Source organism: Sminthopsis crassicaudata, chromosome 3 (assembly GCF_048593235.1).
Source record: "Sminthopsis crassicaudata isolate SCR6 chromosome 3, ASM4859323v1, whole genome shotgun sequence".
NCBI classification, from domain to species: Eukaryota; Metazoa; Chordata; class Mammalia; order Dasyuromorphia; family Dasyuridae; genus Sminthopsis; species Sminthopsis crassicaudata.
The window spans coordinates 214,593,405-214,737,583 of record NC_133619.1 but is presented as its reverse complement, the minus strand read 5'-3'; the positions used below and the strand labels follow the sequence as shown (position 1 = coordinate 214,737,583).

The following is a 144,179-nucleotide window of genomic DNA, read 5'->3' as shown; positions in this document are numbered from 1 at the left end:
AAACTTTGTGTTCCAAATTTTTCTCCCTCCATTCCCTCTCCCCACTCCCTGAAACAGCAAGTAATTGAATATATGTTAAACTCTACATACATTTTTCACATAGTAATTGAAATTAGATTGAAAATATTCTGGGACCTGGTGACCTAGCACATAACTATAATTCTAGACTCTCAGAAATCTCAGGCTAAGGTGATTGGGTATTTACACTAACTTTAGCATCAATGTGATAAGCTTTCAGGAGCAGCAAAAGGGGGAGAGGAGCATTAGGTTGCCTAAGCATGGCAAAATGAAGGAGATCAAAGATTTTATTCTGATAAATACTAGGTCTATGAGTATCCCCTCTTCCTCAAAGAGATAGGGAAACTCAAGATTTAAAAATAAAAAGAATGCGAAAAATAGTAAGAAGAAAAGGGAAAAGAAGAGGAAAAGCTTATAAAATGACATACAATTTTTGTTTTATGGTAGTCACTATTTTTACTCTATCTGCTCATCTTGTATTTATGTTGAACTTTAAAGTCTCCAATTGGGATCTGTCATTATTGTATATCACATAAGATTCCATTCCATGAAGTTAACCAGATAAAATTAAAGACAGCTCTATTTTGTTTCCTTGGCATGGATGCATTGATTGAGATAGGGGTTCAAATAATATATAATTCAACATACATAAAACATTTCACTGTTAGATCTCCTTTAAACACTTCTGGTACATCCAGACATAGTAGAGGAACCATGAAAACTGAGAAAACATTCTTGATGATCTGTTAACTTTAAGAATTCCAAGAAGATCTTTTTAACTTGTCAAAAGTAGATGAAGCAGAAATCGTTAATAATTTCTGAACAGAAACAAAATGTTTAAGTGAACTAACTAGTTTTTCTTTTTCAAACTACCACATGACAAGAGACATCTGTTCATAGTAATGTCATCAACAATTATTGAGGCTATTTTTCCATTTAGTGAATATACCATCTTTTATTCACATTGTGCAAGGTCACAATTAAATCATTTTATATGATTATTTATTTAGGTAAGTAGCATTTCAAGAACATATGCCTATTATTATGGTTGGATGATGATGAGATATAGAAAACAAGTTTTCTCAGAATTGTCCGCTTTTTCATCACACATCAAGTCATCAGATAGAATATTTTATATCTGAATAGGAACCATACTGACCCCAGCTAAGAGACAATGTCTGTTTCTGTTGATCAGTTTTCATTTTATTGCTCTTGCACTGGAACTGAAAGAATCATTATCTTCATGTCAGTTCTTAACTGAGGAGTGGGAAGTAAATTGCACTGCTATCAGCATGTCATTATAATTCACTTTGGCTGCTCTATTTCTTATCTTAACAATATACCTATCCATATTTTAAATTTAAAAGGAATGTCATAATAGCCATAGGCTTATTAAAACAATCTGAATATAGTCTATGTGATAAAAATTAAAGATAACAAACTAAGTTGTACATACCTAATATAGCCATTGATATAGGTCAAATCATTTTCTAGATCAGTTATCAGAGGAAAATTAGATCTATGGTAAATGGAGCTTACCTAAGCTTCATTTCCAGCTCCTATCTGAGAATGTAGAGCTACAAATGGGATTATGGTTCTCTAAACTCTGACCTTTGCAGAGAACTCATATAGAATAACCAAGGGATCCGAAAAGCTCCATTATTCAAATTTGGCTGAAGCATATATTACCAGAGGGAACAAAAACTATTGATCATTGGTCCCCAAAGAAAACCTGGCTGATTGCAGTAGATTGCAAATGTCAGAACCAAAGAAATAAATACTACCCAGGGATCTAGGTGGCAGGGCAACCACTCCTTTACAATTAAGTTCATTTATTTTGCAGTCCAGAAAAAGAAAAAAAAATCATTACTAAAACTTTTGCTTGAGGGTACAGGTTTTAAATATATGCTACTGGCCTGAACTTCTTGCGTACATTTCTTATAGTCCTTATGTATTAGTGCAGTTTGCCCTAATGCCTTTAATGATGGTCTAATATAGTAGCCAGAGTAGCAGGGCAGAAAATTAAGGCTTCTTTACTAATGGGACCAAATGCATTCTTCACTAGATGATACCCTGAGGACAAGGTCAGGATTTAGGCACACCCAAGTTCAAATGCAGTGGTCACTTTACTGTAAAGAGCTGAAATTTTAAATTGGTGCACTTAAATCAGATAACCCAGCACTTAAAGCTAATTACCTATTCAAATAAGTCAATGACTCTATTAGCATGTGTTAGGAAAGACTGCTCTTCTCACCTTTGGTGCTGGCTCAACATTTAGTGTAAAGATAATCATAGGCAAGGATTAGAGGGTGGGGTGAGAGAGGCTAGAATTCACTTGGTGGCAGGACAAGAAGGAGAAAGGAGGAGATTCTAGACTCTAGAATGGAAGAGAGATCCTTGGCAAAACTCCTGGCAATGTTGTCCATCTCCTTCACTTCTCCTCCTAAAGACCAAGGACTTTTGCTTATCCTGACTCTGGCTGATTGTGAGGCATCAAGGGAGCTAACCTGGACTTTACAAGCTCTTCCTCAGTTCAGGGTGGTGGTTAGGATCAAATGAATTATAAAGTTCTTACCTGTGTGTCTAGCACATAATAGGCACTATTAGTTTTTATTATTACTATTATTGTGAGATGGAGGGCCATCTGCTCTGCCTTTTTGCCTTACAGATCCCTGAAACTGTCATTTGACCTAGGTTCTTACCATCCACCCTGAAGTTACACCATTAAGACTCTTGATTTTTGCAGGCCTCAGGCACTTGCTAGCTTGTGTGACCCTGAGCAAGTCAGTTAACTCTGCTTGCCTTGGTTTCCCCATATGTCAAATGAACTGGAGAAAAAAATGGCAAACCACTCCAGTATCTTTACCAAGAAAACCACAGAGTCTAAAATGACTGAACAACAAAAAACACTTTTAAAAAAGTTTGAATGGATGAAAAATAGATAGGTCTAATCCTAAATTTTCCAATAATTAGCTCTGTGGCCATGAACAAGTCACAAAATCTCTCTAATCTTATTTAAAAGAAGTGGGTTGCATTAATTGGAGAATGACTGAATAAACTGTAATATATGAATGTTATGGAATATTATTGTTCTGTAAGAAATGACCAGCAGGATGATTTCAGAAAGGCCTGGAGAGACTTATATGACCTGATGCTGAGTGAAAAGAGCAGGACCAAGAGATCATTATACACTTCAGCAACAATACTATATGATGATCAATTCTGATGGAAGGGGCTCTCTTTAACAATGAGATGAAACAAATCAGCTCCATTTGTTCAATAATGAAGAGAACCAGCTACACCCAGCGAAAGAACTCTGGGAAATGAGTGTGAACCACTACATAGCATTTCCAATCTCTCTGTTTTTGTCTACTTACATTTTTTATTTCTTTCTCAGGTTAATTTTACATTGTTTCAAAGTCTGATTCTTCTTGTGCAGCAAAAATAACTGTATGGATATATATACATATATTGTATTTAACATATACTTTAACATATTTAACATGTATTGGTCTACCTGTCATCTGGGGAAGGAGTGGAGAGAAAGGGGAAAAATGGGAACAAAAGGTTTTGCAAATGTTAATGCTGAAAAATTACCCATGCATATATCTTGTAAATAAAAAGCTATAATAAAAAATATAATGCAGGTTGAAAGCCAAAAATAAATAAATAAATAAATAAAAGAAGTGGGCTGGACTAGATGATCTCTTTTGTTCCTAAAAGCTCTAAAATTCTATGTATAGGGATACATCTGTATATATATATATATATATATATGAAACATATATATATATATATATCTTTGCATCAAACAGTAAGTATTTATTAAGTATTTACTGTGTGCCCAAGTGCTATGTTAACCACTAGCAATCCAAAGAAAGGAAAAAAATCATGGTATCTGACATAAAGGAGGGGCTGCTAGATGGCACAGTGAATAGAGCACCAGCCCTAGAGTCAGAAATACCTGACATCAAGGAGCTCATGGGAGAAATAAACACTTCTATACATACAATAGGGTAAATTGGAGATAATTTCAGACATTGTGTTGTTTGTCCTTTTTTAGGAGGAGGACCAATGATATCATTGGGTGATGGCTTACCCATGAATTGGATTTCGGTGAGAGAAGGCTATGCCAAGTGATTAGCTCTGTTCTCCAGAATCATCAAAGTGGCAAGGCAAAAGTCAGGATGTCTGGGAATGGCCTCAGATGCAGTGGATGAATTTGCCTTAAATACCTGACACAGCTCCTGTTTCAGCTGCCTTTGTGGTCTTTGGAACAAATTGTTCTTATCTATTTCTGTAGGAATAGAAATTATCAAGAAAGACCTCTTGCAGAAAGTTATATTAGATATGATTCTTAAAGGAAGCTAGAAAGTAAAGATGCAAAGGGGAGACAATTACAGGCAGAAGGGGCAGTCAGTGCAAAGGTAAAGAATTGAAAATGTAGGGTCATATGCAAAGAATAGCAATAAGAGCCAATGCCTCTGCATTGTACACAGTATGTGGTAGAGAGGATAGTGTAAGAAGGCTGGAGATGTAGGAAGGATTCTGGTTATAAAAGGCTTTAAAAGACAAATAGAAAATTGATCCTAGAGATAATAGGAGACCACTTAGCTTTATGCAGCAGTCCTATCTGTATAATTGGTAGATTTTGCAGCTTGACTTGACAATGAATGAAAATGGTTATTTAATATTATTTGAACTCCATTCAATAAACATCTATTAAGAACCTACTATATTGCCAATGAATAATCTAGATACTAAAGATGCTGAAAACAAAAATAAATAGTTCATGTCCTCAGGAAGCTACAACGGTTATAAAACATCAACAAAGAAGTCAAAACAGTGGAAGATAGAAAGGTACAAAGAGTTAATCCCAACTAAACCATTAAGGATAATGCAAAGTACTTTCAGTAGCAGATGAGCACTAACAAATGAGAGCATCACAACCAGATCTTGTGTTGGAGATGATGCTGAGCCTTAATACAAATTAGGGATTCTAAGAGGTAGGAGAACTGCATTCTGGGCATAAGGACAATCATCCTTACAAAAGCACATAGGTGAAATGTCATGGAAAAGCAAGTTCTGACATTTTCCAGAGCCTACAGCTTTTAAAAGCAGGTCCAACTGGAGCTGGCATGATTGATTACAGTATCATCTTTTTATTTTTATCATTTTTTTTTCTAATTTGGCATTGATCTATGGTCTAACAACTAGTCAAGGATTCAACTGCTCATAGTAGAAATGACTCCCATATCAATAACCTGTTATTTTCTGTCCACTAATAGACGATCAATTTCTTCCTTTTTTTAAATGTCCTTTTCTACTTCCCACATCACCTTTTATGGTAAAGAAATTATTCATGATATACAGGCACTAGGGCTTGTGCGCTCTCTCCTCTCCTCTCCTCTCCTCTCCTTTCTCCTCTCCTCTCCTTTCTCCTCTCCCCTCTCCTCTCCTCTCCCCTCTCCTCTTCCCTCTCCTCTCCTCTCCTCTCCTTTCTCCTCTCCTCTCCTCTCCTCTCCCCTCTCCTCTCCTCTCCCCTCTCTTCTTCTCTCCTCTCCTCTCCCCTCTCCTCTCTTCTCCTCTCCTCTCCTTTCTCCTCTCCTCTCCCCTCTCCTCTCCTCTCCTCTCCTTTCCTTTCTCCTCTCCTTTCCTTTCTCCTCTCCTCTCCTTTCTCCTCTCCTCTCCCCTCTCCTCTCCTCTCCCCTTCTCTTCTCCTCTCCTCTCCTCTCCCCTCTCCTCTCTTCTCCTCTCCTCTCCTTTCTCCTGTCCTCTCCTGTCCTCTCCTCTCCTTTCTCCTCTCCTCTCCTTTCTCCTCTCCTCTCCCCTCTCCTCTTCTCTCCTCTCCTTTCTCCTCTCCCCTCTCCTCTTCTCTCCTCTCCTCTCCTCTCCTCTCCTCTGCTTTCCTCTCCTCTCCTCTCCTCTCCTCTTCTCTCTTCTCCTCTCCTCTCCTCTGCTCTCCTCTCCTCTGCTCTCCTCTCCTCTTCTCTCCTCTCCTCTCCTCTCCTCTCCTTTCTCCTCTCCTTTCTCCTCTCCTCTCCTTTCTCCTTCCCTTCCCTTCCCTTTCTTCCTTTCCTTTCCTTTCTCCTTTCCTTTCTCCTTCTCCTTTCCTTTCTCCTTTCCTTTCTCCTTTCCGTTTTTCCTTTCCTTTTTCCTTTCCTTTTTCCTTCCCTTCCCTTCCCTTCCCTTCCCTTTCATTTCCTTTCTCCTTTCCTTTCCTTTCTCCTTTCCTTTCTCCTTCTCCTTTCCTTTCTCCTTTCCTTTCTCCTTTCCGTTTTTCCTTTCCTTTTTCCTTCCCTTCCCTTCCCTTCCCTTCCCTTCCCTTCCCTTTCATTTCCTTTCTCCTTTCCTTTCCTTTCTCCTTTCCTTTCCTTTCTCCTTTCCTTTCCTTTTTCCTTTCCTTTCCTTTCCTTTCCCTTTAAATGGGAGGTGCCACAGCACAACGGGAGATTGAGGCCCAGAAGTAATCTCTGTGGATATTAGGACTGCCCTGTGGGTGGGATCTTGGCCACATTGAGATAGCTTTGTAATGGGTGACTCTCTAGATGATTGGCTGTGTGTGTGACCTCACAGGCCCTTTATAAGCCCACTGCACACAGCAGTCGCTCTCTTTAACCTGGCTTTCTAAGCCAGAGAGGTAAGGATTTTGGTAGTGAACACATGAGTCTTCTGACCAGTTGTTCACTAGGGAACCAACAAGTCAGGGCATCAAGTCAGGCATTATGTGAGTAAGTATAATAAAGGCTTTTAAGATTACAAGTGGCTGTTCTTGAGCGTGCTCCCGGTTATTAAGCTACAGATTCAAGAGATCGTGGCCAGAGACCTTTGAAGGCCTCAGAGGAGGCGAGCCAGACAGAGTTGCCCCTGCAAAGGTCAGTGGTCAAAGGTACTCTGTTGGGCCTAGGACAGACTAGTAATTGTAACTGTCAGGAGGGCATGTTAGTTACACTTTCCCTTTCTCCCAGTCCAAATTCTTGAGCCAAAATCAAGTAAAAAACAGCCAGATCACAAGATCAGAGGAAACTCATTTAGATAAAATAGGATGCAAGGTAAGCAATGAGGAATTATAAATGTTTTTAAGTTTATCCTTCTGATGAGATGGAACATCACCAGACCTTATCACCTGCTGTGTTGCAGCATCCTGAGGTCCTCCAGGCCTTTCCATTGACCCTGCCTCTACACTCTGTATTCCAGAGACATCTGCTGTACTTATGTACCTAAAGACTCCATTGTTCCCCTCTTAGGACTCATGTATTGACAGTACTAATTAGAGTGTGAATTCCTTGAAAGCATAGATTGTGTCTCACGTCCATTTTTTCTTTCCCATCACTTCTGTTTTTTCTTTCCTTCTTTAGCCTTCTTTCCCTTCTTTGTCTCTCTCTTTCACTCTATCACTTTCTGTCTCTCTGTCTTTCTGTTATTTTCTCTCTGTCATTTTGTTTCCAGACCTCGATCTTTCTCAAGTTTGAATGTCTCTCTTTCTCCTATCTTGTTTCTCATTCTACCTATTTTCTGACAAGATTGTTTTTAACCTCCTTACAGAGAGAGAGAGATAAGAGGAAAGGGACAAAGATAGACAGAAAGAGATAGAGACACAGGGAGAAAGAATGAAACAGACATAGAGATAGAGAAACAGACACAAAGAGAAAGAAACAGGAAGGAACAAGGAAGGTGCTTTTTTCTTCTATATGAATGGAAGTCATTTTATTTACTATATGTGAAAATAATGTAATAAGTAACTAAAACACACATATCTGTTCTAAGTTTTAGAGTTTAAAATCGCTCTAATATTTTGGGACATCTTATATACACACATGTGCAAAATACATATGAAATAATATATATGTATATAATGTAATATAAATAATTTGATTGCTCCTTTCCATGATACAGATCCTGATTCATCAATAGCTGCCTACTAATGCAATTCTAATCTATATCTTCCCACAAATTAACTAGAGTGAATCTATGTAACATAATAAAAGCCTTCCTTACTTTCTCCTAAGATTGTAAAATACTAGTAGAACACCCTGGCTGACTACTTGTCATTCCTTATCCTTACCACATGACCAGCTCATCTTATCTTCCTAATATATGGTTGTCTAATATATATGTATATGTATGTATGCATGCATAAATGCAAATATGGAGATGTATATACACATATATACATACAGAGCTTATGTTTTCTATATAATACACACTTATGTATGTATATATATATATATATACACACATAAATATATAAGGTATTTATGTAAACACATAGATACAATAAAGCAATGAGTGACAGAGATAGACAAAGTGATGGATAGACAGGAAAATTGGTAGCTAGCTAGATGATAGATATTTGAAGAAAATGGTTGGTATTCTACATACATATATATATATATATATGTATATATATACATATATATATAATATATGTAAGGTATTTATGTATACACATATATAAACATAAAGCAAAAGACAACAGATAGATAATAGCCAGTCAGATGGATAGATATAAATTTGAAAAGAATAGTTGGCAATTCTACACACATACATATACTATATATGTAAAGTATTTATGTATACACATATATAAACACAAAGCAAAAGATGACAGAGATAGATAATAGCCATATAGATAGCTAGTTGAAGGGGATGGTTGGCAATTCTACACACATACCCACATACACACACACACACAAACATATAAATATACACACACATACAGGGATATACATAAAGCAATAGATGATAGATAGCCAGACAGATAAATAGATAGATATTTGCAGGGGTTGGTTAGTAATTATCATAATTTTCTATCTGTAGACTGAATGAAACATTTTCCAGAGTCAGTTTTAAACCTTGGGAATTTGGCCAGTCTTTCCACATAAAAAGCACTATTCCTATCCCTTTGAGGTTTCGGGTAAAAGAGAGAGAAACTACTTTTCTGTCTTCTATGGTACTAAATTCAAAAGAGCAAAACTCTTGGAGGGACAAATAATATTCAATAAAAGGAACATTTACAAAGAGAAGCTTTGGTTTGGTTTAGCTATTTTTATAGATATGGGAAAATATCTGCTGGACACAGAAGAGCTTAGCCTTACTCCTTTAGAAAGAATTAGTAAAGGAGTGGTACTAAAAGGACATGGCAAATTAAGAGTAGGGTTATGGAGGGGGGATGAAAAACAGTCCATCAAGCTTTGTCAAAGTGCTACATTTAACTGTCTGAATCTTTGCTGCAATATTAGCAGGAGAGAATGTGAAAGAGAACATGCTCACTGTTGCCAGGAAATAATCACCTTGAAGCCTAGCAATATTTCTGATGAGAAGTTGTATATTTTGCTTCAAGTTTCTGAATGGATTCTTTTTCCTGTTTATTGAGAGAGGAAATTCAGCCTGGGTTTTCTGTCAGTCTTGGTATCTGATGGCTTTCTGCTTTCCCTCTGCTTACTTCAATTTTGAACTAATTATATATGACACAATTTTGATGGAGGACAGGAGCTAGGGGCAGGACCAGAATGTCCTGCCTTAGGAGTTGATATTTCTGACTACAGCTTAAAAGAAGTTTGGGGAGGGAAAAATAGAGGCACAAACAGTGTTGTCAAAAGTTTTATTCCTATGGATATAACACATGCACACATACGAATATAAACACATACATACATACATGTGTATACGTATCCATAGATGTGATCTATTTATATCTATCTCTGTGTGTGTATATATATGTATATATATATATATATATATATACATAGTGTTACATAGTACCTGCTGTGCTAAGAACTTTACAAATGTTTTCACATTTGATCCTCACAACTCTGGGAAGTAGATGCTATTATTATCCCCATTTTACAGTTAAGGAAACTGGGGTAAACAAGTTAAGTAATTTGCTCAGGACCACAACGCTATTAATTACATTAGATCAGATTTGAACCCTGACTCCAGGCTTAATGTTCTATCCACTGTACTGTACTTAGTGGTATATGTATATTTTATTTGCATATGTGTGCACACACATGTTTGTGAATCTATGTGTATGACATAAAGATGATGTGTATTTATATATACATATTTTCTGACATTATATGGCATAGGAACATGTACTAGGAGGTGTCTCTCTGAACTTCTCCCAAAAAAGAGGAGGATAAAGATAGCCTATTACTTTTTCTATATTCCTACATACATTTCCTATATCCTATATTCCTATATATAGGATATATCTATATTTATATCTACATATATCTATATATGGAAGGGAATGAAAAACAGTCCATCAAGCTTTGTCAAAGTGCTACATTTAACGGTCTGAATCTTTGCTATAATATTAGCAGAAGAGTATGTGAGAGGGAACATGCTCACTGTTGCCAGGAAATAATCACCTTGAAACCTAGCAATATTTCTGATGAGTTGCATATTTTGCTTCAAGTTTCTATATGGATTTTTTTCCTCTTTGTTGAGAGAGGAAAATTTTGCTATATAGGTAGATATGGATATAAATATAGATATAGATATATCCTATATATAAATTTTGATTCTTTAGATAGCCCAGAGAACATTTAGTCCAATTCCCCATATCTACTGTAATATCAAAATTTCTTTCACCAATGAAATCCCCAAAAGCTACTTGGGACTCTATGAGTCTGCATTCACTCCAAATGATGTCCTTCTTCCTCATAAATCCTCCATGGGGGAGGGTTGTTTGTATAAGGAACAAGGGTATATCATGTAGGAAACAATGATGGGCATGTGACTATAGCAATTCATACCTCTAGCAGTGAAGATCCAGGTTGTCTGGAAATGTCTCTGTGCTATTTTCTAATGCTGGGCACTGCTTTGTCTTGGGGCTCTCTGATACACATTACATTTCTTCTGGGTATTGAGGCCTCTCTACTGGGTTAGGCTTAGTCAGTCCCGGTGTCCTCCACTCCATCTCTGGATGGTCTCTCAGCTGCTCTCTGTTACCATCTGCTGGTTTTCAACAGTGTAGTCTCTTCAGGGTCCTCTGCTGCTTTGTTTTGGTACAGCTGGTTAGTAGTCAGATCCTTTTCATAAATTTTCATGGATTTTCATGGATAGCTTAAGACTATCACATTTGAATTTAGCCCGGAAGCTAGAAATTGCAGTCTCTTCAACATAAGATTACATTTTTCTTTGAACTGAAAATTCATTTTTCCATTGTTCTTACTGAAGGTCCCTGACCCTAGCCAATTATTTGATTTGCTGACTGGAAAACTCCTTTCAACTTCTGTGAAATCCCTGATTTTCAGTTTGCATACACTCAAGTCATTTCAAGGACTCCACCCAATACACCTAACTGGTTCCCTTCAGCTACCTGTAATGCTTCTTGTTGGCCTGTGGAAAAACCAGGGAGCAGAATCATAAGATTGAGGTAGAGCCAGCAGGATTAACAGCTTCTGCCTTAGATCCTTGGTAATACAAGCCTGTCTCATACCTATCAGCAACAAAATCTTTGGTCTTCCTATAGTACCTTTGTCAGAAGCAAACCTCACTGGACTTGCGTCTACAAAATGGAGCATATTTCTCCAGCTTCTCTCAAGGATGCCCCCTCCCACCCTACCTAGTTTTAAACTTAACCTACCTAGTTTTAAACTACCTAGTTTTAAAGTTTAAAACTACCTAGTTTAAAAACTAAATCTTGAAATGTACCTCTTCTAAACTAAATGGAGCTGATTGAGTTTCAGGAATGTCACCTGAACTCTATCAAGCCCACAAGAGCAATTATTCTTCACAATCATTTCCAACTCCCAACCTTTTTTCATTCAATCATTATAAATTTTATATATATATATATTTTCTTTTTTAACATACCTGACTCTATTACAAAGCATTCCCCCTCCTTCCCCCATTAAGTTTCATTAACTATGGCTTTGGGCCATTATTGTAGTCACACAGTCAGGGAAAGTATGTAGAGGAAAAGAATGAGAGAAGAGGAAAAAAAGAGAGAGGTAAAAAGAATTACATCTGGGTTAGTAGAAGGTAGTACTAATATCCATGATGCTTCTTAGTACTAATATCCATGATGGTTCTTCATGGAATTAGTCCTTCTCCTGGGACTTTGATGATGAAGATCTGAACCTATCTTTATAAATAAGAAAACTGAAATACAAGGAATTCAGTGATTTAATAAGGTCGCAAGACAGGTTAAAGGATGGAATCTTAAAAAGTCTTTTAAATCATATATATGTGTGTGTGTGTGTGTGTGTGTGTGTGTGTGTGTGTGTGTGTGTGTGTGTGTGTGAGCATATAAACTGCAAAGGCAGATTTAGGATAAGAGCAGTCTAGTGCTTATTTTGTAAATTTTAGGGAGACAATTCCCCTTCTATTTGGTTTTATTCTATTAAAATTATCCTCTTCCACCAAATTATACTTGAAATTACCTTCACTTTAAACTTCTTTAATACTGATCTCTTTAGCCTCCTTCCTGGCTTATTTAGTTTCTTTCAACATTTCTTCCATTTTTCTCCAATCCTTTGACACATCTTTGGCTTCTCTGAATTTCTGTTCCTAATACATTTTATTATGGAGTCTATCTATTTTTTAATTTTTATATTTTGTTTTATACCACTTGTTCTTTTTTCTCCTCACTAAAAGCCATCCCTTAAAATATGATACAAAAATAAAGAAATCAGCAAAACTAACCAACATATTGACTAAGTCTAATCTTACTTATACCAATTAAATCCCACATCCATAGTCCCCTTCCTCTGCAAAGAGGGAGGAAGATACATTCTTATCTCTTCTTTGGCATCAAGCTTGATCATTTTAATTTTCAGTTTTACTTTCATTTGTTTTGTGATTATTCTTTCTAATTATGTTGTTGTAATTACAATAGATATTGTTTTCCTGGTTCTATTTATTTCATTTCACATCAACCCAAACCACATCTACTTTTCATAGCTACCATTTTATCAATTATATATAGGGATACAAAGTAAAGTTGGGACTATAGTCTCTCACAGTTTATGTGGTGTTTCAATTTGGAAATTTTTTCCCCTGAAGACTAAATTCCCTACTTTGGGGTCTTCTTTTCTATCATTGTAGAAACTGATAGATATCTCATATAAGGGGAAAAAAAAAGAAGTTAAAAAAAAAAAACCCTAAACATTCATGAGTTGATACTATTATCACATTCTTCCTTCTTTGTTCTCCCTACCTAATTAAAATCTGACATCTCTCTAGTCTGACTCATTTTAAGCATTATTGAAAACTTTGGTCTAGCTTTCCCATTGTTCAGGTTCTATGAGCAGGCGAAAAATCTAATATCCTTGTAATGTCTGATGTACGTTGGGTTTTTTCTCACCATGACATGGCTGACCTTTCTCAAAACTCTTGTCTTGACACTCTATGCTTTAAAAAAAAAAAAAAAAAAAACTAATTATTGAAACTCTTGAGCTGTAAAACTCCTAGTCACTCCTTGTTTTTACCAATCTGATAATTGTCTTTTTTTTCTTAACTTTTTTACTCTGTCATTTTCTTCTGTTCAACTAAATTAATGTAACATGTCTAAAAACAAATTCATTACCTCCTATGGTCTGGTCTTGGGTTTTTGACAGCTTGCTGAAAATCTTCATGTTGATGATCTCTCAATATATCAAACTTATATGATGGATATTAAGGTCTTCTGTGGCCAATTTGAGCTTCTTATGACTGCAGAAGTATATTGGTTTGGGGACCTCACAGGAGCTTTACTTTTACAATGACAGTTAAATGACAGTTAGAAGTTTGGATAGAATTCTAACTGCTCTTTGTCCCTTTGTCCCTAAGATGGGGAGTTCTGCAAACCTGACTTCATAAAGACAAATTCTGTCAACAGTTGGTTTCCAGGTGGCAGATCAATAGAGTATCTAATTTCTGATGACATAGAGGAGGCAAGGCTATATTTATATAATTATGGGGAACTTAAATTCACTTTTAAGAATTGGAAGCCTTTATCCTACTTGATGGAAATTTGGGGTTTCTAGAAGAAGATGAGTTTTATTAAATTTATATTTAAGTAGAGATAAATCTATCATCAAAGGCTTTGAAAGAGGCAAATTGGTATTATCTCTCAATTGTTATTCCCAGGAAGAGAATCTTTACATGATTTTAGAAATTTAATTTTTACTTTTCAATAGTATTTTATTTTTCCAGAAACATGCAAAGATAATTTTCAACATTCATCACAAAACCAAGCAGAGTACCTCAAAACCAAGCTGTGATAATGAGTAAGAGTGACTTTAGGAACAGTAGGTCCATAGTAATGAGAACCCTTTTCACATATCAATTCCTATCACAGGTTAGAAATAAAAGAAACTAAGGCATAAAGTTCTTGATGCAACCTGTTCCTGTGTGAATCTTGGTACATGCCCGACCATATAATACATTTATTTTTCATCATTCACTAGCCAAATCTTCCTGGGAATAATTGGGGGATAATATCAAATCTTTGCCCCAAATCTAAGCCTCTGATAATAAAGCAATTAATCTGATATAGATTAAATATGTGCAATTCTTTTAAACATATGAAATTTATTTTAAAAGACATTATTTCTTGTTTTTATATTTATTGTAGAGAACCTTTTCTGGTGCTGTCCATGCTTGACTTTTGCTCAAGTTCAGAATTTCTTAGTAATTTCTCAGTAGTCTGAAGACCATTTCAATGGTAGAAGTTTCCTGCAAAATTTTTGATATTTTGCCACCAAGGAATAGGATATGATAGAAGCAACATCTGTTTGTTGAGACTGGGATGATTTCTCTTTTAAAAGAAAAGAAATTATGGAATATGATTGTGATGGAATATTATTGTGTTATAATAAATGATAGCTTACTCTCAGAAAAACTTGAAAGGACATATAAACTGATGCAAAGTTCTGGAGAACTTTGTATAAAGTAACAGCAATATTGCAAGATGATGTAAAACTGAATGACTTAGTTATTCTCAGCAATACAATGATCTAGAACAATTTAGGACTTATGATGAAATGTGCTATTCATCTTCAGAGTTAGAACTGGTTGAGAGTAAATAACATTAGAGCATAATTTTTCATAATTTTATTTTTCTTGAGGCTTCCTTTTTGTATATTCTTTCACAACATGACTTACATAGAAATATGTTTCACATAACTACACATTTTAATATGTAAATTTTAATTTGTAAAATTGCTTACCTTCTCAATGTGGGGAGAATGGAAAGGCAGGAAGAAAATTTGGGATGCAATTTTTTTTAAATGTTAAAATTGTTTTTGCATGTAGTTGGGGAAAATTAACAATATTAAATTACAAATTATGAACAAAAAGAGGGAAAAAAAAGAAAAAATCTGTCCTTATGATTTGCTTGGTTTAAAGAACTGAAATGAACCATTGACATTGCTTCCTCATCACCTTAGGCACAGCAAACCCAGTCTATAGAGATCTCCTCTCTCAATGACTTAATGAAATTTCTTTTGTCTTGTGGGATATCTTCCTGACCTAGTAGTGGCAAGAAGAGCTCTAAAACTCTTTCTCTTTCTCTCTCTCTGACATTGGGGGGGGGACACTAAGCTCTCCCCTGAGAAACCCACCCCAGGGAATCAAGATAAAATGGTTTTCATTCTGTTATCTGGGTGGGACTGGTTGAGTCCAGGACTACTCCTAATTCTATTGAGTTAGAAATTAGCCCAGAGACACTCATTCAATACCAAGATTTTCTATTCTGATTCCAGCTCAAACTGCTCCCAGGCCCTATCAAGAGTTGCCCCCAGCTTCTAGCCAAGATTTCAATTATAAAAAGAGGCAATTTGGGACTCCTTGCAGAGGACCTAACATGCCATGCCAAGGAACCTTTCTCTTCCTTTGGCATAAACTGAAAACTGCCCACTGAAATGATATTCTCTTTCAGCATTACTCCTTTATCTCTTTCTCTCCTGTTTCCCTAATAGACTATGCCCTCTTTACCTTCCTGCTGGGATTTCTTTGCTTTAAACTTTATATTCCTCTGTCAGGACCTTGCCACCAAGGAATTCAGTCTTTCTAGCAAAGACTGATGTCCCAATGCCAATTATAAACTTCTTTTTACCAGTCTAGCTTTTAGGTTCATAAATTCCTTTATGAAGGACCTCTACATTGACCAAAAGAGTTCCCATAACTCCCTGCCCTGCACCAAACCTCATCATCTGGGGACATAACTCTGAACCTCATCAGGAGTACTACCATCATGAATGTTTAGGAAGAAGGAAACAGCCTCTATATTAATTAAAAATTCTATTCTTTTAAAATATCTTATTGCAGATTAATTTGTTTTTATTTGATTTCATGATCTATAAGTATTTCATTGCATTTCAATTGTGAATTCAAATAACTGACCTGGTCAGAACCACTCATGGCACAGAACAATAGTAATACCTCACAGTGGTCCTATAAAAAATGAAAAATGTCTTTTTCATTCTTTCCATCTCCCTGTTTACTGGCATTATATGGAAAGATCTACAGTATTTGGGAGGAAAAGGCTGAGAGTTGAGGGAAACCTCAGCATTTTTTGACCTACAAAAGATGTTAGAAGGAATCTTAAATATTAACAAGGGGCATCTCCAGAATTTTTCTGGGGGAATTCAGGTTGACTATAAGGATTCAACTATAATCAAAAGGGATTTTCTAACCCTTAATCAAATAGAGGCTTAATGAAGAAACATTGATCCTGTAAGCTATTGGGAAGAAATGAGTTAAAACAGTATATACTTTTAGCCTAAAGTTACTCTGTGTGGCTACCAGACAGGAGCCAAAATAGCCAGAAGTTGTATCAAAATGAAATCCTGATGTGAACAGAGAAATAGGATGTTTATCAAGTAGTAGGTCAAGAACAAGCAATGTTCAAAAAGACTAGGAAGTAAGCTCTAAAGAAAAGGAAAGAAAAAAAAGAACAATTTTCAGAAAAAAATATCTTAACAGAGAACAGTATAATGATATCACAAAGGAGCAGTTGCAGACCCATAGTACAAAAACTGTGTTGTCAGATCACATATGGGTCTTTGCTACATATATTCTCTCTAGTTATCTCTGTCCATATATATGACTTGGTCATGGTATACAAGTCTATTTACACATGTTTTTGAATATACTTATTCTTTCCTCATTGGTAGTCTCTGGTCATATACCCCCATGTATATGCCACAGCACATATATTCACTTTTCTCATTAATGGTATGTGAATGTGTAGAAAAGTGAGTCCCAGGTTTTCTACAGGAGTGTTCTACTGCTATTTTTGTACCATGCTTTTCTGCTTAAATGCCTTTAATTTCAACTAATTGGGTTATCTGGATAACTTGTTAAAAATTAAGTATGTCTTTTCAGGTTTGTTTATTACAGTTTTGATTACTTGTAGATGTATTGAACTTAGGATGGCTTTTTAATTTTTTTCCCCCTTGGAGATCTCCATGCAAGAGGAATCATTCCCAAGCACCAGAAAATCATAGAATGTTAAAATTCAAGGAGACCTTAGAGAGGTAGTCAGACAATTACAAACTCAGGAGAGAATTCAGAGGATATATAGTGTAACATATTCAAAACATGAATCTCTATAACATTCCCAGAAATGGTCACCTTGCCTTGTAATGCCGGAGAAACTGAGCAAGATAGAGATTAGAGAGCATTCAATACAGAATTTATTAAATGGAGAGATTTACTGAGACCAAATGGATCCATGGTTGGTCCCAGGGCTGAACAAGACTATCGTCTCAAAGAATCCGATGAATATCCAGATACAGAATTCTTTTATAGGGTAACAAGAACAATGACATAATGGGGGAGGTACCTGGATGGGGATGACCTAATGGGGAAAGGCACCTAGGATGACATAATGGGAGGTATTGGAGAGGCTCTTGATATTCTAATGAAGTCTAAAATTAATCAAACATTAAGAGGGAATGATTATAGCCTAAGGTCTGATATAAGACCTTCAATCTAACATTTAAGAGGGAATGGTTATAACCTGAGGCAGAGTAACTGAACAGGACAATTAGGGAAACTGGGTCAGAACATGTTGGGGAACTCAGCTAGTACAGACCTGCTGACACCAGCTGGTGTCTGAGCATTTACCCAACTATTGTCACCTCTACGACTTTCGAATTTCTCCGGATATGACAGAGTAGTCTGACACCCTTTATGCAGTTAGAGATGCTTTATTTCTTGGTCACATCATCTTGTCTCTCCTCCTGCTTCCTCTCTCTCCCTCTGCTGTCCAGTACTTATATCCCTTTCATTTCCCTTGCCAATGTGCCCCAACAACAAGTATGTGTTTAGTTTGTGTATCCAGGAGTCCCACTCCTGAGACAATGGAAGTGATCTTGATTTGGTGCATGCTCCATGCCTGTTCTGGCGTGTCTACAGAACTTACACGCTGGACCTTTAGCCAGTGAAGCAGAACTCATATGCAAGACCTCTACATCCATTCCCAAGAGTGAGCTGACTAAGATCCAACCAGCCAGAGACCACAAAGGTCAGGTTTGCACAAGTTTTGTCTCTGTACAGACTTGTTGCCTATGCAAATGGGACATTGTGTGCAAGGTACATGATGAAGGGTCTCAAGATTAATGCAGACTCTTGTTATTCTGTTCCCTAGCATTCTTGTTGCTAGGTTCCCTAGCAAGGACATTAAAAGAGAACTGTGGTACAACAGCCTCTGCTTAAAGAACTCTAGCGAAATATTCTACAACCTATTGTCCTTTGTATTCTAATTGTTATGGAATTTTCCCTTACATTGGACCAAAATAAACTTCTCTTTTTGCATTTAAAAAATATTTATTTATATATATATATACATATATATATATATATACATTTTAATTGTCCAAAATCTGCCTTCTAATTATTACAGACCCTTACTTTATTCCCCACCAAATGAAAACACAAGAAAAATAAAATCCTATTACAAACATGTATAATAAATCAAAGCAAATTCCCATATGGCTTAAATACAGGAAAAATTGTCTTGTTCTGCATTCTGAGCCCTTCAACTTTTTATCAAGAGGTAAAGTAGCATGTTGTATTTATCCTCTGGAAGCTTGATTGGTCATTGATAAAGAGATAATAGTATTCTATCATATTTATGTGCCATAATTTGTTTTTCCATTCTCCAGTTTATGGGCATTCTTTCAGATCTCTCATTCTTTGCCACCTTACAAGAGTTATAAACATTTTTATATATCCATAGAGTTTATTTTGCTCAAGGCTAATCCCCTCCTTTAACTACTCCCTAATTCCTCCTGACTTCTGTACTTTTCCTACTATTTCCCTGTTGAGAGAAATGTATTTCTATACCTAAATATGTGTGTATGTGTATTCTTCCTTCTTTTGCTTGGTACAAATTAGATTGAAATTCAAGGATCAACCATTTCCCTCATCACCTGCTCCTCTTTTTTGTATATAAATGCCTACTTATACACTCAGATTACATGAGATTATTTTCTCTATTTTCATTTCCCTTCTCCCTGAGAGAAATGATTATTAAACAACTAATTGTTAATATTGGGGAGACACAAGATTTTTTTTCTTTCTGAATCCCTCTTTTCTAATAGGGCAAAACCACAGCTGGAAGATATTGCTTATAATGAAACTGGATTAACTTTCTCTTCAATCTCCTTCAATCCCCACTCACCTGGGGAAACTCATTGTGTTCTACTTTGGTGGGGATAAATTCCTTGATTAGATTGCCCCAAGTTTAGGGATAGTTGGGAAGTAAATAACTTGATAAGAATAAATCTCCTCATAAACCCAATGAGATCAGGAGTGAAACAAGGTTGCCCATTATCACCATTACTATCCAATATTGTATTAGAAATGCTAGCTTTGGCAATAAGAGTTGAGGAAGAGATTAAAGGAATTAGAGTAGGTAATGAGGAAATCAAACTATCACTCTTTGCTGATGACATGATGGTATACTTGGAGAACGCCAAAGATTCTACTAAAAAGCTATTAGAAATAATCCACACCTTTAGCAAAGTTGCAGGATACAAAATAAACCCACATTCTTATATGTCACTAACAAAATCCAACAGTTAGAGTTACAAAGAGAAATTCCATTTAAAATAACTACCAATAGTATAAAATATTTAGGAATCTATCTGCCAAGGGAAAATTAGAAACTATATGAGCAAAACTACAAAACACTTTCCACACAAATTAAGTCTGATCTAACCAATTGGAAAAATATTAAATGCTTTTGGATAGGGAGAGCAAATATAATAAAGATAACAATATTACTTAAACTAATCTATTTATTTAGTGCTACACTTATCAGACTGCCAAAAAACTATTTTAATGACCTAGAAAAAATAACAACAAAGTTCATAAGGAAAAACAAAAGGTCAAGAATCTTAAGGGAATTAATGGAAAAAAAAAATCAAATGAAGGTGGCCTACCTGTACCAGATCTAAAATTAGATTACAAAGCAGCGGTTACCAAAACCGTTTGGTGTTGGCTAAGAAATAGACTAGTTAATCAGTGGAATAGTTTAGGTTCAAAGGACAAAATAATCAATAACTTTAATAATCTAGTGTTTGACAAACCCAAGGACCCCAGCTTTTAGGATAAGAACTCAATGTTTGACAAAAATTGCTGGGAAAATTGGAAATTAATATGGCAGAAACTAGGCATTGACCCACACTTAATATCATACACCAAAATCAGGTCAAAATGGGTTCATGAGAATAAGATTATAAATAAATTAGAGGAACATAGGATAGTTTACCTCTCAGACCTGTGGAAGAGGAAGGAATTTATGTCCAAAGAAGAACTAGAGATCATTATTGATCACAAAATAGAAAACTTTGATTATATCAAATTGAAAAGTTTTTGTACAAACAAAACCAATGCAGATAAGATAAGAAGGGAAACAATAAACTGGGAAAACATTTTTACAGTCAAAGGTTCCGATAAAGGCCTCATTTCCAAAATATATAGAGAATTGACTCTAATTTATAAGAAATCAGGCCATTCTCCAATTGATAAATGGTCAAAGGATATGAACAGACAATTCTTAGATGAAGAAATTGAAACTATTTCTAGCCTTATGAATAGATGCTCCAAGTCATTATTAATCAGAGAAATACAAATTAAAACAACTCTGAGATACCACTACACACCTGTCAGATTGGCTAGAATGACTGGGAAAGATAATGTGCAATGTTGGAGGGAATGTGGGAAAACAGGGACACTGATACATTGTTGGTGGAATTGTGAATACATCCAGACATTCTGGAGAGTGATTTGGAACTATGCTCAAAAAGTTATCAAACTGTGCATACCCTTTGACCCAACAGTGTTACTACTAGGGCTTATATCCCAAAGAGATCTTAAAGAAGGGAAAGGGACTGTATGTGCAAGAATGTTTGTGGCAGCCCTCTTTGTGGTGGTCAGAAACTGGAAACTAAGTGGATACCCATCAATTGGAGAATGGCTGAATAAACTGTGGTATATGAATATTATGGAATATTATTGTTCTGTAAGAAATGACCAACAAGATGATTTCAGAAAGGCCTGGAGAGACTTACATGAACTGATGCTGAGTGAAATGAGCAGGACCAGGAGATTGTTGTGTTCTTCAACAACAATACTATATGATTACCAACTCTGATGGACGGGGCCATATTCAACAATGAGATGAACCAAATCAATTCCAATAGAGCAGTAATGAACTGACCCAGCTACATCTAGTGAAAGAACTCTGGGAGATGACTATGAACCACTACATAGAATTCCCAATCCCTCTATTTTGTCTGCCTGAATTTTTTATTTCCTTCACAGGCTAATTGTATACTATTTCAAAGTCCAATTAGTTTTTTTCTTTTTTTTTAAAGTCCAATTATTTTTGTATAGCAAAACAACTGTTTGGACATGTAAATATATATATATATATATTGTATTTAATTTATACTTTAACATATTTAACATGTATTGATCAACCTGCCATCTGGGGGGCAAAGAAGGGGAAAAATTGGAACAAAAAGTTTGGCAATTGTCAATGCTGTAAAATTACCCATGCACATATCTGGTAAATAAAAACTATAATTAATAATAAAAAAAGAATAAGTCACCTCTTTTATTATCATATTCATTCTCTCTCTTTACTTGTTGACCATCACTATCTCAGGAATATTCACTCTTCCAAGGGTATATAAGCATTGAGTGGGTTCTATGAGGGGTTTTTGATATTCAACAGTGTCATTGATCCCCTTTTATTAATCATTGCTAGCATGATTAATAAAATGATAAATTATCCCAAAATTGTCTCTTGAACTTCCTTCTTGTAAGAAACAAAATATCTAAGTACTCCACTGACTTACTGATGTATGCAGGAAAGGTTTATTTTACATTCATGTGAGAATGAGTGCTTAGGATAGTAGACTCACCTTTGAAATTCCAAAGGCAGCATTTTTTTTCCCATCCTGAAGCACAAGTCCCTCCCCTGATTCCCACTAATTGGATGTTACAGAAGTTACATGACATGAATCTCCACCCCACATTACATAGTCAGACCCAGCCCCAAAGGAGCTCTTTTTCTGGAAGGGGAAAGGTAACTGAGAAAGGCTAAGGGCAAAGAACAAAAGATTCTTTTCAAATCTCAGGCTCCTGATTACAAAAAACAGTCCCTGCCCTCAAGGAGGAAGATAAGGAAGGATAAACTCCACCTAAATTATTGTTTGATGTCTTTTCGGGTTTCAGATTTTTAAGTTAAGTTTCATTTTTCCAATTTAATTTTCATAAGTGTGGAAACCAAATACATGTCCATACATTTGTCCCACTCTCTTTCTATTCTTTTTTTAAGATCAATAAGTATTAACAGAACCATTCTTTGGCGTTGTTGAATTGGATTCTGTGAATCATGATGATAGGGTTTAGAGGGAATATATATCATTTTTGGCTCTAAGCCTATATCTTTTGCCTTTTGTAATAATTTTATTATATCCTAAATTCTCTTATCTTTTATATTGGTGGCTGCCAAATCATGCATAATCCTGACTGTGGCTCATTGGTACTTGAATTTTTTTTTTTTTTTTTTTTTTTTTTTTTATGATTGTTTGCAATAGTTTTCCTTTGACCTGTAAGCTTTGAATGTGAGCTTTCATGTTCCAAGTAGTTTTCATTTTAGGACTTCTTTCTAAAGGTGACCAGAGTATTCATTCTATTTCTACTTTTCTCTCAGGTTCAGAGAGATCTGGGAAGGTTTTTTTTTGAGATTTCTTGAAATATAATGTGTAGGTTCATAGGTCATAGTGTTGAGGTTGGTAAGGGGACCCCAAAAGTTTGAGATAATAGACTAGTGTCACGAGGTATTTTAAAAGAATATGCAAGCTTGAACCCATTTTCTAGTCAAGGGGCAAATTTTATTATAATTGTAACACCTTTACAAGTGGGCTAAGTTCCAAAAGAAATTAGCAAGGAAACAAAAGCAAAGACACATTTATTCAGCTTTCTATCATTGACATGCTAATTCTATGGCCCAAAGGAGTGGTCTCCAGAATTTGTTTATCACTGACCACGAGATTATCTATCTGACAGTCAGCAATGAACTGAGGAGTGGTCTATTCACTTGCCTCAGGAATTTGATCTGTGGGACTATCCTGAGGCCAGAAGCTATCTGACAGAGGAGGAGTCTTATTCAGAATCAGACAGATTGAGCATGGGAGTTTCCTGAAGCAGACTCCAAAGCCAGAAGACTTAGGATTACTGATTCAACAGAAGCCCCCCTAAAATCAGGGGACCTCAAAATCATATTACATTATTTTCCCTCTCAAGCACTCATCCCCAAAATTCATTTGTGACATAGGCTTGGAGATTTCATCTTCTGGAGCTGCTTTATGCTGATAAGGGGAGTAGGGCTGTCCCTAGTGGGGTACACAACTTGGCAGCAGCATTCAGAGGGGTGCTGGATGTAAGAGTCAGCCAATGATATTCAGGGTGAACAAATAGTTGTAAGTTCAAAGCTTGGAGTCTGGAGGAAACATATCTCACAAGTAGGTTAAAAATACAGGGGCCAAATATGAGCAAAAAATAATAATCAAAATGAAGTTAATGACAATAGCTAGGAACCCCACCAAGAGAAAGGCTGGGAGGGGGGGAAGATAAGTCTGTCATGAATGTCTCTCATCCAAAAAGCTTTTCCTAAGATAAATACCAAAGAATGTTTTCCCCCAAATCCCTGCTTTTATCTCCTTGAAGGGATGGGGGCAATGTCTGAAGCAGTGCAATATACACAGTGAAAGGAGCCCTCAGATGACTTGGGGAGCAAGGACCATTAACAGGTCCCTCAAAAACAGTGAAGTAGAATGGAAAAGCCATTTTACAAAGCAAACTATCCCTTGGGTGTATAGATGGTATTTATAATCAGAGTGTTAGTTCTCAGGAGGTTTTGAAGAGGTTTCAAGGAAAGTGGTATAGGAGCATTATGAATGAGTTTGCCAGAATTTTGGAATGGATACCCTGTAATTATTAGGTAGGCAAGAGATTCTTTCTTGCAAGAAAACAGGGGATAGTCAGGTTAAAGTTATTCCCCCGGGGGGGTGGGGGGGATAGCAAGTGCAAATAGGGTAGTATCCAGGGTGGGGATGGTGATATTTGGAAATGGGTCCTTTGCAAATAATGCATCAGGTTGCATATGTGGGCTGCCTTGGGGATGCTGAGAGAACATCCAATAATCCTCAATGCCCCCACTGTCCATGGAATTAACTCCGTGGAAGGAGTTATCTCCCCGTGGCAGGGCCCAGAGTGATACTGAGAGAGCTGGAGAGAAAATACTAAAAGCTCTCATCTTCTAAGTGTTGTTAAAGGTACATCTGGAAAAAGTGGAAAATAAGAAAGAAAATGTAGTGCCTCAGTTCTCTTTTATTGTCCTGACTCAGTTTCCCTGAATTGTTCTGCCTTAGTTTCCTTAATTGTTCTGCCTCAATCCCCTTAGTTGCAACCCCCCTCCCCACTCTGGTTCATTAAGACTGATATAACTCAGGGCTATTTGCTCTAAGGTTATAAATTGTCAATATGTAAATTCAGAAAGGGAGACTCCAGACATTGTCTGTAGCCAGATACTTTCTTAACTCCCAGTTTGTTAGAATTTATGGTCCTATCCGCCATCCTGTCAGAGCTGAGTAGATGGTTCCTGCCTGGAGATTCCAGATCACCAGAGTGAGCTCACCAGAGTGGACTCCACTCCCCTGCCTTTGTTTAGCTATTCTATATAAATGTCACTGAGAATTCGCATTGGCTGCTGGATGCTGGCTGGATGCTGGATTCTTGGAGACAATAGTCTCATTCAGCCCTGGGACCAAACCATGGATCCATTTGGTCCCAATAAATCTCTTCCTTTCAAATAAAATATTTAAGAACTCTCTAAGCTCTACTTGCCTCAGTTTCCCCAGCATTACAAAAGAAAGGAAGCTCATCTTAAGTGCCTCAGCCACTTTTTTGAGTTATTTGAGAAGTGAAGGCTGGGCCACTGTCTGCAAAGAGCTGAGCTGGCCAGAAAGAAATTCTCATTGGCTGATCTCTAGGATTAGAAGCTGGCCTAAGGGTTTTGAGACTCCCAAGAAGGAGAAAGGGAGTGTCACACTAGGAGAATCAAGTTGGAAGCGTTCAGCAGGATAGCCTGCTATAAGCTTCTCCTAGCAAGCCACTGATGTCCTTTGGCTTCAAAAATGCTCTGAACCTAATGGTGAGCTTAGAGGCTTCCTCAATTAGAAAGGCTATGGCATCTAGTTCTAGGCAGGAGGGTCACCCCTAAGAAACAAAATTTTTTGAGAAGTAAGTAAGGGATCTAGAATAAGAGTCAAGAGCCTAAGTCAAGACCCTCTAGGGCCTGACCCCACATTTCATCATTATACAGAATGAAAGGCTAGGTAGGGCTAAGGTCAGAGCAAGAGGTTAGTTTAGCTTTCAGGGTCTTAAAAACCTTAGCCTGTTTAGGTTTTGGTAAGATTGTGCACTTCCTCTCTCAGAGAGCAAAAGGGAGGTGGGAAGTGGCCCAAATACTTAGGCAAAGTGGGTCTTAAAACAAAGAACTCTCTCCAGGAAACAAGAGAGTTAAAAGGTTTTGTTTGTTTGTTTTTTGGGGTTTTTTGCTGCAGCAACAACCAGAGAAACCTCCAGGGTTAGGCAGCAGATACATACTTAATATTGTACTTTTGCTTCCTACTGACCATTTGCTCTGATGATAGAAATTTGCAAATGCAGAGGCTGGCTGGTTTTCTCACCTCACACTGGTATGCTGGGTGCTGCCAGAGATATCCAAATTCTTACCAGGCAATTCCTGGATAGAACCTGCTGGGATAACTGGTGCCAGGGTATCCCTATGATAGTGTTTTCAGCTGCCAGGGCCCAGGGAATGCTGACCATAGACCCTGATCTCCACTTCATCCCCATTCCCCCCAAATGGGTTGGGGAGGTATTTGGGCAAGGTTGAGTGGAGTCCCCAAGGGCTACTTTCCCAATTCCTATAGGGGAGGCAGAATTTGAATTTTAATCTGATTTGAGGAGAGAGAATAGCAAACAGAGGACCTTAGGCTATATTGATTTTGTTAGCAATCCACACAGTTGAGATACACTCAGGACCACTTAGAGGAGTGGAGTGGAGAGGGTCCCCTAATACCTTCTGGGGTGCTTTCCCAAAGGAGGAGAAGGGGGATTCCAAGCAAGATAGGAATCAAGGAAGGCTTAGCAAAACGTTGCTATTTACCTGTTTTGTTTTGTTTTTCCTTTTTCCTTTTCTTCCAGAATGGGTAAATCCTTGGAATTATCTCCAATGTTTCAGAAGTTTTTCTTGCAATCTTAAAATGACTAATTGCCAAACTTTTTTTTTCACTTATAAGAATATCAGTTATCTTTTTTTTTTTTAATAACATTATCCCTTATATTCATTTTTCCAAATTTCCCCTCCCTCCTTCTACTCCCTCCCCTAGATGACAGGCAATCCCATACATTTTTCATGTGTTAACAGTATAACCTAGATACAATATATGTGTGTAAATCCAATTTTCTTGTTGCACGTTAAGTTGCACCTTGGATTCCGAAGGTATAAGTAACCTGGGTAGATAGACAGTAGTGCTAACAATTTACATTCAATTCCCAGTGTTCCTTCTCTGGGTGTAGTTGTTTCTGTCCATCATTGATCAACTGGAAGTGAGTTGGATCTTCTTTATGTTGAAGATTTCCACTTCCATCAGAATACATCCTCATACAGTATTGTTGTTGAAGTGTACAGTGATCTTCTGGTTCTGCTCATTTCACTCAGCAACAGTTCATGTAAGTCTCTCCAGGCCTCTCTGTATTCCTCCTGCTGGTCATTTCTTACAGAACAATAATATTCCATAACCTTCATATACCATAATTTACCCAGCTATTCTCCAATTGATGGACATCCATTCATCTTCCAGCTTCTAGCCACTACAAAAAGGGCTGCCACAAACATTTTGGCACATACAGGTCCCTTTCCCCTCTTTAGTATTTCTTTGGGATATAAGCCCAGTAGTAGCACTGCTGGGTCAAAGGGTATGCACAGTTTGATAACTTTTGGGGCATAGTTCCAAATTGCTCTCCAGAATGGCCGGATTCTTTCAAAGCTCCACCAACAATGCATCAGTGTCCCAGTTTTCCCACATCCCCTGCAACATTCATCATTCATTATTATTTGTTCCTGTCATCTTAGCCAATCTGACAGGTGTGTAGTAGTATCTCAGAGTTGTCTTAATTTGCATTTCTCTCACCAGTAGTGATTTGGAACACTCTTTCATATGAGTGGATATAGTTTCAATTTCATCATCTGAGAATTGTCTGTTCATATCCTTTGACCATTTATCAATTGGAGAATGGTTTAATTTCTTATAAATTAGGGTCAGTTCTCTATATATTTTGGAAATGAGACCTTTATCAGAAACTTTAACTGTAAAAATATTTTCCCAATTTGTTACTTCTCTTCTAGTCTTGTTTGCATTAGTATTGTTTGTACAGAAACTTTTTAGTTTGATGTAATCAAAATCTTCTATTTTGTGATCAATAATGATCTCTAATTCTCCTCTGGTCATAAATTCCTTCCTCTTCCACAAGTCTGAGAGGTAGATTATCCTCTGTTCCTCTAATCTATTTATTATCTCCCTCTTTATGCCTAAATCATGGACCCATTTTGATCTTACTTTGGTATATGGTGTTAAGTGTGGATCCATATCTAATTTCTGCCATACTAATTTCCAGTTTTCCCAACAGTTTTTTCCAAATAATGAATTTTTATCCCAAATGTTGGTATATTTGGGTTTGTCAAACACTAGATTGCTATAGTTGTACCCTTTTTTGTCCTTTGTACCTAATCTGTTTCACTGATCTACCGTTCTATTTCTTAGCCAGTACCAAATGGTTTTGGTGACTGCTGCTATATAATATAGCTTTAGATCATGTACACCTAGACCACCTTCATTTGACTTTTTTTTCATTAATTCCCTTGAAATTCTCGACCTTTTATTCTTCCATATGAATTTTGTTGTTATTTTTTCTAGGTCATTAAAATAGTTTCTTGGGAGTCTGATTGGTATAGCACTAAATAAATAGATTAGTTTGGGGAGTATTGTCATCTTTTATTATATTAGTTCGGCCTATCCACAAGCACTGAATGTCTTTCCAATTATTTAAATCTGACTTTATTTTTGTGGCAAGTGTTTTGTAATTTTGCTCATATAATTCTTGACTTTTCTTTGGTAAAAGGCTTCCCAAATATTTTATACTCTCGACATTTGTTTGGAATGGAATTTCTCTTTGTATCTCTTGCTGTTGCATTTTGTTGGTGATGTATAAAAATGCTGAGGATTTATGTGGATTTATTTTGTATCCTGCAACTTTGCTAAAGTTGTGAATTATTTCTAATAACTTTTTATTAGAATCTCTGGGGTTTTCTAAGTATACCATCACATCATCTGCAAAGAGTAACAGTTTGATTTCCTCATTACCTACTCTTATTCCTTTAATCTCTTTCTCGACTCTTATTGCCGAGGCTAGCATTTCTAATACGATACTGAATAGCAATGGTGATAGTGGGCAAACTTGTTTCACTCCTGATATTACTGGGAAAGGTTCTAGTTTATCTCTATTACATATTATGCTTACTAACGGTCTTAAATATATGCTCCTGACTATTCTAAGGAATAGTCCATTTATTCCTATACTCTCAAGCATTTTTAGTAGGAATGGATGCTGGATTTTATCAAATGCTTTTTCTGCATCTATTGAGATGATCATATGATTTTTATTAATTTGATTATTAATATGGCCAATTATACTAATAGTTTTCCTAATATTAATCCAGCCCTGCATTCCTGCTATAAATCCTACTTGATCATAGTGTATTATCCTGGGGATGATTTTCTGAAGTCTTTTTGCTAATATCCTATTTAAGATTTTAGCATCAATATTCATTAAGGAAATTGGTCTATAGTTTTCTTTCTCAGTTTTCAATCTACCTGGTTTAGGAATCAGTACCATGTCTGTGTCATAAAAGGAGTTTGGGTAGGACTCCTTCATCCCCTATTTTTCCAAATAGTTTATATAACATTGGGGCTAATTGTTCTTTAAATGTTTGGTAGAATTCACATGTAAATCCATCTGGTCCTGGGGATTTTTTCCTGGGGAGTTCATTTATAGCTTGTTCTATTTCTTTTTCTGAAATGGGACTATTTAAGCAATTTATCTCCTTCTCTATTAATCTAGGAAGCCTATATTTTTGGAGGTAGTCATCCATTTCACTTAAGTTATCAAATTTATTGGCATAAAGTTGGGCAAAGTAACTCCTTATTATTTCTCTAATTTCCTCTTCATTGGTGGAAAGATCCCCCTTTTCATTTGTAAGACTAACAATTTGATTTTCCTCTTTTCTTTTTCTGATCAGATTTACCAAAGGTTTATCTATTTTGTTGGCTTTTTCATAAAACCAACTCTTGGTTTTATTTATTAATTCAATAGTTTTTTTTAATTTCAATATTATTGATTTCTCCTTTTAATTTTAGTATGTAAAGTTTAGTTTTTGGTTGGGGGGTTTTAATTTGGTCTTTTTCTAGCTTTTTAAGTTGCAGGCCCAATTCATTAATCTTCTCTTTCTCTATTTTGTTCAAATAAGCCTCTAAAGATATAAAGTTTTCCCTTATTACCACTTCAGCTGCATCCCACAGATTTTGGTATGATGTCTCATCATTGTCATTATCTTGAAATTATTAATTGTTTCTATAATTTGCTGTTTCACCCAGTCATTCTTTAAGATGAGATTATTCAGTTTCCAATTACTTTTTGGTCTATTTACCCCTAACTTCTTACTGAATGTAGCTTTTATTGCATTGTGATCTGATAAGAAGGCATTTATTATTTCTGCCTTCCTGCATTTAATTTTGAGATCTTTATGTACTAATATATGGTCAATTTTTGTATAGGATCCATGAACTGCTGAGAAGAAAGTATATTCCTTTCTATTGCCATTCAGTTTTCTCCAAAGATCTATCATACCTAGTTTTTCTAATGTTCTATTTACTTTTTTAATTTCTTTCTTATTTGTTTTGTGGTTTGATTTGTCTAAATCTGAGAGTGCAAGGTTGAGGTCTCCCACTATTATAGTTTTACTGTCTATTTCTTCTTGCAACTCTCTTAACTTTTCCTTTAGAAAGTTAGATGCTTTACCACTTGGTGCATATATGTTTAGTATTGATATGGCTTCATTGTTTATGCTACCTTTTAGCAGGATATAGTTTCCTTCCTTATCTCTTTTAATTAGATCAACTTCTGCTTTTGCTTGATCTGAGATAAGGATGGCTACCCTTGCTTTTTTGGCTTTACCAGAAGCATAATAGATTCTGCTCCACCTTTTATCTTTACTCTGTATGTATCTTCCTGCTTTAAGTGTGTTTCCTGTAAACAACATATTGTAGGGTTCTGACTTTTGATCCAGTTTGCTATCCGTCTCCGTTTGATGGGAGAATTCATCCCATTCACATTTACAGTTAAAATTACTAATTCTGTATTTCCTGCCATCATATTATCCACAGATTATGCTTTTTCCCTTGACCCCCCTGAACCCCTTCCCCAATATTTAATTTATAGACCCCACTTGTGATGCGCAGCCCTCCCTTTTTAGTATCTCTCCCCCCTCCTTCCAAGTCCCTTCCCTTATTCCCCTTTTCCTTTTCCCTTTTCCTCTCCCCCCTTTTAATGAGGTAAGAGAGAATTCTCTGAAAAACAAATATGTCAATTATTTACTCTTTGAGCCTATTCTGATGAGAGTAAGATTCACACAATGTTTCTCCCCCTCTCTAAATTCCCTCAGATATGGTATATTTTCTATGCCTCTTCCTGAGATGTAGTTTCCCTCTTTTTATCACTCCTTCCCCTTTTTCTGATACCACCCCCTTCCCTTTACTACTTCCTTCCCTTTTTTTATGTCATATTAGTAAAATCAAATTATCCATGCGGACTTTCTATATACACAACAGAGATACAGTTCTCAAGAGTTCTTTTTACCTTTTTCTGTTTCGTTTCAGTCTTGTGGATATAGATCAAATTTTTTGTTTAAGTCTGGTTTTTTTCTTAGAAACAAATGGAATTCCTCTGTTTCATTGAATGACCATCTTCTTCCATGGAAGAAAATGCTAAACTTAGCTGGGTAGTTTATTCTTGGTTGCAATCCTTGATCTTTTGCCTTTCAGAATATCAGGTTCCAGGCCTTTTGATCTTTTAATGTGGAGGCAGCCAGATCTTGATCCTTATTGTGGCCTCTTGATATTTGAATTGCTTTTTTCTAGCTTCTTGAAATATTTTTTCCTTTGTGTGGTAATTCTGCAGCTTAGCCACAATATTCCGTGGAGTTCTTTTTTTAGGGTCTTTTTCAGAAGGTGTTCGATGAATTCTTTCAATGCATATTTTCCCTTCTGTTTCTATTATCTCTGGACAGTTCTCTTTGATAATTTCCTGTAAAATAGAATCTAGGCTCTTTTTTTGGTCATAGTTTTCGGGAAATCCAAGGATCCTTCGCTTCCTACTGCCATATTGGCTCCAACTCTCTAAACTCTCTTTATAACTTCTATGTACTGCTTCTACTTCTGTACTCTAGGGCTAGAAAGAACAAATCTAATTCCTCTTCTATGTCACAGCCTTTTGATGCTTGAAGACAGCTATTCCTTTCTTCTCTAAGTCTTCTTTTCTCCAAGATAAACAATTTAATCAAATGTTCTTCATGTCCCATGGCTTTTATTCCATTTACCTTCTTGGTTCCTGTCCTCAAGTGCACTCAGGCTTCTCACTAGCATTTCTAAGACGTGGTACCCAGAAGAGGAGAGATTTTAGATGTGGGAGCAGTTCATAATAATAAATGACATTTCTCTAGTACTTCAAGATGGCAAAGTGCTTTCTATACATTATCTCATTGGAGCCTAACAGCAATACTGTGTGGTAGGTCCCACAGACATTATTGTTCTTATTTTACAGATGACAAAATAGGCTTAGAAAGGTTAATTAATTGGTCCCTGATCACACAGCTCCTAAAAGTCCCAAGTGAGATTCGAAAATGGGTTGGCCCAGCTCTCAGAATAGCTTTGCATGTTACCCTTGTATATTATTTGTAGAAACAGCATCATATATTGTTCTTGCTGTTTTTGAAATCTTCAAGGATTTTTCAGATTAATTAATTTCCATCCTATGCTTATACAGTTGATTTTTTTTTAAAGAATCCAAGTTTAGGATTTTCCATTTGTTTCTGTTACTGTACAATTTTTCAGTCCTTTGAAATTTTTCAGACCCATATTATTAATGTAATATTTAATTTTATATCTTTAGCAAATTTGACAAACATAAAATCTATGTTTTCATTCAAGGCATTGATAAAAACACTTCACAGAACAGGAAAGAAAGGAAAGAAATTCACCATTACCATTTCCTCTCCCTCCCCCCACCCCTTTCTCTCTCTCCATCTCTTTCTGTTTTTTCTCTTTCTGTCTCTCTGTCTCTGTGTCTGTCTCTATCTCTGTCTCTGTCTCCCTTCACTAAAGGTATCCCAAAGGCTTTTGGAAGGAAGGAAGGAATGGAGGGAAGAAAAAAGGGAGGGAGGGAAGGAGGAAAGAAAAGAGGAAGGGAGAGAAGGAAGGAAAGAAACATTTATAAAATGCTTACTGTGTGCCAGGCATTATGTTGTATCTTTTCAAATATTATCATTTGATCTTCACAACTATGCTATTATTATCTCCACTTCCCAGTTGAGAAAACTGAGACAAAAATTAATTGACTTGTCTAGGGGAATACTATTTGTGAGTGTGTGAGGCTTGATTTAACTCAGGTATTCCTGACTCCAGGCCCAGTACTCTATCCATTGTCCTACCTAGCTGTCTATAAGAAACCTCCTCTCTGAATCCTATTCATTTGTTAATATCTGTTTCAAGCACCCTATGACTTTGTGATTTTAAGTACCATGACCTTCCTGAAATTGTTCCACATTTTGTTCCACTATAATGATTTCTTCCACCTCTGGAATTTCTATAGCATTCGTTATCCCTCTCATTTGTCATTTACTGCCCAGCTTAACTTAACTAGCCCAGCTAACTTTTCTCTGTGCCAGTGTACTGTGATATCCATTAGACTTTTTTTTTTTTTTTTTTTTTTTGCTGAGGCAATTGGGGTTAAGTGATTTGTGACACAGTCAGGAAGTGTTTAGTGTCTGAGACCAGATTTAAACTCAGGTCCTGAATTCAGGGCTGGTGCTCTATCCACTGGGCCACCTTGCTGCCCCTTCCATTAGATTTTAAGCACCTTTTGGGCAGGAACCTTGTTTTATTATATTTGGCACAATACTTATGATGCTCTACATAGAAGTGATATTCTATAGACATTTGTTATTTGGTTTATAAATATCTTCCCTCTATTTCTTTCATGATACCACTGATTTTAGACTCAGAAGACCTAGATTGAAATTCTGATTCTGTCGCTATCTGTACAATCTTGAAAATACCATTTAACATCTCCAGTTTTCAGTTTCCTCATCTATGAATTGGACTACACAGAATCCAAGGTAACTTCCACCTCCAAATTAATGATTCAATGATCCTTTTCTCCCTCTCTTCCTCCCATATGATCTCCATGTTTTCCATGTGCCAAGTCACATTCATTGTTGATTTCAAATCCACTACAAAGCCCAGTTGTTTACATGGATGGAAATGATTGAACTATTCATGAAAACTGAAGCAAAAGCAACATCGATCAGGAGAGAGTGAATGATGTTTGGATCAGTTTTTTCCTTCTCTGAAACCACCGTGTTTGAAAATAGTAACCATTTACTTACGTGTGTTCTATTCTCTACATATGCTGAAGTCACATAAGGGTCACCATTCAGTCATCTGCTGAACAAACACCTGGGTGTGATTGACCCTAGCAGGATTTGACATATAGCCATCATCATGCAAGGAACAATTATGTCTAATCGCTCATTATCCTTCCTCCTTCCCCTTTCCAAGGGTGCTCAGTAATATTGATGACGACTATTGGCACTGAGGCGTCAATCCTACACTGGGCAATGCAGCAAGTGATATGTACTCACGTAGCAGGTAACAGCTGTTGATTTTGTTCTGGGTATTTGAGCAACAGAACTGTGGCTTGAGTGTTTATAATGTCGCATTGGAAATTCCCAGGATCGTAGTTTCTGTGTTTTCCTGATGGACACATTTCCTTTCAAAGAATATCAAGCAGGACCTAATCTCCAATAATTGCTGCTGCTGCTTCTATGGTTGCTTTTTAATTCAGGATTCTGGAAAATGACATTTTCCATTGAAATCCTTTAACAAGAACCTAGTAGTAACTGATGGGCTGCTGGAGAACTTCAGGGGATTGTTTGTTCTGCACAAATTCTAAAGATTGAAACAGGGTAATGAAGTCCATTCATGTGCATAACTTACTGACAAAAGGCTAATTAATAATGTGCTTGTCAGGCGAGAGTAGATTAGCATGTTTTTAGGGGACATGTAGTACATGATTGAGCTTGGCCCTTGGAATCAAGCACATCTGCATTCCCATTTATTAAACTTGTGGCTACAGAGAATACTTAGAAAATCTGGTCCTCAGTTTTCCTATTTATAAAATGAGGGTAATAGTATTTCTACTACCTATTTCTCAGGGTTGTGATAAGAAAAACCCTAAGGGAAATCAAAACCCTTAAGGAGTATGAGCAGTGGGCATATATTTTCTTTTCTATAAGAGAATCCACATCCTTCTGTTCTTAAGTTTATGTCTGATTCTTGGGGTTTAGCTAAGTGGCCCCCTTAGATACAGCATCTGGCATTAGCAGCTATCTCAGAAAATTACCAGCAGCTACCCAGAAAATTACCAGAAAATTGCCTAGTGACACTGGGCAAGTCACTTAATCCCAATTGCCTTTAACACACACTCACACCCACCCACCCACACCCACCCACACCCCCCCCCACAAACACCCCCCCCCAAAATACAACAAAAATACATCTGGTTCCCAGATCAGGGATCCCATAATAAAGAAAAAGAATTTCTTTTGGGACTATAAAAGTGGGTTGTTCTGCACTTTGACTTAAAGCATTTCCTGGACTTTCAGAATATCAGGTATTAAAGAGTTAAAGTCCTTATCTGCAGTCCTTTGCCCCTAGCTTCTCAAGGCTATAGCAGGCAATGCACAGAATGATAAAACCGTTGAACAGGTGTGCTTGGCGTGTTTATTTGAGAGAATTACTGGAGTTCTCTTATAAAATGTTTCCAGTCTCTAGTATATTGAAATGGAGTGGGAGAATGTGAGTGGGCTTTGGCTTTCCTTCAGGACCCCTCGAGAACTTGAAATGTCTTCTAGAGGTTTTCCAGTGCTGAACTCAGGAAGGCAGTCAACAATCATGCTGAATGTGAGGCTGAAGGTACTTCTGTTATCATAAAGATAAATCAAAGAAGATAATCTATTGATTTCCCTCCAAAGAGCAAGCGAGTGCTTCTCTGAAAACAGACAGTGAATTGGGTATTGAAGAAGTTGTCCAGTAGGTGGCTGGCATTCTCTAGTCTAGTCCTTTCCAATTGTTCTATTGAACAGTTTTGCTGGTGAGAGCTGTCACGTGCAATCTCTCCTGCCTATAGGATCCAAGGTTTTCCAAAAGCAGTTTCTTTTCCTCACTTTAAACCTCTCTTTTTTAAATTCAGTGAGACGGAGGGGAATGAAAGCAGCAGTCAAAAGTTCTGGCAAATTGCCATCAGGCAAACTCAGGCTAGTGCTTAGCCTGGAAAAGCGTACAGAAGAGATAAACTAATCAGATTGAATTCTGAGTATGTTCTTTTTCTCTCTCCCTCTCTTTTTTCCCCTAATTCGGGCTTTCCTCAGAATTTTATTTTATTTTTATTTTTGACAAATTTACAAATTTATCTGCTTGTTTAGATGAATCTGAAGAACAGAACAGATTCAGGATCAAAAGCCTGGCTGGTATGTCTCGAATGTCATGGTATGTGAGGATTCCTGCCTAGAGAAGTTTTTATTAAAGAAGATAAATTGCCCGGCATAAAACGTAGCCTCTCTTACATCCAACGGCTGGACTACAACAATTTCTTCTTAAGCAGTATCTAAGAGCACACTTGGGTGGCTTAAATAATGGTGCCAAAGGAATGCTTTCTTATGGATTTGGAAGAAGACTTTATTAGTTGCAACTTCTCTAACTACAGTGAAAACTTCCCTCTGAGGAATGACTGGTTGAATCCAGGATTCCTGTATATCATCCCAGTTGTGTATGGGCTTATTATTCTGATCGGACTGGTTGGCAATATTACCCTGATCAAGATCTTTTGCACAGTCAAATCTATGAGAAATGTACCTAACTTGTTCATCTCCAGCCTGGCTTTGGGAGACTTGCTTCTGCTCATCACATGTGCTCCTGTGGATGCTAGCAGGTATCTGGCAGACAGGTGGCTTTTTGGCAGAATTGGCTGTAAACTGATCCCCTTCATCCAGCTCACTTCAGTTGGGGTATCAGTCTTTACACTCACAGCTCTCTCTGCAGACAGGTAAGTACCCTGTTGAAAGTCCAGTATCACTTTTCGATTTTGGTGCTTTTGCTAACTGTTCCCATCCCTGTAATATCGACTTTTCTGTGTTCATACTGTTTCCGGCGCCTGAGCAAGGTTTAATTCGGGAAGTTTGTTGGTAAGAGGTTTCCAAGGAATAAGTAATGAGGTGAATCAGGAGGAGAATCAGGTAAACATCCTGTCTTCCAAAGGGACATTTGAAATAGGGAGGGAGGGGGAGAGAGAGAGAGAGAGAGAGAGAGAGAGAGAGAGAGAGAGAGAGAGAGAGAGAGAGAGAGAGAGAGAGAGAGAAAGAGAGAGATACGCATTTAACAATAGATTGAATGGATATATGTCATTCCTTTTAATCTCCCTCCCTCTCCAAGTAAAACTAATCAAGGTTACATTTTAAACAAAATAATCCTCCAAACTGCATAATTTATAAAAGGAAAACATTATTCTTAGGAAAACTAAAAAGGATGATGAGTGGGTTTTCTGTCATTTCCAATATATACTTTTAAATAAAGCTAAGAGCACAGATAAACTAGATCTCTGAATTCATTTCTTCTGGACAACATGACTTTTTCTCATGGCTAAATTCCAGTGTGAATTTGGGTAGAACTGAATAGTTTGCACAGTAAGATCTGCTATGTGGATATCTTTGTAGTGAAACTTCAAAGTTACATATTTGAAAAAGGGTTATACAAGTTTAAAATCTATCTTGAAGAAGAGACTTTGCACCTGTTTGGGAAGGGAATTGGATGCAGCTCTCTTTTGGTTACTCATTTAGTGTTTGCTGTGCAAAACCGAGGGGAAGGAAAGGAAACAGAACAAAAAGTATAACCACCCTGAACTGATCTCCAGGGTTTTCAAATGATGGCAAACTTTGTCATCAACAGACATGAGATAGTCTTTCAAATGTGTCTTGAGGTCAAAAAAAGAGAAGAAGCAGTAGAGTGTACAGATGTGGGGGTGTGCCTAAGTGTACCAGGACACCATGTCACCCTCCATGTGTGCCTAAGGGAGAAAGTCCGTTTTTACAGTGTATGAATGCTTTCCTCTATCTTAAGCATTTTTTGGAAACTCCAGTCAGGTTAACCACTGAAAGTATCACTAGCATGGCAGTTATGGTAAACAGTGTGCCATGAGTTTCATAGTATGTTCTCAAATTCAGAAACTGACTTAAAGGAGTTTTTGTTAAAAAAAAAAAAAAAAAAAGTGGTTTAATCAATTAGCCAAATTCAATTCTTCCTGACCCCATTTGGGATTTTTTTGGCAAAGATACTAGAGTGGTTCGACTTTTTTTCCCAGCTCATTTTACAGATAGGGAAACTGAGGCAAACAGGGATTAAATCACTTCCCCAGTGTCACACAGGTAGTAAATATCTAAAGCTGGATTTGAATTCAGATTCTCTTGATTACAGGCTAGAAACTCTAATCACTGCATTAACTAGCTGCCCAGTAAGGGAGTTAAAGGAGATTATTTACAGAATAAATAGTCTGAAATTTTATTTCCACACCACACTACTTCCATTCCAGAGATGATCCCTATTTGCCATCTTCTCTCTGCTCCTCTAACCCTGCATTCTGTCCCTGGGACTCTGAGCTAATATAGGTGAGTTTTCATCTTATCTCACCTGGAAATAGGCACCTATTGCACTTCTTGGCCACTTACACACCATGTTTGCCTTCACTTTTTTTCGGCTTCCTTGCAAATCTTCTTTTATTAGATGAATGTCAACAACTTGAGGGCAGGTACTGCCTTATTTAATCAGATTTATATCCCAGTGCTTGGCACAATGATTTTCCTACCCTGCTATTTAGTTAACTAGCTAGCTACATTTGATTAGCAGTTCTTAATGGGGAACATCATACCCTATCCTTACAAGGCCTCAGTACTTCACAAATACTAAGTACTCTGTTGAGTCAAGTGATTTGTTCACACAAGCAGAAAATGGTAGCTTCAGAATTAGAATTTTGGTCTTCAAACTTTTAAACTCAGTGCTTTTTCTATTATTTTGTATTATCTCCATCTCCCAACATCCTTAGTTTCCTCTAAAGCTTTTCAAATGCCTCATATTTAAAATGATTTTATCAGTGGCTATATGTATACACATATATGAAGGGTAGCTAGGTGACACAGTGAAAAGAATACTAGACTTGGAATCAAGAAGACTCATCTTCCTGAGTTTAAATCCAGTCCCAGACAGTTAACTGTGTGAAGCCGGGCAAATCACTTAACCTTGTTTGCCTCAACTAGTAGTTTGCTAGGCTTTGCATCATGGGAATGAAATTAGCTCCCCTAGAAGAGACTCTAAGGATATACTGATGTAATCTTTCACAAAGTTCAATTTCAGACAGTGTTTAGTTAGTGCCTAATATTGGCAAAATATTGTGGTAGGAAATAGGAAAAAAACTTAAAGATTTTATAAAATAAAATTTTATAAGATATAGCCAAAAAACAATGCTTATTTAACACAATGACCCCTGCTTTCAGGAAGCTTACACTCTAAATTAATCATATGTGACACATATATGACATGAATATGTACTTTATAATGCTTGTTGGTTCATTAATACTGAATTTTATTTTCTAGACAATATAAAGCTATTGAAGGATTAGATTACATTTTATGATTTGTACATGATTAGATTTGATTATTACTCTGTATATCAGGATAATTATTCTGGCAGTAGTATAAAGGCTAGATTGTAGTAAGGGAACAGATGAAGCAGGAGGCCTGTTTTTTAAGTTTTTTTTTTTTCAATTAAATTTCATTTTATTTTCTGTTCCAAATTTCCTCCTTCCCTCATCACTCCCTCTTACCTATTAAGAAAGCAAGAAAAACCAAAACCCATTACAAATATACATAGTCATGTAAAACACATTTCAGCCTTGGTCACATTAAGAAGAAAAGAAAATTTGTGCTCTGAGTCCATCAAGTCTCTTTCTGAAGGCAAATATAACTTTTATTATGCCTTCTTTAGAATTATGGTGGGTCGATGTGTTGATCAGAATTACTAAATTTTTCACAGTTGACTAGATTTATAATTTTGTCATTATTGTTATGCTATAATATGTATTACTATATAGCTATGTATTTTTGCTGTACACAAATTATTGTCCTAGTTTTGGTCAGTTCATTTTTGTATCAGTTCACATAAGTTTTCCCAGATTTTTATGAAATAATGCTTTCATCATTTCTTACAACACAATAGTATCCTATCACAACCATATATGAAAATCTGCTCAGCCATTCTCAAATTGATGGATATCTCTTCAGTTTATAGTTCTTTGTCATCACAAAAAAAGAGCTGCTACAGATATTTTTGTATATATGTATCCTTTTTCCTTTTCCTTTGATCTCTTTGGGGTATAGACCTAGTAGTGATATTTTGGGGTCAAAGGGTATGTGTTTAATAGCTTTGGGGACATAGTTCCAAATTAGTTTGCAGAATGGTTGAAAGAATTCATAGCTCCATCAACATTGCATTGTTTTCCCACATCCCTTCCAAAATTTATCATTTTCTTTTTTTTTTTTTTTTGTTATCTTAGCTGATCAGATTAGTGTGAGATGACATTTTACGATTGTTTTAACCTATATTTCTCTAATTATTCGTGATTTACAGCATTTTTTTTACATGGCTTTCAATAACTCTCAGGAAGCCCATTAAGAATCTAGTGTATTAGTCCAGTTTTTGAAAGACAAAAAAATGAGGGTCTGAATTCAAGAGATAGAGTGACACATTCTAGAGAGGAAAAGACACATGAGAGATTGAGAAGACAGAAATGGCAGGCCAACAAGTGATTAGATATTAGATATGGGAATTAGGAATGTGAATGACTGAATGGTTCCAGTGACAAAAAATAAGAAAGGAAAGATGATGTTAAGTTAGCAGAGAAAAATAACTTCATTTTAAACATAAGTCTAAGTTGCTCTTGCATGGAGTTGGTAATTTATAATGTAGAGAAGTCAGAATGTGATAAATATAACTAGGTACCAACTACATATTGGTAATGGTTGATATGTTAGTAAATAGGCTCATGAAGGTAGAGAGTTTGAACAGAAGATCTGAGAATAGGACCTTGGAAAATCAGCATTAATTTGACAAAGGAAGAATGATTAAAAAGATAGGGGACTCTGGAGAATGATGTCTCAAAAGACAAGGGAGAAGAGAATATTTAAAACTCCAAAGGGATATCAAAGGTATTAAAAGATACAAACAACAAGCACTCATTAAGGGAATACTTTGTGCCAGATACTGTGTAGTATCTTGAAGATAAAAATACAAAGAATGAAATAATCCTTACTCTCAAAAGGTTTACTTTTAATAGGAAGACTGAAGAAAGAGCTTTGAATTTGATGATAAAAGGTCACAATTTCTTTTTTCTTTTTAAATTTTGCACTTACATATGAAAAGTAATATTTCCATGTACAAAGTAGAATAGAAAAAGCTATATATGAAACAGGTATCTTCAAAATACTGTTTACTTTTCTTTCTTTAAAAAAGCATATAAAATTTCAATATGATTTTCAAAGCTGTCTTGATTGTATTTCCTTCTAAACATCCTTCTGTTCTCTTCTATCCATTTTCTTTTAAATACTTATGTCCTTTTTTTGGGGGGGAGGGAAGGAAGCAATACTATTGCTAGCCTCTTTTTATTCCTCTAAATGTCCTTCCATTAATAGGAAAAAAGAAAAAAAAACTCTTGTAACAAATAAGCACAAATAAAATTAATTCCCTAATGGTCACATTGGGACAGCTAGATGACACAATAGATAGAACACTGGGTTTGAAATCAGGAACACTCATTTTCTTGAGTTCAAATCCAGCCTCAGACACTCACTAGTTGTGTGACCATGGGCAAGTAACTTAACCTTGTTTGTCTTGGTTTCTTCATCTGTAAAATGATCTGGAGAAGGAAATGGGAAATCACTCCAATGTCTTTTCCAAGAATACCCCAAATGAGGTCACAAAGAGTCAGACATGACTAAAAAAAAAACCTCAGCAACAACCACAATGTCCACATCCAAAAAGAATATGCTTTGTTCTGTACCTTGAGTTCATTACTTCTCTATCTGGAGGTGGGGTTTTGTCATCAATTCTCTGAAGTTGTGCTAAAAATAAGTTGTCATTAAATTGGTTGAAGTTCTTAAGTCTTTCTTTAAAATGTTAATTCATAATAATTTTTTCTATTTATGCTTATTTTGCTTGTCTTCAATTGAGATGTCTTCCCAGTTTTCTTTGAAACCATCCCTTTAACAATTTCTTTAGCATAGTATTACATTACATTTATAGCCCATAATCTGTCAAGCCATTCTCCAATTGATGGGTACCCACTTAGTTTCTAGTTCTTTGTCCCTGTAAAAAAAGGAACTAAATAATTTTGTCTGTATACATCCTTTTCCTCCTTATTTGATTTCATTGACATTATAAGCCTAATAGTAGTATTGTTTAAAAGGGTATACATAGATTAGTGACTTATGGAACATAGTTCTAAAATTCCTTTTCTGAATTGACAAATTCACAATACACATATGTATTGTACATATATTTGTTCCATAATTTCAATTCTTCTATATTCCTCACCTCCTCATCAGCTGTCATCTATGCATTTGATTGCATTTCTCTAATAATGATTTAGAGCATTTTTAATATAAATGCTAAAGTTTTGTTTATTTTTTTCTTTTGAGAATGGCCTGTTCATTTTCTTTTCTTATCTATTGGAGAATTACAGAGAGAACAGTTTCAGAATAATGATGTTGAAAAAAAACAAATTTCCAAGAACTAAGGTGTGAGTGGGTGGTGAGGAGATCATAATAAGCATGAATCACTTTGCAAAAATCCTTCTATTATAAAATTATTTCCATCAGAGTTGTATGCATATTTGGACCAACATTGAGTACTTGTTAATGCTCCAAGAACATGGTCTATGAGTATTATCCTTAAAAGAATTAAAGGGGCTCATAAATTTTTTCTACTGGCGCTCCTGCGCATGCACTCGCGCACAGACACACACACACACACACACACACACACACACACACACACACACTCGGAGAATCTGATTCTTGATATTTTTAAAAACACATAAACAAACTTTATTATTTGTTAGACCCATGGTTTTATTTTTTTAACTCTTAGGAATTTAACCAGATGCTTTCTTCTAAGCCTGAAAAATAGTCATATACCTGTATCATGAGAATTAAGGAAACTAATGGTAAGAGCACTGGTTTTATTCAGAAGATCTTGGGTCAAATCTTATCTCTGACATCTGTTTATGAGTCTTGAGTAACTCATTCAGTCTCCAGTAGCCTCAGTTTTCTCATCCGTAAAATGAGGGATTAGACCAGATGGCTTTTGAAGTCCCATCCAGCTCTAAATCTACAATCCTATTAAGTCTCTCTCTGTTGTTCAGTCATGTCTGACTCCTCTTGATTCCATTTGGGATTTTCTTGACAAAGATACTGGAATGGTTTGGCATTTCTGAAATAAGTTCATTTTACAGATGAGGAAACTAAGGCAAACAGAACTAAGTGACTTGCCCAAAATCATAAAACTAGTAAACTTCTGAGTTCAAATTTGAACTCAGGTCCAGCTGACTCCAGGACTGGTAAAATAGAAATTTACCATGCCTCCTCACTGCTCTCATTAAGTCTCTTTATTGCCTTCCCTTTATTTTTCCAAACTCCAAAACACCAGGAACCACATGCTAAAGCAAACTGACTTTACATTCCTATCTTCTCTGAAGTTTAATTTTTCATCTAATTAAGTCCTAAGTTTAGCACTTAATAACATAGGAAAATATGAGAACTATACAAAAGCATATGGATCTATATGTTATTAATTAACATTAATTTTCCAGCCAGATTTTAAGCTCTTTGAATGCAAGGACCATTTTACATTCTTCTTTATTTCCCATGGTATTCAAATACATTATCCAACACATAGCAAAAACTTGATGAATATTTTTTGATACATTGATGACTGTCAATAAATGGTAGCATAAAATTCTATCCATCTTTCCATTCTCAGTCTTAACCAAATAAGAATAGAGGTGATCCTAAAAAATAAAATAGTCTTATTGCATAAAGTTAAAAATCAGTTGTCTAGATGCCAAGAATTGTGCTAAGCACTGGGGATACCAAGAAAGACAAAAAATCATGTCCTGCCCTTATGGAGCTCATAATCTAATAAGGAAGACAACAAATAAACAAGCTATCTATAGTATAAGAAGGAAGGCACTGAAATTAAGAGGGGTTGGAAAAGGCTTCCTTTAGAAGATTGGATTTTATTTGGGACTTAAAGGAAATCAAGGAAGCCAGTAGGCAGAGATAAGGAAAAAAAAAAACCAAACAAACATTCCAGACAAGGGAAATAGCTTGAGAAAATGCTTAGAGCAGAGTCAGCCTCAGAGTCAGGTAAGCCTGACTTTCAAGTCCACTCCTGAAATATACTGAGAAGTCACATAATCTCTAGGAAACTGCTCTAAGCTTATAAATTGCTGACTTATGTTGGTAAAGGGAATGACACACGTTAATGAAGCCACAGGTCCAAAACTTCCTCTTTCCTTCTATCCCCCCAAATGGGGAAAAAAAAAAACAACCTTTTTTTTTTTCTTACATTCTTTTATTTATGTATTTTAATTAATATCCTGATGATTACATCCTTTTCCCTACTCTTACTAGGCTTCTTTTATATACACACACACCCCTTATTTTTTTAAACCCCAAGAAATCCACGAGTTTTAATTTTAAAAAAAGTTGAAATCTGGTATCAGGTAAAGATTTGGATTCTAATCTTGGTTCTGATACTCTCTGGCTTGAGCTTGAGTATATCTTTGATTTCTCCAAGTCTCAGGGTTCTTATCTGTAAAATGAGACTATTGTATTTGCACAATCAGCCTTAAAATGCTAAGTAGAAAGGGTTTTGTAAATCTTAAAAGTGAGCTGTTTTTATTTCTAGGCTGTTAACTTTTTCTTTCTCAATTAAAGAAGAGAAGAGATAGTGCTATTACGTTAAAAAAAAAAAAAAAAAAAAAGGTCCAGAGATACAATTTTGGTAATTAATTGCTTCATTAAGTATGGCAAATAATTAATAGAAGGTTGGGCATTTGGATCATGGCAGCCTATTGACGCTTTTATACTCTTGGTAGAGGATGTTTCCAACAGATGATGACATCTCTACTAATCAAGGAGAAGAATGAATATTATAATGAGAGGTGGACATATTCCAATGAGGGCTGGAGGACATGACTTTGATTTTATCACTCTTATTCTCAGATCACCCCAAGCCTGGGCCAATCTAGACAAGGGATCTACTCCCAAACCAAGCCTGAGTAGAACTAGTTTTCTCAGTTTGGTGGAGGTGAACAAGATTGAGTAAAATGTTAAACCCAATCTCATTATTAGATTTATTCCTCATTCAGGGGCTGATTTAACCTAATAGAAAATGAAGAAATAGGAAAGGGAAAAATCCTGGATCTCCCCAATAGTAATTGATTATTTATTATGTGCCTACTTGGTAGTAGACACCATGCTAGACATAAGAGCATAGAGCATTCTGTGCTCTGCCATAGCAAAAGCCTATTCCAGCCCTAGAAGCCTTGATTTCTGCTCTCCCAGATTTCCCTTTTCAAGAACTTGGATGTATATTTTATAGAATCTTATGTGATCAATTAATGATTACATGATCATTAATTGATTACATCTGCCAGTTTATGTGATTATGCAGTGGTAAAACATGAAAACTTCAAGGCAATACCTGAATTATGAAAAATTCACTACAGCAAGTGCCAAAAGTCCCAAAGGCTTTTTGGAACTACACAGTTGTCTCCACATCCATTACACACTGACTGGGATTATAAGTTTTCTTGGTAGTATTTATATTAGGAACAGTGCTTGAATTGAGTTTATTTTATTCTCCTTTTATAACTTGTTTTGATCTGTAATGATTAATAATATCAACATTTACAGCTATCTGCTTGAATTGGAAAGCATTGTACTGTTGTGAAAGGAAAGTCAGATGATCTTCCTTCCTATATCAGTTTTGCTATTAATGGCCTATGTGATCCTCGGCAAGTCATTTAGTCCTCAGTTTTCTCACCTAAAAAATAAAAATTTGGGCTAAATGATTTCTGAGGTCCCTTCTACCTTGAAATTTTATGATCCAAATATTTTTGTTATGTTAGTCTATGGAGACTACTTCCTCTTGGGTGCTGCGTCTATTAGAGGCCTCCAAATGAATGTGCCTTGCTGCTTGGATTTCTTGCAGGCATGAATAATTGATGGAGGACATGTGGCTTTACAAAAAGGGGGAGATCACTAGGAGTCTATTCTGATCTACATGCATTCACATGGCACTGGACTTAAAATCTATAGAGCTGTGCCTGAATTTCATCCCAGTCATTTACAAACTGCCTCAGTTTTCTCATCTATAAAATAGAAATATTACATTCCCCACTTCTCTTGTTATTGTGAAGAAAGTCTTCCATAAAACTTGAAGGAATGTACAAATATGAGCAATTACTATTACAATTATTTCTCTACAAAGATAAGTCTACTCAAATGGCAGTATATACTTTCTACTTACAATGAGAAAGAAAGAGTTGATCAAATGTGATCAGGGTCCCTGCTCAATTCTTGCAGTCTGATAGTGAGAATAAAGTAAGCTCTCATCATGCATTCTAAATCAAGTAGATTTTAATTCCTCAAAAAGCTTCTCTATATAGAAATATGTGTATATGCACACACACACATCTGTCAAGTCTACTTAAGATTCCACAAGAAAATTTTTGTTAGTGACCCTACTATTAAATGTTAACTTTGTATGTATTGAAAATACTATATATATTTTTCATGAGAAATAGAGTTAATTTATTGTATAGCTCCATAATTTCCTTGCCAAGACATTATTCTTGGAATAATACTCTCATGCCTTTCAGTCCAGAATTTCATCTTTATACCTCTTGAAATATATCTTTTTATAATTCTAATGTTCTTTGGGTAGCTTGTGAAATGCTAATATAACACATTGTGGTTTATATTCACAATAATGCCATAAAATAAATATGACAAGCATCAAGAAGCTTAGACTCAAGTGAGTCCAAATAACAGATTGTGAGTTGAAATTTTGCGACTCTAAATCAGTATTCTTTTTTTTTAATTTATTTATTTTTATTATATCTTTTTATATACAAAACATAGGCATGGGTAATTTTTCAACCCTGACCCTTGCAAAAACTTCTGTTTCAACTTTTCCCTTCCTTCCTCTACCCCCTCCCCTTGATAGCAGGTAGTGCCATACATGTTAAATATGTTAAAGTATATGTTAAATACAATACATGTATACATATTTATACAGTTATCTTGTTGCACAAGAAAGATTGGATTTAGAAAAAAGGTAAAAATAACCTAAGAAGAAAAAACAAAAATTCAAGCAAACAATAACAGAGAGAGTGGAAATGTTATGTTGTGGTCCATACTAATTTTCCACTGTTCTTTCTCTGGGTGAGATTATTATTCTCTGTTCTGTTATTACAGATCAATTGGAACTGATTTGGATCCTCTCATTGTTGAAGAGAGCCACAACCATCAGAATTGAGTATAGTTCCAAATTGCTCTCCAGAATGGTTGGATCCGTTCACAACTCCACCATCAGTGTCCCAGTTTTCCTATATCTCCTCCAACATTCATCATTATTTTTTCTTGTCATCTTAGCCAATCTGACAGGAATGTAGTGGTACCTCACAGGGTTGTCTTAATTTGCATTTCTCTGATCAGTAATGATTTGGAGCACCTTTTCATATGGCTAGAAATAGTTTCAATTTCTTTGTCCGAAAATTGTCAGTTCATATCCTTTGTAAAGTCAGTATTCTTTACAATACAGTTAGGTTCTAATGAGGGTAAATAATGAATCCTGTGAAATGTTTGAATGTATTTAAGTTCAAACTATATGAAGTTATAAATATGTAAAATATGGTAATTCGGTTCAGTTCAATGGAAATAATGTCTTTTGACTTCCAATAATGAAGCTACTTTGGGGGGGGATTCAATATTTGCACTAGTGAGGGCCTGGCTATATACCATGCAGTCTCTTTATTTGAGTCATTATTCTAACTTAAAAGTCATTATAAAGTACAATGAAAGAGTGAATCTTCTAAAGCCAAAGAAATTTTTATTTTGTTTAGAACAGGTGTCCCCGACTAAACAATAACAATAAGGGTCCCTAGTCTTGAGACCATTGATAGTTTCTAAATTAAAAGTTGACTGGGTAGGGCATCCTAAAAGATGGCAACTTCATTTGATTACTGTCTCTTAGAGAATTTGATACATTAAGCCTTTAGCTGCATTTTACTTACTTAGTCTCAAGACTAAGTAAAGATCATGATGCCTTTCCTTGCACTCTGGCTTCTCAACTACTAATCAAGACTTTGAGACAATCTGAAAGTACCAACTCTTTATTACTCAAGTAAATAAACCTTGAGAATGTTTGACTCCCAGGAGGCATCACTCACTAGCTGGCCCATGACAAAGCCAAGGCGAAGGAAAAAAAAAACAAAGAACAAAACATAAAAGAAATATAACCTACAGCTACATATTGCTACTTTCACCTTAAATTTAACTCATCAAATGCTACTTAATAAAAACCTTTACATGCACTTTATGGTGATAAAAGACTTGAACCTCCGTTACAGATTCCAGAAGCATTACATACTGTTGGAAACTTTGCAGACTTCTCCTATTATAGTTGTCAAATAAGAGTTCTGTTTAACAGGGGCTTTTTTCCTATTGCTGTTAGTCAATGGCCGATTTTCATTAACTTCAGGTATCCCAGTTATTTTTGAAGAATTTCTGCAATATTAAGTCCTACATCATGAGATCATAGATTAAAATTAGAAGGAATCTTTGAAGCTTAGAACCTTAGTCTAACCCCATCACTTTATAGAAGAAAGAAGTTTTAGAAGAATTGTGACTTGTCTGTCACACAGAGTCAAAGATAGGACTTTAAATCAGGTGTTCTGATTCCAAAGACAGTACATTTTTCTACTGTACCCTATTGTTTGTAAAATAGGAAGGACAACTATTTTTCTTTAGAGGTTTCTTTTCTTTATGTTGACTGTGGCTGCAGTAAGCCATTAAATCTTAAATTCACTGGGGAAAAAGAGGGGGAGTTGGACACACAATGTGATGGTTTTATTCCATTAAATAATGAATTTACTCTGGCAAAAAGTACTAAACTTCACTTTTCCCTTTCTCCTTCTACAACTACATCTGTGTAGACTAGCTAAAGTTTACACTTTAAATGCTTTCCATCCCCAACTCCTTCCTTCCTTTCTCCAAATCCACACCTGCCACTACTTAGCTTTGTTTTAAAGATTTGGGGTAATCTCTTAGATGAGTCAGATTTTTTTTCCTATTAAACATTTTAAAACAACTTAAAAATAACAGAACAGTTTATTTAAGCAAAAATCTCACAGTGATTTATTTATAATTTCATGTAAAAGTAAAATGGATTATAAAAGTAAAATAGATTTTTAAAAATAAAATGTTACTCTTAATTTAATTAGTGATATCAAGGCTGATCATAGAGTTAAAATTTACTGCTTATGCTATTAAATAGGCAAAATTTGAAGTTCAAATAAAAACTTAATTTTTGAATAGACATTGGAACTGTAATTAAGAACAGGTAGAGAGTATCTGTGGGATACTAGTGAGAAAGATAATAATAAATTATTAAAATATTAATTATTATTATTTTTGTTTATTTATTGGTGCATGTAAAGCTCCTGTAGAAAGAGACCTGGGAGCCATTGGGCTACACTCAAATTTGAAAGTATCCTGAACTAGGAGAAATATTCAGGACATTAGAGTCGGATAATAAACTCAAGAGATGGAAGAGATCACACTATTCCAGCCCTTTCATTTTGCAGATGAAAAAACTATGATTTCCCTCCACAGACACACCAAATGTTAAGTGAATTGTTCAAGTCGATGCCCCTGGTTAGAACAAGATTTAGACCCAGGTCCTTTGATTACAGATACAGTGTTTTCTATTGCCATTAAACACCTCCCAATTCCAGATTTTCTACTATTTAGTTGTGTGACCACAGAAAAATCACTTGCTTTTTTTTTAATAATATCTTTTTTACTTTCAAAATATATGCAAAGATAGTTCTCAACATTCACTCTTGAAAAACCCTGAATTCCAAATTTTCTCTCCCTCCCAGAAAGTAAGCAATTCAATATATGTCGAACATGTGCAATTCTTCTATATATATTTCCACAATTATCATGCTCTACAAGAAAAATCAGATCAAAAAGAAAACAAAATGTGAAATAAAACAAAAAACAAGCAAATAACACCAAAAAAAAGAGGAAAATACCATATTGTGATCAGTCCCCACAGTCCTCTCTCTGGATGCAAACGTCTCTCCATCACATCTCCATCATTGAAAATGGCCCAAATCACCTCATTGTTGAAAAGAGTTGCATCCACTAGAAGTGATTATCACATAATCTTGTCATTCCATGTACATATGCCTGGTTCTGCTCACTTCACTTAGCATCAGTTCCTGTAAGTTTCTGCAGGTCTTTCTGAAATCATTCTGATTGCTTCTCCTAGAAAAACAATATTCCATAATATTCATATACCATAACTTATTCAGCCATTCTCCAACTGAAGGGTATCCACTCAATTTCCAAGTTTTAGAAATAGCTGCTACAAAGCATTTGTGCACAAAGAGATCCTTTAAGATTTCTTTAGGATACAAGCCCAGTAGAGACACTGCTAGATCAAAAAGGTATACACAGTTTGAAGCCTTTTGGGCATAGTTCCAAATTGCTCTCTAGAATAGTTGAATAAGTTCATAACTCCACCAACAATGTATCAGTGTCCCAGTGTTCCCACATCCCCTCCAACATTTATCATTATCTTTTCCCTTCATCTTAGTCAATCTGAGAGGTGTGTAATGATATCTGAGAGTTGTCCTGATTTGCAAGAAGTCACTTGTTTTATGCCTTAGTTTCCACATCAGTAAAATGAAAATTTTAGACTTTTCATTCCACATTTTATGATTTCCTAAGACTTGAGTTGTTTTTTGATGACCAATTTCCCCCCCACTCCAGTCTCATCCTGATTTATATGTGTTGTTATGAGCAACATTCTTTAAACTTCCTCAAGAATGAGTTTGTGGACCTATACAATGCTGAACTTTCCCCTTCTAAACACTTAACTATATTGATTCAAATAATTGCTATAACTCTAAAATGTGAACTTTCTTTGAAAAGGAAAAAAAATAGTTTTATAAAGAGAGTAACTACTTTAAATTGCCAAATAAAAATTGATTTATAGTGACTGTTTTTGCATTTAATTTGTCTTTTCATGCAAATAAGCTTTTTTATTTATCTTTTTTATTGTTCATCTCTTTGTCTTTGTTATTTTTGTCATCATTCACTTTATTCTTGTTCTCAGAATATGTCATCTTTTAAAATAATTTTATTGTAGTTTTTTATATACAAAACATAGGCATGGGTAATTTTTCAACACTGACCCTTGCAAAAACTTCTGTTTCAACTTTTCCCCTCCTTCCCTCCACCCCCTCCCCTAGATGGCAGATAGTCCCATACATGTTAAATATTTTAAAGTATATATTAAATACAATATATGTATACATATTTATAGTTATCTTGCTGCACAAGAAAAATTGGATTTAGAAAGAAGGTAAAAATAACCTGAGAAGAAAAAACAAAAATGCAAGCAAACAATAACACAAAGAATAGAAACGCTATGTTGTGATCCATACTCATTTCCCACTGTTCTTTCTCTGGGTGTAGCTGGTTCTGTTCATCACAGATAATTGGAACTGATTTGGATCCTCTCCTTTTTGAAGAGAGCTACGTCCATCAGAATTGATCCTCATATAGTATTGTTGTTGAAGTGCATAATGATCTCCTGGTTCTCTGCTCATTTCATTTAGCATCAGTTCATGTAAGTCTCTCCAAGCCTCTCTGTATTCATCCTGCTGGTCATTTCTTATAGAACAATAATATTCCATAACATTCATATACCACAGTTTATTCAGCCATTCTCCAATTGGTGGACATCCATTCAATTTCCAGTTTCTAGCCACTACAAAGAGGGCTGCCACAAACATTTTTGCATATACAGGTCCCTTTCCCTTCTTCAATATCTCTTTGAGATATAAGCCCAGTAGTAGCACTGCTGGATCAAAGGGTATGCACAGTTTGATAATTTTTTGAGTATAATTCCAAATTGCTTTCTAGAATGGTTGGATTCTTTCACAACTCTACCAACAATGCATCAGTGTCCCAGTTTTCCCATATCCCCTCCAACATTCGTCATTATCTTTTCCTGTTTTAGCCAACCTGAGAGGTATGTAGTATCTTAGAGTTGTCTTAATTTCAAAATATGTCATCTTTACTGCCATTCAAAAACTGTTTGAAAAGAAGTTTTAAAATTCATGGATGTTAGATTCAGGAAATATACTTTCCTAAGAAGTTATAAAAATACTAAAGTGTTCCAATCTTTCACATGGCTCCCAAGAGTCCCATCTTAAAGCAGTATTTCCAATTGTGGCACTGAATGGGATTATAAATTCTACTTACCTTTTACAAAAGCCAGAATTAGAGGATGAAGGGAAAATGCAGACTCTATTTGAACTGATTTGGGCATTATCTGCATCATGAAATTAACATTTGATTCTATATTCTCCTAATCAATAATTGTTTTGGCATTTCAATTTTCTACCATATATGCATATACATACATACATACATATTATACATATACATATAATCTGGTCTCATTTATTGATTATTTACTGGCATTTATCTTATCTCACTAAATAGACTGTAAACTTTTTGTAGGCAGAGAATATCTTTTCTATGAATTTTGTACTCTGGATTACTTAATTAGTGCTTAATAAATATTTGTTAATTGATTGGCTGGACAAGTGACTGTCATATGACTATTGCAATAGCTTCCTGACCAGTCTTTCACTTTCTATTAATCTTTCTAATGCAGAAATATGACTTGCCCTTAAAGAAATCTAGCTGCCCTCATCAAATACTAACTATATATTTTTTCTTCCCCTGTCTTATAAGCATAAGAGATTGGGTCCTTAAACAACTTGTTCTCTACTGACACTTCAGGGGTTTTACTTTATCACAAACTCTCAATGGTCATCAAGTTCATGTCATCTTAAACTATCTTCTCTCCCAATCCTTGTTAAACTACCCAGTGTCTTAGTCATTCCCCCACATTTCTCCATACCTTTGGTATCTGACTCAGTCTTTCTCTTTTCTTATAATTCTGCCATAATATTCAAAAACTTCAATACCCATATGATAACCATTCTAACAATCTGCCATCATACTTTCTTGAATTTCTCAACTAGATCTATGACTGTTTATCTAAGTTTCTTTATTTTAAAATGATAGAGTTATAAAATAAAGAAACTTAGATAAAGTCATAGATCTAGTTGAGAAATTAATCTATGACTGTTTATCTAAGTTTCTTTATTTTAAAATGATAGAGTTGTATAATACTATATGATGATTAAGTCTGATGGATGTGGCCCTCTCCAACAATGAGATGAACCAAATCAGTTCTAAGAGAGCAGTAATGAACTGAACCAGCTACACTCAGCAAAAGAACTCTGGGAGATGACTATGAACCCCGACATACCCTCTATTTTTGTCCACCTGCATTTTGGATTTCCTTCACAGGCTAATTGTACACTATTTCAAAGTCCAATTCTTTTTGTACAGCAAAACAACTGTTTAGACATGTATACATATATTGTATTTAATTTATACTTTAACATATCTGGGGGGAGAGGAAGGAGGGGAAAAATTAGGACAAAAAGTTTGGCAATTGTCAATGTTGTAAAATTACCCATGCATATATCTGATAAACAAAAACTATTTTAAAAAATGATAGAGTTGTATCTAGTGGTTTTAATTTTCTCCCATGACTTTGATCAATGAAAAATCATAAGGAACAGGAAAAATTTCATAAGATGAGAGATATATGGGCAAATATAGCCCTTATTTTCAAAATATTAAAAAAGGTAGATTCTTTAAATTACATACTGATAAACTTGACTTTGATCCACAAGAAATTCTAAAGTCAATTTTTGTTAGGTTGCAAGTAGTATGAATATTGAATCCCATGAAATAATAGAGTATATTAGAATTTGTGCTACTTGCAGTTATAATAACATAAAATATGGCCATTGGTTCTGATGGAAATATAAAGTAGAAGTTTAAGATAATATCATTCCATGGGTTTATTTATTTGCATTAATGGGTATATAGTTAAGTGTGGTTTATATATGTTTAGAATTAAACTAATATGTATGCAATATATCTTACCTCTGCCAGTTTAGTTTCTGGTTCTTAGGAAGTTGAACTATTAAAGGTCAGTGTGATATGGCAGCCAGAAAATGAATGTGATGCTCTACTATATTACTCAACATGTAGTATACAGAATGAGGGAAAACACGGTTTCACTCTACTTCCCCTTCCTACTTCCCAAGACTTCTATGTGACATTTTAGGAGGAACCTCAACAACTTGAATGTCATTCAGAGAGGATGAGCAAGATGGAATGCCTTAAGTTGGGATATTTATCTTGGGAAGACTTGGTGATATATGTTCACTTCAAATACTTGAGGTGTTATTTGTTTGGCACAGCAGGGCAGAAGTAGGACCAATGGGCAGAAATTATAGGGAGAAAGATTTTTACTCACTATGAGGAGAATTTCCTAATAATTTTAGCCATTCCAAAGTTAAACAGATTGCCATGGAAGGAAGTAGTTTCCCTATCATTGAAAGTCTTCAAGTAGGGCCCTTATGATATTTGACAATATTGTAAAAGGGATTCATGCTACAGTAAGGATTTGAAATAGATGACTTTTCAATTTCTTTCCCATGACAATTTTAACTTAACAGACTTTTATTAAACATTTACTATTTGGAAATTTCTGTGCTAAGTGCTGGAAATTTTTCCTCCTGGACTTGTGATCTCATTAATAAATGAAGAACATCTGGAGAGGAAATTTCCTTTAAAAAAAAAATGCAGATTGGCAGCTGCTCTGCAGTTTAGAAAATTCCTTAAGAATACTGAGATAAAATTATAAAATTTTTACACTCAAGGATATGTATATACATAAAATATGATCTAGAATAGAGAGTGATGGAAATTAAGGAGAGATCTAAACAAAAGAAAATTTGAGGAGGGAGAAAAAAATTTTGGCTCACCAGATGGTGAGGATGGTAAGGATGCATTCTAAGTATCTAAGCAAGGGAGACAGACTATTTCAATACATTGGTATGTTGAATTCAGGAACCACTTATAATCTAGGTTAGTTAGAATATTGAGAAGAAATATGGTAAGTCTTGAAAAGTAGGTTGAAGTCAGAATATGGGTATTAAAAGCTCCAATGAAGAGTTTGTCTTTTATTGAAAGTTAACAGGGTTTAGAAAGTTAACTGGAGGGTTTAGAGCTGTCAGAATTAGGATGTGGGAAGATTTTTTTTTGCAGCTCCATTCTGTTTCTGCTGCTCGTTCTGATTTCAACTCCATGAAACACAATACTCTTCTCTCTCCCAATATCCCATCCCTTTTCCTTTAGTTTTCCTGTCTCCTTTTGTGTATTGTTTTTTTTTTTTTTTTTTTAAATTTTTTATTTTATTTTATAATTATAACATTTTTTTGACAGTACATATGCATGGGTAATTTTTTACAACATTATCCCTTGCACTTACTTCTATTCAGATTTTTTCCCTTCCTCCCCCAACCCCCTCCCCCAGATGGCAAGCAGTCTTATATATGTTAAATATATTACAGTATAATTTAGATACAATATATGTGTGTAGAACCGAATTTTTTGTTGCACAGGAAGAATTGGATTCAGAAGGTAGAAATAACAGTTTACATTCATTTCCCAGTGTTCCTTTTCTGGATGTAGCTGGTTCTGTCCATCATTAATCAATTGGAATTGGATTAGCTCTTCTCTATGTTGAAGAAATCCACTTCCATCAGCATACATCCTCGTACAGTATCATTGTTGAAGTGTATAATGATCTTCTGGTTCTGCTCTTTTCACTCAGCATCAGTTGATGTAAGTCTCTCCAAGCCTCTCTGTATTTCTCCTGTTGGTCATTTCTTATAGAACAATAATATTCCATAACATTCATATACCATAGCTTACCCAACCATTCTCCAATTGATGGACATCCATTCATCTTCCAGCTTCTAGCCACTATGAAAAGGGCTGCCACAAACATTTTGGCACATACAGGACCCTTTCCCTTCTCTAGTAGTTCCTTGGGGTATAAGCCCAGTAGTAGTATGGCTGGGTCAAAGGGTATGCACATTTTGATAACTTTTTGGGCATAATTCCAGATTGCTCTCCAGAATGGTTGGATTCTTTCACAACTCCACCAACAATGTATCAGTGTCCCAGTTTTCCCACAGCCCCTCCAACATTCATCGTTATTTGTTCCTGTCATCTTAGCCAATCTGACAGGTGTGTAATGATACCTCAGAGTTGTCTTAATTTGCATTTCTCTGATCAATAGTGATTTGGAACACTCTTTCATATGAGTGGAAATAGTTTTAATTTCATCATCTGAAAATTGTCTGTTCATATCCTTTGACCATTTATCAATTGGAGAATGGCTTGATTTCTTATAAATTAAAGTCAATTCTCTGTATATTTTGGAGATGAGGCCTTTATCAGAACCTTTAACTGTAAAAATTTTTTCCCAATTTGTTACTTCCCTTCTAATCTTGTTTGCATTAGTTTTGTTTGTGCAGAAACTTTTTAATTTGGTGTAATCAAAATGTTCTATTTTGTGATCAATAATGGTCTCTAGTTCTCCCTTGGACACAAACTCCTTCCTCCTCCACAAGTCTGAGAGGTAAACCATCCCATGTTCCTCCAATTTATTTATGATTTCGTTCTTTATGCCTAAATCTTGGACCCATTTTGATCTAATCTTAGTATGTGGTGTTAAATGTGGGTCCATGCCTAGTTTCTGCCATACTAATTTCCAGTTTTCCCAGCAGTTTTTGTCAAATAATGAATTCTTATCCCAAAATTTGGGATCTTTGGGTTTGTCAAAGATTAGATTGCTATTTTTATTCACTATCTTGTCCTGTGAACCTAACCTATGCCACTGATCAACTAGTCTATTTCTTAGCCAATACCAAATGGTTTTGGTGACTGTTGCTTTATAATATAGCTTTAAATCAGGTACACTTAGACCACCTTCCTCTGACTTTTTTTTCATTAGTTCCCTTGCAATTCTTGACCTTTTATTCTTCCATATGAATTTTGTTGTTATTTTTTCTAGGTCATTAAAATAGTTACTTGGGAGTCTGATTGGTATAGCACTAAATAAATAGATTAGTTTGGGGAGTATTGTCATCTTTATTATATTCGCTCGGCCTATCCAAGAACATTGAATGTCTTTCCAATTATTTAAATCTGACTTTATTTTTGTGGCAAGTGTTTTGTAATTTTGCTCATATAATTCCTGACTCTCCTTTGGTAGATATATTCCCAAATATTTTATACTATCGACCGTTATTTTGAATGGAATTTCTCTTTGTATCTCTTGCTGTTGGATTGTGTTGGTAATGTATAAAAATCCTGAGGATTTATGTGGATTTATTTTGTATCCTGCAACTTTGCTAAAATTCTGAATTATTTCTAATAGCTTTTTAGCAGAGTCTTTGGGGTTCTCTAAGTATACCATCATGTCATCTGCGAAAAGTGACAATTTGATTTCTTCATTTCCTACTCTAATTCCTTGGATCTCTTTCTCGGCTCTTATTGCCGAGGCTAGAGTTTCTAGTACTATATTGAATAGTAATGGTGATAGTGGGCAACCTTGTTTCACTCCTGATCTTACAGGGAAAGGTTCTAGTTTATCACCATTACATATGATGTTTACTGAAGGTTTTAAATATATGCTCCTTATTATTTTAAGGAATAGTCCATTTATTCCTATACTCTCAAGCGTTTTTAGTAGGAATGGATGTTGGATTTTATCAAATGCCTTTTCTGCATCTATTGAGATGATCATATGGTTTTTATTAATTTGATTATTAATATGGTCAATTATACTAATAGTTTTCCTAATATTAAACCAGCCCTGCATTCCTGGTATAAATCCCACTTGGTCATAGTGTATTATCCTGGGGATGATTTTCTGAAGTCTATTTGCTAATATCTTATTTAAGATTTTAGCATCAATATTCATTAAGGAAATTGGTCTATAGTTTTCTTTCTCATTTTTCGATCTACCTGGTTTAGGTATCAGTACCATGTCTGTGTCATAGAAGGAATTTGGTAGGACTCCTTCAATCCCTATTTTTTCAAATAGTTTACATAGCATTGGAGTTAGTTGTTCTTTAAATGTTTGGTAGAATTCACCTGTAAATCCATCTGGTCCTGGGGACTTTTTCTTAGGAAGTTGGTTAATAGCTTGGTCTATTTCTTTTTCTGAGATGGGACTATTTAGACTACTTACTTCTTCCTCTGTTAATCTGGACAAGCTATATTTTTGAAGGTATTCTTCCATTTCATTTAAGTTATCGAATTTATCGGCATAAAGTTGAGCAAAGTAGCTCCTAACTATTGTTCTAATTTCCTCTTCATTAGTGGTGAGTTCACCCTTTTCATTTTCAAGACTATCAATTTGCTTTTTCTCTTTCCTTTTTTTAATCAGGTTTACTAAGGGTTTGTCTATTTTGTTGGTTTTTTCATAAAACCAACTCTTAGTTTTATTAATTAATTCAATAGTTTTTTTACTTTCAATTTTATTAATCTCACCTTTTATTTTTTGAATTTCAAGTTTTGTGTTTGTCTGGGGGTTTTTAATTTGTTCCTTTTCTAGCAATTTTAGTTGTAAACCCAATTCGTTGGCCCTCTCTTTCTCTATTTTATGCAGGTAGGCCTGTAGAGATATAAAACTTCCTCTAATTACTGCTTTGGCTGTATCCCACACATTTTGGTATGATGTCTCATTATTGTCATTTTCTTGGGTGAAGTTATTAATTATGTCTATGATTTGCTGTTTTACCCAATCATTCTTTAGTATAAGATTATTTAGTTTCCAATTATTTTTTGGTCTATTTTCCCCTGGCTTTTTATTAAATGTTATTTTAATTGCATTATGGTCTGAAAAGGATGCATTTACTATTTCTGCCTTACTGCATTTGATTTTGAGGTTTTTATGCCCTAGTATATGATCAATTTTTGTATAGGTTCCATGAACTGCTGAGAAGAAAGTATATTCCTTTCTGTCTCCATTTAGCTTTCGCCAAAGATCTATCATATCAAACTTTTCTAGTATTCTATTTACCTCTTTTACATCTTTCTTATTTATTTTGTGGTTTGATTTATCTAATTCTGATAGTGCAAGGTTGAGATCTCCCGCTATTATAGTTTTGCTATCTATTTCCTCTTGCAGCTCTCTTAATTTCTCTTTTAAGAATTTAGATGCTGCACCACTTGGTGCATACATGTTTAATATTGATACTGCTTCACTATTGATGCTTCCCTTTAGCAGGATATAATGCCCTTCCTTATCTCTTTTAATTAGATCAATTTTTGTTTTTGCTTGATCTGAGATGAGGATGGCTACTCCTGCTTTTTTGGTTTTGCCTGAAGCATAATAGATTCTGCTCCACCCTTTTACTTTTAGTTTGAATGTCTCATCCTGTTTCAGGTGTGTTTCCTGTAAACAACATATTGTAGGATTCTGACTTTTAATCCAGTCTGCTAACTGCTTCCTCTTTATGAGGCAGTTTGCCCCATTCACATTTATGGTTAGAAGGACTAATTCTATATTGCTTGCCATCCTATTAACCCCTGCTTATGCTTTTCCCCTTTCCTTCCCTTTTACCCTCCTAACCAGTATTAAACTGGTAAACACCACTTGCTTTTCACAGCCCTCCCTTTTTAGGATCCCTCCCCCACCTTAAAGATCCTCCCCTTATTTTACCCCTTTTCCTCGAAATTACTGTATTCCCTTCCCCTTAGCTTACTCCTTCCCTTTCACTTTTCAATGAAGTGGAAGAAGTTTCACCATAAATCGAATATGTCTATTGATACACGCTATGTTCATCTCCCTCCTTTCTTTCTCTCAGATATAATAGGTTACCTTTGCCTCTTCATGAGATGTAGTACCACCACTTTACACTTTTTTATGATATAATCTCCTTTCCACCTCTAGTTTCTAAGACAAATTGTACATATGTTCTTTACATATTTTTTTGACATAAGTATAGTTCTCAAGATTTCTTTTTACCTTTTTTAGAAGTCTCTTGAGTTCTGTATTTGAAGATCAAACCTTTTATGTAGATCTGGTTTTTTCATCAAAAATAGATGGAATTCATTTATTTCGTTAAATGTCCATCTTCTTCCCTGGAAAACGATGCTCATTCTTGCTGGGTAAGTTATTCTTGGCTGCATACCAAGTTCCTTAGCCTTTCGGAATATCATGTTCCAGGCCCTGCGTTCTTTTAATGTGGATGCTGCTAGATCCTGTGTTATCCTTATTGTGGATCCTCCATATCTGAATTGTTTTTTTCTAGCAGCTTCCAATATCTTTTCCTTTGTCTGATGGTTCTTGAACTTGGCCACTATATTTCTTGGCGTTTTGATTTTAGGGTCCCTTTCAGTAGGTGATCGATGAATTTTCTCAATGTCTATTTTACCCTCTGTTTCCAAAACGTCTGGGCAGTTCTCTTTGATAATTTCCTCGAAAATGGTGTCCAAGCTCCTTTTTTCCTCCCATTTTTCAGGGAGTCCGATTATTCTCAAATTGTCTCTCCTGGATCTGTTTTCCAGGTCTGTTGTCTTTCTGGTAAGGTACTTGACAGTCTTTTCAATTGTTTCATTTCTCTGGTTTTGCTTGACTCCCTCTTGGTTTCTCCTTGAGTCATTCATTTCTACTTGTTCCAGTCTAATTTTCAATGATGTATTTTCTTCACTCACTTTTTTTATATCTCTTTGTAATTGTCCAATTGAGTTTTTATCTTCTATGGAATTTTTTTCCATTTTATCCATTTTATTTTTTAGAGAGCTGATTTCTTTTTCCAGCTCTCTAATCCTGTTTTCCTTGGAGTTGTTTACCTTTTCCAGCTCACTAATCCTGTTTTCCTTGGAGTTGTTTACCTTTTCCAGCTCACTAATCTTGTTTCTCAATGATTTGATTTCTTTATCCATTCTGTCTTTGAATGCATGGGATGACTTCTCCAGGCTCTCTTGCCAAGCTTCCCTTTCCTTTTCCCATTTCTCTTCCAGCTCTCTTGTGAGAGCCTTTTTGATTTCCTCTATGAGGTTCTTTTGTATTGAGGAGCAGCTTATATCCCTCCCAGGGGATACATCTGGGGACATTCTGTTCCTAGTCTCCTCAGCATTTGAAGTCTGCTCCCTCTCCACACAGAAGCTGTCAATGGTTAGAGCCCTTTTGAATTTTTTGTTCATTTTGTCAGAATAGGAATCAAAGAAAACAAACTGACAAGAGAAACAATTGGTCTGTTTTGCGGGGGATAGGGCTGGATGTTATTAATGGGCTTCCTCTACAGACTGGGGGTAGGGCAGCAGAGAGCCACTAACAGAACAGCAATGACTGTACTGAGTCTGCGCTCTGAGGCTCTGAGAACGCACGGAGTCAGTCCAGGTGGGGGTTGGGGGTGGCCGGGCTCTGAGAGACGCTGGCTTTTTGGGGTTTTAATCTTCACCTCCGGTGTTTACACCCTCTCTGCTGGTCCTGGCTTGCTGCCAAGACGGAGCATCCACACTGGGGCAAAAGCCCTTTCACAGAAACGGCAGAGATCACACCCCTCCCCCTCTGGTCTGAGCTGTGTGAGCTGCCTGTCTTGCTCTGGCTGCCTGCCCTCAGTCTGCGCCCAGTCTGATTGACCCTCCCCTGAACAAACACAGACCTTTTCTGGCGACTTTCAAGGATGTCTTCTCTTGGTGATATTTTGTGGATTTCTTTCTGGGTCAAGCATTAAGTCAGAGGCTTGTCATGAAGTAAGTTCTGAGAGAAAACGAGGAGCTCAAGCAGCTGTCTGCCTCCACGCCGCCATCTTGGCCGGAAGTCCCCCCTTTTGTGTATTGTTTCCCACTCTCCCCTCCCCCATTAAATTGTAAGCTCCTTGAGGACAGGGATAGTCTTTTTTTATTAATTATACTCTTAATTTTTTAGCACAGTATCTAACACATAGTAGGAACTTAATTTTTGTTGTATTGGATTAGTTTAAATTGGCAAGATGTGTGAAGAAGTAAGAGGATAGAATCAAGAAGACAAATTAAGATATTATAGTGTTCTTGACCAATTACGTTGAGAGCTTCAGCTAGTGTGGTATTCATACAAGTATTAGGAAGGAAACATATGTGAAAAAAGCCAAGTTAAAGTAGAACCAGTCAAACCAGACAATAGAAGGTGAAAGAAAAGGCAGTCAAAGATGCTCCCAGATTTCAGTCTAAATGACTGGGAAGACGGTATATCTTGGGGCAGAAGAGGTGGGAAGTTTTGATTCCATGATTCCAAAATTCTCTGGTTCTCTATTTTGGACTTACTGCTCTAGAAAGCTCAAAAAGGATTCCAAATGTTTTTTTCTACCATAAGGGTTATTGCTACTCTTGCTGCCAGCTTTATTTAACTCTTATTATCACAACATCTAAGCCAAGACTCTTCCTCCTCTATAGCATCTTTTTCCAAAAAGGTTTCTCTGTTCTCTTTTAAAATCATGTTTTATGGACCTAATATAGTTAATGCATCAAGTTTTAATGTGAGTTCAAAAAATCTCTCAAGGTGGATACAAGAGGAGAAAATAATAAAATGAATAAGTAAGGAATATAAGCTTCTTTCTTTTACCTTTAAATACTGATCTTCCTTCTGCTCTTCAGTTATCTCCCTCCTTCTCCAGCCTGGAGGAACCTTCAGTTCTTGGAGTTACAGTACTCTTCTCAAAAGACTGTCCAATAAAAGTAGTAATCCTTCTCCCCCCACCCCCACCATCCCAATTAGAGGCGTGATACATTAGAAAGTCAGCTAAACTTGGAATCACAAGACATGAGTTCAAATCCTTCCTCTGTCACCTTGGACAAAGTAACTGTGGGTCTCAGTTTCCTCAGCTATAAAATTGTTGTTGTTGTTTGTCTTTTGTTTTCAAAGAGGATCGTAACATCAAGGAAATGATGCCATAATATGCAAGTGAATTGGATTTGAGTGAGGGAGCTCTGTACAAGGTCACCTGCCTTATTTTCCCCTTCAGAGCTATCTGGGTCCAGTGGCAAGATCAAGATGACTGGAGATGGCCCTGGATGCATTGGGAGACCCTGGAGACTTTTTTTTAAGCTAAGTCTTCAACTGAGGTTTGACTAAAGCTGCACCTACTTAGTGATTAAGGATAGGTAGCAATTAAGGCAAAGAATTGCTTTTTTCACCCAATCCAAAAAAAATCTAAATAAATAAACCAAAAACACTGATTCTCATTGATTAGCCACGAAGAGGTCCAAGCCCAAGCCCCATTTTGTCATTGTTTGGATTATGATTAACTCATATTGAATGTAAAAAGCAATCATTTCTGTTTTGGCCAGAAAACCTGAGGGTATTCCCCTCCAAGTTTTACTTATTTAATATCTATAAGATAATTCAATGGAAGGAAATCTAAACATTTCTGAATTCCTTTTCTACTGTATTAATTGACAGATCTAGACAAACCTATCCTTATAATCTGGCATTACTTCCATTTTAGACTTCTTGTATATCATCACTGGTATTATCTTAGACAAGACTAAGGTTGTAATTAATGAGACTACATCTTACCTTTTGCTGTTTTGTTTGTTTTTTGAAACTGGGTCTCTTTATGAGATGATAAGTTTGTAATTGGGCAATAAAATTTGTAAGTTCCTTTTTTAGCTCCAGATATAGGATTTCATAGAAGGCAGAAAAAAAGCTAAGCAGAACTATGGCAAACACCAGAGCACAGACAGGAGCAATCTTTCAAGCTCAGGTCAGTGAGAGTGTAGAGAAAAACACTGTGAGGCAATGGATTCCAGAAAAAGAGATGGGAGAAGCACTGTTCTGCTAGTCTATGGTATAATGTAAAGTTACTAGATATGGAGACACAATATTTGTGTCTGTTATATACTGCTTCTAGAGCATGAGATATTTATCTTCTTCAAGCTTCATCTAACTTAATTATAAAATAATAATAACTTCATAGAATGATGTATAAAAAGTTCCAGAGACAGAATTGGAGTAATTAATCATTTTTAACTGTGGCTGGTAATTAATAAAAATTAATAAAAGGTCATTTGGCTGTCTCTTTTAAACCTAAATATCCTTCATGGAACCCCTCAATGCTTATATGATCTTGGAAAAATGGGTGATCCTGAGAGTAAAAATCAACTTTGATTGGCTAACAGGTAATGAGAATGAATATAATAATGAGAAGTAGGCTTATTCTAATAAAAGTCTGGGGAACATGAAGCTGATCATTTAATCTTGGACCAAATGATTTATCTATTCCAGATTATAACCTGCCTAGATCAATCTAGACAAAAGTGGGAATCCACTTCCATTTAGCTCTGTCTGACTAAAACACGGTGGGTCAGAATTTACCACTTCTCATAGAGTAGCCTTTTTTTTATCTTTTGATCAAATCTAAATTTCCCTAGATGGGGTTTTTTTTGCCCAATTTTTCATTTTTTTCATTAGCCCTGCCCTTCAAAGACTGGATAACCTACAGGGGTTGATTTCTGGATGAGGAAAAAGGAAGAGGAAAAACCTTAATCCTAATTAAACATTTAGTAACAATGCAACAATTATTAATATAAGAGAGAAATAATAATTTCTCAATAGCATTTATATTATATGAATTTTAAAATATATTCATTATTCACACAGTATTTATTTACTTTGAGATTTGCAAAACATTTTGCAAAAATGTCTTATTTTTCTTCATTATAATCCTCAGAAGTGGGTGCTACAATTAAAAATAAACAGCAAAAAAAAATTGGGTTAGGTAATCTTTAAGATGCCTGCCAAATGGAAAAAAGTCCAATGATTTTATAACTTCTCCTTTTTTTATTTTTTTAAGGCAGTCAGGATCAAGTGACTTGTCCAGGATTAAATGACTTACAGCTAGTAAATAGCCAAGGTCAGATTTTTAGTCACGTCCTCCTGACTCCAGGGATGATGCTCAATCTTCCTTCCCCTTCCTTTTAAATTAAATTTCATCAACCCTGCAGAGTAGTGCTAACCATCACTAGAAACTGCTTCATTTCCAAGACCTTGAATTCTGTTCTCCTCTTTAACTAAAATGTCCTTTCACTTTTCTTGCTTCCTTATACTTCTTCTTCATTTTATTGTGACTTTTCATGCTTGGTTTCTTAATGCTTCTGTATTTTTTTTTAAAGTTGAGTAAGTGCTATCTTCCATCTTTTTGTTATCCAGTTTGAACTTGATCAATGATCACTACGAAATCACTTTGTTCAGTGATTTCAATATGGCTTCTTCTGCTCCCTTGAATCCCTTGTTCTTATAATGTTTGGTTGTTTCTGATTTGCTAATGCCGCAACCTGGCTAATTCCCATCATTATAATTCTACTCTTTTCCCAAGCTGTACAACATTGCTAGAGGAAAATATGAAATTGTATTGCTATCCCTCTCCCCCCAAAACATTATGTTCTTTAGAAATGATTAGGGCTTTATTGCTGCAAGCAATCTTTTTATTTATGTTATATTGCCTCAAGCACAAGCTCTAAACTTTCTTTTCTCTTTTCAAGTATCCAGCTTCAACTTCTCCCCATCTCACACTCAATGGACAACTTTGACTTCTATTTTTCCTGAGAGATTAAGGCATCTGACTTGGAGGATACAGTTATTTATTCCACATTTATTCCACATCAGCAGTTATCCATGATTTGAAAAATCCATGTAAAAAAGTTTTGGTCCTCCCTTTGTAACAGAGAATCTGAATTATTTTGGTATTAAAAAATAAAATATGTTAATGTTATACAATAGTATACATATATTTTATGCATTTCCAAATTTCTAAACTTTCTGTGCCATCTGATGGCGTTTGCATTTTGTTTGTGACTTCCAAAACCCCCTTCCCCCAGATTCCCATTTAATTTTTTATGTTGACCTGTGTTATGTTGAAATGATGAGGAAAGTCATGATACAGATGGGATAACTATTATAGTGAATAAGAGACTGGACTGAAAGGCAGGAAGTTCTGGGTACAAATGTTATATCAGATGCTACATAGCCTCATGAAAGTCATTTTTCTCCTTTTTGCTCAGTTTTTCTCATCTGCAAAATGAACAATTTTGAGCTCTAATGGTTTAAAACTTCATGAACTTTTGGGATGCCTTTGTATAACATTGGTAACATTTTTGTTTATGTTCCTACAAGTGTTTTTGAATATAGTCTTTAAGTTATTAGCTTCCTTTCACATTACCTCACAATTACAATTAGAGCCTATGAGCTGGGCAAACTTCAACTCTAAAACTAACTTTCTCATCTTAAAGATTTTTTCAGAAATTCCAAAGTCCTAGTACTAATAGACTAGTCACTAGTCTTAAAAAATTTTGTTATTTTCTGTTTTTGTACAGTTATTTACCAATATCATTCCCTTCACCATTTTAACTCTGCTTTGTGACATAAGAAAGCCAAGTAAATAAACGGCAGAACCAACAACGTAGCAAATGAGCCAAACAATGTAAGTTACATCATACATTTGTCCCCCACCTCTATTGAGGGAAGACATATGTCTCATCATATATTCCACAGGGCCAAGATAAAATCTTATAAGTAATCAGAATTGGCTGTCTTTCAGGATCATTATTTATATTACTGCAGTGATTTATAGGGCAGTCAGGTGGCGCCATAGTGCACAGAATGCTGGGTCTGCAATCAGGAAGACTCATTTTCCTGAATTCAAAGCTGACCTCAGACACATCCTAAGTGTGTGACCCTGAGCAAGTCACTTAACCCTATTTGCCTCAGTTTCCTCATCTATAAAATGAGCTGGAGAGGGAAACGGCAAACCACTTTAGCATCTGCCAAGAAAACCCTAAATGGGGTCACCAAAATGATGAACAAAAACAACAAACTATATATATATAAACACATATATAAATGTATATATGTGTGTACATATATACACATGTACACATATTTATATGTGTATAAGCATGCACACATTTATACATGTATATTTATGAAATTGTATATATTTTATATTTCCTATATGAATGTACACTATATGTACACTCACATGTATATACATATGTATACATGCACACACATATTTTTCTTCTTCCTGGTTTTGCTTTACCCTAAATTAATTCAAATAGAACTTCCCATTTTTTCTGAATTTACATATTTATAATTTCTTATAGGGCAATAGTATTCTTATATTACATCTTGTTTAGCCACTTTCTAATAGATGTGGATCCCACTTTATTTACATTTTCTTTTTGCTTCCATAGAAGTATGGCTACTGATATTTTACTGTTGGTGGAGACAAAATGTCAATTAAAATGATATGGTATTCCCATTAGATATTAAAGTAGAATTTTATAACATAGATAACAAGACTTCACTCTTAATTGTATATTTTATTTGAGGAATACAAAAATCAAGACATGGTAGTGTAGAAGTCTTGGGTTTTCATTTGAGTTTTACAACTAGTTTGTTATGTAACTAAATGAAAAAGCTTTTTATCTTTCTAGCCCTCAATTTCTTTATCTGTTAAAAATAAATTTAAAAATCCTTAAAATTCATTCTTGCCATCAAATTCCATTGTTCCATTGTTTCATCAAATGCCATATTTCATGATGAGATTTTCTGAGTTTTCACAATTCTTTATTATGTATTTTCCCAAAAAACATTGAAAATAATTAAAAACACAATTTAAGATCCCTAAACTTTAAAGATATTTTTGATAAGTAAATGAAAAATATAAGCTACTCTGATGTTCACTTTTATTAAATGTCATTAGGAAAAAATGTCTTAGTGAGAAATTTTAATGTCACTAAAAATTAAAATTTGCACTTTTGTTTATTTGCCTGTATTTAAAGGTATGTGGGATTTATTTATTAACTTAGTTGACAGTACTTGAAAAATATGTTATCATGAGTGAGGGTGAGCCTGAGTTCTTGGCGGTTATGTTGGTAGAATAGCAGGATTGGTCAATGACATCATGAACTTCCAAAAATTGATTTGTTAAACATATATGCTTCCTACACTGGAATCTCATAGGTTAGTCTCCCTGTAATACTACCCAAACCACAAATGCTGGCAAGTTTCACTCAACTGAAAAAAATGTCTTTTTTTTTTTTTAATAGTATTTTATGTTTTCCAAATACACACAAAAATAATTTTCAACATTCACTCTTTTAGTAGTTTTTTAGTTGATTCTCTAGGGTTTTCCAACTATATTATCATATCATCTGCAAAGAATGATAATTTGGTTTCTTCATCACCTACTCTAATTCCTTTAATCTCTTTTTCTTCTCTTATTGCCAAAGGTAAAATTTCTAATACAATATTAAATAGTAATGGTGATCCTGGGCAGCCTTGTTTCACTCCTGATCTTATTGGGAATGGTTTTAATTTGTCCCCATTACATATGATGTTCAACATTCACTTTTTTTATCCTGTTGCAACATTTATTTTTTTTGAAATTTATTTTTTAATTTTTTTAATTAAACCTTTTTATTTTCAAAACATATGCATGGGTAATTTTTCAACATTGACCCTTGCAAAACTTGTGTTCCAAATTTCCCTCTCTTTCCCTTCACCCCCTCCCCTAAATGGCAGGTAGTCCAATATATGTTAAACATGTTAAAATATATGTTAAATCCAATATGTATAAATATATTTATACTATTCTCTTGCTGTACAAGATAAATCAGATCAAAAAAAGAAAGTAAATGAGTAGAAAAGACAAAATGCAAGCAAACAACAATAAAAAGAGTGAGAATGTTATGTTGTGATCTACATTAAGTTCCTACTGTCCTCTCTCTGGGTGAAGATGGCTCTCTTCATCACAAGATCATTGGAACTTTCATCAATCATCTCATTGTTGGAAAGAGACATGTCCATCATAATTGATCATTGTATAATCTTGTCAATGTCCTGTATAATGTTCTCCTGGTTCTGCTCATTTCACTTAGCATCAGTTCATGTAAGTCTCTCCAGGCCTTTCTAAAATCATCTTCCTAATCATTTCTTATAGAACAATAATATTCCATAACATTCATATATCATAACTTATTCAACCCAACTAATGGGCATCCACTCAGTTTCCAGTTTCTTGCTACTACAAAATGGACTGCTACAAACATTTTCTTCCTTTTAAGATCTCTTTGGGATATAGGGAAACACTGCTGGGTCAAAGATTGTGCATAGTTTGATAACTTTTTGAACATAGTTCCAAATTGCTCTCTGTTCAGCAGAATGGCTGCATTCATTCACAACTCCACCAATAATGTATTAGTGTCTCAGTTTTCCCCATCCCCTTCAATAGTCATCCTTGTCTTTTCCTGTCATCTTAGCCAATCTAAGATGTGTTTAGTGGTATCTCAGAGTTGTCTTAATTTGCATTTCTCTGATCAATAGTGATTTAGAACACCTTTTCATATGATTAGAAATAGTTTTAATTTCTTCATCTGAAAATTGTTCATATCCTTTGACCATTTATCAATTGGAGAATGACTTGGATTCTTACAAATCTGAGTCAATTCTCTACATATTTTAGAAATGAGGACTTTATCAGAATCCTTAAATGTGAAAATGATTTCCCAGTTTATTGTTTCTCTTCGGATCTTGTCTGCATTAGTTTTGTTTGTACAATTTTTTTAACTTAATATAATCAAAATATAATCAAAATTGTCTATCTGGAGTTCAATTATGAGTTCTATTTCTTCTTTGGACAAAATTCCTTCCTTCACAAATCTGAGAGGTAAACTATCCTTTGTTCCTTTAATTTACTTATGATATCACTCTTTATATCTAAATCATGAACCCATTTAGATCTTATCTTGGTATGTGGTGTTAGGTATGGGTTGATCCCTAATTTCTTCCACAGTAATTTCCAATTTTCCCAGCAGTTTTTGTCAAATAGTAAATTTTTCAACATTCACTCTTGCAAAACCTTGTATTCCATTTTTTTTCTCCCTTTCTCCACCCTTCCCTTCTTCCCTAGAAAGCAAGCAATTTGATGTAGGTTAAACATGTGCAATTCTTCTAAACATATTTTCATATTTGTCATGCTGCAGAAGATAAATCAGATCAAAAGAGAAAAAAAAACATGAGAAAAAAACAAGCAAACAAATGACAACAAAAGGTGAAAATACTTTCCACATTCAGTCTCCTTAGTTCTTTTCTTGGAAGCAGATGACTCCATCACAAATCTATGAACTTCCTTGAATGACATCATTGTGGAAAAGGGAGGAGACCATCACAAATGATCATCATATAATCTTGTTATATGATGATCAATCTTATGAGGGCAATGCTCTCTTGGTATATTCATTTCACTTAGTTTAGATTAGTTCATGTAAGTCATAAAGGACTCCTTTTACTGTTCCAAGAATAATGTCTTCTTTCTGAAGATCAAGTAAACTCAGTATAAGAGTCATCATCGGAATGTTATTTTTCAATGATGAATCCTTTGATCACTGAGATTCATTAAACAAAAATAGAAAATGACTCTCAGAACTGTGTATAGAACTTCTAATACAGTTACAACTAACTGTGTTAGAACTTCTCTTTCCATAGTAACCCAGTAACATATTCTTATTAAGCAAAGAGTTGAAAGGCATTGCCCATTCATTGTTGCATCTACTGCTGCTCTTCCTGCTTTCCAGTCCATGAAACAAGATAAATTTATCACTTCTAAACTGACCACCACGGTGCTAACTTAAGTCTTAATTGATATCACTTCCCTCTTCTCCTTTCTGATAGGAAGACTACAGAGTGGAGTATCAAACTCTTCCCAACACCTTCCTCTGTAGAGGGCAGAAATTAGATGCCCAGATCACTCCACTTTACATCTGCTGCTCTGCCTAGTTTCAATTCCACAGAACAAGATGCCTCTATACCAGGTTCCCCATTTCCTGCCTTCTTTTGTATGCTGTTTCCCCCTTTAGACTGTAAGCTCTTTGAGGGCAGGAATTGTCTTTTTATTAACTGTATCCACAATGTGCTTGGCACGTAATAGGTGCTTAATAAATATTGAGTGGATTGGACCAGATGGGAAGCAACAACTAATATGTTAATTTTTACTTGTTTACTATGTATCAGGAACTAGCCTAAGTGATGGAGATGTGAAGAAAGGCAAAAATAATTCCTGCACTCAAGGAGTTTCCACTGCAATAAAAGAAACAATGTATGACTAACTAGAATTGTTATATAGTTTATGGAAGGTGATTTCATAGGGAAGGTGTTTAGCCTTGGGGTGGAGGAGAAGCAAGATAGGCCTTCTATAGAAGTAAGGAAGGGAAAGATACAGAGCAATCAGTGAAATGTCAGAGAGGGAAGAGATGGTATTTCCTGTGCAGAAATTAGATGCCCAGATCACTCCACTTTACATCTGCTGCTCTGCCTAGTTTGCAGATAAGCCAATGTTACTATAGCAAAGAGGGAATGGATTGGAAAGGAAGAAATAGATCAAGTTGAGAAGACCTTTAAATTTCAAACAAAGGAGTTCATAGTTGACCCTGGAAGTCAAGAGCATGACCAAAGCTTGGCAGAGAGTACAAGACTGATCACTGATAGGGGATTTCAGAATCAACAGAATGTGTACAGGCAAACCATTGAAATTATTATTCACATAGTTTAAATGGATAAAGATTAAAATCTGTACTATGAACAATGATAATGATACCAGTCTAGGCTTTTGAAACAAACTTTTTCTTTGGAAAACGAGGAAGTGGATTAAAATAAAAGAATTAGATTATAGTATCATAGAAAAACTTAACCAACAGGTTGCTACATCAAAAAGGACAAAGATCCCAGAAACAACTAAAGGGATAAAATACTTGATCATTTTGGCAAATGAAGATGCATGACAAGGAAGGGCAGCACCAACTTAAAGTATAAGTATACATTATAGAACCAACAATGAAAGACCATAAGGGATATTGCTGTCCCAAAACAACAAAAAAATTAATGGATGAACAGGCAAGCTGCAGAACATACTGGACCTGCTAAAGCAGTTAAAGGACAATGACATGGAAGGGGGACAACAAACAGACATGTGGAAATTCAACTTTGGGCTCTAACATCTTGCCATTGGGGGAAAAAGAGGAAAGATGGCTTTTACTGTCCAAGGACATGTGAAAGAAACTTATGGTGGAGGTAATAAAATTTTAATGACTCTTGAGGATCCATTTCCAAGACATTTCAAAGGGAGAAATACTTCAAAAGAATGAATCATGGGTTATATTCACAAAGACAAATGAATTTGACCTTAGTAACTATTGATGTAGATTTCTGCTGTCTCTATACTTTGCCACAGCAAATATTAAGTATGTCTTTGATAAAAGAGGGAAAAAGGCATTTTAAAAATTATTTTTATTATATATTTTTATAATATTATCCCTTGTATTCATTTTTCCAAATTATCCCGCCCTTCCTCTACTCCCTCCCCCCGATGACAGGCAATCCCATACATTTTACATGTGTTACAGTATAACCTAGATACATGTGTGTAAATACCATTTTCTTGTTGTACAATAAGCATTAGATTCCGAAGGTACATGTAACCTGGGCAGACAGACATTAGTGCTAACAATTTACATTCACTTCCCAGTATTCCTTCTCTGGGTGTAGTTGTTTCTGTCCATCATTGATCAACTGGAAGTGAGTTGGATCTTCTTTATGTTGAAGATTTCCACTTCCTTCAGAATACATCCTCATACAGTATTGTTGTTGAAGTGTATAGTGATCTTCTGGTTCTGCTCATTTCACTCAGCATCAGTTGATGTAAGTCTCTCCAAAGAAAAAGGCATTTTTCACAGGTGATTTTCACAGATTTTCAGATTTTTCAGTTTTCTATAGCAGATCGAACCTTTGCAGACAGAGTTGACTGAGAGAATACAAAATTCTATTGTATTTGTTTGCTAATTTCAAAAAAATATATTGTACTAGGCAGATACAAAGATAAAAGTGAGACAAAAGCTTACCTTCCACAAGAAGTTTTTTCTATATGTGTTAAAATTGTACTAGATTTTGTGAGAGAAAAGCAACAGAGAAAACATCATTTAAGGATTATATGATTATTGTTGTAAAAAGAAAAATGAAGCAGGGAAGCAAGGAAGTAGGGAAGAAGGAAATGAATGCTTGATGAAGTTATCTACCAGGATCATGGAACAGAGACTAGACCAAAAAAATAGAAGAAAAGTTGCAATGAAAACATCACCCTAGGAATGAGATGATAGTGACTAGTGATATTAAATGATTTTACATGATTTAAAATATGTAAAGTTCCACATATTATCTCACTTGACTCTCACAACCCTATGAGATTGATACTACAGAAGTTAACATCTCATTTTACAAATGTCTTATCCATAGCCACATGGTTGATTAAGTCAGAAGTGAGGTCTTTCCTCACTCAAAATCCAGCTTTCTATCCATCATACTATGCTACCTCCCAGAAAAACCCAAATAAATGAAGAATATTATTTTCTCATATGATGAAGTACCATTGGATGGACAGGTTACTAAACTATAACATTCACTTAGACCGGCACTGAATCCATTAAGTAAAAAAAGGATTGAAATACTCATAGTATTTTCTGCATTCTTGATGAAGTAGGGTAAATTCTATCCAATTTTCTGAAAATTTTGCTACTTATAAATTTACTGAAGAAATTACTGAAGAAAAAGTCTAACAAGACTTTTGTAATTTGTTTTCCCTTTGACAAAAATTTTTGAGTCATGGCCAATAACCTACTTATGCCTCAATTTTTGCACCCTTTCCAACTACTAACTTATTTACTCTTTTCTATTTTAAGCATGCTGACTAGAAAGTGTAATATTTCATATTATGTATACCTAGGCTCAATGGCTCGCTTACCAAGTTAGTACTGAGCTCTAGAAATATATCATCTTGCCCAGACAGTGAAAAATCTAAGCTCTTTTTTATATAGTTGGCTGGTCATTGGTGGCCAAAAGACTCAACCTTATTCAGCATCCAAAGGTAATGTGGGAGTCATTTTAAATTGATGTTGAAGTTTCCACATCCCTTTTGCTCTGCATGTTTGAGAGCTAGAGTATTACCGTTAGTCATATTAATAGCTGCAATAAAAATAAATAGTGTCTTTCCATTTACATCTTTAAGGAGGACAAATGTTTACTGTGCTGGCAAATAGCTAGCTTATGTCCTTCCTTGTCTCTATTCCTCTTAAGTTAAATAGAGCCTTCTGAGGCAGAAAAGGACTTCAGGAAAATTTGAATATCCAGGTACTTATTAGTGTGACAGGAGTATGTACAAACAGAGGAGTGAGTTTAACTCTACACTCAGAAGCAAAGAGTGAAAAGTACAGACTTTTTTGAAGGCCACATTTCCTGTAATCTGGGAATTCTGTCAACTGGGAGTGAGATAGGAGAATTCCAGTTGAGGGGATGGATATGAAAAACAACACAGAAGATGACAAAAATATGAGGGTGGTGGAAAGAAAAGAAATTATCATTTCTGCTTGAGGAGCTTCTTTCAATATTACTTTAGTAAGTGGAAAAACATGGAAAAGAATAATTCTCACAACCAAATTCTCTGACTTTTTTTCTCCTCCTCTACAATATTGTCATGCTAGAGAAATCTCCACCTAAAGCACTTCTCTCGAATGATATCTAAAGAACTAAGGAATTGCTCAGGCCACAGTTTCATCAGCAATACAAAGGAAAACCCATTCCAATGTCTTTGAAGCACAAGTTTTCCTCATGGGGATTTTTCTTCCTCTTTCCTCCACTGAAACAAGAATCCATAAGAGGAAGTGTTTCTCATTGTATGGACTCATCAGGTTCTGGTAGTATGGCTCAGTGAAATGCTGTATAATTTAATTTCTAGTGATTTGCCTGATCTGTAAATGGAGTCTTCATTGGTCTGGGACCAAATATATTTCCTGTCTCTCACTTTGAATCTGAGTGTAGTCCAACAGATCCCAGGGATTCCATTAGAATGTAAGCTCTTTGCAAGCAGGGATTATTTCATTCTTTGTGTATGCTATACCAGCATCTAGCTCAGTGTCATATAGTAGGTGCTTAATAAATGCTAGCTGATGGCTTGATTTAATACAGGTCTAACAAGGGTTTAACCCATGCCCAGACAGCAAGAAATGGTCTTGGAAGGTCTTGAAACAGGAGACGTGCATGGACATGTTGTCTTGGTCTATCATGTTGTTCTGATAGCACTAATTGCTTCCCCTCCAAATTTTATTATATTTTCAATAAAATAATAAATGATAAATTCTTATCATTGACTTTTTTATAATGAGCTACTTTAGATGGTACTCCTATATATCAGCAAGATAAATGACTGGTACTAATATAAATCTGAGAGCACATTTTAATAGCGTTTAAGACACTGTGGGGGGAGGGTGAGTGATCTGGAAAGTGAGAATGAATGTTATTGAGTCATTCAGTTTGTGAACCCATGAATCATATTGTCCATGAGGTTTCTTGGCAAAAATACTGTCATGGTTTGTCATTTCCTTCTCCAGATACTGGATAAACCAAAGACAATCTTGCCTACTTCATTTCTCACTTAGGGCAAGGCCTGAGCCCCTTTTTCATTTTCTCAGAGAAAATTATATTCAAAATGACTTGGAAAATAACCAGTTTCTTCTTTTAGGATTCAAGTATTTGTGTTTTGTGCAATTAACAAGGCATAGAAGAAAGAGTATTTGAAGGAGATAAGGATTCAAATTCTAATCCCCAACAATTTACTTGTGTTCAATGAAGCATTTATATTAACAATAGAAGACAGCTAGTAGAACACTGGGAATTGTAATCAAAAGAAACCAGTGTTCAAATCCAGTCCATATACTTACTAGTTATGTAACCATTGGCAAGGAGAAATGAAGCTCAATTTGACTCAACTGTAAAAAGGTTTCCTGATTTATTTTTATAATTTCCTTCTCTTCTCAAGGATTGACATCCCTGGTTCCTCAATCAATCCTCAGATATTACAATCCTTAAGGCTTTCTACCATCCTGGAGTCCCTTCTTGGGAGCTTTATATAGTTATTAGTTCTTTCAACACTTAATAAATATTTGTTGACTTGGCTTCTTAAAATATTTTATATATATATACATAGATAGATAGATAGATAGATAGAGATATAGAGATATAGAGATATAGATATATAGATATAGATATACAGAACCATGTTCTTAGCTGGGCTGTGCAGAGTAGGATATATGATTACTGTCTTTGCATTAATAATAAATTTATTGTGACCCAAGTAATAGAAAAATCCTTTCTGGAAGACACAAAGTTCATTTGCTCATTTTTGTTTTATATCAATGAATTCACCACACCATGCTTATTCGTGATGGGGGCAGCTGTAAGACAAACTTTAGTCCCAATTTTAGTGTTTCTAGCTTATGAAATAAAGGAAAGAAAAGAAATTCCTTTGGGTCAGGGCAATCATGCCCATCCAGTTCATTATATACTATCCAGGAAAGATGAAGACAGCAAGTGAGGAATAATGCTTCAATCACATTTTAATAAGACACCAAGAATAAAGAGGCAAATGGCTCGAGACAAGGAATAGGATGGTGAAAAGAGGCTGGCAGCAGTGGGGAAGAGAATGGAGATAGGGAGGGGATGATCATTTGTTATCCACTGTTAAAATAATCAGTTAACCACTGATCAGATTTGGGAGTACTTGGGCAGTATAAACTCATAGCAAATGGAGGAGTGCTCAGGAACCAGGAGTTTGAGGTCCCATCTTTATAGTTTTGGTGGTAGGGGACAGATTACTCTTATTCAAGCTACCCTCACTTAGATCATTAATAGATCAACATCATCTCAAAATTATCAGTACCACAGTACTAGTTCCTCATTTACACAATGTATTTCTGGTGTTTTGCTGGTCCTACTGTATGTCTATCTGAGGCTTGTAGACCACAAGCAATTAGCTTAGGCATTAGGGCCTAACTGGGCTCCTCTAATTTAGCACATAGTCTCAGGATATGGCCTGAGTTAATTTATTAGGAAATTGCCAATGGCTCCTATACTCCTCTAATTTATGGGACAATTTGTAAATAACTTTTTGTTCCCCTTTTGTAATCTTACTTCCCAATATTGTTACCTTATGCTAACTATTTATTAACTTATTTATAAAACAAGAGTGGGTTGGAAGGATGGAATAGTGTGGGGAACCATAACAAAACATGATTTCAAAAGTCTTTTAGAAGTTTCACTCTGCATGAGACAGAGAGAGAGAGAGAGAGAGAGAGAGAGAGAGAGAGAGAGAGAGAGAGAGAGAGAGAAAGGTAGGGAAGAGGAAAAGGAGGGAGCAGAGAAAATAAAAGTACAGTCAAGGAAACAAGGTTTTGGAAAGTAGATGGGGGCATGTGTCTATAGAAGAAGAATTGAATCAGATTGTTATAATCAAAGATATCTTAGGGCTTTTAAAGTAATAAATTAAGTAATAAATAATAAAATTTGGTGGAGAGAAACAGAGACTTAATAATTATAATCTTTAATATTAAATTAAATAAAATTTTAAAAATTAAATTAATATTAATTTAATTAATTAATTGATTGATTAAAATAATAATTTTATAATAATAATATATAATAAAATAATAAATTTAAAATTAAAATTAAATATTACTATAAAATGGAAGAGAGAGAATGAATCAATTAGAAAATTTAATCCAATGATGAATTATAGCTACATATGAAAAACTAAACATTGTCAAGACATAAAAACACACAAGAGTTAAAATGAGGGAGTGAAATAAAGTCTATTATGCTTTAGATAAATTTAAAAATGTATGAGTTGCAATCCTGATTTTAGGTAATTGGAAAAAAATATTCTGCCAAGAAAAAGAACATTAAATTGATAGCTAACTTAAATAATGAATTAATATGAGTATTAAATATATATGCACTGTATTGTATAGCAGCTAAGAACTTCAGGGAAAAGATTTTTATAGTAAGACACTAAGTGTTTATGAACTTAACAAGTCAAACAAAAAGATGAACAGGAAGAAAATAATAAATCTAAAAAGAATGGTGGAAAAACAAAGCTTGATAGTACTAAGATAATTATTGAATAGGAATACTGAAAAGTATACTTCTTTTCCTGTATCATATATCTATATCTATATATGTGCTTCCATTTATTTCTATATATTTTAAATATCTATGTATATTTTTACAAAAATCTCATACTAGGTCATAGAAAACTAACATTTGATACCAAGAACTAGACAGATTATTCTAGTTATGAACTAATGAAGACATATTACAGCAGGACTATTGCCTACCTATTCCTGGATAGGAGAATGTATTGAAACTTATACTGACTTAGAGTGTTCTCTGTCCTACTATTTGATCAGTGTTGGAGGAAGCTCAGCTGAAGGAGGCTCTGTTGGAGGAAATGTCATCCAGTCTCTAGCCACCTGCTATTTATCATGTAGCTCCTGCCTGCTTGCTCTCATGGATAGGCAACTGGTAGATGCTGAAGTGCAATAGCCTATCCCTTTTGCTGGCAAGGGCTATCAGTATTGTCTTTATCTCATTCCAAAAGTTATCAGAAAAACTGGCTCCATCTTGAATACCTTGCTGATCTCTAGTTATCAGTTGCTACCATCAGATATTTTTAAAAACTCCTTTTAATTCTCTTTGTCTTGAGTTTTGTTTTCTTATTCAGGGAGAAAGCCCAAACAAAGAATTTTTCTTTTAAAAGTTGATTGATAATTTCTCTATTTTGAATGAAACCAAACATAAAACAATAAAAATAACAAAAATGATGTGCATTTACAATCCAGAACATTTTAATTAGGTGCTGTTATTATTTCCATTCTCTAGATGAGGAAGGAAACATGCTCACTCAAAGAATTTTAATGACTTGCCCAATATTACAAAGCGTGTATGTATCTGAAGAAGGATTTGGACTCAGGTCTTCATAGATCCAGGTTCTGAATTCTGTACACTACAACATATTGCTTTGCTAATGAGATTTCATTGAATTAGGCAGTAGAACATATTTAGGTTACATACCAATATAATCATTACTCTGTGTTTATAAAAGTCATTTCTTCAAATCACTTTTCTTCAGTTATATAAGTCATGAAATTTTTCCCTAGGGGGGAGAGGGGAAGGAGGGAGGCAAAAAATGTATTTGTTTTTTTTTTTTGTTTGCATAAATAGTTGCAGGCATAGTTCAATATTCATAGGAGCAAACTTATTTTATCCAGTGAATATATATATATATATACATATGCATATAAATTCATATTTAGATGCATTCTCCACAACCTCACATTCTATATAGAGCAGAGATAAAAATAAACAACTTACAAGCCTACTAGTTTCAGTGGGGAATAATGGATAGTTAAGCAAAGAAGTGCTGGGATCTTTAACAATGATGCTTTGCATATAGTGAAGACTTACTAAGTACTTTTTCATTCTTTCATTTAGTCAGTCATTCTATCTATACCTAAAGATACTGTAGCTCAGGATACAAGAAAACTGATCCTTCCACTTCAAGTTTTCTATAAGAAAAAGCAAAGCAGGAATGGTTTTGTTTTGTTTTTGTTTTTGTTTTTTGGTAAAGAAGAAAGCATGATCTAATTAACTTCCATTTCACGGTAGGTATATAATAGAATCATAGATTTTGAGCTGAAGGGGACCTTAGACTTTATCCAATACAATTGCCTCATTTTACAGATGAGGAAGGAAGAGTTGTTAAAAGGAAAATTCTTCATTTGGGCCTTCACCTTGATTAATGAGACAAAATTCAGGAAAAAGAAAATTAAAAGGAGTTTATTATAAGTACCTCAAGGTAGCCACATACTGAGAGGCTGATCACTGAAGATCAGCAATGGCTTCAAGGTGGTGCCAGCTCTTATAGGTTTAATTTATTTAAAATTTAAAATTAAGACAATTCAGATAGGTTTACTTTAGCAAAAGAGGTTGAGCCTTTGTATCCCAGCTCCTCCCCAGGCAGCAAGAATGTGACAATCTGCAGGTAGGAATACAAAAGTCACAGGTAAGGGGGTAATATGCCATGATAAATATCAGGAGACTAGGTAACATCTTCCCCCAAAATGACTGACAAACTGGGCTGGGAACAATGGTTCCCATCACTTTCAATAGAGTAACTTATCCAAGGTTACGGATAATAAGTTTCAAAGCCAGAACTTCTTATAATCCATATTGTTCCTATCATCATCTTTCTATACCACAGACTATAAATCTAACCAAACAAGTTTGCGAAGTTAGACATATTCATTGTCCTCAAGAAGGTTATAATTCAAGTTAAAAAAATAAAACATATCCCAAAAAAAAGATTACTGACAGCTCAGATCTATTTATAAATGTGAAATGATTCATAAAGGTCAGTAATTCCCATCTTCTCATCTGTGGACTGCCACTGGTTCATGACAAATTTTAACCAGTACATAAAAATCCTATTACCAAAGGTACAAAGTACCAAAGGTACAAAAGTACAAAGATGTACTAGATAGGCTGCCTTAGAGCCCTAAGAAGCTGGGTTCCAGTGATGTCTCTGATTGCTACTGACTATATGACCCTAGCTGTAGCATTTTCAGGAGAAAGCTAAGATTCAACGAGTATAGAAGATGTGAAGGGACTATGAGGAAGGAATATGAGAAGAGATCTAAGATAAAAGAGAGTTTATAGCAATAACCTAGGCACCATATAAATAGAGGTCAGAGAGAATAGAAAAATTAGGAAGAAGGGCTGGATTGGACAGAGAAGAGAACATGGGGAGATATAGCAAGGGAGTGGGGGGAAAAGCAATTTTAAAACACAGGTAAAGATGAGCTTGAGTAAAATTGACTAGCTAGTACATGGAGAGTTCCAAGTATAGAAACGTTAAATTAACCCCAAGTTTAGAATAACAGTGTTGTGCCAGTGTCTATGCAGATCCCTATTCTGAGATGGAACCCCCCCCAATTGATCCCAACAGGTGAAGAGAGAGGGGTTGGGCATAGGGATAATGTTAAGAGATTGATTATTTATTTTATCCAAAGCTTTGAGCACTGATTTGTGTGTGAGATTCTTTTCTTTTCAAATGTATTTATTTAAAATTTAAACAGAAAATTGAAAAAAGGTAGAGGGAGAAAAAACACTGTCATATGCACAACAGAACATAAGAGAGGATTCAATATATGTTACATTAAATTTCCATTTCAAGAAAGTCTATATAATAATAGAAATTGTTCTATTCAGGACTATCCATTGAGCACTGATTCTGTTCTGCATACTGTCCTTGGTGACTAACTGCCAAAGTATGAGAAAATCATCATCTTCAAAGATTTTACTGGGCTTGCCATCAGTTCTCTTTATAATCAAGGACCTTAGACCAGAACGTAAATTAGAGTCAGTCCTGGGAAAAAAGAGTCCATACTCATTAGAACATCAAACCTTGTCAGGGAAGTAGATGTGGAAGTAGATAGTTGTCAGAGCAATTTAACCAAGTGAAAGGTACTGGTTAGGCAAGTTGATACTATGCCAGGGGTAGAAGCATATCACTTAAATATTGGCATCTCGGGGTAAAGCCTTGTTCTATCTGGGTCTGACTCTGATGATAATAAATGAAGAATATCTACTGAATAAAAAATAACCACTAAGAATTCAATAATTCATAGTACTTTCTTTCCATCTTATCTAAAATTAATTTTGAATTCATTATTGAATTCATAGTAATTTCTTTTCATCATATATTTTCTATCAGAGTATGAATAGACACTAGAAAAGATTCAGGCACATCTCAGCCTTCTGATATTCACAATTTGAATATTAAACATGGCAATTCCTTCCTTATATACCAAGCAAGCAAGAGTAAAATTAAATGATGAAAAGAAAGCTTACAAGAAGAATTATATTGAATTAATGAAAATTGTCAAAAGAACAAAACATACTGAATCTGAAATACTATGGGGGGGGGGAAGAAGAAGGAAAAGGAGGTGCTGTACTATAGAATACCATGATAGATAGCATAGCAGTAAATTCTCTTGTTCCCTTACCATCACTAAAGACATACCCAACCTTGATCTATCAGAGCTTTATCCTAGAATGCCAACACTCAGGGGGGGGCATGCTTCTATCCCTGACAAAGCATTAAGCTCCAAGTTGTAGCTATAGGGTCTCAACTTTTATTATGGAGCAGCTTGTGCTAATGATGAGGCTCTAATGTATCTGATGGATTTGGACAAAACTTGGTCCAAATCTGCCATTTAAAACCTGTATTATTTTAAGTCACTCATATCATCTATTTAGATCCCAATTTCTCACCTGCAAAGTGAAAGAATTGGACAGAATGATCTCCAAGGTTCTTTCTGCCTCTGAATTTATGATCCTAAGGTCATGTATGTCTTACCTGATTCAATATTTTCTCTCAAACTGAAAAAGCAGGTTTTTTTTGAACCACAAATTTCTTTGTTTATCCAAGCATATAGTAAACAAAAATCAGAAAAGTTATCCATATTTGAATATACTAGAAGATACATACAGTAAATGAGTTCTTCCACTGGAAGTAAAATATCTCAACTTGACAAAGATAACAGAGACTAATCTTACCCAAGAGAAAATTTTCTGAGGTTTCGAGGGAGTCATGATAGAAAGCACGTACATGTTGAGACAACAAAGTTTCCCCCCCCTCCCTTCTTTCTATGGCTTACTTAATGAAAATAGACTAAAATCACATATATTATCTCGTGATATAGGAAAGATTATCTCTTCTCTCCAAAGGAAAAGACAGTTGTCAATACCAAAATAATATTCAAGTATTTAAAATTTGCCTTAGGTTAAAATTTATTCTCTCTACTTATCTCCTTTATAAATATCATATCTATATACATCTTATAAGTGGATGAACATAACCAACATTTTAATGTTTTACAATGCTTCTTATGGACACTATTTCATTTTATTTTGTTATCATAACAATCCTGATGTATTCAAGTGACAAATAGTTTTATCTCCATTTTATAGATGAAGTAACTAAGGCTCAACAAGGTTCCATAACAAATCTATGGCTACACCCAGCGAAAGAACCACTACATAGAATTCGCAATCCCTCTTATTTTTGTCTGCCTGCATTTTTTATTTCCTTCACAGGCCAATTGTACACTATTTCAAAGTCCGATTCTTTCTGTACAGCAAAATAACTGTTTGGACAAGTATACATATATTTTATTTAACTTATACTTTCACATATTTACATGCATTGGTTAACCTGCCATCTTGGGGAGGGGATGCGGGAAAGGAGGGAAAAAGTTGAAACAAAAGGTTTTGCAATTGTCAATGCTGGAAAATTACCTATGCATAAAATTTTTGTAAAATTAATTAATTATTTTTTTTTTAAAAGAAAGAAAAAGAAAATCTAGAAAGGGTTTACCAAAAAACAAACAAACAAACAAATAAATAAAACCAAATCTATGGTAACAGCCAAGCAAAGGCAAGCTTTGGAATGTTTCTGGACTCCAAGTTTTGCACTCTGTTATAAAACCCTCCTGAAAAAAAAAAATGAAAGTGATCTTGTCTTTGTTTTTCTTAAAATAATTTTATCTTCCACAAAATATGCAAACGATATGACATTAATAGATGCTTTGTGATAAAGGTACATAGAATAAAAGTAAAAATAAAAAGATGATTCTCAGATAAATAATGGTTTCTCTTTCTTGGTCCTAGATATAAAGCTATTGTTCGACCAATGGATATCCAAGCCTCCCATGCCCTGTTGAAGATCTGCTTAAAAGCAGCTTTTATCTGGATCATCTCCATGATGCTCGCCATTCCTGAAGCTGTATTTTCCGATCTGCACCCTTTTTATGAACAGAGCACCAATCAAACCTTTGTCAGTTGTGCACCATATCCTCATTCCAATGAATTGCACCCCAAAATCCATTCAATGGCTTCCTTCCTGATCTTCTACATTATTCCCTTGTTCATCATTTCTGTTTATTATTATTTCATTGCCAAGAATTTGATCCGAAGTGCTTACAATTTACCAGTGGAAGGGAACATACATGTCAGAAGGCAGGTAGGTGTTTAAAGATGTATCTATTATTATCTATGAAAGGGATCTTTTTGTCAACTTATGATTAATATATACAATGTGAGTTCTCAATGACATATGCACATGTGGCTCAGACACAGGGGGTAGACTGAGGCAGGGATGGAGTCAGGGTGCTGAGAGCAGGAATGGGACTCTGAGAGGGTGGGGTGAGCCTCTGAAGATGGGATGACCTAATGGGGGGAGGAACCCCAGAGATGGGGAGAAGCATCTTGATAGGATGGTATCTGACATTCTGATAGCTTGGAATGGGGAAAGGCATTCTGATATTCTAAAATATAAGATCTTTTATCCTTATCAAATATTCTGATAAAGAGGGAGGGGAAGTTTTGCAGGACTGAGCTTTGAGCTGATAATTATAAACTGAAGCAGAACAATTAGAGAAACTGAGTCAGGACTGGGTCAGGCTAATTAGGGAAACTGAGTCAGGACAATAAAAGAGAACTGTGGCATAACACCTGAAGTCATTGGCCCTCTTTGAAAATGAAGGATAAACAAGTTTTTGACAAGTATCAAGTCTAAGACTCAATCCTGGCTCTTCTTCAGTTCCATCTCAGAGTTCTTTCACCTATAGAACAGCTAATTCCAGTACTTAGTTGCTGTAATGCCAGAGAAATTGAGGCAAGACAAAGATTAGAGAGTTTTAATATTTTATTTATTGGAGAGCTTAATTGACTGACTGGACAAGACTCTCATCTCAAAGTATCCAGTATCACATGTGAGTTCTCAATAACATATATATACACATGGCTCAGCTACAAGGCAGGGGCGGGGCCAGAATATTGAGAGTGGGAACAGACTATCCGGGTCTGACAGGGTGGTGGGAGGCAGTCTGGTAAATTGGGATAAAGAAGAACAATGACATAGGGGATAGGGCATAAATTCTTGATGACAGAAGGAGTTAGGAGCCAGGAAATCTGAATTCCCCCTTATCTTGAGTCTCACATTAACAATTTATAAACTTAAAGCAAGTGACTCTCAGTCTTAATGAATTGGAGGGGGGGTTGCAAGTAAGGAGATTGAGACAGAACAATTAAAGAAACCAAGGCAGGACCAATTAGGGAAACTGAGGCAGAGCAATTAGGGAAACTGAGGCAGGACAATAAAAGAGAACTGTGGCACAACATGCAAGAAATAGTGTTCTCTCACTCTCTTTGTGTATGTGTGTGTGTGTGTATTAAATATATATATATATTCACATCCATTATCTCATTTAATCCTTTTGAGATGAGTGATAAATGTGGAGTCAAAGAACTTAAGATCAAATTCTTGCTTTGCTATTTGCTGCCTGTGTGACCTTGTGAAACTACTTTAACCTTAGTTTCCCCATTTTTTCAGAGAATTGAACTACAATTCCCTCTAACTCTAAATCGATGATTGTGGAAAGTAAACAATCACATGGAAGAGGTAGTAAAATCTCTTCCTTCTTTTCCCTTGGCTTTGCTATGTATCAAGAACCAAGAATCTCAGCTCTGGCTGGATCTATTGAAACATCCTGAACTTCTGTCTCAGGAGGAAGGTTGGCCATTGTTCCTTTGGTGTGAAAGAATAATTCATCTTTTTGTGCGCAATTGTTTTCTATTTGATGTTTTGATGAGAATTAGGTAAGGAGTACCTGGATGAAATTAGGATTAATTGAGGTCTAGTGGCAGGTTCGGGGTACAGGGAGTCAAATAGAGCTCTCCTGCAACCCCTTTGGATTTGGCGCAAGGATACAGAGTTAAATGAGGTCTAGTAACTGCACGAGAGTCCCCTGTAAAAGAATTTACAGACCCGAAAACCTAGATTAATAAACGAGGTTTATTTTGGGGTTTGGAAGTAAGGTTAAAGGTAGAAAGATGCCAGGGCCAGGGCTGGCACTGGGTGAACAGGAACCTTACCCATGGCCTGCGTAAGGATGCCATGTTTGAGGCTCCTGCAAAGAGTGGGCTCCAGGGTTCCCCTTTTTATAATGGGGGCTTTTAGTAATCTTGAAGGTGGGTGGAGTCCCAGGTTGGCTCCTGGCTAGTTAGACATTTTTCCCATCATCTTTTCACTTTCACTTATGGCTCCTCCACTATTTCCCCCTGTAACAATATCAACTAAAGAAAGAGAAGCCCATGATATCATTCAGATAAGAAACTGGTAAAAATAGAGATCCTGCTGATGAGAGTTATTCTTTTTCTCTTACTAAATGTGAATGTTGCAGTCTTTAGGACAGAAAAGAATACATATACCATTTCAATAAGGCTCAATTGGAGGGCTCAGCCACAGCATTCAATTTGTGGTGAAGGTTATGGAGGTGATAGGTTCAAAAGGGAAACTTCAATGAAATTGTCCTCTGAAAGCAGCCCTCAGGGAAGAATATCCCTTTCCTTGATTGTTCTTCCATTAAGGAAAAAAAAATGGCTTTCCCTCTTACAACAGAGGCAAGACAATCATAAGGCAAACAGTTCTTCAGATCTTTGGGAATTAAATATACCACAAAATAATAGTGTTTGATTTGTAGTGTATTTTTGAGGGGCTTTGTTTATTTTGGTCCAAATCTATGATTTCATCCGTGTAGGGCAGCAGTTCTCAAATTCTTTGATCTTAAGACTCCTTTACCCATTTTTACAATTATCAAGAACCCCAAAGAAAGTTTTATGTAGGATTTATCTATTGATATTTACTATATTAGAAATTAAAACATAGTAGTATTACAATGAACATTTTGATCTAAAAAAGTCTTAAGATACCACAATTTGGCATAGAGATTTCCTTGAGAGGAAATTTGTTTACAGAAGGTAATACCTCTTTAAATATTCATAAAAGATTACCTAAGGCATTCATTAAAGGTTAATAATTTTCCCCTAGCTATATAACCAATATACTTCAAATATAAGATTTAAACCTAGTTTTTCCTAAATTCCAAATCTGACTCTCTATCCACTGTATTTAATTTAAATGTATTCAAATTTAGTATTGTATTTATTAGTATATGTACATATACAAATTACTTAGAACTTGCTAAAAAGGCACATAAATTTTTGTAGTTTAGAAAAATGATATCATTTCTGCTTCTCCCACTCTTTTTCATGTAACCATATTTCATTGTTAATTCTTTTATAGTTAGAGCAGTCTATAATTCTGATGCTGCAATTCTTCACTCTGAATCACTTCATATAAGTTTTTCCCTATTTTTCTCTCTTCTTTTTATTTGTCTTTTTTATAGTGCAATAATAGTTCATTATATTGATAGACCGCACTTTATCCAGCTATTTCCCAATTCCTAAATGTATCAGGTGTTTATAGTCTTTTGCTATTTTATTAATAAAACTGCTATAAATATTTCTTTATAGCTAGGGGTTATGTATGTGTGTTTGTGTGTGTGTGTCTCTCTCTGTGTGTCTCTATGTATGTGTCTGTTCCCTTTAATAGCATTCTTTTAATATAGTCCTAGTAATGGGATCATTGGCTCAAAGTTACATTATTGTAACTTACTGACTATTGGCAGATAACATTTATTCATCATTTTATTAACAATTTAATAGAGGATCTATTTCTTTACAGTCACCACATTAAGTTTGATTTTTTTTTTTTTACTAACACTGTCAATTTGATGCATGGGAAACTCCATGTCATTGAATCTAACATTATGTTAAAAGATTTTGCACCTCTGAACCCTATGTTTGTGAAATGTAAATACAGTAGATTGCATGGAAAATGGCATAACCACAGAGTGCAGAGTCTTATCCAACCCAAAGAGACATCTTAGGTACCAAATAATCTATTATAAAGAAGATTTATCATAGCAAAAGCAAAACGACATGCTTCATCAGTATAGACTGGACTTATGATTTCATTGATCTAGGAAACTCTCAAAGAAAACTCCCTGATGCAAGTCGGCATCATTTCTGTGACATATATAGTCTTATAGAGTTACCTAGAACACTGAACGAGCATGTCACATAACTAGGGTCATACAGCCAGGATGTGTCAGCGGTAAAACTTGAGCCAAGTTCTCTCTAACTCTAGGATCAACTCCTTCTAGTGGGTCTATTTTTCAATACAGCAAAAAGATTGAAATAGATCATTTGCCACATAATTTATATTGAATTGTAATTTACTATACCTCTATATCGCCCTACCCCACCCCTTCCAGGGTTCAGTGCCCACATGCAACTCCCCCTTGTGGTGGGTCAACTAGCCTTTCTCTTCCCTACATCCCACACTCAAAAATTACCTTTCTTTCCCTTGAGATCAGAAGTAGTGGTCAAGGAAGAAATGGACCTGGTTAAAAAAAAATACTAAATTGTTCATGAATAATAGGGATTAATGAGCTGTTCCTCTGTTTTAAAGAACAAGTAGTTGCCAACAAGGCTTTAATTCAAAAATTGAATGGGGTATAATGGAATTTTGGGCCTCAGGAGTGAGAGAGTTGGAGAAAGAATGGGGAAAGAACCATCTTCTAAATTGCCACATACAGGTAAAAGTATGGATCTCCCTGCTCTTGGGATCACTGATAAAGGCTAATTTGTCCATCATTCTAAAGATCACTCATGCCACTTGAATGAATAACTATTTTCTATCAAATCATCTTTCCTGTACCTGTCCAGTCATTTCAGTTCTGTCCAGCTCTTTGTGACCCCATGTGGGGCTTCCTTGGCAGAGATGCTGGAGTCATTTTCATTTCCTTCTCCGCTCACTTCACAGATGAGGAAACAAATGAGGCAAACAAACAGTTAGGTGACTTATCCAGGGAGCGTGTGAGGCCCGACTTGAATCAGAAGATCACTCTTGTGGACTCCGTGCCTGGTGCTCTATCACTGCACCTTCCTCTTCCTATATGACAAACGTTATACTGGGAGGTACCTCTCTCCCAGGTGGTAACGTGGTGCAATGGAAAGTATGCTAAGGGTTCCGAACTATAAACCACTGGCAAATTACTGGCATTCTGGGGCAGCTAGATGGCGCAGTGGATAGAGCACCAGCCCTGAATTCAGGAGGACCCGAGTTCGAATGTGGTCTCAGACACTTAACACTTCCTCGCTGTGTGACCCTGGGCAAGTCACTTAACCCCAGCCTCAAAAATAAATAAATAAATGGATAGATAAATAAATAAATAAAATTACTGGCCCTCTGGGGTCAGCTTCCTCACCTGCAGAACAAGGCACAGGAGCTGGATTAGCTGGTCTCCAAGGTTCATTTTAACTATGAGTCTGGGATCCTAGAAGTTAGGATGTGGATAAAGTCTACCAACCCCTGCTGGAGGTTATTACTAACACAGGCAGTAAAGCAGGACCCGAGGGCTTGTGTCCCAGGAGCGAGCGGGTGAGATGGTGGGATGGCCTACTTCTGCTGTGCACCCTGCTGTGGAGTCCGAATGGGCGACTTGCCAGGTAACCAGAGCAAGAGATCTGGGTAGACTCCTGGGGTGGGTCACGTGAGCAGCCAGCGGACCAGTCTGGGCAGGACTGAATGGGGATGAATATTGTTGTTGGCCCTTCGTTCTCAGAGGACCACACAGCCGGGAGTTGACGCCTTAACTTGCTAGGAAAAAGATGGAGCGGAGTCGGGAACCCGCTTCTGCGGAGCCAATAAACCCTCTAGGGCCCTCGCTGAAATTGTTAAATGTAATCCTTTAAGCCATGTAATCAGCTTTGTTTTAAGCGCTCCCGGCGGCTGATGCATTGTTATCCCTTTTCTGTCTCAGCTAATTGCATTTGTAATCCCTGAGTTTCTGCTTGTCTCTCTCTTTTTGGGTCATTCAGATCGAATCGCGAAAGCGTCTGGCGAAGACCGTGCTGGTGTTCGTCGCTCTCTTCGCGGTCTGCTGGCTGCCCAACCACATCATCTATCTGTACCGCTCCTACCACTACTCGGAGGTGGACATCTCCATGCTGCATTTTATCTCCAGCATCTGCGCCCGGCTCCTGGCCTTCGCCAACTCCTGCGTGAACCCCTTTGCTCTCTACTTGCTGAGCAAGAGTTTCAGGAAACAGTTCAACGCCCAGTTCTCCTGCTGTGGGCCGGGATTGCTCCGGAGGTCTCAGAGTACCGGCAGGAGCACCACCTGCATGACCTCACTCAAGAGCACCAACCAGTCGGCGGCCACGTTCAGCCTCATCAATGGCAACCATGTCTGCCATGAGGGTTATGTGTAGAGTTGACTCAGGAAAGGTGGTCTCAGGCTGGGCTCTCTATCGGTCCATCAGAACTTTTAGCTCCTCTCACCCCTTTCCCTCCTGCTCGGATCTGGGTCTGCATGTTGGAGAAAACATCTGAAACCTAGAGAAGTTGGTCTTGACCGAGAGGAGGTGAGAAGGGAGGACGGAGCTGTGAGTGTCTTCAAAGAGATGACACCATGTACATATCTTCTACTGTGATTGGCCCAGGGAGATGCTTCAGCGATATGAATGCATGGAGGTCAGAGCCCTAAGCTCTAGCTTGCAGGCATAATTTACTTTAAGCCAAATAGGTGACTCTTTCCTTTTCCAAAGCAAGACAAAAAAAGAGATAATCGTTCAGTCTATCAAGTATTTCTTCTTTAGGGTTCTTGTACCACGGAAACTGCTTAGTGTAAAATGTGGTTTGATTTATCTTTCCAGGAAAACATGTATTGTTCTCAGTGAAGAGCAACTTTTTGTGAATCAAACATGGCAAGTATGTTGGATGTGCACCTGTCTAATGCTTTAGTGTTCAAGCTAAGGGGCCTTCTCAAATTAGAAAACCCAGACAAAATGAGGCAATAAAAGTTGCGGAACATTTATTGTTCAAGGTAGGCTGTTTTGTTTCCTTTGTCTTGTTATCTTCCATGCTTAGCAACTTGCCTGCTACATAACAGGACCTTAACAAACACTTATTGACTAAGTTCAAGGTAAAGCAGACAATTCAGAATTATCTTTACTTGCTCTCTCCCTTGTGTGTATGTGAATACATATTTTGATAAGACTGAATTCTTACCTTATGGCAGTCTTTTTTCATTTGGTTGCCAGAAAGATCTATTACTTAGAAATAAGCAGTTTGTTGTCAGAGGTAAAAAACACTAACTTAAAATTTTTACCTATTTCCTAGAGCTAAATATGTGCAGCTAAATATGTGTATTTATCTACATAAATAGGTGTAATATAGTATTTATTTATATCATAAATTTTTAATGTGATATTTAGGGAATAAGAAAGGGTAGGTGGGTTGTTGTGTCTGCCTCGTGAAGGCAATTAATTTAAATGTGAAAACAGTCAAGTGAATTTGAATAAAAATTTATTTACAGGTAAAAGTAGTTCACTTATGTTTCCTTCTCCCTCACACTCCAAAGATCAAAGCAAACTCCATCTGTTACATTTTATGGAACATGGATTTCTCTTAGAAACTGTATGAAAAATTTAAAGTATAACTTTTCAGATTTGTTTAATGGCAATCACCTTTCTTTTGCTCTGCCTCTTGAAAAGAGCTTTCTTTAGCCCAATATGCAGAAGAAAATCTATCTACAAAGTGATGAATGCATTTTTTTTTTTAAATTCATTTGTTGCTTAAAGGGTGATACTATAAGCAAATTAGAAGTGCAAGGAATGGGTTACCTGTTAGAGCTATAGAAAAGGGGGAAAAATTATGTCCATGCTATAGAGAACATTATGAAATACAAAATGCATAATTTTGATCATATTAAATTAAAAAAATGTTGTTCAGACCTAGTCATGGCAACCAAGAATAGAAAGAAAACAGAAAGATGGGAAACAAATTTTACGGCCAGTGTTTCTGATAAAGAATTCATTCTTCAAATATATAGAGAAGTGAGTCAAATTTATAAGAATGCAAATCATTTCTCAATTTACAAATGATAAAGAGTATGCACAGTTTTCAGATGAAGAAATTAAAACTATAGACATTTGAAAAAAATACTCCTAAGTCACTATTGACTAGAGATATGCAAATTAAAACAACTCTGGAGTACCATATCATGCCTATTAGATTGAATATTTTGATAGCAAAAGAAAATAAGTGTGGGAGAAAATGCGGGAAAATTGGGGATACTAATACACTGTTGGTGGAGTTGTGAACTGATCCAGCCATTCTGGAGAATGATTTGAATCTATGCCAAAAGGGCAATCAAACTGCATACCCTTTGAGACAGTAATACCACTACTAGGTCTATATTCCAAAGAAATCATAAAAAAGGAAAAAGGGCGCATATGTACAAAAATATAACAGCTCTTTTTGTAGTAGCAAAGAATAGGAAATTGAGAGCATGCCCATTAATTGGGGAATGGCTGAACAAGTTGTGGTATATAAATGTAATGGAATAGTATTATGCTATAAGAAATGATGAGCAGACTGATTTTTGGAAAAACCTGGAAAGATTTACATGAACTGATATTGAGTGAAGTGAGCAGAACCAGAAAAAAAAAAAATCGCATATAACAACTCTGATTGACTTAGCTCTTCTGAGCAATGTCATGATCCAGGACAATTCCAAAAGACTTATAATAGAATGTGCTAACTACATTTGAGAAAGAACTATGGAGTCTGAATGCAAATTAAAGCATATTATTTTCATTTCTTTTTGCTTTTTTTGGTTTTTATGGCTTTTCTTTTTTCACAACATGAATGTGACTATGAAATGTGTTTCCATGATGGCACATGTATAACCTAGTTCAGATTGCTTGCTATCTTGTGGAAGAAGAGTAAAAAAAATTTAAAACTCAAAATCTTACTAAAATGCATATTGAAAACCATCTTTAATTGTAATTGGAAAAATGTAATACTATTTTCCAAAAAACTGTCTCATTAAGAAAATGAATAAAAGTGAGGTTACAAAATTGGCTTAGTTGATTCAAATCAAGCTTTTCTTGTAGGCAGACTCCTGCCAATTTGCAAATAGGTTAATCCATTCTGCACATGTGCTTGAAAACAACCTATTCTTTGTATTTTGTCATGATGTTCATTGTCCTTGTGAGAAGCAAGTCACTTATTTCTTCAAGGCCCAGTCAAGAAATTTGTTCTTCCTTGGTTTCAGATAGTAGTTAATTTTTCCAAAGTTGTAGAACAACTTTGTTGTGGAACAACAAGTTGTGGAAGAGAGAAAAAATTAACTTGGTCTGAAGGGTATGTGCTGAAGGCAATATTTATGCAATGAATGGATAGGAGCATTTTCAGTTCTGATTGATGCCTTTCAGGCTCATCTGTTTGCTTCTGTCTTCTATGAGGATCACAATTGTGTCACAGAGTTTGAAACTGTGCACTTTTGTGATCTTAAAGACTTTCTTCTTTTTTTCTTCTCTTGTTGCCTTTTATATCATGAATCTAATTGTTTCAGTTCCACTCACCAAACTGCAGCTGCTTTGGAATCTTGTTAAACGTGACCCATAGAGGTCTAGACCATTAGACAAAGTCCATTGGTTTTCTCTGGAACTCTTCTTAAGAATGGGTCATATTGGCAATCTTCCAGACCTCTGCTGCAATGGTCATTTTTGACAATACGTCACACAATTTTCAGTCTAATGTTCAATGTGACTCCCTTCAAAACTCTAGGATTGCTGTGTGTCTCTTGATGATTTATTTTTAAAATTCATATCAGTTTGTAAAAAAATCAAGCTTTGATTCAAGTACTTCTGATCTCTCAAATATAAAAAGGTACAATTTTAAGGAAATTTTTTTAACAAGAGTAGAATAATAGGACAATATCACTCTTTGAATATTTTTTTATCAGAGAGATCAGAAATCAGAGGTGCTAGAGCAAACAGCAGTTTAAAAAATGTAATGTTGGAGAAACTGAGGCAAGATAGAGATTAAAGAGGTCTTGATATTTTATTTGAGAGGGAGAGATTGTGCTGGGGCCATGTTGCCTCCAGGGCTGATGTCTCAAAGCTTCCAGCAGGGAATATGAGGTTCCTATGTAATATATAAAAATACGTGGCTCCAAGCTACTGGGGTAGACCAAGGCACTGAGATCGGGATGGGCTATCAATCTGGTTCTGACAGAGTGGGAGCAGACACCAGACATTCTGATAAATTGGGATCAAGAAGAACAGAATGGGGGGAGGCACCTGACATTCTATAAATAAATAAGGAAGGTCTGGGGTCATGATGTCTAAGATAGAAGGTCTTTCTCCTTAGCTGGATTAAATGTTTACAATTTATAATCTTAGCATAGCCAGCCCTAAATTATATCAATTCTAATGATAGAAGGGAAGGATGATGTTGCAACCATGGGGATTGAGGCAGAACAAGTAAGAACTGAAGCAGAACAATTTAAAGGAAACTGAGGCAAGACAATTAGAAGGGAACTGTGGCACAACAAAAACACATAGCATAATCTATTCAGCAAGATGAACTACTAGCATAGTTCTATGTTCTAGTACTGGCATTGAGAACAGAAAGACAGAAATAAAAAAGTGACCTGCCCTCAAGAAGTTTACATTCTACTGAAGAGATGTAATATATACAATAGTATAGTATAAATAGAATTGGAAAGGAAGAGACACTAATAACTGGGAAATAGGGAGAAATTTTAAAAGGCAGCAACTAACTTGAAGCTTAAAGGAAGATAAGGATTCTGAGAGGTAGAAATAACAATGGAATTAATCTCTGGCATGGAAGATAGTAGTGAAATTGCATGATCTAGAGTAGCAAGTTCAAGGAATGGTTAGTAGTCCAGGATGATTTGGAAAGCAGATTTAGTGAAGGAGAGTAATTTCAAATGTCTGGAGTAGAAACCAGATTATGCAAATATTTCTGTATTAATTGCCTGAATCAATATGATAGGATCAAAGTAGCAATTCCTAATTCAAAATACAAGGCACAAGGCATGGGTGATGAATTCACAAGGACGTTCTCTTTTCCAAAAGATACACCTGAGCAAACAATTTCTCAAAATTTCTCAAAAAGTCTATGAGATCAGACCTATGAGATCAGACCCTAGGCCTGCAGGGCAGGAAGGTCAGGCCCTAGGCCCAAGTTGCAGGAAGTCGCATGATCTCTAGGCCTAAAGGTCTATAGGGCAGGCACAGGAAGTAGGCAAAATTGGTGACTGTAATGCCAGTGAAACTGAGACAAGATAGAGATTAGAGAGTTTTTAATATTTTATTTGGATTTCTGAGAGGGAGAGATTGTGCTGGGGCCATGATGCCCCCAGGACTGATGTCCAAAGCATCCAGCATCGAATGTGAGTTTTCAATGACATATCCTTGGCTACAAGCTTGGGGCTCTAAGACAAAGAGGGGTGGAGCCCAAACTCTGGTGATTGGGAATCTCCAAGCAGGGACCATCAATCCAGTTCTAACAGGTTGGGGGGGTAGGACCATAAATTCTAACAAACTGGGAGTTAAGGATGTGCCCAGCTTAAGAGCCAGGAAGTCTGAAACTTAGAGTTATAAACAATGCCAATTAGGTATCTGAAGTAGGACAAGTCCTAATTATCTCAGTTCTAGTGGGCAAAAAAGGAGGGTTGCAACCAGAGAAACTGAGGCAGAACAATTCAGGGAAACTGAGGCAGGACAATTCAGGGAAACTGAGGCAGGATAATTTAGGGAAACTGAGTCAGAATGATGAGGTTTAGAATTGGGGTGCCTAAATGAAATTAGGTTTAATTGAGGTCTAGTGGCAGGTTTGGGGTACAGGGAGTCAAATGGAGCTCCCCTGCAACCCCTTTGGATTCAGTGCAAGGATACAGAGTTAAATGAGGTCTACTGATGGCACAGAGTCCCCTGTAAAGGAATTTACAGACCCGAAAACCTAGATTGATAAAGGAGGTTTATTGTGGGGTTTGGAAGTAAAGTTTAGTTAGCAAATTGAGGGTAGAGATAAAAGGGCACCAGAACCACAGTTCCAGTGGGCAGAAATCCTTTCATGGCTGGCATAAGGATGCCATGTTTGGGATCTCTGCAAAGAGAGGACTCCATTTTAGCTCTTTTTATAATAGAAGGCTTTGGACCATCTGAAGGGGCTCGTGGGTGGAGTCCAAGGTTGGCTTCCTGCTTGAGTTATAGCCAGGGTTAGAATTTGAATAGAATTCAATGGGTTTTTAGATAAGGAGGAAACTGTTCCTGCTTGGGGTGGGGTCCTTTCCCTGAGGCAGAATCCTAAGGGGTTTTAAGAGTTTGGGGTTTTCCTATCAACCCCAAAACCTAGATAGATAAAAGAGGTTTATTATGGGGTTTGGAAGTAAAGTCTAGTTAGTAAAATTGAAGGTAGAGATAAAAAGCACAGGAACCAGGGTTCCAGTGGACAGAGAATCTTTGGCATACCAGGCATAGGAATGCCATGTTGGACCTCTGCAAAGAGAGGGCTCCAGCTTGGCTCTTTTAAAGGGGACTATTGGGTAGAGTCCCAGGTTGGCTCCAGGCTGGGTTTCAGCCAGGGTTAGAATTTGGATTGAATTCAATGGGTTTCGGGACTGAGCCAGATAACAAAGATGAAACTGTTTTTGCTTAGGGTGGAGTCACCTTCCTGAGGCAAAGTCCAAGGAGGTTTTCTCCTTTAAGGATTTTTCAGAGTTTTGGGGTTTCCTCATCAAGAACAATTTAGGGAAACTGAATCAGGACAATAAAAGGGAACTGTGGCACAACATGACCATTGGTCAATGATTTTTCAGTCCATCGAATGAAAAGAGTTGGGTCTTTTGCTATTTAATCAGATTCACTATTTCCTGCTCACTAGGCCAGGTACATCCTGGGAGATGGGAGCTGAGAGGCTCTTATGTCTGCTCAGGTGTACTTGGGTCTCACTTTTGTTCTCTGCAGAAATTAGAACTGGACCGAATAAATGATTTTTCTTTGTATCTCAAGACACTTCTGAGTAGTCAATTTGGGTGAAGTCCCTCATCCCTCACACCTTAGAAACCCAAAATTCTTCTCCCTAGAAGAGGTTGTAGTTTAGGGACAGTTCCCTAGTAGCTATAAAACCCTTCTTAAATAATCAATCCTAGACCTCCCAAGACTCCCAAGAGTTCCAATTTGGAGCCTCCAATGCTCCCCAGAGCTGTCTTTTTACACTGGAGGGACACTAAAATTGTTCATGCCTAGCTTCTAGAGATAATTACATTTAGTGCTCATGTCTTTGAAAAAGAATTTTTTTTTCTTTTTTCTGGTGAGGGGGGAAAGCATCTGTGTTTATTCAATTGAGGGGCACTACCTTTCAATCTATTTTAGATGGAGCCTCCCTGAAGCAAGTAACACAACAATGATAGATTAAGCAATAAACAAACTTCAGCCTTCTGAAAAAGAAGGAACAGTTGCTTTTGTGGGTCTTGGACCTCCTAAGGCTCCCAGCACAATCCAGACAAAGAGTGCTTATTGAGAAGCTTATTTAGTAACTTAGAGCTTAAAAATAAATAAATAAATGTGAGTTTACCCCTTTCTATGTATCTCACTCCACTATTCCAGGGAATTTTTCCTCCTTCCCCAAGCCTACAACCTTGTTTTAGCTTCATTCAATTGCATAGTATTTACTTCATTTTCATTAATCTGAAACCTTTTAGAAAAATATGGACTAGCTTCTTAGCTCAAAAACAAAGCTCAGGTTGTTATGGAAATCAGCCTTTGGTGAAAAGGAATTCATTTGACTGAGAGTCATGGATTTTGCCTTGAATTCCAAATGCCTTATTTATACTGAAAGTTTAAGCAGGCTAATTGATCTCTGAGTAATTTTATGCACAGAATTAATCCTTCTGGTTTACCTGTGACCTTTGATTGTGTGCTAAATTTTGAATGCTTTTTTCAGTCTCTATGCTCAATCACCTTTGTTCTATGTCGAAATTAGAATGATTTTACTTATAGACACTTAGAATTATTTGCATAGGTTTTATTTGTATTCTAGCATAAGTGGGAAATACTATGCTTGGTCTTTTTCCCCATCACTTTCTACCTCAACAAAGTCATGATAGATAAGGTGATTAGAAAGGATGTGTTACATGATCTTCGAGTTGCTTGTTGAAAAGAATGTTTTGTGTATGTTCCCATAAAAACTGTAACTAAGAAAGGGCAGTTGGGGCTTTCCACCCAGAATACTGTCATTTGCTATCTGTATAGAAACACCAGCATTTAGTAACTTGGTGGCAAAAGTGGATTAAAAGAGGAGGATATCAGATGGATTACTAATGGAAGCCTCTTCCTCAAAGCCCTTCAACTAAGTATTTATTTCACTACATTTACTCTGAGCATGGTTTGTAGTCCTTGCTCCAGGTGGAAAAATTCCTGCTTAAGATTGGAATCTATAACATGAATTTATTTAGAATTATAGCCCTTTAGAACTGGACTAATTTCGTCTAGATCCTTCATTTTACAGATGAGAAGACAAAAGTCCAAGAAGTTTCTCCACAATGGCTTAACAGCTGTCCAACTATGCAAAGTTTTTGTCTGTGTACAAGCCAGTCTATGAACCACAAAGAACGCAAATTCTAGGATTTCTACTATCAGAGCTCTAGGTTTCTAAGGCTATATGAATGTGTGTGTGTGTGTGTGTGTGTGTGTGTGTGTGTGTGTGTGTGTGTGTGTGTGTATGTATTTTCAGGACCAGTGGGTATTGATTCTAAAACATCTCCATTATCTGTCTCAAATTTTCTCAAAAAGTATTAAGAAAAATGTCTTCTGGGACAATTACAATATAAAAGATTTTGTTAGAAATGGACTACTTAATACCTTAATGCCTGTGTTTAAGAGGGAAAACCTCCAGGATTTCAAACAAAATTGATACACAGCCTACCTTTCCCCCTTGTGATATTCCAATTAATAAAGAAGAGGGAGGCTTCAACTGTTATTGTTGTTTAGTTGAGAGGCCCAGAATGTAAATGCAAGCCACATTTCTCTGCTTCTACTGGGTTTCCCATTGACCAGGAAGGTTTTTGCATGTTCTTGCCGGCCACATTCATAATGTGTACTATTCTTGTGTAATCTAAACACCCTTGAAACTCTTCAGGATATCCAAGGACAGATAAAGGCAACATTTTCCATAAGTTCCATCCAACCTGCTTGTTGCCTCAGCTTTAATTCTTAGAATTATGATTAAATCCTACTTTCTGATTCCAATCCACAAAGGAGGCAAGAGAGTCTATTTGGTAAGAATTTATGGAGGCTTAGCATGGACCTTGTGCTATAAATTTTAATGTGGAACTTTTACATGGTTTTGTTTTAGCTGAATCCACTTACTTAATAGGGAAAGTCAATTCTCAATACTCATTTAAGAATTTAAATTTAACTTTTCCACTTCAGTGGGATTTACAGGGCTAACATATTAGTAAATAAGAACCAGCTTTCAGCTTAAAGATCTATTAAAAAGCAATCAGCCTGATCCACAAAGCTTAGCAACCAAATCTACTCTGCTCAAAATCACCAAAAAAAGACCAGAGAATTGTAAAGAAAGAATTTATGTCAAGGCAGTCCATGTAGATAATTCTTTCTAAGTGGTTACTTAATGTTCAAGCTGCATGAAAATCATTGGACTACATCCCAATCCATGAGGTTTGTTTTTTATTTATTTTTTATTCTATAATGTCATGGGTCCTGAGTTCAGACCATAGCTTTTCCATTTGTAATGGTATGACTTCACACATCCTTGAAGCTGTTTCCTTATCTATAAAATGAAGAAGGCGGGGTAGACCAGCAGGGTTGTAGCCAGAATCATATTAAAATGTATGGAAAATACTCAGCAAAATAAATAAATGAAAATACAATAGAACAAAGATAATGTTAATGTATGGTTTTCCGTGCCAATATTCAGCTACACGGATCCTTATGTACCCCAATTCTATTTACACTGGATACTACTCATCTAGACAATCTTAAAGGCTCTAATTGCTCTAATACTGCATGATATAATGATTGTATTTGGACTTAGAGTTAAGAAGGTCTGGGCTAGAATTTAGCCTCAAACATACTACCTAGGTTTCCCTAAGTCACCTAATCTCTCTAAAATGAGGATAATTACAGCACCTGCTTCATAGTATTACTGTAAGACTCAAATGAGACTCTACATTTAAAGTTCTTGGCCAAGATTAGGGCAGTTAAGTGGTATAGTAGATAGAGCACTAGACTTGGAACAAGGAAGAGTTTGTGAGTTCAAATCTAGCCTCAGAGTCTTACTAGCTATGTGACCCTAAAGTCACTTAATCCTTTTTTGCTTCAGTTTCCTCATCTATAAAATGAGCTGGAGGAACAAATGTCAAATAATTCCAGTATGCCAAGAAAATGGGGTCACAAAGAGTGGGGCACAACTTAACAACAAAAAGCCACCATTAAACTAGGCCACTGTTCTGATGCTGAGTCCTGCAGAGGAGATGCTAGGTATTTACCATTCATGCATTCAGTATTTTAGGTAGGCTGGAAAGAAGAAAGGATGGAGGAAAGAGCTGAGGAAAAAGATAGGTACTATGACTTAGAGGCACCAAAATTTAGAACTAGAAAGGACCGTAGTCTTTTTACTAGTCCTCTCCTTTTTACAGATGAAAAAACTGAAGCTCCCAAAAGTGTTAATTGGCTTGCTCGTCATACAGGTATTAAGTGGCAGAGGTAATGATAAGGTTTGGTGCAAAGCAGAGAGTTGTGGGAACCCCTTTTGGACAGCACAGGTCCAGCGTGAAAGAATTCACTAACCTGAAAAGTTAGACTGGCAAAAAGAAGTTTATTGGCACTGAGAAGTCAGCTTTTGCTAGGTGGCTGATTTGCTCAATGACTAGGTCCTTACAGACGTAAAGGTCCAGCAGAGGAATCATGGCAGAGCGATAAAGAAGGATTAATGCTGAGATAAAAGGTGTCTTCTTAGAAAGCAGGATTCTTGCAGGCAGCTACGCCAAGGAAAGGTCCCTTGGAATGGCATGATTCCTGCTTTGGGGCCTCTGCAAAGAAATGAGCCTCAAGTTGCCCTTTTTTATAAGGAATTTGAAACTGAAGTTTCAATTCAATGAAATTCCTTCAATGTTGTCATTGCCTCAGGCCTAGATGAGACTAATAAGGTTTAGATTTAGGGAACCAAAATGAGATTAGGGTTTCTGGTGGTCAGGGAGTTAAATGATAAGGTCTAGTGGCAGATTTGGGGTTCAGGGTTTGGCTCCCCTGCAACCCCTTGAGATTCGGCACAAGGGTAGGGAGTTTTGGGGACTCCCTTCTGGCAGCGCAGAGGTTCTCTGTAAAAGAATTTACAGACCTGAAAACCTAGATTGACAAAAGAGGTTTATTATAGGAATTGGAAGTAAGGTTAGAAATTCTGATAGAGAGACATGAAGTCTGGTTAGAGAAATAGGTGAGGATAAAGATACTCTAACACTGAAAAAGAATATTCCAATGGACAGAGGCCCTTGGCATCCCAAGCACAGACTTGGCATGTTTGGAACTTCTGCAAAGAGAGGATTTTAGTTTGACTTTTTTATATTGATTGTCTTAGTGGGAGCTGGGACAGTGAGCAGATCAGAACCAGTGGGGGCTGGGCAGCCCAAGCAAGTGAGAGTGGGGGCTGGGACAAACGTGGATCTCCTATTAAAATTCAAAGGGACGGTTTTTGACTAGGATTTGTTATTGAATCCAGGAAAGACAGCTTGTCTGGGGAGGATATGCCTCAGCCAGGAGGGGCTAGGAATCTGAAAGGAATCAGAGATCTTAAAAGGACCACAACTCACTTTAAGACCACTTAGTGGGAGTGGTCTTGAGCCAATTTTCAGCTCAATAGAGGTTGATAGCCCACCAACATAACAGAACAAAACCACTTTATCTTGATTCCCTGAGGCAGACCTCTCCCAGAGGAGTTTCTCTAAAGTTTAAGGAGCATTTTCCCCCTTCAAGGAGTTTCTCAAGTGTCTACCTCATGGCTTCCCCCTCAGATCCGGACAGTTTCAGGGTTCCCCATCAGTACGACTCCAAATCTGGTCCTGTGATTCCAAATCTTATGTGTTTTGAGGGTTTTTTCCTCCACTGTACCATGCTGAGTGATTACTTTAGAAGCATTCAATACCTTTCAGATCAGAGAAGAACTGCTTTTGAGCATTGCTTACTAGAGTTTCAAGGAGAGAAATTTCTGCTATTAATGAGCTATTAAGTTGAAAAGCATATAGAATTATAATTTCATTTTGTTGCAATGTGCACTAATCCATGTTTAATTCTTTGGACATACTATGCAGTACTGAGAAGCGGGCTCATCGGACTTCCCTTTGTTTCTAAATCATACCATTCCCCTAGGAATATGTCTAGTTTACTCTGGTATAAAAGAATGAGTGAATGATGCACTTGCTGGAAAACAGAATTGAGACACTTATTGGCAAGTTCCACGCTCAAAATCATAATGAAATGGAAGGTTAGGGGAAAGAGTTAAATGCCTTTTTACTAAAACAAACACAAACAGTTCCATTTTGTGGAAATTGATTGCTGGTAATAGATATTTTGCTCTCTAGAGGCACATGGGTTACCCCTGCCCCAGAGTATATTTTTCTGGAAGTTGAATGTGATGGTCAGTCTCAATTGAGAATTAGAATTGAGATCCCTCTGAAAGATCACTAGAAGTCCCAGGTCTCATATATTGAGTTCAGATACTGGTTTCCAAAAGCAAAACTGATTACCCACTATAGTAACATGAGGAAAAATTAAGTGAGTGAAGACATTTCAGGAAGGACAAGTTAGGTCTTCTTGTACAGGAAGAGCTGAGCACAAAAGGAACAGAGCAGGAGGGATCTGTGAGGAACAGGGAGTAATGAACATGAATTTCCTATCTTTTATTGTTGTGCCACAGTTCCCTTTTATTGTCCTGATTCAGTTTCCCTAATTTTCCTGACCTAATTTCCCTAAATTGTTCTGCCTTAGTTCCTAACTGTAATCCCCAATCCTGCTACACCACTCTTCCCTTTTAATCATCAGAATGTTTGTTAGGATAAAGATCTTATATCTTAGACATCATTAGAATATCAGGTGCCTCTCCCCATCCCAATTAAATAGAATAACAGGTGCCTTTTCCTCTCTGGTGCCTCCCCCCAATATGTCATCCTCATCCCAGGTGCCTTCCCCCATTATGTCATCATTCCTGTTACCCTATAAAAGAATCTTTATATCTGATACTGGTTGCTGGTTCTTGAAGACAGCCCTGGGACCAAATCATGGATCCATTTGGTCCCAGTAAATCTCTCCCTTTCAAACAAAATATTAAAAATTCTCTAATCTCTATCTTGCCTCAGTTTCTCCAGCATTACATTTTGGAGGCTCCCCAGCAGAAATGTAAAAACAAATGCCTATCCAATGTTCCCGTAATAATGACTTTACTAAGTGACTGAGCTAAATGTCCCAAGGAATAACCATCTTCATGATCTTAGAAGGCTCATAATCCTAAGGAATCAAGTTGGACACATCCATCTTATTCTTTTGGAGTTAGATTCCATCATCCAAAATCAAAATAGTCTAGATTTAGGCAAAATCAAGATCATCTATCCATTAAAGCTTTTGGAAATGATAATTTTATTACACTATGAAACCCCATTCAGTTAGACCTCATTAATCTATTATGTGTGATCATCTTCTAAAACATAATTCCTATGATTGGGGAAAATAAAAATATTTTTTTAAAAAGTATAATTTAGGACTTTTGTGCATATTGTGTTATTAACATAGATATATTGTGAAACTGTATATTTTTATTAACTTATTTCATTTTATTATTATGCACAAATTTTCACTGGCACCACAAATAAAATAATGTCATAAAAAGTTGTCATAAAATTCTATGAGTTTCTTTTGAAATTATTCTGCAATTAGACTTTACCAATTTGTTCAGAGCTCTTCTTTATGTTCTTCAGATTCATGAGGTTTTATGTGCATAAAAACAATTGAAAGTTCAACTATTTAAAAACATGTATTATTTAAGAATTTATCTAAGCAAAGCATGTAGTTGCCTAATAAATATTTATTGAATCGAATGTCATTTTGTGTTTTGGTCTAAATGTTGAACTCTTCTATTTTCATAGATTGTAACTGTGATTATTAATATATATTGTAAATATTTATCACTGTGAAAAAATGTCCTACATGCTAATTTACTTGGCAAAAGTACTCTATGTAATTGTTAACTGTACATAAATTGAGAATTGTTACTTGGCTTAATCCCATTTGGAAAAGATATTTTTCAAATGAGAAATTCACATTTAAGACAAAGTATGTTTCTGTGAATGATTCAACTCTCTTGCAATTCAATACAATAAAAGTTCAGCTATATGAATATGAAAAAATGGCTGTTGTATATTTCCAGCAGGAATTATTTTTCAAACAATGCTTTGAAATGCTTATGCTTTAATATTTCATCATGCGACTGATATAAAATCAAATCCAATGATACTGAATGAATATTCAAGTTGTAGATGTGAAATGAACTGTATATCTTGATATAATAAAGTATGCTTGATGAAATAAAGTGATAATAGAGTCTTTTGTTTGTATGAAAAAAGTCAACAGCATTCTATTTCATATCAGTCTTTGGGTGTCTATCTAAATAACAATATAAGAAAACTTTTTCATTCATTTTCATTAAACAAGATGAGAGTTATAAGTTACAAGCTCAGGATATTTACAATATTTTCTGCCTGGAGTTTTTTTTTTTTTCCCCATTCTAATCAGGACCTTGTTTCTTGAAAAGAATGGGGAATACAGGGTAGGAAATTAGCTTTTATACAGAAGCAATTAGGATAGTGGTAGTTTTAGATAGGGAGAGAACAAAAACTGGAGCTAGACGGCTGCTCTTTCAGTCAAATAACAAGAAGCAGATTTTTTTTCTTTCCTCATTTCTATACAATACATAGATAATCAGCCCCAGCAGATCCTTAGGCCTACATATGTCGCAGCCATTAAAACTACCCCAAAGTAAGTACCATGAATCATGAGAATTTCTTCAAGTTTAAATGTTATAGCTAAATTTGGCAAATTTCAATGATACAGGGAGGGAGGATTTATAAAAGAAAAAGGGAGTTCTGAGGAACTAGTTCATTTTATAATAGTGTTATCCAACAGGCATATAGTGTACTCTAGATCTGCTATGAAATACCTAACTGGGTTATTAATTAATCAATTAACAAACACTTATTAAGTACTTATTGTTTGCCAGACATCTCATTTAGTGATAGGAAGAAAGTCAGAAATAATCCCTGTTTTCCAGGAGATTTTATTCTAAAGGAGAGAGACAATGTGTATATAATTAAGTACATAGAGAGTGGATTAAAGGGATCATTAAAGGGAAAAGTTCCAGAAGTTGAGGGGACTGGGAGAGATTTCTTGTACAAGGTGGCTTTTGAGTTGAATCATAAAGGGTAATGGAGACAACCCATATTGATGGAAAACATTGAGTGTAGTGTACAAGGAACAGTTAGACAAATATGACTTGATGGTGAGGTACATGGAGGGGATTCAAGTGTGAGACAACTGCAAAGGTGGAGAAGGGTTTTGAATGCTAAATAAAGAATGTTATCTTTGACCTGGAAGTAATAGAAAACTATTAGAGTTTCTTGATAAGTGAGGTGAGATGGCTTCAAATCTATGTTTGAGGACAATCACATTGTTATCTGAGTGGAAAATGGATTAGATTAGGAAGAACAATTAGAAGGTTCTTAGGAAAATTCAAACAAAAAGTGTTGAAGGTCTGAATGGTAGCTTTGAGTGGAAGGAAAAGAGATAGAGACATACACACAGAGAAAGACAGACAGAGAGAAAGAGAGAGTGACAGAAAAAAAAAATAAAAGAAGAGAGGGAGAGAGATACAGACAGACACAGAGAAAAGAGAGAAGAGAGACAGAGAAAAGAAACAGGGAGGAGGGAAATGGAGAGAGAGGGAGAGAGGAGACAGAAACAGAGAGGAAACAGACACCCACAAACAGACAGACAGACAGACAGAGACAGAGAGGAGAAAGACAGAGAGGAGAAACAGAGACAGAAAGAGACAGAGAGACAGAGAGAAGAAAAGAGAGACAGTGATAGAAGAGGAGAGAAAAAAAGAAGAGCAGAAAAAGAGAAGGCAGAAAAGAGACAGAGAGGAAAGAGAAACAGAAAAGAAAGAGAAAGAGATGGAGGTGAAAGACAGAGAAAGAGAAAGAGAGAGAGAGAGCAAAATTGATCTGCCACAATGCAGAAATCATAGAGGTAAGAAAAACATTGGCTTTATTATTAGGTTTAAGTAATCACAAGTTCAAATCTCAGACAAAAATAATTAGAATTCTAACAAGTAACAGAGAAATAATTCTTTTACATATTGCAATCTTGTACATTTCTCTCAGGCCATAAAAGTTAAAGAAAAGATTAAGAACCCCATGCTTCTTTAAATGTTATAAAAATCAAACAAACAATTAAGAGTCATAATCTCATAGCTAACAAACTTAATCTATTGAACTCTGTTTGAAGATTTAGTAAAAGCTTAAATGTAGTCTTCAAATATTAGAAGGACTTAATCATGTGGAGAAGGGACCTTTATAGAGGATGAAAGTTAGAGGGAATCAGATTTTCACTCAATATAAGAAAAAACTTTCTAAAAAATAAGAGCTATCATCAAACCTTGTGTGGTATAGAAGCTTTCCTCATTGGAGGTATTCAAGTAGAGACATCAAATAGATGAAACTTATCATCAATGTTATAGAGAGGATTCCTATTTCAAACCTATTTAGAGCAGATACATCAAAAGTCATAGAATGATAGATTTAGGAATCCTAGAATTTGAGAGTTGATAAAACCACAGTAGTCATTCTATCTAATGCACACAACAAAGAATCCCCCACTATACCATGTTTGATAAGTGGTCATTTGAATTTTTCTTTTTTCTTTTTTCAATTATTTGTATTTGTTTCATTAAATTTTTCCTAATTACATGTAAAAACTTAGCATCATTTTTTAAAATGTTGAGTTCTAAATTTCTCCTTCACATCCTTAGCCACTTTTCTTGAGAAGACAAGCACTTTGGTTTTGGTTAAACATCTGAAGTCATGCCAAACATTTTCATATAGCCATGTTCCAGAAGAAAACAAATAAAATTTAAAAAAAAAAACCAAAATTTAAGAATTTTAAAAATTATGCTTCAATAGGCATCCAGAATTCATCAGTTTTTTTTCTCTTGAGATAGATATTTTTTTTTTAACCATCGATCCTTGGAAATTATTTTGGATCATTGTCTTAATCAAAATGGCTAAGTCCTTACAATTATCTTTACAATATTAGATACTATGTACAATGTACACAGAATCAGAAGATTCTACTCATTTCACTTTCATATAAGTCTTCCCAAGTTTTCCTGAAATCATCATGTTCATCATTTCTTATAGCCCAATACCATTTAATTGCAATAACATAGCATAACTTTTCTAGCCATTCCCCAATTGATTGGCTTTCCCTTGATTTCCAATTCCTTGATAATACAAAAAGAGCTACTATAAATATTTTTCTCTTCTTTGATCTATTTGGGATACAAATCTAGTAATGGAATTGCTGGGTCAGAGAATTTGCACATTTTATAGTTCTTTGGCCATAGCTCCAAATTGTTCTCCAGAATGGGATTTCTCTTTCTATCTCTTCCTGCAAGGTTTTGTTGATAATATATTGAATGCTAGTGATTTGTGGATTTATTTTATATCTTGCAACTTTGTTGAAGTTAATTGTTTCACCTAGTTTTTTAGTTGATTCTTTAGGGTTCTCTAAATATATCATCATATTATCTGCAAAAAATAATAGTGTTGTTTCCTCATTGTCTATTTTTATTCCTTTAATTTATTTTTCTGGTCTTATTGCTATAGCCAACATTTCTAGCACAATGACAAAAATAAGTGTGATAATGAAGATCCTTATTTCGTGTTTGATCTTATTAGTTTTATTATTAAGTTTATCCCCATTAGAGATAATATTTGATATTATTTTTACAGAGAGACTACTTATCATTTTAAGAAAGGCTTCATTGATTCCTATGCTTTCTAGTGTTTTTTCATAGAAACAGGTGTTATATTTTGCAAAGGTTTTTTTCTGAATCTATCAATAAAACTATAAGATTCCTATTGTGTTTTTATTATTGACATGATCAATTATGGGGATCATTTTTGTAATATTGAACTAACCTGCATTCCCAGCGCAAATCTCACCTAGTCATAGTATATAATGCTATAATCTCTTTGCCAGTATTTTATTTAAAATTTCAACATTAATATTCATTGAGGAAATTGGCTTATTTTTTCTTTTTCTGTTTTTATTTTCCCTGATTTAGCATCTTCCTGAAGACTTCTAGTGAAAGGGAATCCATCCCTTGTAGTGGCAAAACCATTACTTACAAAGTAATGTATTTTTTTTAAACATTTTTAAAATTTACATTACAAAGTAATGTAAAGTAAAAAGTATTTTACTTTTGGACAGCTCTATTGGTTATTTTTTTTTTCTGACAGCAAGTCTAAGCCTGTCTTATGGCTCCTGGTTCTATTCTCTTGGGCCAAACAGAGAAAATTCAATCCCTCCTTTGCACAAAAGTCTTTCAATTCAACTACATGAATGTAACCATTCCCTTTGATTCTTTTTCTTCTCCTCCTTCTACTCTTCCTCCTCCTCTTCCTCCTCTTCCTCTCTTTTATTCTTCATCATCATCATCATCATCATTCATCATCATCTTCTTCTTTTTTTCCTTTCGTCTTCTTTTTTTCTTTTTCTTCTCCTCCTAGCTACCTAGCTGCCCCAGAAAGTTCTTTTCTCCAAACTAAATATTCCCTGGTCCTTTCAACTAATCCTTATATGTCATAGTCTCAAAGTCCTTCATTATCCTGGTTCCCTTTCACTAGATAATCTACAGTTAGCAATTTCCTTTCCTAAATGTGATGTTCAAGAAGGAGGGAGGGGAAAAAATCTTGCAAAATAAATTCCAAAAAAAATTTTGACATGTAATTGGGGGAAAAAATAAAATAATATTAACAAAATAAATGTGATGCTCAGAATTGAGTACAACATTACAGATGAGAATAAAAAAACAAAGTACAGTGAAAAAAATCCCCCCTTTTTCTCAATTCCCCCCCAATTTAATTAGCATTTTTAGCTGCTGTACCACAGGGGACTTCTTACAAATGAGAAAACTGAGGCCCAGTGAGGTTAAGTGACTTTACCAAGAACAAAAAGGAAGTGGTAGTTAGTCAGGTTTTGAACTCAATATCCTCTGATTTCAAATCCATCATTCATTTTATTGCTTTATGCTTTGTCCTTTCCAGTTCTGGGATACCATAATACTGTGAAACAGTATTACCTATGTGATTAACACAAAAATGTTAGTGCCAATCTGAAACCAAGAATAACTAAAATTCATTGTCACTTTAGGAGCAAGGACATCCAAATGGACAACTAACTAAAGGTATGGTTTTTTGTTTTGGTTTTGGTTTTTTGGGGCTGGGGTTAAGTGACTTGCCCAGGGTCACACAGCTAGGAAGTGTTAAGTGTCTGAGACCAAATTTGAACTCGGGTCCTCCTGAATTCAAGGCTGGTGCTCTATCCACTGCGCCACCTAGCTGCCCCTAAAGGTATGTTTTTCAATCATGTTGTGGAAGATAGAACATTTCACCGGCCTATCTTTAGACTCTTTTCCCTGACAGACTCTTTCCTGTTAGGATTCACAATATTCTTATTAAAACCACAAACAAGAGGCATGATTACTTTTAGATCATTGAGATAAAATGGAAACAAAAAAACTTTTAGAAAGGTGTTCCAGTTCAATTAGTGAGCCAGAAAATAAGAGACATGAAGACTAAGTTCCAGGTCATCCAATCTCTGGGCCAATTTTTTATTTTAATAAGCCATGGTCACATTTTAGTGAACTCTTTCATTTAAACATACTAGTAGGTAGGAAAATGTATCATATTTTAATATATCTTCAAGGTATGAAGTTATTAAAAATAACCTTAAGCCTTGAAGTCAGAGGAATAAATTCTAATTCATTTTCATGGGGATTAGACTAGATAATCTTTAAGTCCCTTCCAGCTCTAGCATTCAGTGAGTCTGAATATTTGATTATAGCTGACCTTTCCCACTGGCATGCTAAAAAATAATGAGTTATAAAACAAAAACCTAACACTTGCTATGTCTCTTGTATCCTATTGAAGCAAGCATTTTAGTCAGTAGTCAGCAGACATTTAGTCAGTATATCAGGTATAAGCACTAAGAACTCAAATAAGAACAAGTTTCTGCTCTCAAGGAACTTATAATCTAATGAAGGAAGAAAATAAACAATAAAAAAGAGCTAAAAGGGGGATCAATACCAGAATATAGTCTGCTTTTCACAGAATCAAACCAAGCAGAATATCTAGTTGAGAATTAGAGAAGGCTGGAAATTCTGAGCCCTCTGTAAGGGGAGGCTTTGGGAGAAGTAACTAAAAGTCCTAGAAAGGCAGCATAAAGTTCATCTTGTCCAACTTCTTAATTTTCCTGATAAGAAAATTGAACAAAAAAATTAAATATTTGTTCAAAGTCATAAATCCACCTAAAGTCAAAGTTAAAACTAGAAGTGAAATTTCTGAGCTTAACCTGGCATAGTACAAAAGGTACTCGCTAAGAGTCAAGAAGAGGAATATTCTACGATAAGCAAATGTGAAAGACTTAGCCACTCTGGTAAATACAATGTTCAAGACAATTTCAAAGGACTCATGATGAAAAATGCTGACCACCTCCAGAGAGAAAATTGGCAATTTGTACAGCAAATCATTTTTCACTTTCTCTTTTTTCCTTTCTTTTTTTTCAAGATGGCTAATACAAAATATATTTTTGCAAAAAAAAATAAAGAATATATGTTCTAGTTGTGATTCTGTTACTAACTACCTCTGTCACCTCACCCAAATGATTCACCTCTGAATAATAAAGTCAAAACTGTTTCTGAATTGACCAAGTCTAAGTTATGATCGTATGCATGCTCACTCTTTCCACTATGATATATACATTTGTGGGAGAGTATGTCTTCTACTTATTGGAGAAATGTTCTATTTCAAATATTACTATGTCATTTTATCAAATATTTTTGCCTTGAACTAATATTTGTCCCTCTGTGTGACTTGGGATAAAGTAAACACATCATTAGGGTTTGCGAGCTATCATACTGAGTGATGGTTGATCTGGAGATCTTTCTTAAGCCTAGAGTAGCTATTCTGGGAACCTGATATGTAAAATGAGAATGCCATCAATTCTAGAAATTCAAGAAACAAACAAGAAATGCTCGATAAAAATAATAATACTTCAGGGGGACCTTTTGTTCATTTTTTGATATATAAATCATCATAAGCAAACAATTAGAAACTTCAAGACCACATCATAGCATCCCACCATCCCATTTCCTTACTCAACTACAAGCCTTGATTTCCTTCCATCCCTCAACATGGTTGATATGCTAATGGGATTATTCAATAAAAAAATGAATTACCTCCCTCTAGTAAATGCACTGGTGTAGTTAGGAAGTATACACTAATATTAATACTAATCTGAATATAAAAACTATTCTAAATCACAAATAATTGGAGAAATAGAAATTAAAGAACCTCTGAAGCAATATTTCATACCTATCATATTGGTTAAAATGGCAAAAAACAAAGATCACAAATGTTGGAAGGGTGTAGGAAAACAGGTATATTAATTCCCCTTTTGGGAGCCTCTAAAGTGACACTCAGCAATACCACTATTGAATCAATATACCAAAAAGCAAAGAAAGAATTTACAAATTCATAAGTACAAAATATTTAAAATAGTTCTTTCTATAATCAAAAACTGGAAAAGAGAAGGATGCTAATTTGGTGGAGAAGGAATATAATGTAATACTATGATGCGATAAGAAATAATGAAAGGGATAGTTTTAGAGAAACCTGAAAAAACTAATATGAACTGATGCAGAAAGAAGTGAGCAGAACCAGCAGAGCAATGTATACAATAATATTTTAAAGACAAGAAATTTTGAAAGACATAAGACTGCTGATTGTATTGATCAACCATAATTCCAGAAGGCCAATAATGATTTCTTCTGACAGAGAAATGCCAGATACAAAAGGCAGAAGGAGACATGAGTGTTTTAATGTGGGTTATGTGGGAAATTGTTTGACATGCCTATGTATATCTGTAAAGGGCTGGAACTGAGCAAATGTACTTGGATAATGATGAGACTAATTGCCAATTGGACAATTCTCTATTAACATGTTTGAAGGATGACCCTCCCCAACTGTTCTGTGCTGGCTTGAATGGTGGGTGTGGACAAAGAAGGGGAAGTGACATGAGTGGGTGGAGTAGGAGGAGGAGATTGATTCATATTTCTGGTGGTGGAGAGAGAGGAAGGAGGTGTGGAGATTGCTAGATCTAATCCCCTGACCTTCACCTCAAAAGACTAATAATAAAGACTTTTGATTATCCTGACTCCAGCTGATTTCTGGGAAGAAAGAGTTCCAGCATATATCTATGTCAAAATTTTTGTTTTTGCTTTTTCCAGTAGAAGTTAAGGGGTGAAAAAATAAATGCTTGATAATTTTAAATTAAATTAAATTATAAAAAGAAAATAAACAATTAGTTGAGAACAGAAAACTAAAGGGAGAGTCTTTTTATATTTTTAATGTGAAGTTAATCACCAAAAAATTTCAGCATAAAAGATGCAAAAAGAGAATTGTATTATGAACTTCCTCGCCAAAAGAAAAAAAAAAAGGCAAAACATTAAGACAGAAAGAAATTATCCTTAGTAAAATCTGTTCTATAATACCTGTATAAATTCAATATAAAATCAAAAAAAAAGATTTGGGACTTAAATAGGCTTCACATTAACATGAAAGCCTGAGGGTTAATTCTAAAAGATTTAGTGTCAATATAATTTACAAATGCTCATCCATCATCTATGTTAGTATATTCTATAATTATTTCTCCCCTTAGTGTAATGACTTATTTTAACTAATTTTAACTAAATCAATAACTTATTTTAACTACCAAGGTTAGATAGAATACTTGTGCTAGAGGCAGGATGATCTAAGTTTAAATTCAGTCTAAGATACATGCTAGCCATCTGGTTCTGAGCAAATCAATTAACCAATCTGTCTCAGTTTTCTCAATTGTAATAACAGCAGGTTTTTGTGAGAATCAAAAGAAATAATATTTGTAAAACACTTAGCATAGTATATGGGCACATAGTAGTTGCTCCCTAAATGTTAATTCTCTCTACTACTACTAGCTCACCATTATTATTGCTCTCATAATTAGGTACTAGTACAAATATTCTGTCCAGTCATTTTTCAGTCATATTTGATTTCTTGTGACTACATTTGTAAGTTTGTTGATTTTTTTTTCCCTGCAAAAATGTTGGAATGGTTTTACATTTCCTCTTCTAGCTTATTTTACAGACAAAGAAACTGAGGTACACAGGGACCAGGGACACACAGCTAGTAAGTGTGTGCCTCTTACCCCAGCTATTCAACAAACTCCAATGGTTCCTTTTGACCTCCAAAATCAAACACAAATTCCCCCATTTGAACATCAAAATCCTCCATAAATCTACTTTTCCCAGAACAAAGACACACACACACACAAACATACACACACACATAAATTTTTTCAGTTTCTCTGTATCTCATACCTGCCCATGTACTCTGCCATCCAATAGCACTGGTCTGCCAAAAACAATGCACTCCAGGGTTGGCTGTCCCCACACCTAGAATCCTCTTCTTTAAGACATCCCTGTTTTCCTTCAATTCTCACTTCATGCAGAAAATCTTTCTCTCTGTGGATTGCTTCCAGCCTCTATATAGTTTGTAGCCTTTATATATTCATTTGCATGTAGTTTACCCTATCTCCTAGAGGATAAGAACTATATTTTTGACTTTGTTTATATCCTCTGAGAATAGAATAGTATCTAGCACATAGTGGTCACTTAATAAAATTACTGATTTGAATTGGTAAGTTTGGGGATTTGAATTGTTTTAAAATATAAAGGAAAAGAATTAATCTGTTTTAAAATACGTGTAACAGCTCTCTTTGTGGTGGCAAAGAACTGAAATTGTGGGGATGCCTATCAATTGGAGAATGGCTGGACAAATTTTAGTATATGATTGTGATGGAAGTGATGAGCTCAATGAACTTATAAAAAAATGGATAGATTTGCATGACATAATGAAAAACAAAAAAAATAGAACTGAAAAAATCATTATATATTATAAGAACAAAATTGTTTTAAGAACTCTGAATGACTAAGTCATTTTGAATATTTTAAATATTCAAATTAACTACATATAAAGGAAAACACTATCTTCATCCAGAGAAAAAACTGATCAATACAAGTATGTAGAATGATTTTTACATATATGTATTCATACATGTATTTGTGTCTAATTATCTAAGGCCAAATTTGAACTCAGGAACTACTGACTTCAGGACTGATACTCTTACCCACTGTGCCATCTAGCTGCCCCAAAAGTTTTATTTTAAAATAATTTTTAAAAATATTTTCCTCATTGGAGAAAAAAAAAATTGATCAATTTGTTTTAGAATCCTTTCCAACCTTTACGATCCTTTGTATAATCACATTTCCCTGATTGATCTCTCCACAAAGGAATTAATCACTTCCTATAAAAGGCCGACATCCATTGAAGGCATTTCTCTTCAGCTAATTTCTTCTATCTTTTTTTTTAAATTAATCTATACTGATTATACATTTACCATCTGTTTCATTAGATTTGAAAAATTCTCCCCTTGAAGCCCTGAAATTCTGTTTTCAATGAAACAACTTTGGGGCACAGCTTATTTGGTTAATGTATCACTTTGAAAATGGAAATTCATTCATTTAATACTTATAACATATTCACTGATTTCTATCTGTGTATAACATATTACTTTAGGGAATGAAAGGAAAATTTAAAAAATTAATCGGTCCTATTCTGAGGGATTGTTATTATTTTGGAATATTTCCCATCCAGCTGGACTCCTCTGGACTTCGTCATGCCTCAAAACCCCTTTTACTGTGCAAGGTGACATCAGTATCCCTTGCTACTGGAGTTTCTTTATCCCTTGATTGGAAGGTGGAGGGTGGAAATCAGAGAGTTTCTCCCAGAACTTCTATGTAAGGAGGAGCATAGACCAGTCATCTCTTCATTTCTGGCTCTCACTGGGACTTCATCATGTTTTCTGTAACCTCTCCCTCTTCTTTTCCCTATTTTTTCTGCTTCCTTTTGTATATGATATTTCCACATTAGATCAGAGATTATCTTGGGTCTTTTTTGTATACTGAGCACAGTGCCTGGCAAATAGTAGGTGTTTAACAAATATTTGTTAATTGATGGGCTACAAACATATATTCAATAAAATGCACTAAGTACATGACTTCATCACCAGAAGATTGGCCACCAAATGATAATGGATCTGTTTGTTTGTTTTTTAACCAATGTAATCTATGAAACAGATTAAAAATATAAGTTAGCCTCTGGTCCAGTGCAGTGATCCTTGATTTCAACATGGTGAATAGTAGATGAAAAGGAAGGTGGAGAGTATTAAGAATTATATATATTTCTTGGTGTGTATGATGAATATACAGAAGCATAGAAAGATCGATATGAAGATTTGTGAGGAAAAGTACCACTGTATCTAGAGAGAGAAATAAGGAGACTGAATGTGAATCAAAGTATAGTATTTTCATCTTTTTGTTGTTGTTTGCTTGTGTTTTTTTTCTTATTGTGTTTTTTCACTTTTGATCTGATTTATACTCTTATACATCATGACAAATATGAAAATATGTTTAGAAGAATTGCATGTTTAATTTACATTGAATTGCTGTCTTGGGGAGGGAGGAGGGAGGAAAAGAAAAAAATTTAGAATACAAGGTTTTGTAAAGATGAATGTTGAAGATTATCTTTGCATATATTTGGAAAAATTAAAAAGCTACAATAAAAAATAGTTGTTAAACTCTCCCTCCCAAAAGAAAGATTTATATGAAACAATATAGGGAAATAAGCAGGACCAAGAAAATAATATATACAGTAACAACAACAATGGAAATGGGGGAAAGAACATACACACCCCCCAAAATCAAAAGTAAATGTACAAAATTATGAAGATCAAATGAGACTTGAATAGAGTGACATTAGAAAGCACCTTTAGCCTATTTTTTTGTGGAGGTGGAAGACCCACAGATGTTATGCATTGCACATATGTTCACACTTTTTCAGTGTATCGATCAGCTATGCTAACTTTTTTTCCCTTTGCAAAAAATGCTATTTTTATATAGATGGCTCTCTGGAAGGGAAAGCAAGAGGACCATGTGGGATACCATAGTGATAAAAGAAGTAAAAAAAATCAATAAAATTATATTTTAAAATAAAATAAGTAATTATACATTTTTAAAAACTATTTCAGCACTTAGATGCATTTGTGATCTCAAATCTCTGGTGTTTACTCTCTCTGATGATTCTTCTTTAATTCATTCCTCTCCAAGCTGCTGTCCTAGCTCTCTGGTCTTTCTCTACCTCTTCACCCTGGAATTTCAATTCACCCTGGATTTCACAAATTAGAAATATCCTCTGCTTCTTCCAACTCTCCCTCTGATTGGCTGATTTCTTTCTAAACCTTCATTTTGTGAAGGCTGTCCGTGCGAATCATGTCTTTTTTTTCAGGCTGTACTCCAGATTTTTCTCCACCATGGTCTTTATAGGATACCTTCATCTTCCCTCAGTTGCCCTTATCAGCTTCCTTTTAAGTATTGTCTTTCTCCATTAGAATGTAAGCTTCTTGTCCAAGGATTCTGAGAAAATGGCAGAGTAGGTAAGTAAATTTCAAGTTCTCCAGATTTCCTCCGTAAATAGAACAAATTTGCTCCTCAGGATGAATACAGACTCATGAAAAATCAAGACATGGGGGTTCTCCTGGTACAACCCAAGAAGATCTAATGGAAGACTCCAGATCAGGATTAACACAGGTAAAGAACAAACACCTCCAGGTTAACTCTACAAAAACAGCCCCACAGTCCTGGGGCTAGCTGGATTTGGCTGAAGCCTCAGCTCAAGTCATCACTTCCCAGAAAGCTGACAGTGTGGGGAGATGGGGTCTGAGTCTAGGAAGACAGAGGGAACCCCTGCTGTTTAGGGACACCAGGACCAGCTGGGATGCAGAAACGCAGCTCTGAGCTAGAAGGAACCAGCAAACGCCATGAGTGCCGAAACTATGGGGCAAAGATACTAGAACCGTCAAAGGAAAAAGAATTAAATTTTAGAAACTTACTTTGGGAAAAGGAAGACTAGGGCTCATCTTCAAAGGAGGTCACTGTAGTTTAAAAAAAAAAAAAAAAGCTTCTTATATCCCAAAAAGTAACGTTAAATAGCTCCCTGAACAGAGAATTATAAAAGATCTCAAAAAAAGCTTTGAAAACCAAATAAGAGTGAAAAAAAACTAAAGCAAAAATAAAATAAAAACCATCCAAGAAAAACAAGAAGATTGTGGGAAAAAAAGTAGTCAACTGAAAAAGGAAATACAGAGCCTTAAAGAAAATAATTCTTTGAAAATTAGAATTGGGCAAGAAGCCAATGAAGCTATAAATGACCAAGAAATAACAAAACAAAATATAAAGAATGAAAAAAATAGCACAGGATGTGAAATATAAGAAAAACAACAAATCTGGAGAAGAAATCAAGAAGTGAAAAATATAAGCATAATTGGACTACCTGAAAACTGACCAAAGCAAAAAGAACCTTGATACAATAATGCAAGAAATATTTCAAGAAAATTTTCCTAGAATGATAGAACATGAGGAAAAAGTAGAAAAAAAAAATCCACCAATCACCATCTCAAGACATCCTTTTTGGACAACACATAGAAATGTCATTGCCAAATTTCAAAACTCCAAGATCAAAGAGAAAAATGTTCAAATAACAAGAAAAAAATTAGAGCTATAATTAGAATTACATAGGATCTATCAGCAGCCACAATAAAAGATGGCAGACCTTGGAATCATATATCCTGACAATCAAAAGATCTAGGCCTGCAGTCAAAATATTGTCCAGCAAAATTATCCATAATATTGAATTTATAAAAAAAAAAATCAACATTCATTGAATTTGCAGATTTTCAAGACTTTGTCTCAACCAAACCCAAACTTAATAGAAAATTTAATATATAAGAGCCAATATAAAATATTAATTTCAAGGAACTTAACATGGACAAATTGTTTATGTTTTTTTAATGGAAATTTAAACCTTATGTTTAAGATTGACATCAGTAGCTCAAAATAAATATTGGGACAGAATTCAGTATTATTTGACTCTCAAAAGCAAAACTGTCTGAGGAAAGATAAAAATAGTAATTGTGTTATATAAATGAGGTACAGAGGAAGAATATATACATATGTGTGTGTGTCTGAGTATAAATGAATATGTATGCATGTAAGTCTATATATATGTGTGTGTGTGTGTGTGTGTGTGTGTGTGTGTGTGTGTGTGTGCATATAGATATAGGTATGTCTGTGGGTCTGTGGGTGGGTGTGAATGTATATGTATATGTGTATATATATATATGTATTAAACATAAATGTATCTGTGCTGAACTGTAGCCTACTTGGAGGAGGGATGAAGGGGAAGAAAAGGAATAGAGTAGAAAGTACACAACAGAGAACTAAAAAAGGACTTATAAGGAAGTAAAGATGAAAGCTCATGAATGGAATATGTTTTCTTGAAATGGAAATTGTTGTATATTTTGATTCCTCCTTCATGTTCTGTGGGCACACAACAATATTTTGTTTTGTATTTTTCTTTTTTTTTGTATTTTTTTTCCTCTTCTATTTTTTCTTATTTTGTATTTAGTTCAAGAAATAACTTTTTTAAAAGGAATGTAAGCTCCTTGAAGGCAGGCATTATTTTCCTGCTTGTATTTCTATTCCTAGTGCTTAGCTCATGACCTGCACATAGTAAGCACTTGACAAATGCTTGTTGAGTTGAGTTATTGCCTATCTCAATCCTCACATCCCCATGGCATTCTTTTATCCTATGCAACTCTTGTGTAGATCCTTTTGAAAATCTTTATTAGATCTTTACATTACTTATGTAAAAGGGGAATTTTTAAGTGTTCCATCTGTGATCAGCTCACCTTCTTTTCCAGCTATAATTTTCTGATTACATTCTTTGTGGTGTTTTGATGTTCAATCATTCAGTAATGATTGAATGTGATCCTGTGGACCATGATACACCAATGCTATCCAGGGGTTTTCTTGGCAAAAACAGGTGAGTTATTTGTCATTTCCTTCCCCAGTGAATTAAGGCATATGGAGATTAAGTAACTTATCCAAAGTCATGTAATCTGAGGCCAGATTTGAACTCATATTTCTGGACTGCAGACCCAGCTCTCTGTCCACTGATTCACCTAAATTTCTGTTCTTGTGCAATTGTTTGTGGATAATATGAGTAGTCACTAATAGCTACTCAACAAGCATCTCTTCATTGCCCTGTGTGTGATGCTTAACTATTTTTTTTAACAACTGGGCTATTCATAGCCACACAACATCAGAGGGAAAATATACATGAAAAGATGAGCCTTTATTTCAAAGAAAAACTTGGAAGTTGTTAAAAAAAAATCTTTGCAATTTCCCAAAGGCAATCCACTTTGCTCTCTTCTTTGTATATAATTGTGAGCCAAACTTATTATTCATTTGCATTCTCTTGTCAAAATACATTTTTTTTATATAAAGACAAATAATGTGCTGGTTGTGTATCCAACTGCCTATCATGATCTAGACAGTAGGCAGTTTTCGGCAACAAGTATTTTCCTGTGTGGCTTATAAGGCAATGTTCTAGAACTTCATACAGAGCACAATGTCATCTTCAAACAGGGACATTGAAGTGACCTTACCTTATAAGGAATCCCTCTTCAACTTAGACTGAACATACTCCATAGCAGTGGTAAATACTTTTAGCAAGTGTACATCTGCATGTTTTATGTCTTATTCGCTATTATTTATCAAATAATAACATCTTTAACTAGAGGATTATCAAAGACATTCATCTCTATTGCTGCATATTTCAAAGAATATGAAATAAGATTCTGAAATGTACACAAGAAATATGGTTTTGGAAGAGAGCCTTTGAAGAGACATCATTTTTTTTCAAAAGTTCACAAAATGAGCAGAATGATCTTATATTTTCTATACTTTTAGGTCAATTGTATAACCACAATTGCACAATACCATTTGAATAATCCTGTATATTCTTTTCTCATAGCTTCATCAAGAAAGTCCTTGATTCATAAGTAGATTATTATTATTCTCATTAAAATTTTATAGCGATGTTCTCACAGTCTCCTTTTTTTCAGTAATTAAAAGGTTTGAGATTTTGCATTGTCCCTTTCCTTCAGCTACCTTGAAAGCTGATTCTTTGACACTATAAAAAGATGTTTAGCCTCCAGCATAAACCTCCTTTGTTTTTCTTAGGCTACATAGTCTAGTCTAGCTATTATTCTGATTTTTGTTTTCTTTAGTGCTCTTTCCTACTGTAGTGCAGTGGGGATTATGGGTAATATTTGCTACCCTAGCCCCCACTGATAACCAGAGAAGTTAAATTTTACCCATCCCTCAGTGTTGGGTACCCATAAGGGGGGTTGTGGTATGCAGATTCTCTAAATGGATCTAAACCCCAACCAGTGATATTCCCCCAAGTATAAGGAGGCCCCTTGCACCCCAGTTCCATTTAATCACTAACATTCACATGAGATTTTTACAAAGAAATATTTGCTGCAAAAGTAAAGTAAAAGTATAATCATAAATCTACATATTTATTAGGCCAACATCCCTACACTTTATATTATTTCAGTCTCTGGGAAAGGGAAAGGGATTAGGTTTTTAGCATAGCTCAGTTTCTGTAGTACAGTGCCAGTTCCAAGTTGAAAATAATCTGGCCTTGAATCTAAGCTGATTTGACTTCTCTGGACTTCACTGTTGACTTGGCTGGCTGCCTGCCATACTGCCTGCAAACCATTTCAAGTCATAATGACATGAACTTCCAGTTCTAGTGGGGACCATTCCTGACACCTAAAACTGAGGACTAATGACATAGAACAGGAATAAACAGCTCTATGCTCATTTATCAGAGCTAGGATAAAAGAGGCAAGGCAGAGGAAGGAAGTCCTTCTTCTTTCACCCATTAAATACCTTGCTGTGGTTGAACTGTTATCATCACCCTCAGGATGTGGCAGGAAAGTGCACTCTACATAAAGGGTGATCCAGAAAAATTGGGAGAAAATAACTCTCAATCGCACCCAGTTTTAAAGATGCCAACTGTTCCAGTTTGGTAATCAATTAAGGAGACCTCTTCCACATAAGACAGAAAGGAAAGTGGAGATTTGAGAATGATCAGGCAAATCTGCTTGGGGGTGCTTCCATGTCAGGTGAATTGTAAATGCTCCAAAGGTCCTGTTACATATAATATTAGAATACAAATGTGGTACCTCCTCCACCAATTTCCTATTTATCTTGTATATAGTTTACTTTGTATTAATTATTTATCCATTGTCTCTACCATTAGATTTTAATGAGGGAAGTGAAGGAAGCAACTGTGTGTTGACTCTTTCAGTATCCCCAGTATTTAGCACAGTGTTTGGAAAATAGTAGACACTTAATAAATATTCTTTGATTGATTGACAAAGCCACATTACCTATAATCTTCCACTATCCTCCTCCATAAGATTTTACAAGTTAGTTTATAGTCTAAAGTGATGTTTGCCATATCTTTCTACTCAACAAAAACATGAAATGTTTACATGTTGAGTTGGTTTCTAGGTTTCTCTAGTTTCCTCACTGTGACAAGTGATCTGCATCTCTCAGGGACAGTGAGGGTTCAGTGTTGATATCGGTTCTTTTATCCATTTCTTTAATTTGCAGTCAGCAGTTTATTTAAATAAATCCCACTGGAGTTGCTTTTATTATGTTATCAAATTTTTATCATCTGTATTACTCTTACAAATATACAAATTAAAGCAATAACAAGAACTTTGACTGGTTCTAGTTGACAATTGATTTAGAAATCATTCACATGTGAGTAATCAGGCATTCCTTGTGAAAACAATCAATTTCATTTTCATAATAGTATTTGACACTTGACATGCCCAACACATTCTAACTCTATTCTCAAAGAAAATATTCACAATAAATAGGCTCAAGGCTTCTGTCTAGTAGTATACATCCTTGCCTTCTCTGATTTCTTGACCTTGAACTTTATTTTCCAACATTTTTCATCATCTTTCCTCCTGCATTGAAGTCACTTAGAATTAAGTTAAATGGTGATTTTGCTTGAAGAGTCTTAATAAGTTATTCATAAAACATCTTATTTTCCTCATTCCTTACAACAGATGCTAGAACATAAGTTTTGTTTATTTTCATGGTGGTCTTTTTGCAAATGCTTATATGAGTGTTGTGATATAAGAAGAGCAGATGTTCTGTGAAATTATGTTTTTTGCTGTCCTTTGGTCCACAATAAAATCAACTCCACCAACTCTTTTAGATGCCTCTCCACTGAAAATGTAATGCAAAATGACATATTTTACACATTTTATATTGGAGCATAAGCCCCTCACAAAAAAAGGATTATTTTGTCCTTTGTGCTCTCCAGGACCTATGGCACATTATTTAAAACATGGTTGACATTTTAAAAATGCTTAAAGATTTATTGATGTGCATTTAATCGATTAATGACTATTTATTAAGTGCTTGCTGTATTATACTAAGGCATTATACTAAGCATTGAGGATAAAAAGAAAAACACAGTACTTGTCCTCAAGGAACTTACAGGAAAATGAGAGAGAGAACATGCATTATGCATGTGTCTGTACATACATGCAATTCAAATGGAATACAATTTCAGAAAAAAAAAAGCACATTTAGCTACATCTCTTTTCTCTTCTGATTTCATTTATATCGAGATGCAAGTTCTTTTCCTTTAATAGCCTCTTTTCTTCTGGGTTGCTGAATAAGCATCTCCTATTAAGTGTACCAAAACTTAAATTAATTTTATCTGTGCTTCTTGAAATCCTCTGCTCCCTTTTCTGAATTAACATTATAGAAACAGAGGAGTATGCTGAGGGGGAGGCTCAAATTGTATTGTGGGATTTTTTTGTATTTTTTGTTTGTTATTTCATGGTTTGCCATGTCTAAAGAATTTATCATTAAATGAACAACCAGAGGATGATAAACCTCTATATTGTTATCTATACTAACCCTTAGAAAGTAGGAATGGTAAGTAGTTAGAACCATACACAAAGTCTTTCAGGTGTGATAAAATATGCTAGAGCTCATATTCCTTTTGCATTGTCCTAGACATCCCAAGGTTATCTAAATGGAATTAGACATTTGGATGGATCTTTATAAAAAAAGCCAGTTTGATGGCCCCATAGACACAAATGACACTCTATTTATGTATATTTTATGTATATAGAGCATACATTTATAGTCCCCTATCATATAATACAGATATTAAGTAGATATTACTAAATGCATTAATATTAATATTACTAATCATTATCTAATACATGCATATCTTTACCTAATATATCTCATATGGTACATAATATGTATATATTACATAAGACATAATATGTTGGCATACATAGATCCATGAATAGTGATCAATAAAGCTACTTCCTCTAGCAGATCTTTACCCTTAGGAATACCTTTATCCTCCCCTTACCAGAGATCAGCAACCCACCGATCCTTCAGAGCAAGCCCATAGATTGCCGATGAACCTTAGTTCCTTGCTCCTTCAGGCCCATTTGTTCCTATTTCAGCTGAGCCATGCTTTTCGTAGAGGCATTTGTGATGGTTTTGATGCTGTTTGCTTCATAATCGCAGCATCTCTAGTGATCATAGCAGTTAGTTATAGGTAGTTCCTATTTTGGGGGCAGTTTATCAGCAGTGCATGAGCCTGGGGGATACCAGTAAAATAGACTTACATAGCGAGATCCAACACAGTTTCAACTTATTAAGAAGCTGGGTAAGAGGGCCCCTTACTATAAAAAGGAATGAAGGGAAAGGGAAGAAGCATTTGTTCTTTTTTTTTTTAATTCATTTTATAATTATAACTTTTTTTTTGACAGTACATATGCATGGGTAATTTTTTACAACATTATCCCTTGTACTCCCTTCTGTTCCGAATTTTCCCCTTCTTCCCTCCACCCTCTCCCCTAGATGGCAGGCATTCTCATACATATTAAATATCTTATAGTATATCCTAGGTACAATATGTATGTGCAGAACCAAATTTTGTTGTTGTTGCAAAGGAAGAATTGGATTCAGAAGGTAAAAATAACCTGGAAAGAAAAACAAAAATGCACTCATTTCCCAATGTTCCTTCTCTGGGTATAGCTGATTCTGTCCATCATTGATCAATTGGAACTGAATTAGATCTTCTCTATGTTGAAGATATCCACTTCCATCAGAATACATCCTCATATGGTATTGTTGTTGAAGTATATAATGATCTTCTGGTTCTGCTCATCTCACTCAGCATCACTTCATGTAAATCTCTCCAGGCCTCTCTGTATTCATCCTGCTGGTCATTTCTTATAGAGCAATAATATTCCATAACATTCATATACCATAATTTACCCAACCATTCTCCAATTGATGGACATCCATTCATTTTCTAGTTTCTAGCCACTACAAAAAGAGCTGCCACAAACATTTTGGCACATACAGGTCCCTTTCCCTTCTTTAGTATCTCTTGCTGGATCAAAGGGTATGCCCAGTTTGATAACTTTTTGGGCATAATTCCAGATTACTCTCCAGAATGGTTGGATTCTTTCACAACTCCACCAACAATGCAACAAAGTGTCCCAGTTTTTCCACATCCCCTCCAACATTCATCCTTATCTTTTCCTGTCATCTTAGCCAATCTGACAGGTGTGTAGTGGTATCTCAGTGTTGTCTTAATTTGCATTTCTCTGAACAACAGTGATTTGGAACACTCTTTCATATGAGTGGATATAGTTTCAATTTCATCATCTGAAAATTGTCTGTTCATATCCTTTAACCATTTATCAATTGGAGAATGGTTTGATTTCTTATAAATTAAAGTCAATTATATATATAAAAAAATATTTTTGGAGATGAGGTCTTTATCAGAACCTTTAACTGTAAAAATGTTTTCCCAATTTGTTAGGGAAGAAGCATTTGTTAAGTGGGTGCCACGTACCATTTAAGCCATCGCCAATCCTCCTGACACATATATTGCCACTGGACCCCGGTGATGATTCTAGAGGAGAAAATGAAACTGGTGACTTTTCCAATTTATTTGAAAATTAAGATAAGGCCCTCCTGATGTCATTGGTCCTCTTCCAGAAAGAAGGACAGACAACAATCCATGAGTAGTTGTAGTTACCCCTGGAGACTAGTTCTAGCTGAACAATGCTGTTGTTTCCTTCCTCCTCCTCCTTCTCCTCCTCCTCCTCCTCCTCCTCCTCTTCCTCCTCCTCCTCCTCCTCCTCCTTCTTCTCCTTCTCCTCCTCCTCCTCCTTTTCCTCCTCCTCCTCCTCTTCTTTTTTTCCCTTCCCCTCACATGGAGAGCCATATCCTTACATATAGTTGTTCTGTTCAAAGAAATATGAATTTTGATCACTTATACTTTGCAAGATATATATCTTGGGGTATGGAAGTAGATTGTCTTCCCCTCTTCCTTCCATCACCACACACTTTTTAATTTTGTCATTGTTTTCTCCAAAACATTGGTACAATCAACCATTTTGTATCATGTAGTTTTTATTTATAATATCTTAAAATAAAGGCCTGGTTTGCCTTGTTAAAGTCCATTGAGATTCAAATAGAGGTACCTGATTATCCTTTAATTCCAAATTACTCCAGCTTTCACTGATTGGCCAATAATAGATTCCAGCCGGAGCCTTACTTGCTCTTTAGGTTTTGATGGCTCAGAATGAATGTAAATAGCAATTGCTCTCAAGAAATTCTGAGTGTCTTCTCCTCGCAGATTGATTCTTTTGGGAAAGCAAAATAGGTCAGGTTTTCTCTCAAGTCTTATCTTGCTTTTATTCACTAAATAGGTAAACTCAGACCTGGGAAAGACCTTAGCTTAAAGAACCACTGTTTCCCACTGCATTCTGGGACATAGCCAGTTGTCAGGAACTATTTATTTCTGGCCATTGGACTCCAATAATGATTTTGGAGGAGAGAGGCTGTTGACTTTGTGCAGTTCTGTTTGATCTATATGCATTTTTCTTGTAAGTCAAGACTTGGTAGTCTTCTAGCGAAGACAAACAACAAGAAACAATGTGACATATATTACGGTAAACTCTTTGATTATTATCTCATTTCAGCCTCACAACAATTCTGAGAGGCATGTGCCTATATAATCTACATTTTCCAGTTGAGGAAACAGTTGCCCAGGATCACAGTCTGCAATGGGAACTGAATTCAAATCTTCCTGTGTCCAGGCCTAGTGCTCTATTCATTAGTGCTCTATCACCTAGCTACTCTAATATGTAGGGATTGAAAAGTCAGATCATTTTTTATAAAATTATTTCAGACAAGATTACCAAGACAAATCTAATTGTTTTTAATTGTTACAGAACATTATCCTGAGATAATGGAGTTTGAGGTAAATTTACTACAATAATTAGTTTTTAATTCCATTTTCTAGGCATTGACATTTCTAGGCATTGATATTGACCTTTCCTCCGGAGTTGATCTTTCTTTCCTCTACCCTGATAAATTAATAATGCAAAGAATAGATCCAAAAGATCAATCTTATTTCAGATAGAAGCATTCTATTTCCATAGCAATACTATTATCTGGTGTTTATGACATCACACAAACAGCTTTGTTAAAGCAATTATTCTTCAGCACAAAGCAAGAAAGAAGGTAGAATTTGTTCTTCTTGAATGTCCAGAGAAACCCCAGATCAGTTTTCCTTTGGTTATTCCAGACTGCTTTAGAAATCTAAAGAGTGGAGACACAGCTTTAGTACATCAGTGGTTCAAATTTTGACAAAGAAATCTCTCTAAGGGAATGAGTTTTCAAATACTGTCTATCATTCCAGTTTTCTTGTTGTTGCCAGTGTAGTGAGCTCTTCAAAGGTCTTGTTTTCCCTATTACATAGAAGAAAAAGAAATGTGATACTGGATGGCTAAGGGGCTCTATTATTTTAGAATATTCAGTGGAAATCTAACTGATAATTTAGGAAATTAAAACGAACCTTTCCAACTGACTCTCCAGAGGGATGTTAGAAGTCAGGCTTGAATAACGCAAAAAGGAATTTGATTAAAAAAAAAAAATCCACTCTGTTTTTATGTTTGATTTGCTGATTGCAAGGCCCAGGTTCAGCCCAAATGAAACTCCTCATAATTGTATTTCTAGAGAGATTTGTTTAAGGACTTGTGTACTTACCAATAATTTTAAAATGTGATAGTATAAAAAATAAATAATCCAGTTACTGAAAAGAAATTAGGAAATTAAAAATGCCAAGGAGTAAAAAAGTATCTCTCTTTAGTGACCCATCTCTTGTTACTCATTCCCATCTGATTTTTCATGACCACATTGGTGGTTTTATGGACTGATATACTGGAATGACTTGTCATTTCCTTATTTTATAGATGAAGAAACTGGAGCAAATGGGATAAATCAAACAGCTAGCAAGAATTAAAGGTTAGATTTGAACTCAGGATCTAATGCTGGAGAAACTGAGGCAAGATAGAGATTAGAGAGCATTTAATAATTTATTTAAAAGGGAGAGATTTACTGGACCAAATGGATCCATGGTTTGATCCCAGGGCTGAATGAGAATATCGTCTCCAAGAATCCAGCAAACAATGTGAGTTCTCAATGACATATATATACGTGGCTCAGACACAGGGGGTAGACTGAGGCAGGGGCAGAATCAGGGTACTGAGAGCAGGAACACCGGACTAACAATCCGGTTCTGATAGGGTGGAGTGAGTCACTGGAGATGGGGATGACATAATGGGGGGAGGCACCCCAGAGATGGGGAGAGGCATCTCGATAGGATGGTATCTGATATTCTGATAGCTTAGGATGGGGAGAGGCATTCTGATATTCTAAAATACAAGATCTTTTAACCTTATCAAATATTCTGAAGATTAAGAGGGAGGGGTGGTTTTACAGGATTGAGCAGAACAATTACAAACTGAGGCAGAACAATTTAGGGAGACTGAGACAGGATAATTAGGGAAACTAAGTCAAGATGATGAGGTTTAGAATTAGGGGTACCTAAATGAAATTAGGGTTTAATTGAGGTCTAGTGGCAAGTTTGGGGTACAGGGAGTCAAATAGAGCTCCCCTGCAATCCCTTTGGATTCGGCACAAGGATACAGAGGTCTAGTAACAGCGCAAGAGTCCCCTGTAAAGGAATTTACAGACCGGAAAGCCTAGATTAATAAAAGAGGTTTATTGTGGGGTTTGGAAGTAAAGTCTAGTTAGTAAAGTTGAAGGTAGAGATAAGAGGGCACCGGAACCAAGGTTCCAGTGTACAAAAAGTCTTTGGTGCCAGTCATGGTGATGGCATGTTTAGACCCTCTGCTTCAGTCTGGCTCTTTTATAATAGGGGGTTTGGCTACAAGCTGAAGGGGCCTGTGGGTGGAGTCCCAGGTTGGCTCCTGGCTGGGTTTCATCCTGGTTTAGAATTTGAATTGAATTCAATGGGTTTCGGGACTGAGCCAACCCCCACCCAGATAACAAAGATGAAACTGTTTGTGCTTGGGGTGGAGTCCCCTCCCTGAGGCAGAGTCAAAGGAGGTTTTCTCCTTTAAGGATTTTTCAGAGTTTTGGGGTTTCCTCATCAAGGACAATAAAAGAGAACTGTGATATAACAAGGAAGATGAATGTCTGACTTCAGGCCCAGAACTCTTTCCACTGTGCCATCTAGCTGCTCTGAAGTCTGACTACCCACATAAGAATCAAATGGAGGAAAAAGTCTATTGCCAAAAGTATAATAACCTAGTGGCTCTGATCCAACTGTAGTCCACTTTTAAAAGAAAAAGAAATGATCTTTTCAAAAGATGGGTGAAACTTGTTTGGGAACTGTTTATCCATTAAAGATACAAGTCAATCTCTGACTTGTACTTAAGAAAGAGAGTTGTAAAAGTGACTGATCTTCTTGTCAAAATTAGAAGATTCTCTCCAGAGCATGAAATGGAGGTTCATACTTTTTCTGTATGTCAGGTGTTCCAAGAGGGTGTTGAGAAAATCTTTCACAGTGGCTGAAGTTTCCCTTCCCCTCATCCCATTTCTAATGGCTAAGCTATTTTGATAGTTTCTTTGATAACCAATCCATTCATCCAAAGCCCTTGTATGGGTTTTCATCCTGGAGAACACTAATCAATTTCAGCCTTGAGAAATCTGAGAAAGCAAGAAAGCTCTGAAAAGTGATTGATTATCTTATACCAACAGCCAGCTGTGCCTTACTTGGTCTACTTCCCTCTAAAATGAAAGGGGAGGGGGTGAAGGTTGATTAACCCTTTCAAGTCAAGTAAATTGTAGAAAATCAAACCATTGTCTATAAATTGGAAATTTTTTTTTTTCAGGACTCATTCAAATGCTAACTTCTGCAGATAGTCTTTCCAGGTTTCCCCAGCTATTAAGTGTCTTGCCTTCTAAGGTTATCTTTCATCTACTTTGTCACTCTAATTAAAAAGCAAACTCTTTAAAAGCAGGAATTATTTTTCCTTTTCTTTGTATCCCTTTTCTTTAGCAGAGTCTTTAACATACAGTGCAATTAAATGGCACAATGGATAATGCTCTGGGCATAGAGTTTAAAGATTCATCTTCCTGAGTTTATTACTTATATTTATTACATACCTATTAGCTTGTGACCCTGGCCAAGTAAATTAATAGTTAAGAGAATTTAATTTTTGCCTTGATTTTCTCATCTAAAAAATGAGCTAGTGAAGGAAATGGTAAAACTATTCCAATTTGTTTATTTATTTGTTTGTTTATTTATTTATCTGAGGCAATTGGGGTTAAGTGACTTGCCCAGGGTCACACAGCTAAAAAGTGTTAAGTGTCTGAGTCAAGTCCTCCTGACTTCAGAGCTGTGCTCTATCCACTACACCACCTAGCTGCCCCTACTATTCCAATATCTTTGCCAAGAAAACACCAAATGGCATGCATATGCTACTGACCTCTTTCCACATTTCAACAAATTTCTACATTGGCCATATCCTACAAAGATTTTTCTCAATCTGTATTTTGTCTCCTTTACCTTTCTTTTAAGAGGTGAGTAGAATGTTTTATCTCTAATACTATAGAGTCCTTGCTGGTCATTACAGTGATAAGAGTTCAGTACAGTATTGTTTCATGGCATTTATATATCCTAATTTATTTATCTGTTTTGTCAATTTATAGGAAATACATCCCCATTTTTCCTTCCTCAAAAAACTATAAATATTTACTTAAAATTTATTTTGCTTAAAACTAATTCCTTCCTTAATTTACCCACCCTCTTATTCCCCTTCTCTCCTTTCCTTATTGAGTGAGATGCATTTCTCTACCCAACTGGATGTCTACATGTATTCTTTCTTCTTTTAATCAGTTCATGCAAGAGTGAGTTTCACATGAAAGCCATTTCCTTCAATATCTGAAAATTTCTAGACTAAATGGTATAGTAAAGGCCTCACTGGCTGCTTTATTTGGCCTTCTGGTTCTGGTTAAGGCAAAGATCTGGATCTGGGAATTTACAGGAATTTGGTACTAGAAAAGTTGATATGAATGAGGACTTTATTATTATGCATCAAAGCAAGCAGACAAAAAAAAAAGCACATTCTTACATACTGTATAATAATAAAAGCACAAAAGAGTTCATCCCTATGGATTCAAAAAACTTAAGTCAAAAGAAAAGGAAAGGAAACATGCACAAAGTTGGGGTTCAGATGGTGAAATTATATATCCTAAGAATGAGCTTGGTTGAAAACAGGTACTTGGTGCTGGATGTGGGAGGGGAATTTCTAATCAGACCCAGATATGGTAGAAAAGTTCTTGGGGGTCACTTATAAACACAGGGCTTTGTTGAGGCTCAATTATGAGGAGTTTCTTTTTTTAAAAGTTTTTATTATTATTATTATAGCTTTTCATTTACAAAAACAAATGCTTGGGTAATTTTTCAACATTGACCCTTGCAAAATCTTCTGTTCTATCTTTTCCCCTTCTTCCCCCTATTTCCTCCCCTAGATGACAGGTAATTCAATACATGTTAAATATGTTAAAGTATATGTTAAATATAAAACATGTATATATATATATATATATATATATATATATATATATATATATATATATATATATATATATATATATATATATATATATATATACAGTTATCTTGCTGCACAAGAAAAATCAGATCTAGAAAGAAAATTTAAAAACCAGAGAAGGAAAATAAAAATGCAAGAAAACAATAACAGCAAGCTTGGAAATGCTATGTTGTGGTCCACACTCATTTCCCATAGTTCTCTCTCTGGCTGTAGCTGATTCTCTTCATTACTGAACAATTGGATATGGTTTGAATCATCTCATTGTTGAAATGTGTGTAATGATCTCCTGGTTCTGCTTATTTCACTCAGCATCAGTTCATGTAAGTCTCTCCAGACCTCTCTGAAATCATCCTATTGGTCATTTCTTAAAGAACAATAATATTCCATAATATTCATATGCCACAATTTATTCAGCCATTCTGCAGTTGATGGGCATCCATTCAGTTTCCAGTTTCTAGCCATTACAAAAGGAATGCATAAACATTTTTGAACATGTGGATCCCTTTCCCTTCTTCAATATATCTTTGGGATATAAGTAAGCCCAGTAGTACTAACACTGCTGGATCAAAGGGTATGCACGGTTTGATAACTTTTTGAGCATAGTTCCAAATTGCTCTCCAGAATGGTTGGATTCATTCACAATTCCACCAACAATGTATTAGTATCTATGGAGAGTTTCTTAATCTGGACCAGAAACTGGGAGAGAATTTAAATAAACTAGCTAAGGCAATAGAAGGAAAATTACAAAAGACTCCTTGCAGCTACTCATGAATTTCAAGTATTATCTGCCTGACACAAAATTAACATAGATTGGAATAATGGAAAAGTATAAGCTTTGTTTGTCTTTGCTTGTGTACTTTATGAGCATTAGGACCACTTAGCCTAAGTGATTCCATATTGGAGTCCTGTCATTATAAGCATAATATCAAATAATATAAAGTTGTTTTCTTTTATTCCTCAAAGGGATAATGAATGAAAACATAAAAATCACTTTTTGTAATGCTTAGAAAAGATTTATGGGTTCATGTTATTCATGGAAAAACTCAAGTTTTTATCTTCCCAAAAGGTCTAGCTGTTTCTGCACTTTATCAATTTTACTCCAATTGATTCTTCAAATTATAGCCTGCCAAATATTCCTTGCAAAATTATACAACATTCAAGAAATGGTTTTTGAGAAAGACAGGAGGTAGTTGTTAATAGTTAGCATGAGTTCATCAAAAATATGTTAACTCATTTCACTTCCTTTTTGTTGGAATAAATGGACCTGTACATCAAAAGAAAGAACTGAATACAATACAGTAATATACCTAAATTTCATCAAGCATTTGACCAACTCTCAAAGTATCCTTGTATGTATAATAATATGATTGAGGGATTAAAAACTATATTGTGGTATAGTTAGATTAAATAGAACTTGCTTAATCACTGGAACCAAGAGTGGTTAAGAATCTGGTGATTTCCAGTCCCTTAACATTTTTTGGTACCATTGATGTAGATGAAGCCATGCAAGATTCACATTTCATTTGCACGTGGCCCAAAGTTGAAAGGGACTGTTAACATATTGGAATCATATTTAATTCCTCCCCCTCTTTCCAATTAACTGTTAAATCCTAAAAATTTTACCTTCATAAAACCTCTTGTATCCATTCCCATATAGCCTCTCATAGGGTATCACTTTAGTTATGATCCTTAGCACCTCTTCCCCAGACTACTAAATGACTTTTTAACTGGTCTTCCTGTCTTTGGTGTCTCTTCTCTTTAATTGATTATTTAAACCATTTCCAACATAATATTTTTAAACCATAGGTTAACTCAATTCAGTAAGCATTAACTAAATGTCTACTATGTGGCAGAACTGTCAGGTACTTGAGAGAGAGAAAAACAAATTTGAAAGTGTCCCTGCTTTTAAGAAGCCTTATATTTCTGGTCAGATGGGGAAATTAATAAATGAAGGATGCAGGTAAGTAAATACAATATATATAAAAATTTAATGATTTGGGGAACAGAATAAAATCTGGGAGAATCAGGGAAAACTTCTAATATAGGAGGTGGGACTTTATCTGAACCTAAAATGAATTGATGCTCCAAAAGAAAGATGGAAGCATTCTAGGTAAGAGCAATTGCATAGAAAAAGACATGCACATAGGAGATAGAATGTAGTACCCAGAGAATATTTACCAGTTTTTGTCTACAACATAGGAAATAAAACATGAAAGGGAGTAACATGATTAGGACAGCAATGGATAGAGTGTTAGATCTGGAAACAAGAAGATTCCTCCTAAGTTCAAATCTAACTTCAGGCACTTAATAGTTGTGTGATCCCAGACAAGTTCAAGATCCCTGTTTGCCTCAGTTTTCCCAGCTGCAAAATGAGCTAGAGAAGGAAAAGGCAAACTACTCCAGTATCTTTGCCAGGACATGTCTGAAAAACAAGTAGACAACAACACTATGATAGAATTAGCTTGGAAATACAGGTTAAAACCTCATTGATAAGGATTTTAATGTTAACATGGATTTTGAACCAGTTTTCTCAAGTACAAGCATTACATGGCTACACCTGTTCTTTAGGAATATCATTTTGTCAATCTGTAAAAAGGGTCACTTTGATGATGGGAAAGAATTGATGCAAGAGCAATTAGGAAGCTACTGTAATCTTTCAGTTGATAGAGGTTAAAGGTGTGAATTGAGGTAGTTGTGATGCCAGTGGAGAGAATAAGAAAGTCATGAATGATGTGAAAATAGAATCAACAAGATTTGGCAAAGAATGAACATTGGTTATTAGTCTCCCCTCGGTTTCATTGGCTTCCTTCAAAGACTAAATCCTATCGTGTGCATAGGTTTTTCTCAGTTTTTCCTGCCTATACAGAGTTAATATCTTCTCTTTAAGATTACTTCCATTTCTTTGTCTGTCTCTGTCTGTTTGCCTGTCTTTCTGTCTCTTTTTTTCTGTGTGTGTCTCTGCCTCTCCATCTGTCTCTGTTTCTCTGTCTTTTTGTCTCTCTCTATATCTGTCTCTCTCTCCTTCCCTCTTTACTCTCTCTCTGTTCCTCCTTCTCTCTCCTTCCCCCACTCCATCGACAGATAATCAAATATGCCAAAGAATGAACATTGCTTATTAAAAGAACAATATGTCTTCAGCAGAAATGGGAAAATTAGGAGAAGGGTTGCATTTGGAGTGTGGTGGAAGATACTATAATATGTTTTGATTTGAGATGTCTTTGAAGCTTCCACCTAAAGATGTTAATCAGGCGGTTGAAGATGAAGAGAGAAGAGAAAAGCAGGGCTGCCTATAGGAGTTGACTCCATAGGAGAGAAGATCAAGAGCCCTATATCAGAAATCTAGGGGCCACCCACACATATAAACTGCTATATATAAAAGAAAGCTGAAATGTATTGATCAAACAGAAAGAAAGAGACCCACAATGGAAATGTCACAAAAATCCAGGGAGGAGAAAACAGATAAAAGAGATATTTAGCAGGATCAAACACCAAGGAGAAGTCAATTATGATGATGGAAATGAGAAAATGACATTTAATTTAGTCATAAATAAAAATGAGTGACCTTTGAGAATAAAATTTCAGTTGAACATTAGATATGAAAGTCAGATTGAAGAGGATGAGAATTAAATGGGAGGTTTAAAAAAAAACATGGAGAGAAGGCAACAAGTATAGAAAGCTTTTCCCTACTGACAGGTGTCAGAGGAGATAGAACTCTGAGACTGGGAAGACCTGAATTCAAATTCAACCTCAGAAACGCTTTAGCTGTTTAACCTTAGACAATCACTTACTGTCTGTTTTTCAACTGGAGAAATAAATAGCAAACCACGCCAGTATTTTTGCCAAGAAAACCCATGGACAGACATCCATGGGGTCATGAAGAGTCGGACACAACTAAAAATAGAAGAGTAAGACCCAACTGTAAATAAGTTAACAACAACAAAACATTTATACAGTGTTTCCCAAAGCACTTTACAGATTATTTACATATTATTTTTATTTAGATAATATTATGCATAATTTATATACTTTACATAATATTATATGTTATTTACAACAATCCTATGATTCTCATTTCACAGATAAGAAAATTGAGGCAGCTAGAAATTAAGTGACTTTCTTTCCCAGAGCTACACAAATAAGACTGTCTAAGGCAGACTTCAAATTCAACTCTGACTCCAAGCATAGTGCTTTATCTACTATCTAAAATAGCTGACTAAATTATTCTAGTAAAGATAATAATAATGATACTGAAATGTTTTAATTATTTAATTAGTTAATGCAATAACCCTAACAATTAGGAAATGTTTCAATCCACACATCTAAATGTGCCTCAGTGTAACTTCCATCCATTGCTCCTAGTTCCACCCTCTGAGGCCATGCAGAACAACTCTGAGCACTCCCTACCTTCATTCTTATCAATTCTTCCTTCCCCTATATCAATTCCCAAGTATTCACCTCCCCATAATTCATCCAATCCTTACAGAGTATGAACTTTACTATCCTGGTTACCTGTCTGGATTCTCTGCAGCTTATCAGTATGCTGACTTAAATGTAATACCCAAAATGAAATACAATACTCTGGCTATGATTTTACCTCCTCATTCCAGGAAGTAATATTCCATGGCCTAAGATTGCATTATTTTTCACAGCTGCCATATTGTATTGAGAGGCTGTCTAGAAATACTTTTCTAATCTTGTCAAGTTTATTTTTAAAATTTAAGTGTTTGACAGCTAGTTTGCTAGACTAGCCTTTTTACTATCTCTCCCACCCAACACTCCATTTCCCAACAGGAGCATTTTCCCTGACTGATCCCCATTCTTTCTTCTAGAGTCCCTTTGGTTTTACTGGCTTCCTTCAAATCCTATTGTGTGCAGTTGGTTTTTCTCAATCTTCTCCCCAAACATAGCTTATGCCTTCCCTTTAAGATTACTTCCAATTCTCTCACTCTGGCTCAGGCTCTCCCTCTTTCCCCACCCCTCTCTCCCTTTCTCTTCCTCTCTCCCTTCCTCCTCTCTCCTTCCTTCTTTCTCTCCATAGATAGATAGATAGATACATAGATACATAGATACATAGATGCCATATATAGGCATATATATTTTTATATATGTATATATACACACATGCCACATATAGGCATCTTCTTCTTCTTCTTCTTCTGCTTCTGCTTCTTCTTCTTCTTCTTCTTCTTCTTCTTCTTCTTCTTCTTCTTCTTCTTCTTCTTCTTCTTCTTCTTCTTCTTCTTCTTCTTCTTTTTCAGAGTCCTATTATGAAGCCAGGTCATGAGTAGCACCAGCCAGTCCATCTAACATTCCCAGGATCATTTCAGTGCCACTATATTTTCCATTTGCTGGTAACATCTCTGTCTCAACAATGTTGAAAGCGCACCTAACTTCTAGGGACTGATGGTAAGAGGAATTTTCTAATGACCTATAGAAAGTATGCTAAGTTTGTGTTGTTCCCAGTGTCAGACAATAATCATGTAGCAGAAAATGCATCCTGATCCCCCAAATGCAATGAAAAATGATTGAAATAATGCTCTTCTACTCTCCAGATTAACCAGAAGATTGTAGAGTTTCTGTATGATTAGAAGAAATGATTCAAAGATTAAAGAAAGAAGAAAAATAAACAGAAGAGAAAGAATCCTAACTTGTCAGAAGGTGAATGAATTAGTAAGGCTGTTACATATGGACATGATACTAACAAAAGGGAAATCTGCTTTATAAGATTTTTCTAATTTAACAATCACTGTTCAGTTATAAGGATTTTACAAGAGGACAAATGATATTGAAAAAAGAAACGTAGGAAACATTGTTAAGAATTCTGAGGAAGAACTGGAGGGCCTTAAAAACACAAGTAGTGTTTTCATCACTGCTACTGTTTAAAGGGAGTTTTAGAAAAGAGGGGTGGAATTACAGTAATTCTAAGTAGCTGTTAAGAAGATGATGTCAGAATGGCAGTTGAATTTCTGAGTCATGGCTTAAAATATAGGAATGAAAAGTTCTTAGCAAGGAACAAAGTACATTCAGTGAGAGTCAGTAAAAATATATTTATTTGCTTGAAGAATTATAACTTTTATCCAAGCAGTTTTACACTGAAAATGGAGGGAGGAAAAAACTGCCCATGATTCTTCTAAGCTTCATGTCATAGAAAGTAGCAGAGATATCATAAAAGAACAGCAGGATAGAGAACAAGCAATTCTCAGAAGATATATACAAGTACAGGGACAACAATAAAACTAGTGACTATAATTTTGCATCTTTTAAATATATGTATATTTACATATTTATTTTATGTTTTAACTATTCTTAACTTGGTAAATAATGAAAAACATGAACATGTCCACGCAGAATTGCATGAGACTTCATATCTGTTACAGACAGCTTTCATTTGTTTTCATAATTATGTAATAAATTTCATAGTCTTAAAGATGTGTTTGCCTGTATCATCTTCTGTTCTACTCTGCCTATTTTAAAAATAATGTTACATTTTTAAAATCATGTTACAATAATTCCTCTTTTTCTTTTCTTTTTTTTTTAACAACTCTTTAATCATTTCTTCTCTTCCTCAAAAATCCTTATCCCTCCATTCAAAAAATACAACCTTATAACAAAAAAGGATAGTCAATGAAAATCAAACCACACATTTTCCATAATTGAAAATTAATATGTCAATATGTACCTTGAGTCCCCCATGACTTTGTCAGGCCATGGGTAACATGCTTCTTCATCAGCTCTTTGTAGTTAAAGTTTTTCATTGCATTAATCTGATTCCTTAAGTCATTCAAGCCTGTGTTCCTTTATAATGTTGTAATTGTTCTATATTTTGTTCTCCTGGTTCTCACTTTTCTTTGTAATAGTTCAGTCTTCTAAGTTTCTCTGAATCTACCCTTTTTACTTATTTCCTGGCATAGTCATTTACTTTTTTTTTGAAGGTTCTCTGTTCATGTTTTTTTTAATAGCTTTTTATTGACAGAACATCCATGGGTAAGTTTTTACAACATTGTCCCTTGCACTCACTTCAGTTCCAACTTTTCCCTTCCCTCCATCTACCCCTTCCCCTAGATGGCAGGCAGTGTTATACATGTTAGACATGTTAAAGTATATGTTAGATACAATATATGTGTGCAGATCTGTACAGTTCTCTTGTTGCACAAGAAAAATTGGATTCAGAAGGTAAAAATAACCTGGGAAGAAAAACAAAAATGCAAGTAGTCCACATTCATTTTTCAGTGTTTCTTCTCTGGGTGTAGCTGATTCTGTACATCATTGATCAATTGGAACTGAATTAGATCTTCTCTTTGTCTAAGATATCCACTTCCATCAGAATATATCCTCATATAGTATTGTTGTTGAAGTGTATAATCATCTCCTGGTTCTGCTCATTTCACTCAGCATCAGTTCATGTAAGTCTCTTCAAGCCTCTCTGTACTCATCCTGCTGGTCATTTCTTACAGAAACATTCATATACCACAATTTATCCAATCATTCTCCAATTGAAGGGCATCCATTCAATTTCCAGTTTCTAGCCACTACAAAAAGGGATGCCACAAACATGTTTGCACATACAGGTCTCTTTCCCTTCTTTAATATCTCTTTCAGATATAAGCCCAGTAGTAGTACTGCTGGATCAAAGGGTATGCACAGTTTGATAACTTTTTGAATACAGTTTCAAATTGCTCTCCAGAATGGCTGAATCCATTCACAACAATGCATCAATGTCCCAGTTTTCCTGCATCCCCTCCAACATTCATCACTATCTTCTGTCATCTTAGCCAATCTGACAGGTGTGTAGTGGTATCTCAGAGTTGTCTTAATTTGCATTTCTCTGATTAATTGTGATTTGAAACACCCTTTCATATCAGTAGAAATAATTTCAATTTCATTATCTGAATATTGTCTATTCATATCTTTTGACCATTTACCAATTGGAGAATGGCTTGATTTCTTATAAATTAGAGTAAATTCTCTATATATTTTGGAAATGAGGCCTTTATCAGAACATTTAACTGTAAAAATGTTTTCCTAGTTTACTGCTTCCCTTCTAATCTTGTTTGCATTAGTTTTGTTTGTACAAAACCTTTTTAATTTGAAGTTATCAAATTTTTCTGTTCTGTGATCAATAATGTTCTCTAGTTCTTCTTTGGTCACAAATTCCTTCCTCCTCCACAAGTCTGAGAGGTAAACTATCTTATGTTCCTCTAATTTATTTATATTCTTATTCTTTATGCCTAAATCATGAACCCATTTTGATTTTATTTTAGTGTATAGTGTTGTTTCTGCCTACTTTTTGCCATACTATTTGCAGTTTTCCCAGCAGTTTTTGTCAAATAGTGAATTCTTATCCCCAAAGTTGGGATCTGTGGGTTTATCAAACACTAGATTGCTATAGTTATTGACTATTTTCTCTTGTGACCCTAACCTATTCCATTGATCAATTAGTCTTATTTCTTAGCCAATACCAAATGGTTTTGGTGACTGCTGCTTTATAATATAGTTTTAGATCAGGCACAGCGAGGCCGCCTTCATTTGATTTTTTTTTCATTAGTTCCCTTGAAATTCTTGAACTTTTGTTCTTCCATATAAATTTTGTTGTTATTTTTTCTAGTCATTAAAATAGTTTCTTGGGAGTCTGATTGGTATAGCACTAAATAAATAGATTAGTTTAGGCTTTTTTGTCATCTTTATTATATTTGCTCAGCCTATCCAAGAGCACTTAATATTTTCCCAATTGTTTAAATCTGATTTTATTTGTGTGGAAAGTGTTTTGTAGTTTTGCTCAAATAATTCCTGGCTTTCCTTTGGCAGATAGATTCCCAAATATTTTATATTATTGACAGTTATTTTAAATGGAATTTCTCATTGTATCTCTTGCTGTTGGATTTTGTTGTTGATGTATAAAAATGCTGAGAATTTATGTGAATTTATTTTGTGTCCTGCAACTTTGCTAAAGTTGTAGATTATTTCTAATAGCTTTTTAGTAGAATCTCTGGAGTTCTCTAAGTATATCATCATATCATCTGCAAAGAGTGATAATTTGATTTCCTCATTACCTACTCTAATTCCTTTAATCTCTTTTTCAACTCTTATTGCCAAAACTAGAGTTTCTAATACAATATTGAATAGTAATGGTGATAGTGGGCAGCCTTGTTTCACTCCTGATCTTATTGGGAATGGTTCCAATTTATCCCCATTACATATGATGCTTACTGACTAGTTTTTATTCCTATAGTCACAAGTGTTTTTTTTAATAGGAATGAATGTTGGATTTTATCAAATGCTTTTTCTGCATCTATTGAGATGATCATATGGTTTTGTTAATTTGGTCATTAATAGAGTCAATTATGCTAATAGTTTTCCTAATATTGAACCAGCCCTGCATTCCTTGTATAAATCCTACTTAGTCATGGTGTATTATTCTGGGGATGATTTTCTGTAATTTTCTTGCTAATATTTTATTTAAGATTTTTGCATCAATATTCAGTAGGGTGATTGGTCTATAATTTTCTTTCTTTGTTTACAACCTACCTGCTTTAGGTATCAGTACCATATCTGTATCATAAAAGGAATTTGGTAGGATTCTTTCAATCCCTATTTTTTCAATAGAGAGACTGCCAGTCCCAAGACAGGTGTCTGATTTCTGGTTGTTTCTAAAAAACAATCCCAAAAACTTAGTCTGCCAGAGCAATTCCAGCAGAATAAGGGATTTCAAAGTTAAAACATAATCAGCAAATCATAGTCCAGTAAATTTTAAGCAAGGAATAAAACTGAAAAGGACTGTTTAAATAATTTCCAATTCAATCTGAACTAATGAGATAGGGAATGGGACAGAAGTACCTAAGAAAAATAGTTCAGTTTCCCCAATTTCCTAACCAATCTTCCTTTTTTTCTTATGGAAAGGAATTATCAAATAAACATTCCACATATAAATTCCAGGAGTGAATCAAAATTCCTATACATAACAGACTAGTGCAGTAAGTTTCCTAAAAATCCCTCAAACATAACAGCAATAGTTACACACTTTTAACAAATCCATCCCAAATTTTAAACACCCAGTAATAGATGACCCAATCAGGGTTCCTAAATTTTAAACACACAGTAATAGATGACCCAATCAGGGTTCCTAAATTCCCTATATCAGCCCATCAGGGTAAGGGACAAAGCCTTATTCAAAAACTGCTTCAAGCTGAGCACTGGCAGGAAACTCTCAGTGCTTGCAGGGAATATGTGTGGTGTGGCTTGGCGTGCTTGCAATCAAAGCTGATCTAGGTCCCAGAAGCAAGTCAATACCTGTAATTTGCCAAAATCTAGAACAAAAAATACAAATCTAACAAATAAAGGTTAAAACAAACTGATACAAAATGTGAAGAGGCCAATATGAATTGGCCAGCACCTTCACAGGACAGGCAAATGGCTGTCAGCTATAGTTCCTTTCATTAGTTAGAAACATTAAAAAAAAAAAAAAACTTGAATATCCAGAAACAATATCCAGTAACAGATAGATGATCAGACTAATTACTTATTTGTCCAAGTATTTAGGTTATAATGATTACATATAACCAGATTGGAAATAGCAAGGTATGACATAATTGAATTGCATTAACAGTTTCTATTGATCATTGCTCTGATCATAGAAATCAGACATAGGAGGAAAAAAAATGCAGGGACACAACTATAACATAAGCAGTTAAAACTTAACTTTCAGCAAAAGAGGATAAAATAGCTTTAATTCATTTTTACTCCAGTTAATTGTCCCACTAACTGTCAGAGGGTTAGAGCTTTAAAACTTCCAGATAGCATTAACTATAAGCCCAAGGAATTTTACTTCCAATAACAAATACCATTAACTTAAGTTTCAGATAAATCCTAAACAGATATTTACAATAACCTTATATTATATTATATTATATTATATTATATTATATTATATTATATTATATTATATTATATTATATTATATTATATTATATTATATTATATTATATTATATTATATTATATTATATTATAAGTGAACATTATACATATAAATCAGTTTGCTTTTAAAAATACCCAATATATAGATAAATATCCCAAATTACATATTGTCCATAACAGAAACATTTTCAAAAGGACAAAAAAAATATTATTTTCAGAGGCTCTTTAAATGACCTCAGGATGACCCAATACAATCAATTAAAACTTAGAATATCCTATACAGAATATTCCTAATACCACATAAAAGAATCCAAGAGGTTCTTAAAAATATTAAACTTTTAGAAATACCATAACCTCATATTGATAATAGTAATAAATTTGTTTCAGTAAGTTCACAAGTAATCTTAACAGAAATATTTTCACAAAGACAAGGGAAAACTATTATTTTCAGAAGCCCTTTAAATGATGGGCATAACCTCAGGATACAATTAATTAAACTTATACAGAATACCCAATCCCTCATAAAATAATCTGAAAGATTCTTTAAAATATCAATTAAACAGTAGAAGCAAACAGTAGAAGAATAAATATTTGAACCAGCAAGGAGCTGCAGTTTGTTAAAAAAAAAAAAAAAAAAAAAAAAAAAAAGCGCCACCATACTTAATAGGGGGAGAAGGATTAGATTGTCCCTTTCCACATGGTCGCTCTTCCCCCAACTTCTCACAGCTAGCCTTTTTAGAGTGCCATTTCCCTCAGGATCCAATCTGCCAGCTAAGGACAGGTCCCAGCCTCATGGGGTATCTTCTTTCCCATGGCAAATGGCAAATTCATGAGGGGTTTGTGCCTTTTTTGTTTCCTATTTCTGGAAAACCATTTTCCTCTTCTTCTCTCACACTATTTCTTCCTCTCCAATCTCTCTCTCCTCCCATTGCCTACTTGCTCAAACCTTTTCTGACATACTTTAAACACTCCAAAACCAATACTAGATGCTCCATTTAAACTATTAATTGCTTTTGCAAATCAATATTTCTTGTCCCTTGTCTTTAACTCACTTTTTAAAAAACTTTTAAACTTCAAGATTCGCAAATAACTTTGAACCAAATTTCATAAAACTTATACATATACCCAATGGAGCTGACAACTATTTAAGGCATAACTCATAGTTTACAAATTACCCAATACTTCTAGAAAGCAACATACCTTCTAAATAGGGATACAAACATGACCTTCCCTAAGGTAAACTACTGGCATTTTGTTTTAATAACCTATATTTTAACTTAAAAATCCAATCATAGCTTTAAATTCCAAGTAATATAAAACTGCTTTTCCTATCATATTTCAAATAATGAATTTCACTAAACAGCATAGTTGTTTTGTTTTTTTTTTTCTCTCTCTGGTCCCATGTGGCCATTATTCCCAATGGACTTTTCCTAAGCTCCAACTTTGACCAGAGTCGGAGCCTTTAGAAAAGTCAGATCCTTCTTTGCCTAATTAGAGGCACATGACCCCCTTTCAGGCAAGTTAACAGAACTTCTTTAAAAAGCTATTTTTCTTTTAAAATCTTATGCTTAAAGATAACTAAATCTAGCCTGCGTAGGCAACAGTAAAATTTATTTCTCACATTTTTAAAACTGCCCAAAAGAATACTCAGAACAAAAATGGTATGCAAAAGCAATAGTAAAATTATTTCCCACAATTTCAGAATCATCCTAAAAT

At 35.4% G+C, this 144,179-nt stretch overlaps 1 protein-coding gene across 2 annotated transcripts; it reads left to right on the top strand.

The window, feature by feature from the left end:
• Positions 1–36,164: 36,164 nt before the first annotated feature.
• On the top strand, positions 36,165–104,674 carry GRPR (gastrin releasing peptide receptor). 2 transcript variants are annotated; one of them, XM_074299912.1, is made up of 4 exons: positions 36,165–36,312; positions 36,422–37,041; positions 84,016–84,367; positions 90,133–104,674. In XM_074299912.1, the coding sequence occupies exons 2-4, from the start codon at positions 36,632–36,634 to the stop codon at positions 90,523–90,525; spliced, it is 1,155 nt and encodes a 384-aa protein (XP_074156013.1). In that variant the 5' UTR covers positions 36,165–36,312; positions 36,422–36,631; the 3' UTR covers positions 90,526–104,674. The 2 variants fall into 2 exon arrangements, with proteins under 2 accessions (XP_074156013.1, XP_074156012.1); XM_074299911.1 differs by having other exon boundaries at positions 36,165–37,041.
• The last annotated feature ends 39,505 nt before the right edge of the window (positions 104,675–144,179 follow it).

Coding starts and splice junctions, on each gene's coding strand:
- GRPR (XM_074299912.1), top strand. CDS start 36,632: ATGGTGCCAAAGGAATGCTTTCTTATGGATTTGGAAGAAGACTTTATT. Junction 37,042..84,015: donor ACAGCTCTCTCTGCAGACAG/GTAAGTACCCTG, acceptor TCTTGGTCCTAG/ATATAAAGCTATTGTTCGAC. Junction 84,368..90,132: donor ACATACATGTCAGAAGGCAG/GTAGGTGTTTAA, acceptor TGGGTCATTCAG/ATCGAATCGCGAAAGCGTCT.